The 134,265-nt window shown below is 36.4% G+C and overlaps 16 protein-coding genes across 16 annotated transcripts; 7 read left to right on the top strand and 9 right to left on the bottom strand.

Moving 5' to 3' along the window:
* The first annotated feature begins 43,045 nt into the window (after positions 1-43,045).
* Positions 43,046-57,098, top strand: LOC133337056 (protein disabled). The gene is made up of 10 exons (XM_061545324.1): positions 43,046-43,197; positions 44,783-45,456; positions 45,517-45,681; positions 45,745-46,294; positions 49,293-53,679; positions 53,746-53,837; positions 53,897-54,772; positions 55,009-55,156; positions 55,220-56,416; positions 56,489-57,098. The coding sequence occupies exons 1-10, from the start codon at positions 43,050-43,052 to the stop codon at positions 57,096-57,098; spliced, it is 8,847 nt and encodes a 2,948-aa protein (XP_061401308.1). The 5' UTR covers positions 43,046-43,049.
* A 4,363-nt stretch (positions 57,099-61,461) lies between these two features.
* Positions 61,462-65,190, bottom strand: LOC133337076 (diphosphomevalonate decarboxylase). Its single transcript, XM_061545345.1, has 4 exons — positions 65,016-65,190; positions 64,783-64,853; positions 64,424-64,541; positions 61,462-62,420 (listed from the first exon to the last, which is right to left on the bottom strand). Exons 1-4 carry the CDS (start codon positions 65,065-65,067, stop codon positions 61,465-61,467), a joined length of 1,197 nt encoding a protein of 398 aa, XP_061401329.1. The 5' UTR covers positions 65,068-65,190; the 3' UTR covers positions 61,462-61,464.
* Positions 65,191-65,664: 474 nt separating this feature from the next.
* Positions 65,665-67,410, bottom strand: LOC133337065 (E3 SUMO-protein ligase ZBED1-like). The gene is made up of 2 exons (XM_061545333.1): positions 66,336-67,410; positions 65,665-66,273 (listed from the first exon to the last, which is right to left on the bottom strand). The coding sequence occupies exons 1-2, from the start codon at positions 67,338-67,340 to the stop codon at positions 66,076-66,078; spliced, it is 1,203 nt and encodes a 400-aa protein (XP_061401317.1). The 5' UTR covers positions 67,341-67,410; the 3' UTR covers positions 65,665-66,075.
* Positions 67,411-87,184: 19,774 nt separating this feature from the next.
* Positions 87,185-87,624, bottom strand: LOC133337096 (pupal cuticle protein C1B-like). Its single transcript, XM_061545363.1, has 2 exons — positions 87,613-87,624; positions 87,185-87,547 (listed from the first exon to the last, which is right to left on the bottom strand). The coding sequence occupies exons 1-2, from the start codon at positions 87,622-87,624 to the stop codon at positions 87,185-87,187; spliced, it is 375 nt and encodes a 124-aa protein (XP_061401347.1).
* Positions 87,625-88,164: 540 nt separating this feature from the next.
* Positions 88,165-88,622, top strand: LOC133337045 (calphotin-like). Its single transcript, XM_061545312.1, has 2 exons — positions 88,165-88,176; positions 88,242-88,622. The coding sequence occupies exons 1-2, from the start codon at positions 88,165-88,167 to the stop codon at positions 88,620-88,622; spliced, it is 393 nt and encodes a 130-aa protein (XP_061401296.1).
* A 3,266-nt stretch (positions 88,623-91,888) lies between these two features.
* Positions 91,889-92,340, bottom strand: LOC133337125 (cuticle protein 38-like). The gene is made up of 2 exons (XM_061545389.1): positions 92,329-92,340; positions 91,889-92,263 (listed from the first exon to the last, which is right to left on the bottom strand). The coding sequence occupies exons 1-2, from the start codon at positions 92,338-92,340 to the stop codon at positions 91,901-91,903; spliced, it is 375 nt and encodes a 124-aa protein (XP_061401373.1). The 3' UTR covers positions 91,889-91,900.
* A 561-nt stretch (positions 92,341-92,901) lies between these two features.
* Positions 92,902-93,374, top strand: LOC133337033 (cuticle protein 70, isoforms A and B-like). The gene is made up of 2 exons (XM_061545301.1): positions 92,902-92,913; positions 92,985-93,374. The coding sequence occupies exons 1-2, from the start codon at positions 92,902-92,904 to the stop codon at positions 93,372-93,374; spliced, it is 402 nt and encodes a 133-aa protein (XP_061401285.1).
* A 2,150-nt stretch (positions 93,375-95,524) lies between these two features.
* LOC133337022 (larval cuticle protein F1-like) lies at positions 95,525-95,991 on the bottom strand. Its single transcript, XM_061545290.1, has 2 exons — positions 95,980-95,991; positions 95,525-95,914 (listed from the first exon to the last, which is right to left on the bottom strand). Exons 1-2 carry the CDS (start codon positions 95,989-95,991, stop codon positions 95,525-95,527), a joined length of 402 nt encoding a protein of 133 aa, XP_061401274.1.
* A 564-nt stretch (positions 95,992-96,555) lies between these two features.
* On the top strand, positions 96,556-97,028 carry LOC133337011 (cuticle protein 70, isoforms A and B-like). Its single transcript, XM_061545279.1, has 2 exons — positions 96,556-96,567; positions 96,639-97,028. The coding sequence occupies exons 1-2, from the start codon at positions 96,556-96,558 to the stop codon at positions 97,026-97,028; spliced, it is 402 nt and encodes a 133-aa protein (XP_061401263.1).
* Positions 97,029-99,598: 2,570 nt separating this feature from the next.
* LOC133337000 (calphotin-like) lies at positions 99,599-100,056 on the bottom strand. Its single transcript, XM_061545267.1, has 2 exons — positions 100,045-100,056; positions 99,599-99,979 (listed from the first exon to the last, which is right to left on the bottom strand). Exons 1-2 carry the CDS (start codon positions 100,054-100,056, stop codon positions 99,599-99,601), a joined length of 393 nt encoding a protein of 130 aa, XP_061401251.1.
* A 554-nt stretch (positions 100,057-100,610) lies between these two features.
* Positions 100,611-105,016, top strand: LOC133336989 (cuticle protein 38-like). Its single transcript, XM_061545256.1, has 4 exons — positions 100,611-100,622; positions 100,688-101,038; positions 104,562-104,573; positions 104,639-105,016. Exons 1-4 carry the CDS (start codon positions 100,611-100,613, stop codon positions 105,014-105,016), a joined length of 753 nt encoding a protein of 250 aa, XP_061401240.1.
* Positions 105,017-109,551: 4,535 nt separating this feature from the next.
* Positions 109,552-110,058, top strand: LOC133336981 (calphotin-like). Its single transcript, XM_061545245.1, has 2 exons — positions 109,552-109,573; positions 109,651-110,058. The coding sequence occupies exons 1-2, from the start codon at positions 109,562-109,564 to the stop codon at positions 110,056-110,058; spliced, it is 420 nt and encodes a 139-aa protein (XP_061401229.1). The 5' UTR covers positions 109,552-109,561.
* Positions 110,059-113,411: 3,353 nt separating this feature from the next.
* LOC133337136 (cuticle protein 38-like) lies at positions 113,412-113,930 on the bottom strand. The gene is made up of 2 exons (XM_061545400.1): positions 113,918-113,930; positions 113,412-113,846 (listed from the first exon to the last, which is right to left on the bottom strand). The coding sequence occupies exons 1-2, from the start codon at positions 113,927-113,929 to the stop codon at positions 113,412-113,414; spliced, it is 447 nt and encodes a 148-aa protein (XP_061401384.1). The 5' UTR covers position 113,930.
* A 746-nt stretch (positions 113,931-114,676) lies between these two features.
* LOC133336972 (cuticle protein 70, isoforms A and B-like) lies at positions 114,677-115,050 on the top strand. The gene is made up of 2 exons (XM_061545233.1): positions 114,677-114,688; positions 114,763-115,050. The coding sequence occupies exons 1-2, from the start codon at positions 114,677-114,679 to the stop codon at positions 115,048-115,050; spliced, it is 300 nt and encodes a 99-aa protein (XP_061401217.1).
* A 3,770-nt stretch (positions 115,051-118,820) lies between these two features.
* On the bottom strand, positions 118,821-119,467 carry LOC133336957 (cuticle protein 16.5-like). The gene is made up of 2 exons (XM_061545225.1): positions 119,456-119,467; positions 118,821-119,373 (listed from the first exon to the last, which is right to left on the bottom strand). Exons 1-2 carry the CDS (start codon positions 119,465-119,467, stop codon positions 118,822-118,824), a joined length of 564 nt encoding a protein of 187 aa, XP_061401209.1. The 3' UTR covers position 118,821.
* Positions 119,468-123,443: 3,976 nt separating this feature from the next.
* Positions 123,444-128,742, bottom strand: LOC133336946 (uncharacterized). The gene is made up of 4 exons (XM_061545216.1): positions 128,719-128,742; positions 128,107-128,648; positions 124,974-125,373; positions 123,444-124,010 (listed from the first exon to the last, which is right to left on the bottom strand). The coding sequence occupies exons 1-4, from the start codon at positions 128,728-128,730 to the stop codon at positions 123,444-123,446; spliced, it is 1,521 nt and encodes a 506-aa protein (XP_061401200.1). The 5' UTR covers positions 128,731-128,742.
* Between the last annotated feature and the right edge of the window lie 5,523 nt (positions 128,743-134,265).

The following is a 134,265-nucleotide window of genomic DNA, read 5'->3' as shown; positions in this document are numbered from 1 at the left end:
ACAAAAGTCCTTATATATCTCTCGATTCTCGATCTCGAAAACTCCCATATATAGTTTTGTCCGATTTTATATAAATTGTGCACCAAAGTCCGTATATATCACTCGATATGCACGAAATTTGGTACAGGATACTGAATTGAGTCTAGAACGATGTGTGCCAAGTTTCGAGAAAATCGGGTCAGATTTATATATAGCTCCCATATATATTTTCGTCCGATTTAAGGTAAACGGGGCACCAAAGTCCCTATATATCTTTCGATTTACAGGAAATTTTGCATAGTGTACTGAATTGAGTCTAGAATGACGTGTGTCAAGTTTCGAGAAAATCGGGTCAGATTTAGATATAGCTTCCATATATATTTTCGTCCGATTTAAGGTAAACGGGGCACCAAAGTCCCTATATATCTTGCGATATGCACGAAATTTGGCATAGGGTACTGAATTAAGTCCAGAATGATGTGTGCTAAGTTTTGTGAAAATCGGTTCAGATTTAGATATAGCTCCCCTATATAGTTTTGTCCGATTTAAAGTATATGGGGCACCAAAGTCCCTGAAAATCATTTGATTTTCACGAATTTTGGCGTAGCGTATTGAATTAAGTCTAGAATGACGTGTGCTAAGTTTCCTGAAAATCAATTCAGATTTAGGTATAGCTTCCATATATAGTTTCGCCCAATTTTAGGTAAATGGTGCACCAAAGTCCCTGCTAATCTTTTGATTGGCATGAATTTTGGTATAGAGTACTAAATTAAGTCTAGAATGATGCGTACTAAGTTTCGTGAAAATCGGTTCAGATTTAGATATAGCTTCCATACATAGTTTCGTCCGATTTTAGGTAAATGGTGAACCAAAGTCTCTGAAAATCATTCGATTTGCACGAATTTTGGCATAGCGTATTGAATTAAGTCTAGAATGATGTGTACACCTCCTATATATATTTTCGTCCGATTTTAAATAAATTGTGCACTAATGATGGCATGTTTGCTTCAAATCAGTTCAGATATAGATATATCGTAGCTTCCATACATAATTTCGACTTATTTATTGAGATTAAATTTTAAACAGTGCAGCATACCGAATAGCGTGTGTCAAGTTTGCTTTAAAAATGATTTACACAAATCTATCCCACTGTGCGCAAACGACTTTAAACTTGCCCAAATCAAATGAAATTTAGCATAGCTTCCAGGTTCCAATCACATATTTAAGTTCGTTCAATTTCATGTCAAAATTCCTTCAAAAATTGAGCGACGTCTTTTCGGATACATATGTTGAATATACCCAAAGTGGTGAAGGGTATCATATAGTCGGCCCAGTCCGACTTTTACTACTTTCCTTACTGGTTAATAATAATTGTTAAAACCAACAGGAATTGGAGCATGAATTTAAAAAAATCAAGGACCAGCAAATCTCAATTCTTCTATTTCATATTGGACATTTTGATATAATTTGTGTAATATATATGGCAATCGCTACCCGAACTCATCAAACGATATGCCTTGCTATTATGATACCATCATTATCAGCCATATTTTTAGTTGACCACCCTAATGTCCACATGATGATGATGATTGCCAACATTCCATAGTTACAACAAATGCAATAATAATAAAATAAAAATTCATATGTGAGAGACAATAAAAATGTTAATAAAGTTCAATTGAATTTAAATTTTTAAAAACAACAACAAAAACTACAACAACACAACATCTTACACATTCATAAATAATATGATCTCATTTTTCATAAGAGGTCATTTGTAATTGTTTATAATTTGTTATTGTTTTTCTTTACACTATAAATTTCAAGTTTTTAGAAAGGAGAGAGACGGCAGAAAAACAGAAAAGAAAAGCTTGGGTGCGCATCTCATAGCCACTATTAAGTAATGGTGACTGACTGACAGCGGACGGTCGAGAGCACTACAAATTTGTTGAAAAACAATTAAAACTGACACGAAGACAAGAGAATAAATGTTTTGAAATGAAAAAAAAAACAAAAAAACAAATAAATATAAAACCGGAAATGCTCTTCATTCTATTGGGTTCAGAGATCAGCACCACTACCCCATAGCTCCTCAACAACGGTCATCAATCAGAGGAAAACTTCATTTATGGCGTTTTCCTTTCTTTACCAAAAAATGAGTGAACGAAAGAAAGAGAGAGTAGCAAATAATTAAAACCCAACTCTTTCCACTTGATATTTGATGTGAAGTGTGGATGAAGCAACATGTAAGTTGTTGGTGGCACTTGCAGGGCAGTCGTGTCTTTAGTTGTGCTTGAAGGTGGATATGCTGTTCATAAATGTAATTTTATGTTTGATTGTTGTTGTCTTTGTTTTTACAACTTCACTGTGTTGTTGTCTTTGTACGTCTGTATGTTGTAATGAAAATTATAGTTGGGGGTACACAGAGATAATTATGTTTTCAAAGGCCGTTGTGACCCATTTTCTGTTTACTTCGTCATTCAGACACATTTGTCTACGCAACGATCACTGCAGGGAGGGAAGTTTTTAATTTTTATTATCGCTGTCGTTTTCTCTTTTCGCTTTCAAGGTAGCAGAGCGCGAGCACATTATCATTTATCTAATCTTTAATGAGTTGTAATTTAAGAAAACCTACAAAGAAGGGGGAAGAAGAAGAACCTTTGTCTTTTCCAAAGGGTGATATTAGAAGAGAACTGAATTTAGGCGGAAAATCGTTATATTAAGGAAGTTCACCTATTCGGTTACTGGCTAAGGAAAGTCATTAAAAATAGATTTAAATTTAAATTTTGGAAAATGATAGCGCCCAACATGAGGCAGTTTCTTGTTTTACTTACAAAGAGTACAACTTATTATTGATGTTATTAATGGGGACTGCCATGGAACATTAAAAATTAAGAGCTCTGCAATTGACCACTGGTTCTGAAAATCAAATCATTTGAAAAATGTTGTAAAATGGCGCCCAACGGAGGACATTTTCCTATGTTACAAAATATTACTTTTGTTATTAATGAGTTCGACAAACGAATTCTGACATGGGATAAAGGGATTCAGAGGATCTATAATTCAACTCATTTGAAGAATGTTGTAAAATGGCGCCCAACTTGGGGCGCAAACTATTACTTCTGTTTTTAATGGGCTCGACAAATGAGCTCTGACATGGGTTATGATATATAACAGAGTTCATAGGTTCTTAAAATCAAAAAGTATGAAACATTTTGTAAAATGGCGCCCAACGGGTAGCAGTTTCCTATTTTAAAACTATTACTTCTGTTATTAATGAGCTCGGCAAATGAGCTCTGCCATGGACTATAAAAAATAAGGAAGTTCAGAGGTTCTAAAAATCAAAAAGTTTGAAGCATTTTGTAAAATGGCGCCCAACGGGTGACAGTTTCGTATTTTACAAACTGTTACTTCTGGTATTAATGAGCTCGGCAAATGAGCTCTGCCATAATAAGTAAGGAAGTTCAGAGATCCTACAAATCAAAAAGTTTGAAAAATGTTGTAAAATGGCGCCCAACGAGGAACCATTCCCTATTTCACAAACTATTACATCTGCTATTAATAAGTTCGACGAATAAGTAAGGAAGCTCAGAGGATCTACAAATCAAATCATTTGAAGAATGTTGTAAAATGGCGCCCAACGGGGGACAGTTTCCTATTTTAAAAACTATTACTTCTTTATTAAAGAGCTCGGCAAAAGAGCTCTGCCATGGACTATTATCAGTAAGGAAGTTCAGAGGTTCTACAAATCAAAAAGTTTGAAAGGTTGTAAAATGGCGCACAACGAGGTACAATTTCCTATTTCACAAACTATTACTTCTACTATTAATAAGTTCGACGAATGCCCAGAGTTTCTTAAATGAAATCAAATCACAAAATATTGTGATGTTTTGTATAATGACGCCCAACATGTGACAACAGAAATTAGTAATGACGGAAACCTTATGACAAAGCTACATCAACGAATATAAGAACATTTATTTATAGACGCTGAGTTGTAATGGCGCCCAACAGGAAACCCCATTCAAATATTATTAAAAAGGGCTGCTTTGTAATCTATGCGTCCTAGATAAAACTACGGCGTTTGAAACTTTTCAAATTAGTCAAAATTGTCATTTTTATTTTGGATGGTGTCACTGTAGCTTTACATTCATTTTAAGTCACAGGTGTTTCAGTGGCGCCCAACATGAGGCTTTATGTGGAAAATATCCATATTGGCTGTAGTTGTGCACTCTAAATAATATGGGTATGGGAGGCATCTCCATGGAATAGCCAGGTAAACTTGTAGTCCTGAAATTGCCAACATTTTGACCTAGACATCATTCCGGAGCAAACAAGATCTGTTAAAAAAATGTTCTACTAAAGGTAGAACAATCTGAAGGTATCCTATCAACACAAAGCTGGAGAAGGTCGTCCAACTATGGAAGACCTTTTTTCTATAAAAGATCTCAAGAAGAAATCGAGGAACCTCTGTCGTTTTTAATTTACAATTAAGTGCAGACGATTCATTTGGAATCGAGTGTATTTCTTTGTAAGCGATTGTTCCATTGTAGAGAGCCTGCAAATATTACTTCTAATGGTAGTAGTTTAAGCTGTACAAAGGCTATAGTCTGTGAGTGGCCAGTCTCGAACTGTTTGGAGTTCTATTGGTAATAGTTTCGGCTATGAACCTAGTCGAAGGTTTCGGTAGCAAGGGTCCCTAGGTCTGCGGATCTAGTCTGTCACAGTTGGTGTTGGACTTTCGGAGAGCTTCGTGCTGGGTGTGGTTTATACTCAAATCGCTGGTAGAGCGTCAGTTCGCGTTGCATTACAACCGGTGGCCATAGAAAGGCAGGAGTTTTAGATGGGTTCCGCTACTCACCCAAGGAGGTTGACGCTTTATATTAACGCAGTTTATAATTTGTCTCATTCAGCAAATGCAATATGTCATTTAGCGAACGTTCTACTAAATGCACATGCGAATTTTACAACACCAAGCAGTGTCTGAAATAAAGATAAAATATACAATGGAATGCAAAACTAACCACAGTCGAGTGAGTGGAGAGGCGTCGGTTGTTAGCAAGAGAAACAATCGTCAAACTAATGGTTACGAATCTAACAACTACCAAGTGAGGAGAGAGGCAGAGGCGGACGACGATAACAAAACAATCGGTTTCCACAGAAAGGCAGGAGTTTTAGATGGGTTCCGCTACTCATCCAAGGAGGTTGATGCTTTGTATTAACGTAGTTTATAATTTGTCTCATTCAGCAATTGCAATATGTCATTTAAGGGGACATTCGAATTAAATTAAAAAACCTAATAACATTTTTTGAAACCGTGAATGGGTGGGGGTGGCCTTAAGATGAGCCCTTCTAACATAGAGAAGAATGAGAAAACTTGGACATAGAAACTAGTCTAGATTAAAGCACCGCTGAGTGAACTAAGCCCCTGGCCCCAATGTCCACAGTCAAGAGAAGGACAGAGTGGATGGCATTAATTCCTATAGAGCTTTGAATATCGAGTCATGAAAGATTGGGAAACTCCAACAATCACAGAAGTTCTCCAGAATGTGTTTGATGAAGTCAACCTATGGAGATGAATATTGTAGAAACAACAAGAGTAGTAGTACAACTGCAGGAAATGTTCGAAAAGGTTAATCACCTCGCACCCAACATCTTCAGTTGGGGGACCCTGTGCTGAATGGCGTTTTCATGGATGATTAAAAATCACCATGAAATCACCTAACAGCTAGTACTTCTTTGTGCAGTATTTGGTGGGCAATAATGTCCGATATAGTTCAGTTTCATACTGAAAATTATTTAGAAACGTATGAGTCGCCACTCTAAATGTTTATATTTATAAATGTTTCATATTCTTTCCCATCAAAGTCCAATGTACTAAAAATAAATGAACTAAATTCTCCGCCTACTGTGGAAGAACTTCGTATTGCTTCTTAGGCAAGAAAATGTAAATCTTCTGCAATTTTTGTGTGTTTCACACCTACAGAAAAACATGAACAGATTTTTCACACCTTTATGTGTGTTATGTGCAACAACTATCTAATCATAATTATAATCTTCATCATAACAACAACAACGACAACAGTGGCATTCAACAACAACAACATTTTTCACTAATTGAAAATTTTCTGGGTGTAAATTTAGAATTAGAAAATGAAATGAGAAAATTTTGTCAACTTCAATGTATTTTCCAGCTTACAGTGGGGGGTACATAAATGTTTGTCAATGTTGTCGTCGTTGGCGTTGTTATTGTTGTAATATCAATCAGGGCAACACCTTGCACCCATCACCACCACCACCACCGAAATGACGTTGTAAAGGAATAAATAAACAGCAAACATTGTTTTTTATTGAAAAATTAATCACTCAAAATAGAATTGGAAATGTTGTAAACGTCGCAATGAAAAACAAATCAATTTCCAAACACACCACACACACACATCCCTCACCCACTTGTCCCATGATCCATTTTTGGTGCAGCATATTGCTGTGCGGCCAGCATGCCCTGTGTGTTTTAATCGGAAGCGTCTCATCGCAATAATGATTAACAACATGTTGTTGTTGTTGATTTTCTTGTGTTTTGCTCTCGAGGTTATGGGCTAGGAGAATCAATTGGCTGACTTTATTACTTGGTGCTGCTGGTTGACTGACTCCTTTCTGGAGTACAAAAACAAGAATTGGGGAAGTAGAGATCGAAGTTTTTTGTTTTTGTTGCTCTTGTATTCAATTTTTGCTCTTGCATGTCACGGGTCGCTGAGGTGGGAACAAATATTAAATCATGCATATACACTATGCACTTGAGGGGTATGTGGTGTGTAATAGGGAAACCCCAACCCATAAACAAAAACATAGTAAAAACAATAACAACACCGAAGAGTGACATGCCTTGTGGGGGGAAACTGAAAGCGAAAATAAAATCAACAACAATGAATGACAACAACTGCAATAAAAACATGAGATATTGAGGAAATATTAAGCTAAATCATTTCCAAATGATTTCGAAATTCTGTGGATATTGATTTATGTTTGGTTGGGGAAAGGGAAGAGTTGTTCACGCTTCACTAGAAACAGAAACACAATTATAGAAGTTCCCTGATGGCATAATTTTATATTTAAAACAGATGGAAACAGAAGGGTTCTCTCTCTTTAGAAGGGCTGATCAAGGTATACGCTTATAGAAGACATGAAAGATAGTATTTTCTCTATATACAAAAAAAAATAATTCGTATATTATATGAACAGTCAAAGTCCAGATTTCTGCTTTTTATGAATGCTATTCATAAAACTTAAAATTCTGTTCTCTTATCAGAAAGATAAAGAGAGAGAGAATGTAAAAGACAACTTTAGAGTGCGCGTTTGGTGTATGGTGCAGAAACTCTTTGTCCTTTTGATTTTGTATTGTTCATCTTCTTTGTTATGTCTTTTTTTGTTTCTTCTTATTTATTTACTTTTATGTCCTTGTTTTACGTCATTCGAACAATCATATACAAAGTTAAAAATTCGGTTGCGCTTGCTCAACACTTTTTATATATGTTTTATTTGGCATTTATATCGAAATAATTGGGAAAACACATATGCGAATTGTACAACACCAACCAGTGTCTGAAATATAGATAAAGTATATAATGGAATGCAAAACTAATCACACTCGAGTGAGTGAAGAGACGTCGGTTGTTAGCAAGAGAAACAATCGTCAGACTAACGGTTACGAAACTAACAACTACCAAGGAGGCCGATGCGGAGGACGATACAAAAAAAAACATAACCGAACAACGAATGTGTTTTTTCTTCGAAGAAATACATTTGTTTTTGTCAAAAATGAGGTAAAGCGAAGTAAGAAAAAGTTTTGATATTAATGAAAAGTTTACATTTAAAAAAAAAAATAGAATATAGTTCACAGAGGAGCTATGGAAGGAGAAGAGAAAAGACATTCTTCAAAGTAAAGCGAAGTTAGAAAAAGTTTTGATATTAATGAAAAGTTTACATTTTTTGGAAAAAAAAAACAGAATTTAGTTCACAGAGGAGCTGTGGAAGGAGAAGAGAAAAGACATTCTTCAAAGAAGAAGAAATTTTAAATCTGCACAAGGAATATCTGAAGATGATTTCTGATTGTAAAAATCCCGAAAAATAGAAGGACCTACATCCGGTTCTTAAAGAAATTCTATCCATCTGGTATGTCCATAGAAGATCTGTGGAAACTCTTTTAGCAAAAATATATATTTTTTTATATTCTATCGAAAGTTGATCAACATAAATATTCTATATACAAAAACTACAGAAGAAGGCGATTCTTCTATAGACAAAAGGAGAGACAAGGAAGTATAGATTAGACTGGCTTACTTTGGGCAATAGACTGCCGTTTATGTACAGAAAACTTTCCTTCTATAAACATAACACTGTTGGCGGAAGAAGTAGGTTGGATTTCTATGGACTAGCATTCTATATACAAAAGTCCTGTGTAACGTGTTAAGGTTACATCCATAAAGAACTTGTAGAAGGCCTTCTCCGTAGAATATGGAGGATTTATAGAATGTTGACCTTCTGTAGACAGGAGGCTGATTTTCTGCAGACATAAGACTGGCCTTCTATGGGCAGAGCCTAATCTTCTATTAACAAAAGGCAGATCTTCTGCAGACAAGAGGCGATCGTTTTATAGGCAGAAGGCTGCCCTTCTACAAAAAGAATGCTGACCTTATTTTATAAACAAAAGCCAGACCTATTATAGACAAAAGACTGAGCTTTTATAGTCAGAAGTCTGGCCTTTAATAAACAGAAGGATGACCTTCTACAACAGAACGCTGGTAGTCTATAAAAAAGACAGACCTTCTGTAGACAGAATGTTGTATTTCTATCTATAGAAATACAACCTTCTTCAATACAACCTTGTTCTTCAATAGACAGCAGACTGGCCTTTCATAGGTAGAAGACTGGTCTTCTATAGACAAAAGACTGGCCTTTCATTGCCGGAAGCCTGGTCTTCCATAGATGACCTTTTATCGGCAAAAGTATGGCTGATCTCCTATAGACAAAAGGCAGACTTTCTACAGGCCTTATATGTACAAAACTTCCATTTTATAGACAGAAGTCTGGCCTTCTATAGGGAGAAGTGTGCCCTTTTATAGGCTGGCATTTTTATTTAGAAGGCTGACCTTCTATACACAGAAAACTGGCAACCAATAGACAGAATTTCGACCTTCTACAGGCAGAATGCTGGTCTTCTATAAAAAAACCAATTCTCTAGATAGAAAGCCGGGCTTCAATAGACATAAAGCTGGTATTCTATAAACAGAATCCAGGCTTATTATAGATGGAATGGCTATCCTTCTGTAGACAGAAGCAGGCCTTTTTTTATAAACGGAAGGCTGGAATTCTATAGTCAGAAGGCTGATCTTCTATAGATAGAAAACTGACCTTTTATAGAGAGAAGGCTGCTCTTCTAAAAACACTTCTATAGACAAAAGTCCCGTGTAATGCCTTGCACCCCTAAACAACATGTAGATTGCATTCTATCCTTAAAAAGTGGAACATTTATGGAAGATCTTTAATCTATAAAATATCAGCGACCTGCCATAAACAGATGTTTGGCCTTCTATAGCCAAACGACTGAACTTCTATAGATATAGACTACCCTAATATGGAAAGAAATCCTGTGTAAGGCCTTACACCCCTAGATCTATCGAAGAACATTACCACCTGTCGAAAGTTGTTTATCTCTGAAGCAAGAGTGTTATACATAGAATCAAGGAAAAAGATTTTCAATTTACATAAGGTTTGTAGAGACTTCAAAATTTTTACGCATCCCTTTGAATTCTATTTGAACATCATCTACTTGAACCACTCATTCGAAAATAAAATATTTGGACATTAGCCAATTATCATTATGACCCATTGTTGTACAAGAGATTTAGAAAAGTTTCGACGTTTAGTTTTGTATTCTTACATTACATTTCACTTAAAAAGAAACGAAGAGGAAAAAACGGGCGCACACAAACAAACGGGCGCACACAAACACTACAAAGACTTGTAGTGAAAAGTGAAGAAAAATCAAAGTGAATTGTAAAACACTTGTTCCTACTTTTAACACACCAAAAAAATCGGTGTATTTTTTTTTAACTTCTTTTTTGTTGTCTCATTGGTTGACCGCACAACCAGCAATGTTCTGGGATAGAAAGGGTCTGAGAAAAAAAAGTGGAGTGAATTTTTATTTGGGTTATGTCTTAAGTGCATGCGGCCGGCCGGCCAACAGACAGATGGACAATTACACTTGCCATGTAGCCTCCAATGGGTGGCTTTAGAAGACAAGTAGACAAGTAAAAAACCAGTAACAACAATAAATACACATGTACGTGTGTTGTTATTTTTTTGCGGTGGGAATTTCCATCACAAATGCTTGTTAGGAAATAAATGTTGGAAAAGTAGAAGAAGAAAACGTGGACGAACAGAATATGTTATTTGGTTTTCGTCACAATATGTTGTGGTATGTTAGCGGAAGAACGGAAAAGAAAAACGTAACGATGTTTCATCCAATTGCTGGCCAAGAAACCAACGACCGGCCGGCCAACTACCACCACCATCATGGTAACCATTTGCAGCAATGCCACAAAAATTCAACAGCTGCCGAAATTTTAACGCTTGGCTGACTTCGAGCTGCCTTTCTTACTAAAGGTTGTCTTCTTCATTTTTTTGTTCTTCTTGGTTTGGCTTTCTATTCATTGTTGTTCACTTTTTTGTGCTGAGGCTTCTTCTTAGCCAAGTTAGATACTCTTCTGTTATGATCTGTTATTTGACACGTCCATACATAGATATTTAAGTCAGAAATTTTTGGTAGACGTTTCATTTTTGGCAATTATTCACGGGGTGTTGTAGTTTTGAACATGTTCGTTGTTAGTTAGTTGCTCAACTGTATGTCTGTCTGCCAGTTTAAACCAGGTCAGCAAAGGTCATTTACTTTCTTTTGGTAGTCAAATATTTGTAAAATTTAAACGTTTCGTTTTTATGGTTAAGGGAGGGTGGTATATTTAAATTTGATATGGTCAAATGTGTGCCGCATGAAATTAACGGTTTTAGATCTTCCATTTGTCTTCCCTATTTCTATCAATGATCTGTAGAAGTCCACTTCTAGGATATTAGTAGGAAACTTATAGAAGGACTTCTAACAATATAGAAACACTATCTTCGTCCATATATAAAAGATCTTCAGAATGAATTTTATCTATAGCCTTTTATCGACAGAAGACTGGCCTCCCATAGACAGCATACTGGTGTCCTATGGGTAGAAGGACGACCTTCTCTAAAAAGACGTCTGGCATTCTATAGACAGACGTGTGATCTTCTATAGACAGGACGGTGGCCTTTTATAGGTAGCAGACTGGACTTCCATAGATAGAATACTGACCTTCAAAAGACTGAAGACTGACCTTCTGTTGATAGAAGGCTGGCTTTCTTTAGACCGAAGACTCCTATAGAATGACAGCAGACAGAAGTCTGGGAATTTATAGATAGGCAACAGGCTGGACTTGCATATTAAGAATGTTGGCTTTCGAACAGAAAACTGGTCTTCATAGGCAAAAGACTGGCCATCTATAGGCAGAAGGCTGACATCATGTAGACCGGATGATGGCCTTACATAAACTGAATGCTTGTCTTCTATGGACATAATGTTTTCGTTCTATAGACAGTAGGCTAACCTTCTATAGACAGAAGCATGTACTTATATAGGCAGTTGGGTTTCCTTCTAGAGGCTGAAGGCAGACCTTCTATAAACACAAAGCTGGCCTTATATAGGCACAAAACTGGTCTTCTATAGACAGATGGCACAAGCCTGACCTTTTTCATACAGAAGGCTGGTATTTAATAGATAGAAGGCTTGACCTTATAGACAGAAGACTGGCCTTATATAGGTAAATACTAGCCTGCTATAGATAGAAGGCTGACCTTCCATAGACAGATGGGTAGTATCCTGTAGACAGAACGGTGACCTTCCATATACAAAAGGCTGGCCTTCTATAGGCAGATGACTGCCTCCTACAGACTGGCCTTCTATAGACAGAAAAGTGGCTTTCTATAGACTGAAGACTGGGATTCTATATTGCAGAAGGGTGGTCTGCTATAGACAGAAGGGTAGCCTCCTTCAGACAGAAGACTGGTCTCCCATAGGAAGAAGATTAGCCTTCTACAGACGGAAGACTGGCCTTCTATAGACAGAAAAGTGGCCTTCTATAGACTGAAGACTGGGATTCTATATTGCAGAAGGGTGGTCTTCTATAGACAGAAGGGTAGCCTCCTTTAGACAGAAGACTGGTCTCCCATAGGAAGAAGGGTAGCCTTCTACAGACGGAAGACTGGCCTTCTATAGACAGAAAAGTGGCCTTCTATAGACTGAGACTGGGATTCTAGATTGCAGAAGGGTGGTCTTCTATAGACAGAAGGGTAGCCTCCTTTAGACAGAAGACTGGTCTCCCATAGGAAGAAGACTAGCCTTCTATACACAGAAGGGTGGTCTTCTATAGACAGAAGGCTGATATTCAAAGGACAGAAGGCTGGTCATCTATAGACAGACAAGTGGTCTCTTTTAAACAGAAGGCTGGCTTTCCATTGGAAGAAGGCTTGATTTCCAAAAACAGAAGGATGGACACCTATAGACAAATAGATTGCATTCCATTGACAGAAGGCTGTCTTATTATAGACAGAAGGCTGGCTTTCCATTGGAAGAAGGCTTGACTTCCAAAAACAGAAGGCTGGACACCTATAGACAAATAGATTGCATTCCATTGACAGAAGGCTGTTCTATTATAGACAGAAGGTTGACCTTCTATAGACAGAAAGGTGACCTCCCATAGGAAGAATAGGAAGAATGCCATAGGTAGAAAGCTGTACTTCTATAGTCAGTGGTCAGAAGAGTGGTCTTCTATAAACAGAAGGGAGGTCTTCCTATAGACAGAAGACTGACTTTCTATAAACAGAAAAGTGGCCTTCTATCGAAAGAAGGCTTGTCTTCCCCTGACAGAAGGCTGGCCTTTATTGGCTGAGAGCTGGTCTTTTACAGACAGGAGGCTGGTGTTGCATAGACAGAAGGCAGGTCTTCGATTGGCAAAGGACTGATTTTCTATAGAAAGAATGCTGGTCTTCCATAGACAGACATAATTATGCTCTTCTATAGACAAAAGCCAGAAGTTCAATAGGCTAGTATTCTATTGATAGAACACTGGTATATTAGGAGGCTGGCATTCTATGTGCAGAAGGCTTAACTTCGATGTATTGAGAGAAGACTGGATTTCTATAGGCTGAAAGCTGTTTTTAACTTATTTATGTATTTTTTTTTTTTTTTTTCATTGCTTGAAAATTTTCCTTTTCATTGTATTTTGTAATATCTAGCCCACTTTACTAATCTCGATAAAGTAAATCCTATAAATCCGATTACAATCGATATTCACAAAGTAACACTTATGTATATACTTAAGCATTGATAAGAAGATTTAGTCGATGCACTTAATAAAAACGATTTAAGAAATTTTGGCAAACATATTGGCAACATTATTTTTACAGTGAAGTTAAAATGTGCTAACACGAACACACACACACAATTCCAGTACAACCCACATAATAAAAAATACCCACATTTTCGATTTTTTTCTTGGATCTTAAAAAGAAGATATGTAGGCTTCGCATTGGGCGATATTTTGAGGAGGCATGCAGCTGCAAAGAAGATAATCATGTTAAACTCCCATTTTTAGGCTATCTACACCCTACTCAAAATCGAAGCAATGAAATGTGCAGGAATAAAATAAAAATTGGAAAAATTCTGCATGAAATTTTTTTCTACTTCATGTAATGTGTCGAAAATAAATGGAAAATAGTTCCGAAAGTATAATGAAGATTATGGTGAATCACCAAACTTAAATAGTTTAAAGTAAAACAATTACGCAAAATTAGTGGAATTACAGGAGCTGCACACATCAGTAAAAATTTAAATATTAATGGAAAGGGGTAGTTACCATAACGGAACCCATACATTTCTAAAAATTGAATTATGAATGAAAAAAAATAGGTAGCACTACATATCACAAAAAGGGAATTCTAAACCACGAAAACCACACATCTGTAAAAATTGAAATATGAAAAAATTTAAATATGAATGGCAGGGATAGCTACCATAACAGAACCCAATGAGAAATTCTACATAAATGTGAATAGTTTAAAGTTAAAAAATTACGCATGTAATCGAATGAAATCTCCAATGTTCTAAATACTGATAATATATTGTGATTAACTATTTTAACAGATCTATAATCGTCGGTTTCTGTTACATTTTTAATCAAACTAATATCAATTTGGAAGATGAGTGCCACGCATGAAAAGTCCTGTTCAATAAATAATTTTATTTTAACCCTCATAAAATAAAACCTAAAGAAACTTTTCCCCACACGACACTTGGTCCTGATGACATCCTGCACTTTAATATTCATTCCTCATTCATAGAACCATAATATTTACAACAATCAAGTTGTTTAAGTTTTTCCAACTACTCCAGGGAATTGATTAAGTTTCGAGTCCAAGCCACAAAGGATCTATTGTTACTTTGGTGCGGGAAATTGTGGCAAAATCGAGTTGAAAGAAAAAATAACAAAGTAATATCTACAATATTTAGAAAGTTTCTTTTTTTTTTGCTGCAGCAACCAGAAGAAGAAGAAAACAGAAAGAACCGTGGTTGTAGGGCAAATTGTATTTAATGTTGGGTGTATCGTGGTGTGATAGCCTGCCGCCACCACTACCACTCTCAAGGAAATTGAAAAGCTCAACGGAACAGAAACAGTGGTCAAATCAAAAATCCAAAAACACACGGCGATGACAAGAGTAACAGCAAATACACAGCAATACAAGACAAAGAATATTCATCACAGCCATAGAAATGTTTTACAAAGAAACGTGGCCAGTAGGTTGCTGGGTATATTGGACAACCGAACACACATACTCCCGAAATGGATATGGATGGTGTTGTCACATTGTGGTTTTGTGACTTCCAGAGGAGACACATATACACATGCGAAAAGCGTAGATACATAGGTTAGGTTATAGCAAAGTGACCAACTGTTGTTGTTGTGTCCAATCATGTTTTGTTGAAGAGATTATGTGGAATGCTTTTGCATGGAATGACTGACCATTGTTGGAATTATTTTCTTTGGTAACAATACCAACAAAACAAATTTAAAAAAATATTTGATTAAAGTTATTAAATATATATACTCAAGCTAGAATTGTATTTGTTTTTTATTCAACTTAAGTCAATATCGTAGAAAAATGTCAAAAAAAGTTTAAATATATAAAAAGAACTGCAAAAGCTAAATTGTAAATTAAACAAGTTTACTATCTAAAGCTTACAAACTTCTATCAACAGTACCAGCATCAACAACATCCACAAAAAATGTCAAACATTCCATCGTCATAGCCATCGCCATCGGCACCATCATCACCAGCGTCAAACCCAACAACAAATGCCAAAAATACAAAAATCTCAAAGTTGTTGACTCACAAAATTGTAGTCAACAAAAATTTAAAAGTAAATAAAGAATGTCAAAGTGACAAGCATAATAATAAAGCAACAACAAATCAGCTGTGCTTATTGCGAGATCAGCTTAAAATACGCACACAAAGGGTGTTTTGGAAAAGGGCGATGAAAATCATAAAATCACTGCAACTAAAGGAGACCAATTGAAGACCATCAATATTTGTGGTGCACCTCTATCCAAAAATACCACAAAAGATGTTTTAAAATTTCACAAAACTAAAGCTTGTTTGTTTTATTAATTTCTCTTTCGAAAACTTTGCAATGAAAAAAAGCCAGAGAGATGCTGGCTTTCTGGTTAAGCGGCTCATCAGGAATATTGGGCAATGTGGCTTACAAATGTCTTTACTTGATAGGTTGTATTTATGTCGATAATTGTTGCGAAATTGCATCTACGAATTTAATTCAACCGTGTCAAGGTTCGGACATTTGGCATCACACAAGAAAAAATTCTGGCCTTCTGTAGACAGAAGGATGGCCTTCTAGAGGTAGGAGGTTGGCCTCCTATCGACAGAAGGTTGACTTTCTATAGATAGAAAGCTGACATTATATAGACAGAAGAGTCCTCACCTATAGACAGAAAGATGGCCTCCTTTATACAGAAGCAAGGCCTTCTATAGACAGTAGGCTGGCCTCACATAGGAAGAAGACTGGACTTCCATAGGGAGAAGACTGGACTTCCATAGGCAGAAGGCTGTCACTCTATAGACAGAAGCCTGCCACTCTGTAGACAGACCTTCTGTAGACAGAAGGATGGCCTTCTAGAGACAGAAGGTTGGCCTCCTATCGACAGAAGATTGGCTTTCTATAGACAGAAAGTTGACATTATATAGAGAGAACAGTGCTCACCTATAGACAGAAAGACGGCCTCCTTTATACAGAAGGATGGCCTTCTATAGACAGTAAGCTGGCCTCTCATAGGGAGAAGACTGGACCTCCATAAGCAGAAGGCTATCACTCTATAGACAGAATGCCGTCACACTGTACACAGAAGGGTGGTCTTCTATAAAAAGAAGAGTGCCTTATATATACAGAAAGGTTGTTTTCTACATACAGAAAGGCTGGTCTTTTACAGACAGGAAGATGGCAGGTTTTATTTTGGAAAAGGACTTTATTATTTTGTAGGTTCAGTGCTCTAAAATAAACCGTACCAATGATGGAAAGATATTGGGGTTATTTTTAGAACCTATCTGAGACTTATGGCCTTATACCAAACACATGAGCTTTATTTACCAGCAGGTAACTAACGGACCTAAAAGGGGAATTCGACATAAATGCATCAGAGTTTATTTGTTTTCTAAAATAGGAATGGAAAGTGATAGTTACCATAGAAGAACCCAAATGGGGAATTCGACACAACGAAAATCACACATATGAATGGAAAGGAGTAGCTACCATAACAGAACGGAAAAAATTAAGGAATTTCACACAACGGAAACCACACACCTGAAAAAAATATGTGAATTTAAAAGAGTAACTACCATAACAGAACGCAAAAAAAAAAGAAATTCAACAAAGGAATTCACACACCTGAAAAAAATATGTGCATGTAAAGGAGTAGCTACCATAACAGAACCCAAAGGGGAATTAAACATAATTATATCAGAGTTTATCTATATCCTTCGGCAGTTATAGAAACGACATAGCGTTTTTAACTTCTGAATTTTCGTTAATTGTGAAAGACATAAAAATGACAGCGTTCCTTTCAAAGAAATAACGCTCGATTCAAAATGTGACACCTGCACTTAATTGTGAATTAAAAATTACGGTACGGTTTTACGGCCATTGTCTGAGGTTGGATCAACTATTACGATTGGTTTAATTTACAAAGTTTACTTTCAAAGAGACTTACCGCGAAAGGTTATCCGACCGTGTTACCTTTCGAAGAGGTGATTTCTTCCTTTATGCTCACGACATAGTTACGGTTCAGCATCGATTCAAGATTTCAAAGAGGCTGTCGATGACTTGGGTCAGTCATCTTGCGATTTGGTAATGCAAAATACGTTGAAAAGTAAACTTGCTCGTGGTGAACGTATGTCTGATACCGTTTTCTCAAGGAGGTAATCACAACTGGCTACTGAAATCTTTGTGATGTGGCACCTTTCAATTTCTTCTTGATAGCTAATGTCCAGTTTCAATACAAGATATCAAAGATAGGTTATCGATAACTCCCGCTATCTTGTGGTTTTGTTATACAAATATTCATGAAGAATATAGTTTCCAGTTAAAGTACATTTTCGATTTAAGATGTCAAAGAAAATCGCAATCTTGAGATTTTATTATGCAAGTATTCATGAAGAATGTAGGGTCCTGTAAACTTGCTCGTGTTGGATTTTGGGCTGATATAGTTCTTTCGACAATCGTTTCCGTGTTCAGCTCATCTAGAATAGATTCCCTGATTTCAGCTCATCAAGAATAGACTCCTGCCTATCATATCATCATTAATAGATTCTGATCGTCAAGAATAGACGCCCGCTTTTCATTCGTCACCTATAACCTCCTACCTTCATGTTGTCCCCTGCTTTCACTCCATCTCTGCCTTCGGCTTCCCTTAATAGTCGCCCTGCCTTCAACTCGACTAAGTTCGCCTTAAGTTTGCTAATTGTAGACCTTCTACATTCATTTCGTCTACAATAATCTCATTGGCTTAAGTTCGCCTATAATAAACCTCCTACCTTCAGATTATCTATAATAGACTTCCTGCTTTCTGCTCGTATAGAATATATTCCGATACTTCATATCGTTCAGAATGGACTCTGATCTACAGATGGCCAAAAATAGACGCCCCGCTTTCAGTTCTTCTATAATAGACTCCTGGCTTTCTATCTTCTATTCGTCTATAATAGATTCCCTACCTACAGTTTCACTTAATAATCGCTATGCCTTCCACTCGATTAAGTTCGTCTTAAGTGGTTACAGCTGGGTTGCAATAATTTCCTACCTTTAGTTTGTCTAGAATATATTCCGGTTTTTCAGATATTATAGAAAGGGATTTAATCAACAGATCGTCAATTATAGACAACTGGTCTCTATTTCATCTATAATAGACTTCTGGCTTTCTTTCTTTTGTTCGCCTATAATATAGTCTCTTCTAATTTCCTACATTCAGCTCGTCTAGAATATAATCAAGTTCTTCAGATATTATACCAAGGACATGGGTCTACAAATCGTCACAAATAGACACCTGGCTTCCATTTCGGTTTGTTTATAATAGATGCAAAAGACTCCCTGCTTTCGGGTCAACTATATTAAACTCCCTCCCTTAATTTAGCCTATAGTAAACGTCCTACCTGCAACTCGTCTATAATAACCTCATTGGCTTAAGTACGCCTATAATAAACCTCCTGCCTTCAGGTTAATAGAATTCCTGTTTCCAGCTCGTCTATGATAACCTCTCTGGCTTAAGTTCAAATAAAATAAGCCTTCAGTCTGCTTATAATAGACTTCCTACTTTCAACTCACCTGCAATAATTTCCTAACATAAGCTTGTCTAGAATATAGTCCGATTTTTCAGATGTTATAGAAATGCTTTGGTCTACAGATCGTCAAGAATAGACATGTGGCCTCCATTTCGTCCATAATAGTCTCCTGTTGTTTTTTTTTCTTCATTTTATCTATAATAGATTCCTTGCATTCGGATCGCCTTCAGCTCATCTATAATGGACTACCTGCCCTGCCCTTTAAGCTAGCCTGGAATAGACTCCTGCCCTTCTAAAAAAGAATCCCTGCCTTTATCTCGTCTAAAATAAACACCCTGCTTTCAGCTCCCCCACTTAACTTCATCTCCTTAGGCTTCATCCACCTCGTCTATAAATACTTCATAATCAGCTAAACTTGAAATATCGTTTGTCTTCAAAAAAAAAAAAAACGATCATTCCAAATAGAGTTCCCCTTTTGGTATTGCTACAAAATATTATGAAACCAGAGTGGCAAACTCAAAAACTACTCCAGTCAAACATGTTTTGTTGCAACAAAATTTCAGATATGCACTCAAGGTCGATCGGTCAACGGTATATATAAAAAAGATGCATTAATTACAACAACAACACCGACAACGAAACAGCAGATGATGCAAATTAATGGATTTTATGCTGCACATCATAACCAGGCGAATTTTTATATATGTGTGTGTGGCAAAAATGTTTGCTTAGACGAGAGGGATGAGCCTGGCAGAAAGGGAATATATAAAACTTGTTATGGAAAACGCACGCACGAACCATTAGTAATAGTGATGATGATGCTGCTGCTAATGATGATTGAAATGGACTTTGTGTAGTATGGCTCGCGAGAGAGTATTCACATAATTTGTTTAAATTTAAATTTCCGGTAATTTGCTTTTAAGTAAGTATGTGATAAACAATTTGTATAGATATATATATATATATATATATAATATCATTCATATCAATGAATTTGTCCTAATGAATATTTGAACATGTTTTTTTTGCATTTTTTATGCCAAGAACTTTTGTATGAACTGCTGAGCCAACAGAAATGACATAAACAGCGATTATTTTCCTTACATCCACCATTCAATAGGGGAATACATGACACTGTCAATAGGTCGTCTTCAGCATATTCCAAAGGATCTGACTAGAGCCGATAGACAACAAAAGAATACCGAAAACAGGATGTGGGAGTTGTTTATTGTTGATGGTATATTTTAATATTGAACTCCACATTTGCTTCGTTTTTGGGGAGAATCTTTTGTTGCTGAAAATGTTTTTTTTTTTTCTTTATTATTATTCGAAATTACATTTTGTTGAAATGAGAAAAAACGGAGGGAATGAATTGGAAATATTTAACAAATAGAAAACAATAGTACCCTTACAAATTAATATCGCAGAGTTGTATAATCCCAATTACATTCTACTTCGACTTCGTGTTTGCTTTATGTGGTCACTTACTCATAAAACTTAAATAGATTTTAAAATATTCGCTTACCTGAAACAAACAATAAAAATATATTAATTAGTATGTTAAAATTTTAAATTGAATAACAAAAAGTTTATAAAATTTTGAAATTTAAATTAATTATTTAATTTTAAATTTTATTATACCCTACACAACGATGTTGTCAGGGTATTATAGCTTTGTGCAGCCCCAAAAGTTTGTAACGCCGCGAAATATTGGTCCTAGACCCACCTTTAAGTATACCGACTAGCTGAGTCCATCTAGACATGTGTGTCCGTCCGTCCGTCTGTCCATTATAATTTGTAAACACGATACAGGCCACAGTTATGGGCCAATCTTCACGAAATTGTGCATGTAGGATGGCTTCTGGCCAATGAAGACCCCTATTGTTTTTAGAAAAGATCGGTTAAGGGGATCCCCCTGCATTCTCGGGGTCAAAAATTTAAAATTGATTTAATACGAATCTACACTAATTCAAGAATGTCCCTACAAAATTTCATGTGAAAATCTCAAGAACTCTTGAAGATATAGCCGATTTATTGTGTCAGCATCAAATGACGGCTAAAGGACTTCTCAAACTTCAAAAGCGTTTTTCTCTTTTGCGAATGACGGGTACGATAACTCAAAAACTAATAACCCAATCGATTCCAAATGTTTACACGTTTCTCTGTGAGTGTGTAGCTATCGTATGAACTAGGTTAAAGCCAATCGGTGAATATCTTCCTTATTTTTTAAATTGTTTTTTTGTGAAAAATCGGCGATTTTCGAAAAATATTTTTTCAGAGGTCCGCCCTTTTGTTAATTTCAGAGCGAAGTCAATAATCCTAGTTCATACGAGAGCCAGACATGTACTCTTTCTAACACCGTTGGAATTTTCGGATTCTGATGTTCCAGTGAGGAGTTCCCTTAATATTTAGGGGATGAAATGGACCAAAAAATTTATTTTTGTGGGTTTTTCTGGTCACTCAAGAGGCCGCAATTATGGCCCAAACACCGCGAATTTTTGCATGGAGAAGGGGATCGGGCCAAAGAATAAGTATGCCTGTTTTGATAAAGATCAGTCAATATTTTGCGGGTCACATGGACCCTGACTTTTGTGTGAAAAATTACAAAATTTGTATTCTATGGGGTATATATTTGCACCTGGACCCGAAAAGTTGATAGTATGTTCAAATTGATACCAATTATATTGTCGTATGTACTCGGATGCAGGACTTACACATAAATATTTACAGGTGCTTACATATTCATATATTATTTAGTAACCCATTACCATACTAGAGGGCGGAAATATAGCGCTGATCGCTTTGAAATTTTCCATGAGGTTCAAGTTATGGTCACCTACAACGCCTATAATTTTCGGTGATGATCAGATAATAATTTTGGGATGAAGTGGAGCGAAAACTTATTTTTTGGTGTTTTTTTTTTCGAGTCGATCTATAGGCCAAAATTGAAAGCCGAACATCACAACACAACCCACGGTGAAGGGAATCTGGACAAGTGATTAGAAGGGCTGTACTGAATATTTTTAATATTTCTTGACCTCTAGTCGGTCAAGAGGGTGGAAATATCGCGAAATATTGCCCAAGCTCAGAATATAGAACCACAGAAAGTTATAGTTTCGTGGAAGTTGTCTAGGGTATCATATGGTCGGCCCCGTCCGACTATACTGCTCCGCTCACTGATTTCACTTCGGAAATTGCCCATCCCTGAACACCAATGAAATGTCTATTCTCGTACATTAATATCAACCACAAAACTTTTAATATGTTCGCTATTCCATTCTATTGCGCTGTAATTTCCTTAGCCAGTTGGCATTCTCAAATTCCTACAATGGGAAAAAAAAACTAAATCAAACTATCCTTCCATCCATCTATTACAACAATAAAAACTTAACTACAGATAACAACCTTCTACTTAAATAAGTAGTAGTCAAGTCAATTCTATTCTATTCCATGTCAGGACAGAAATGATCCTGAAAAGTACAATACAACAACAAACAAATTCTCAATTAGATGTACGGTACGAACTTTAAACGAAACGAAAAAGGGAAAATGCAAAATTAATGAAGCAATGAAATGAAAGCTTCTCAAGAGGTCCTTTACAGCAAAAATGTTATTCCTTGTTGGTAGTCACACACAACACAGGACAAGGATGACTTAATATATGGTAAGGAGGCTTTATAAAAAAGGTGAAGGTAGGAAGGAGTCTTCATATAGTGGACCATCTGAGGATCTGAAGTCAGGGAGTCTTTGATAGAGGAGCTGAAAGCAGGAAGTCTTTGATAGATAATCTGAATCTATTCCAGACGATTTGAAGGTAGAAAGTCGCTTGAAAAGCGAACTGAAGCCTGGTAATATAGTATACAGTTTTTAATTGACGAGTTGCGGGGCACGGGTTCTAATAGCAGTGATCTGATGCCCTGTAATATTTTACAGAAGTCAGTCTTTTCTAAACGGACTGAAGGTAGGAAGTCCATTCTAGAAAGGGATTCAGCTATAGACTGTCGGAACTCTGAAGGCAGGCGAGCTGAAGACCGGTAATATAGTATTTAATAGGCGAGCTGAAGGCAGGGCGTCCGTTATAGAAGATCTGAGAAGGGAAAGTGTACTAGACAAGCTGATGGCCTGACGAACTGAAGGTAGGGAATCCATTATAGATGAGCTGAGAACAGGAGTCTATTATGGATGAGCTGTAGACAGAGAGTCTGTTAGAGACAAGCAAAAGCCCGGGAGTCTAATATACAGTATTTAATAGACCTGCATGGCGTCTATTGTAATAGATCTGAAGGCCGGTAGTCTATTCTAGACGCTCTTAAGGCCGAGAGTCTACTCTAGACAGACATGCTGTAGCCCACGAAAGTGTAGTAGACAATCTGAAGACAGGGAACCTGTTATAGACTTGTGAAAGCCCGGAATTCTAGAAAGTATCTTATATATGTGTTTAGGACGAGAGTCTATTATCAATGAGCTGAAGGCAGGGAATCTGCCGGGTGTCTAGACGAGTGAAAGTCCGGGAGTCTATACTAGACAATCTAAAGGCAAAGAGTCTGCTTCAGGCGACCTAAAAACCGGGATTCTATTATACAGAAGAAGTTATAGACAAACGAAATACTGCGTGTCTATTCTAGACAATCTGAAGGCAGGGCTTATCATACAGATGATGACCTGAAGTCGGGGAGTCTATTTTAGACGAGCTGGAGCTCTTTACTAGAAAAACTGAAAGTAGCGAATCTTTTATATACAAGCAGAAGCCCGGGAATGTCTAGAAGATATGAAGGGAGTTTTTGGAGATAAATTGAAGCAGGGTGTTTTTTAGAGGAAATTAATGATTCTGTTATGGACGTGTTGAAGGCCAGGAGTCTATTCAGACTGAAAGCAGGGTGTTGTTTTAGAGGAGATGAAGGATTCTGTTATAGACGTGTTGAAGGCCAGGAGTCTATCCAGACTAGCAGAACACAAGACTGTTATAAACCAGTTGACGGCAGGGAATATTTCATAGACGAGGTGAATGCCTTTAATAGACGAACTGAAGACATCAAAATCCAAGAGTCTATTATAGACGATATGGAGACAATCTGTAGACCAAAGTCTTTTCTTGACAATCCGAAGAACCGGAGTATATTCTATACATGTTGGTGGTAGAAAATTATTGCAGGTGAGCTAAAGGCAGGAGGTCTATTGCAGAAAGTGCCGATTGCAGGAAGAGTATATTATAGGCGATATTAAGGCAAGGAATTTTTTTTTAAATATCTGAAAACAGCATTTCTATTAAAGGCGAACTTAAGGCATGGGCTTTATTAGAGTCGAGTTGAAGTCAGTGAGTATGTTATAGGCGAACTTAACACAGAGAGTGAAAAGCTAATGGCGGAGTGTCTATTATGATCTAGCTGGAGACAGGGAGTTTATTATTGACAGGTAAGAGGAACTGAAGGCAGGGAATCTATTATATGCCTTCTGAAGGTGGGGAATCTATAATAGACAAGCAGAAGCATGGGTGTCTAATTTGGTCAATCTGAAGGCAGGCAGCCTCTTAGGGAGAAGTTTTAATAGACGACCAAAAAGGCAGGTACTCCATTAAAGACGACATGATATATATTATAGACGAGCTCAAGTCCGGAAGAGTCTTTTCTAAAAGACAGAAGGCAGGGCATCTATACTAGACAAGCCGAAGCTCGAGATTATAATTTATAGTCTTATATAGAGCTGAAGGCAGGGAGTCTATTATAGACGACCTGAAGGCATAGAGTACGGGGCAGGAACAGCGACTTTCTATAGTCTTGCTGAAGTAGAAAGTCGTCATAAGTGTCTTGATAATATTTTAGCTGAAGCTGAGAGTCTTTTCAGAGGAGTTGAATCCGCTTTGATGGAATAAAATTACATGATTAGGCGGGCCAATAACTTAAAACCCAAAAAACATGACAAAATATTTAACTTTAAAAGTCAAAAGTAGACGACAGAAGGCAGAGCATCTATACTAGACATGCCGAAGCCCGGGAGTCTCTTATATAGTCTTATATAGTAAAGGAGCTAAAGGCAAGGAGTCTATTATAGACGATTTGAAGGCATAGAGTACGGAGCAGGGACTTGAAACACCGATCTTCTATAGTCGTACTTAAGTAGAAAGTAGTTGAGCTGAATGGAAAAAAATGGATGGAAAAAAATTACATGACAAAAATATTTCACTTTAAGAGTCAATAGTTGTCTTGTGTTCCATGCACAAATTTCCATCATCATCTTAACATTGCCATCATCAACGTTTTCTTCGTTCGTTCGTTAAGTACCTCTCATCCTTTTAGGTGAAGTTGTTTTGTTATTCATGAAAATAATTGAAATAAAAATGCCGAAATAACAGTAATAATATTTGAAGTCAAGAATTGGTAAACATAGCCACTGCCATGGCAAATTTACGTGAGACGAAGTATTAGAATGGCAAGGTGTGGGAAATAATGAAAAAAGGAAGGATGGGATTTTTTGGTCGAGAAAAATGTTAAAAATTCAAAAGAGGCCATTATGAATTTAAAATCTAATGTGACCAAAGATCGTTAAAATGAAGTACAATTTTATGTGAGGTCCACAGGAAAATATTATTAAAAATGCTTACATTATTAACATATATAGACTGGTGGAAATAGATCATTCTCGAAATAGTTACCTTGCTTTTTTAAATGTACTGTATTCAATATTTATATGATTGGACCACAATATTCAGGAATTCGATATGAAATCGAAGGGAAATTTCAACGCACCAATAATTTTATTCAAATTGAAACTCATAAACCGACTCCATCCTAGCCGTGTGTTATACATATTGGTCCACCACAAAATAAAATTATAACTCTCTTATCCTACGACGATGTCGAAGAACAAATCTTCATTCGCCAACAGTTAAGTTCCCTACTCATTTTAAAACCTTTCACCATATGACCAATAATTCCATCCAAGGCAATTCAATTCTATCCACAGCATGACATTTTATTATCACAAATAACCACTGAAAAGAAAAATCAATTGCACCCTTGCCTCACTTCTAATCGATAGTTACAAATATATATATATATATATATATATATGAGGTGTACTAATACAACTATTTTATCTGCATTGAACTGAAAGGAAGGCAGATGAAAGCAAAACCGAAAAGTGTGTTTTGTGGTTAGACACGAAAAAATAATAGAAGATTCTGACGTAAAAATTATAAATCGCATAATAGTATTAGGGCCACATGGGTTTGTTTGTGGGGTGTGTTTCCAGTACAAAGGGAAGATTCTTATGGATATTGGGTGTCAAGTTAAATAGATTGTCGTCTCATCATCATTACAGGTAAACTGTTCGTTCGTTTAACTGTTTGTTGTCTCAACTTTTGTTTTCAAAATTGATTTCATTTTATTTGCGGAAAGAAGAGGTCAAAGTTGTAACCAAAGTGTGTCACACACTTTCGTTGTCGTCACATTTGGGGGGTTTCAAACCCCTTGTTTTTTTTACACAATGGACTACACACTCACACACCCCGACTTGCTGCATTGACCACAACAGTTGGATTCCGGCACATTCAATACAATTGCCGGATTGTTTGTCATTCATCACAGATAAATTTGTGCAACATCAAAATGGAATAAAGCAAACTGTGCCACCAGTTGTGTTCGCACAAATGTTCGTTCGTATGAATGTCAACCAACCGACGAACGACCACCAGAACAACTAGAGATAGGCTTAAATAAATTCCACTGCAGATGCATTCGCAAGTTCTTGCTCTCACTCGCTCGCACGCTCACTCTCCTCCGCCCAATGACTGCTGCAAATGAAGCAGAACGAATATTTGCCCGAACCGAATGCTGCAGTGGATGATGGAATTGTAAATTTGCATAGCTTAGTTGTTTTAACTTTTGTAGGTCTGGTAAGTGGTTCCAAGCACGGGGAGGCAATAATGACCACACCAACAGTAGGAAGTTTGTGGTTTTATTTCTTACTTTGTATTTACTTAGATTATAATATGCAGAAATTGAGAGAGTGAGTTATACAACTATGTCAGCAGATTTTTCAGTATAGTATATAATTATATAATGTTTTAAATGTGCTGTGATAATACGGTTCTGCTAAAAAGGGCGTGTAACAATTATCCTGGAGCTACGTCAAAACGTATATTAAATTTAAAGATGTTCTTATGCCTCCAAGAACCCGAAATATCAAATTATAGCCACTTTGGTGGGAAAATTTGACTAAATCATTTAAAGACACTTAAAAGGGGTGGTTTTATTTGGGGGAAAATTAGAAGGGGGTCGATATGTAGAGATGATATTTACCGAGTAAATACCCATTTGATGGTATCTACTATTTTGGTCACCTATGTCAAGTGGTTTGCCAGTTAATGAGTTTATACCCTATTTTTCGTTAAATACTCCAAATAGGGGAACATTTGTATGAGGTCTACCAGAAAACGGGGACCTACATCCATAAATTTTTCCATGAACATTTGCTACTCAAAGAGAACTCTCTGTGCCAAATTATTGCCAATTTGATCGTAAAATGTGTCTAATAGACAAAAAATACCTTAAATCGGAAGGTACGGTTATATGGGGGCTATATCAAAACTTGGACACAGGGACCCTACATTCCATTTCAATATTTGCTTTGACATTAAAAACATGTAAGCAAAATTTTGGCCACCTATATTAGGTGGTTCGGCAGTTAATAAGTTTATACCCAAGTTTTGGGTAAATACTCAAAATACGGGTACCTTTTTATGGGGGCTACCATTTCCGTTTCAGACAATTTGGAGCCTGTTATTATAAATTATACATATAATATTTCCTCCAAACTTTGTTCATATCGAATATCGGTCCACTCATTTTGGTCAAATCGGACCATCCATTTTGAATTAAACTTTGTTTAGCCTGTTACATTTACCAAGTCTTTATCAAGTCCGAAGATGTGGCCCTTCGATCCACTCCTTCTGGTACCTCTTACACAAATGGTGAACAAATTTCAATATTTATAAATACAATATTAGGCTTAAGGAATGTCCGATTTGAACTAAACTTTGCATATCATATTACCAATCAATAATATGGATATCAATTTGAAGCAGATGCTATTATTTCGCTGGAGAAGACCATACATTCTTATATATGGGCTTCGGAACAACTCTAGTTATGTAAAAGATATCACATTATCCAGAGGTAGGTATTTTACCCAATTATAGGGATATATTTTTTTTTTCTTGAGGGACGTACCCGGTTGTTTTAAGTTCGGGTACGGGTATCCGGTTCCACGAATCCGATTAATACAAAATGGGTATAATTTTAAAGCTTTTAAAGCTTATGAAAATAAATTTCCATGTTTATCTAAAACGAGATACAGTCAAAAAAGCTGGATTTTAAACCTCGATTTTTCTGAAAAACTCCCTTAAAGTCGAACTTGTGTCCATTAGAGATAAGCCCGCATGCCAAAATCGGCAACGAATCATACAATCCTCCTCTGTATAATAGTTTTTTTTATTAGTTGTAGGTTTTAAGAATTTCTCCTGTGACCAGATGCCAACAGTGACTATGCCACAGAATCTTCGGCTTATGTTGAGATTAGGGGCTCATCTCCCATTATTCTGAAATGTTTACCACTTCGTAATTTATGAGCTGTTTATTAGAAAAACATGTTTCATTAAAAGAAATTTTCGATCGCGTAGCCGGATTTTCCATCTGTCCATAGGAGAAAGCCTTAATTCGTCGGCCGAAGGCCAGCTATCAAAGAAACAATTTATATAAAAGGTACTTTTAATCGCGTAGCCAAATTTTCTGCCTGTCCCTAGAAGAAAATCCCCGGCCGAAAGCCGAGAAAAAAATTTAGAGAAAGAAATTGTTGATGCATTAGCCGAGTTTTCCGCCTATCCATAGGAGAAAATCTAAAATCCCCTATTTGTGGATAATTTTTAATTAAGTGAAAATATAATGTGTACGCTGATCAACCATACCAATATTACCGTCATCGGTCCATAAATGACGAAGTTATGAGCATAGGAATTCCGAAATTTCAGATGTCCATATCTCGGGAAGTATGGACTTCCCCATAAAAATCATATATTTTCGTGATCAGGGAGACAAGATCTACTTGTGGTAAACATTTCAAAAAAAGCCGATATGAGCCCCTAAACTCAACTTGTTCCAATTAATACCCACATAGCAATAGTGAATTTTGAAAAGTATGACAAAATACAAGGATGTCAGTGGAATGGGTTTCCGAAGGAAAACAATAAGAATAGGACCTAATGCTAATTATGGTAAATATTTCAAAGCGATTCTCGTTTGGACCTTAAATTTTCCATACATACACCTTTACATCGAAAAGATGATCCTCGATCCCAAAAGTGAAAATACTCGACCTTCAATAATTTTGTCTTGGAGTCACCATTAATGTCAAGCTACATGTAACAAAAACATATCTCATTTTCTTGTTTAAAAAAATAACATTAGCTGCCCATATCCCGTCCTGGTCCACGATACTACTTATGTTAAAAAAACTATTTGAGATGGGATATTAAACTAGACAGAAGCCGTAATTTTGACGTTAGACTAGTTGTTGTTGTTGTAGCAACATAATACATGTCGTTTGTCATTCTTTGTCTGGTTCTGCTTCCTCTATCTCCAAATTCAAGAATGCTGCAACTTCAACGGGTTGCGTCCAAAGTGTATTCGGCCATAGACGAGTCAGCTTAGCTGGGCAGTCCTAGTCCACATCCAGAACATTTGTTAGGCATCGAGCCGTCAATTCTTGCCCAATATGAATTGAGGCGGTTCCACCATCCTGATCTTAGTTGAGCTAAGACTACTCGTGTTTGCCTTGGCAGCTGCTTCTCCTCTGCTGCGATGGAGGGGGGGTGTTCTCCAATTATGGTATTCACGCGGTATTTATCTACTGCCTGAGCGACTGCGTCCGTGTGAATACCATTCAGATCTGCTTGATAGGCTTCTTGATCTAGGGGTTCACGCTTGTACCTTTTGATCTCTCTCTCTCTAGATCATGAAGATCTTTCCTGAGCGGGGGAGTCCTGTACAATGGCAGGGATGTTCCCGACGATAGCAACCAAGCAAGTACTGCATCGACAACATATAATTGTGACGATCTTCGGACGGGTTGTACGTGTACGTTAGACTAGTAGTGGTCCCCGACAAATATTCTATCAATTATTTCGTCTTGACGTTATAATTGAATCATCATTTTATGCGGGCCATATACAACCTTTTCCTAAATTTTTCAGTTTTCAAAACACTGTGCACGAATTGATAATCTAATTGACATTTGATTAGAGTAGACCACCATAATTTGGGCATACCGAAAAAATACGTGCCCAATAAACAATACTAATAATAACAAAACCAACAACAACAACAACAACAACAAGTACCCAACATGTCATGTAAACAAACACCAACCAACCAATCAACCTAAAATGGGTAATAAAAGTAAACAATAAATACGGTACACAAACAAAGAACTCAAACACAAAAAACAACAATTCTGTCCTTTTATTTTTTTGTGTAACAAAAACAACAATAACAAAAATATGCTTGCTTACCTTATCCAAACACTTCAATTCCTCGATGGGATAGACCACCTTTTGACAGCGAGCACAGGTTTTATTCATTTTTGCACAAAAATTCCTTCTTTCGTTTTGGTAACTGTCGATCGAACAAATTAGATTTGATGTTGTTTTGTTTTATTTTTTTATTTCTTCGTTCTGTTTTGGCCTTTAAAATTAAAAAAAAATACAAAAAATGATATAGTGATGAATTTCACAATAACAGGAAAAAATATGCTGGAGCAGCTGGATACTTTAATCAGAATCTTATTAGAAGGGGATAACTCTCTCTCTCTCTCACAGTACTCTCAGAGTAATTGTTGGTAATGACAATGTAAACGAGAGTAACTGAAATTACACACAAGATCACAAAATTAGTTTCTTTCTTTTTCGCAAATTAAATTATTATTTTGTTGTTGTTTCAATTATTATCCCTCTCTCACAGACAACTTTTATTATTTATTATCGTTGTTGTTGTTTTTTATTATTATTTTTTTTTATCAAAAGCCTGGCTGGCTGGAACTGTTGCTTTTTTGTATTTGTTATTATTACGGCTGTAGTTGTTGTTGTTGCTTTTTACTTAGAGATCTTGTTGTTGTTGTCAATTTGCTCCACCAGACTGGTTTGGGTTGTGATCGTCGTTTTGTTGTTACTTTTAAATTTTCTTCTTCTTCTTGTTTATTCACTCGCGCACACAAACACAAGTAAGCAAAAACTTCATCGAAAAAAGGGAGAGAGAAGTTAAATGGGGAGATGAAATAATTTCATGAACAGAAAAAATAACAAAGGAAATTTTTATGCGATTTGACAATGAAAAATTTGTTTTTTAATTTTTTTTTTATTTTTAAAGAAAATTAAAAAGAATTTTATTTCAATTTTGGTATGATTTTTTTTTTTTTTGTTTTGATTTTTATATTGAAATAATAAACAAAGGTATCTTTATATTTTTTCAAATTTTCTATTAGATTTTCTTGTTTCTTTTTTTTCAAAAGTAGTAGAATTGGGTACACAACAAACAAACACACACACACAGTGACACAAACTTAAATGAAGCTGACTGGCTCCCCACTCGATCTACGGTGGTGTTCTTAAAGTTGCTATTTGTTGCTGGAGTTTTGTTACTTTTATTTTCTTTTTTCCTTCTTGGATTTCTTTTGTTTCCACTATTCACTGGAGCAGAGGAGATACGATCACTTTACTTTTTTTTTTTTGAAACACCAAAGAAAAATTATTTTTTCACGTTCAAATTCCTTTATTTTCACTGAATTTGCCAACCAACCTGTTGCACAAAAACAAAACACTTTGCTTTTCTTTTTCTGTAATTATTTGCAATATTTATTTCAACTATTGCAATAGCTTGCAATCGCAATTAAATTCAAATTTATCAATGCTTCTTCTTTTGGCTATGATGGGGGGGTTTTTTGTGGCGTTTAACTTTACGACGGCGACAACGACTACGACGACAACTTCTCGCAAGTAAATTTCAAAATAAAATGAATTCGAAGTGTGAGAGCAAGAGATTACAGTGGCGCGCCGCTCATTGGAGTTAACGGCGTTCATTGCTAGAGAGTGTGTTCTGTGAATGCTGTTAAATGTCAGCGTACGACGTATGGCGTGCTTCAAGTAATGTGAATGGTAACCGCACGAAATGTTACGTTTCCATTTTGAATGTAGTGGAATGTGTTAAAGAGGAAGGAAAACACATATGAGGATGGCATGTTAAGTTAGCCATGTTTAATGTAAAATAATAATGGAGAATAACGGCGACCGAAATCGAGTTTAACTTTGATATTCCATTATAAATTGACATTTCACACAAAGCCAATTTAACTGGCCTGGATCCTCATATGTGTTTTGGCCTTTATGTAGACTCTTTGTTGTTATGAATACATTCAGATGAGTTTAAACCATGGCACAATAGTAAGGCCGTCCGAAAAGGACATATGAATACACTCGAATTTCACCTAAAAATGTAGTACAAAATAAAAAAATGTTTTGAAAAATATAACAAAGTATATTCGAAAATCGATTAATTTGAAGGTGAATTTTACAATATTTGTAAGATGAAATGTATGATTTGTGTCCAAAACAACATATAAATCATATCCCCAACTCGATTCTGAAAAGAAAACCTGACATTCCATTCATTCTTCGCGTTTTCGGTAAAATGTTATGTTAGGTATAAAAGATGACATTTGGTATGTTCCAGTACTTTTTTAGTAGTAAAGCTAGTAAAAGAGAAACATTTCAAAATGGCTCTCAGAGTACAAAATAATTTGAAAAGTTCGAGAACACAAATCTTCTAAATATGCCAGCATTATATGGCAATACTTCAAAATCAACATTACAGCATATCAGAAGTTGGCATTCCTGTTTACCTTTTTACTCGTTCAAATTTCTCGAGTTAAAAGTTTACAAAGAGAACGCCATTTCGTTTTGTGTTCTCTTAAATTTGATTCAATGTTTTACCAGTTTTGTGGGTTGAGGAACGGTTTTCGAGTAAAATGTCGCAAAACTTGTAAAATGAGTAGATTCTTTTAAGTTCTGGAATGGAACTATAATTCTGTGTATTTATTTTTTATACCCTTCACCACACTGTGGTACAGGGTATTATGTCTTTGTGCATATGTTTGTAACAGGCAAAAGGAATCGAGATAGACCCATGGTTCCTTTTGAGAATATGCATAGAATCACTTTCTTAGTCGATTTACGTATGTCCGTCCGTCCGTCTGTCCTTGCTAAATTGTAAAGAAAGTACAGGTCGCATTTTTATTCGAATTGGATGAAATTTGGCACAGCTCATTCATTTGGCCCAAGGACGAACCCTATTGAAATTGGGAAAAATCGGTTCAGATTTAGATATAGTTCCCATATATATTTTCGTCCGATTTAAGGTAAATGGTGTACCAAAGTCCCTAAATAACTTTCTATTTGCACTAAATTTTGCACAGCGTATTGAATTAGGCCTAGAATGAAGTGTGTCAGGTTTCGAGAAAATCGTTCCAGATTTAGATATAGCTCCCATATATAGTTTCGTCCGATTTCATGTAAATGGTGCACTAAGGACCCTATATATCTTTCGATTTGCACGAAATTTGGTACAACGTACTAAATTGAGCCTAGAATGATGTCTGACAAGTTTCGTGAAAATCGGTCCAGATTTAGATATAGCTCCCATATACAGTTTTGTCCGATTTCATGTAAATGGTGCACCAAAGTCCCTATATATCTTTCGATTTGCACGAAATTTGGCATAACGTACTGAATTGAGCGAGTGATGTTTGTCAAAGTGATATTTGTCATGTTTCGTGAAAATCGGTCCAGATTTAGATATAGTTCTCATATATATTTTCGTCCGATTTAATGTAAATGGTGCACCATAGTCCACATATATCTTGCACCATAGTCCACATATATCTTGCACGAAATTTGGCAAAACGTACTGAATTGAGCCTACAATGATGTCTGCCAAGTTTCGTAATAATCGGTCAAGATGGTGTACCAAAGTCCCTATATATCCTTCGATTTGCTGGAAATTTGGCATAGCGTACTGAATTAAGTCCAGACTGATGTGTGCCAAGTTTCGTGAAAATCGGTTGAGATTTAGATATAACTCCCTTATATTATAAATTGATTTCAAGTAATTGACGCACCAAGGATCCAATATATGGTTGATAGGAACAAAACGTACTGAAATTAGTATAACCTAACCTGTAAAAAGATCCGTTGAAATCGGTTCATATTCGGATATAACTTCCATATATATTTTCGCCCGATTTTAAGTAAATTGGACATCAAACTCCTCATGTTAGTCAGATTGACATCATATTTTGCACAACGTACAAAATTGAACATAGAATTACGTAGTTGCGTTTTGTAGAAGTACAGATGTAGCCCAACGGATGACCTATTGATATTTGTTTGAAGTCGATTCACAGTTAGATAAATATCACATATTTTATTTCATCCAATTTCATGTTAATAGTCCTGTTTAATATACCCATAGTGGTAAAGGATATCATATAGTCGGCCCCGTCCGACTTTACTAATTTCCTTATTTTTTTATTGTAAACAAAATTATTTCACATTTTTTTCTTTATTTCACATCGTCGTAACGAAACATTTTATTTACTACGCGTAACGCGCGTACTTTCCCTCGTCGTATCACTGCTATTTAGGGCTCATACGCCGAAATAAGAAAATGACAGTTGTTGGACAATAAAACGAACTGATGGTTTCCGTTCTCATTTACAGCCACCAACTGTCAAATCGCTTTCAGACAAAAAGGATATCAGGAACCAGAATCCTTTGACATAATCGAATTTTCAATGATTTTCACTACCTTAAGGGCGGAGGACTGTTTCATATACTAAAAAAAATAAAAAATGTAAAAGAAAGCGATTAAAAACTAGAAAAACACAATAAAATTAATGCAAATAACTAAATAATATTAAAAAATGTTAGCAAAGTGCGTCCCAAACTGAAGGAAAACGACAGTTGAATGAAAAAAAAAAATCTACTCGGTGTTATACATAAAAAATATTTTTTCGTCAAAAGTGAAATTAGAATTTCAATCGAAGAATGCATAAAGTAATTTGCAATGGAATGAAAAAATTGATATTTGCAATAACAAAATAAAACAAAATTGTGTTTTTCTTCGAATAACAAATATATTTGCTGAAATTTAATTGTTTGAAAAATTGTAATGAAATCAATTCCGTCTAAATGAGACAAATACATAAATACAAATAAGTTTTTATTAATAAAAGAAAATATATGTAATCAAACAAGCCAAGGAAAATAGAACAAATCTATTAAACAAAATTCACAATTCAATTAGAAAATTTCCAATTAGAAATAAAGCAAGCAAGCATTCGACCCCATCAGACGTAATTCGTTGTTGTTTTCAATTTGAATGGGTGAGTGAGTGAAAAATCGATAAAACTTGCTGTATTCTTCCTTTGGCCGTGTGCGTGAATTGTATGGAAGCCGGTGAATTGAAAATACCATCTACATATATATCAATATAAATACACAAGAAATATATATATATGGAACGCGCATAATAGCCTCCTCCAGCCTGCCAGTCAGCCAACAAACCAGTGTTTGTGTAACAATTCTATTATTTAGTGAGTTTGTCAAATTCATTCAATCAGCAACCACCCTGTTTTCTTCAAGGAATAAAAACAAACAAACAGCGAGAAAAAAATCGACATATTACCATTAACCGAAACCAATAGTGACTACCCTCCTTCTCTCTTCCCATCATTGTTGGTGGTTAATTGTGTGTCAAAAGAAAGAAATATACATATACATAGATATACAACTAAAACAAAATATTAATACAATTCCATAAATAAAACCGAAAACCACAAAACCAAAATTTGCAACCACAACAAAAAAATTAAATAAATAAACAAGTGTAAGTTAGGTTAAGTAAAAAAAAAAAACAAAATAGTAATTGATTTTCTCATTTTTTCGTGATATCATTGACGTTTACTCAGAAGGGTTGTTATTGTCAATGCGTGTGTGTGTGTGTACCTTGGTCGTCATCATCGTCATCCCTCCACAATAGCAACTCTATCACCCACACCAACCGTTATGAATGATTGACATAATCTCGCCGTGTGTTTCTCTCTTTTTTTTTGTTTGTTTGTTTACCATTTCCTCCCGGTTGACATTCAAGTGATATTTGTTTACATTTTATCTTTGTGTTATCATTCAATGCGGCTGCGGCTATAATACTGGAATGTTTACATTTATTTTGTAGTTTCTTACGACCTGTGTGTTTTTGTTTCCGTGATTTATTTTTCCCCTTCATTATTATATAGTTGATCAGCAAAGAATAATAAAGAGATTGTCTTAAGTGGGTGTATGTGAGTGTAACCAAGTACTGTGTCACGGTGAAATATATACTAAAGAGTAAAAAGTGAGAAAGAGAGAGAGAGAGTCGGAAATAATATATAGTGGAAAACTCTCACAGCTGTTTTGTGGATTTGTGCTAACGCGTTAACGTTCTAAACGTTGCAGCGCCCGGATGTCAAGCAATTTTTCAAAAATATGCAAACCCTAAGAAAGAAAACAAGCCCCTGCAAATGTAAGTAATTGAATATATCGTTATATACAAATATTATATAGCTAGTTATATATATATATATATATATATAGGTATATAAATTAAATGGAAATATCGAAATATTACATATTAATTTAATATTACGGAGGCTTTATGCTTTATAACGCTTTAAATTCGATCGGTTTAAATGGTAAATCATGTCGCAATAACAGATGATCATCGGATTAGCTGTCAAAATGCGCATTGGTTGTTTCAAGACAGTACACGTTCGCGACTATTAGAATAATATTTGTGTTAAAGGTGTATGGTCATTTTATAAATACGTTTCAATAATGATTATGTTTTATCAAAATGAATGCTAAAAGATGTAGGGACCTGTAAAGTACATTTTTTCTCAGGTATGAGGAAGAACATTTCAATAACACAGATATAAATTATCTTCCTCTATGAGTATTTATCAGACATATTTCCAATGGAAAATAAAACCGCTAAATTTACTAAATCCAGTCAATTTGAATTAACTATTAGCCATATCTGTTTGAAGATTTAAAAGAGAAGAAAAATAATTTACAAAAAATTTTTGTTATTGTTTTTTTGTAATTAAAGAAAAGGCCTTATTTTTGATGACGGGCATAATAACTCCCCACTGGAACATTCCAACGGTCTTAGAAAGAGTACATGTCTGGCTATCGTATGAACTAGGATTATTGACTTCACTCTAAAATTAACAAAATGGCGGAACTTTTGAAAAAAAATTTTGTAAAGTCGCCGGTTTTTTACCAAAAACCAAATTAAAAAATAAGGAAGATCTTTACCGATTGGTTTTATCCTAGTTCATATGATAGCTATACACTCACAAAGAAATGTGTAAAAATTTGGAATCGATTGGGTCATTAGTTTTTGAGTTATCGTGCCCGCCATTCACAAAAGAGAAAAACGCGTTTAAAGTTTGAGAAGCCCTTTAGCCGTCATTTGATGCTGACACAATAAATCGGCTATATCTTCAGGAGTTCTTGAGATTTTCTCTGGAAAATTTGTAGGGATTCGAATTAAATCAAAAAAAAAAAATGTTTGACCCCGAGAATGGGGGGGTCCCCTTAAATCACTATAGAAATGAAATCCTTAGAGCGCGTTTAGACTACTAAATCCACTAGATTTCAAATGTCATTTCAATAGCGTATACGTCACCCAATCATGCACACAAATCCAGTGGATTATATTTGACACATACCCTATGGAATTTTTACTCCTGACGATATGATAAAGAAAAATATTAGGTTGTTGAAAAATAAATCGTCGAAAATGGCGATAAAATGGGAGAAATGACCGAAGTTGACCGGTATGTTAGCAGTCTTAACATCGCCAAGAAGCTAAAAATCAACCATAACACTGTTTTAATCCATTTACACAAAGCTGGATTCAAAAAGAAGCTCGATGTTTGGGTGCCACACCAACTAACAGAAAAAATGGGATGGATTGAATTTCCATCTGCGAAGTCTTGGCCAAACGGAATGAGATAGACCAATTTCTTAAACGGATGAGAAATGGATCACATACGATAACCCTGTGCGAATACTATTATTGTCAAAGAGCGGTAAAACACCTCAAACGGTGGCCAAACTAGTACTAACAGCCAGGCTTCTGCTATGCATTTGGTGGAACTGGAAGGGAATTATTTATTATGAGTTGCTTCCATATGGCCAAACGCTAAATTCTGATCTCTACTGTTAACAACTGGACCGTTTGAAGATAGCAATTTAATAGAATTGGCGAACAGGAAAGGTGTTCTGTTCCACCTGGAAAGGTGTTCTGTTCCACCTGGAAACACACATTGAGAAGTTTTAATGCATCCACCATACAGTCCGGACTTGACACCAAGCGATTATCATCTTTTTCTTTCATTGCAAAATTTCTTTAATTATAAAAAAATGTATCTGGGGAGGATTGTGAACGTCGACTGCTAGAGTTTTTTGCAAATAGAGAGTAGGACTTCGATGAGAGAGGCATTATAAAGTTACCTTTAAAATGACAAAATTAGTTCATAGTTCGTTTTCTAAGCATTTTTTACTTAAAAACAAAAAAGGTATTATAAAACGTTCTACAATAAATTACAGGTCATATGTGTGATTACACATGATGTGGCAAAACTAGTGACACAGCTGTTAAATCTCTTATTTTACTGTACTTTGTGAAAACGAACAATATCTAGCAAAAATTACTATCAAGTATTTCAAGCTGTTGATTAAACGATCATTCCTAATCATAAACGAAACGTATTAGCAAAACGTAATTTATTTGACCTATGTTCATTTACTCCAAAAGACAAACCAAAGTCGAAGAATTTATTTCTTTAATTGTGCAAAAATATAAAGAAAGACTACATTTGCTATATTTTCTTCCTGTTAAAATAATACTAATTTAAAGGCTATAAATGCAATAATAATATCAAAACAAAAACCATTGTTTTTGTCTCGATTATCTGTCAAATTTTTCCATATAATAGGTTCGTTCGTTTACTCAATAATTTGTACGAATTTGTACAAATTATTACAAAATGTTGTTCGTTTACCCAAAAGTCCAGTAAAAGAGAGTGAATTGAGAGAGCAGATTTGACAGTTGTGTTACTGAGTATTTGCAAATTCTTACAAGGAAAATTTACTCAGTAAGAATTTTCTTGTACCATCAGCTGATATTTAATCAGCTGTTTTGTTATGTTTTGTAAACAAACAAAAAATTGTTCTCAGAAAATTGATTGTTTTGTGAATTTTATTTTGATTTTGTATCATTAAATACCAAAATGGATGAAGAAAACGCAAGTATTTAAAAATAAGAGTAATAAGAGTAATTGGCGAACGATTTTTTAGGTTCCAAATCGAAACAAAAAAGTGTGCATCCCTAACATGTCTGGAACACCATCGGTTATGTCCACCCCCATATCAATTGCAGATACAGGAATAACAGGTCACAACCCTTTTAAATGTTTATGGGGAACAAACAACATCAATTTTCCGCTTGTTATCCATTTTTCTAATAAAAATGCTATTTTATAGTTTGCGCCAATTTGTTTGTTGTTTTAATCAGCTGTGTCGAAACAATCTTTTTACTGGATGTTGTTCGTTTACTTTTTGCAGTTTTCTCTCTTGAAAAGGAAAAATTCGTATTTACTCTCTGCAAATTCTTACTGAGTAAATATTACTGGGAAAGTAAACGAACGAACCTAATATTTCAAAAACTTGGCAGCATTGCACATCGAATTCAAGTAGAAATTACGCAAGATATCAGCTGTTCTAAATGGCCATTGATCATGGCATAATTACAGAAGGTAGCCTCATTTGAGAAATCAATAATGGCAACCCTTTTAAATTTGGAACTCATCTATCACTTTCAATTTGTTTGAAAAATAAATTCCGTAAAATGTTATGCATGTCGAATGACATATTTAAGAAAAAATTAAGATATAATTATAGATATTACAAATTATATTTATAGATTATAGAGGCTGGGAACTTCAAAATATTAAACATTTTGTTATTATTGCCACTGAACACGTGTTGTGCGTTTATTTCAAAGGAGGTTATTTTCATTTAAATTTTGAAAGCTGAATGTTGTCAAAAGTAAAATTATAAAAAAATTGGAATCATATGTCTGCATGAGACTACCTTGTGTAATTATGTCATGATAAAGGATATGCCAAATTTTGAAAGTGCTAATAACAATGATTAATATCTCTTATTCATGTAAAGAATAGTTCCGTTCCAGAACCTAAACGAATCTACTAATTTTACAAGTTTTGCAACTTTTTTCTCGAAACCCGTTCCTGAACCCACAAAACTCGTACAACATTGAACCAAATTTAAGAGAACATCAAACAAAATGGCGTTCTCTTTCTATACTTTTTATTCGAAATTTTTTTTTCGAGTAAAAATGGCTGTTTACTACCATTTTTACTCGGTTTATTTTGATTGGCTGTTATGTTGATTTTGAAGTATTGCCTTCTAATTTTGGCATATTTACGAGATTTGTGTTCACGAACTTTTCAAATTATTTTGTACTATGAGAGCGATTTTAAAATGTTTCCCTCTTACTAGATTTACTATTAAAAAGTGCTGGAACAGACTAAATGTTTAACGTTCCAAAAGTTCAAACAATTCACGGACTTTTCCCATTATTAGCAATGATGTCCAGAGTCATGTATATTTGAAGTCGAGTTAGTGACCGGTCTTTAGTGGCTTTTATTTCAAAAGATAAAAATCGGAGGCCCTCAATTTTTTAGTACTAAAGTTCTACAAATAAGAATATTGTAAAAATGTAATTGTTTTTGATTTATTGAACATTTAAAGTTTGATTTTGCCCCTGAAAGTCGTGTAAGTGACTGCGGAAGAACCCATATATACAATCATGGTACAATTATAAAAGGTAACAGTTAATCCCAGCTGATTTGATTCCAACGTAATACTAGTGTCAATATGAATATGACAAATTATGTTTTTAAAAATCACCCAACAGGAAAATTGGTAACGCATACAATTTGAAATTATTCTTTTTTAAATGTGCTCCCGTATTCAATTTACTCAATCTGCCTGCTGGGAAAGTTTGAGGAAGCAAATCTTTCTTCATAGAATAACTCGCAATTCCCTGCATTTTCATATGTGTTACATATATAAGTGACAATTTCTCAATTATAGGAAAGATGTGGAAGCGATAGAAATTTAAATTTGATAGATTTTCATTCATGTTTTTCAATTTTATTTGGAGGATTCGAAAATATTTCATTTTCAAAATAAATATAATTTGTTTCTTAATTTACATTTTTCTGTCAAATGACGTTGACACTAGTATAACTTACAAGAACAAATTTCTATGTGGTTCTTGTATCGTTTGTTGTACAACAACACTTGCTGTTACCTTCTATCATGTCATGATATACAATGGAAATTATAATTTAAGCGACGACTAAATGAAGATTTATCAGGAAATATGTTCCGTGTAAATGTCACCTAAGCCATTGATACACAGTCAAGTTTACTTAAAATGCCGGCGGTGCGCCCTGCTGGCTTTGAAATATAACCGAATGAACACACACACAATCGCCGTCGCACTATTGTATCTATGTTGAAAACAATCTAAAAGATGCATTTGCTGTCAGATTCCACAGCGGGCGAGCGAGTATCTAAAGCAGCAGCTGCAAATTATAGCTGACTGCTTGTTATTATTGTTATTGTTTTAAACACCGAAACATACGTGCGGAGAATAAGAGCGGGAGATAATCGGCAATCGATTCTGTTGAAAGAAACTACTCCAGAAGAATTAAAATCGAAACTAATTAATTTACGTCTTAAAAGTTATACTCAGTGTGCGTGTGTGCAGTGTTTTTGGAAATAGTTGTGTGGACAAGTTTGAAATTTTAATGGAAAACAATTTAGTACAACAACATAGTTTAGATATTTTGCAACAACAAACAGACATACACACAAATGATAATTGTGAGAGATGGAATAGAACCGAGAATCGGGCAGCAGCAACCAGGCAGATAGACGACAGACGGACACAGAGATGTGTGGAGCCAACCATCATCAAACACAGTAAACGGGTTGCCCTCCTTACATTGCCCTAAATTTGAAATGAAAGCTTTTACGAAAAAAGCCAGCAAACAAACAGTGCTGGAGAGAACAAGAATGTGATCGACAAAGAATGAAAATTAGTATGGCAAACAAACAAGTTGTTTTTGTAATGTGAAATTTATAAAAATAAAGTCTAAATGAATGAACTAATTGTAAACACGGCATTTAAATAAAAAAGTAAATAGCTGCCCTACCTAGTTGTATGTATCAACGCCATAGATACGTTTTATCTTCAAATGTAACTAATCTAAAGAGTATTATCAGCATCATCACAATTAGCACCGCCACCACCACCACCACCAACAACACCACCCACAAACCAACCTAGCCGCCCGCTCATCATCATCATCATCAGGTGTGCCAAAGGTCTTTGTTGCAGATTTACCCAACCACCCCCCCCAGAGAGTAAGGGACGAGGATGATATCTGTTGAATGCCTCTGGCACCTTTTATTATCTAGATGCATGAGACTGTGACATTTCGACAAAACAATAACTGGAGCAGTCTAAGTTAAAACGTACGGGAAAGAGAGAGGTGCCAATCCACTGTGTGTTATTGTAGTTCTGTCGGGTTGGGTATGCCGTTCTATGTCTAGCCTTTAGTCTCATTCGATCGTTGCTATGTTTATTTAATTCAATTGCCGCAATATTGTACACACGGAATTTCATTGCATCATTAGAGAGACAGAGAGCCAAACACAGAAAGCCCAACTGAATGTGGTAAATACACCCGTGGAAAATTGTATTGTCAGGCGCCTTGTTTCCCACAAAGGAGTGGAGGAGCCATCACTTTGAGATCTTTAAGAATATTGTTGGTGATTGTACACTATGGTAAAATCATTGGTATCCAAACTATCCGCAGCCTCCTCAACACTCTCCATTGCCAGTAGCTTCAGTAGCAGTCATTCCAAACATGATGCCAGCACCCACAATGGAACATCAACGGCAGCTATCTCTGGGGACAATTATATGAAGTGTATGTTGTTGTTGTTGCGGTTTTTATTATTATTGTTATTATTCCTTCCTATTATTAATTAAATGCCTTATTGCCTACACATGATGAATAGTAATTGTATTGACTGGAATGTAGTAGATGCGTAATGGAGGAGCACATCATAGAGAAGATTCAATTATCGGCATTGATAATAATATTTGTAAAATTAAATTCTTTTTGCATATTTGTGTTATATATATATATAGTGTCCCTCTAACTTAATTATCATGTTACTGAAAAAAGAGAAATTCCACAAATGTGTTGTAATTAGTTGTGTTTTTCAAACACCTTTTTCTTATTTGTATGGGATAAGGGGACTATTCCGTGTTCTGTGTTTTGTTGGTAATTCATTGACAAAGTCGTTTTAAATGTTATCAATAATATATATTATTGATTAGCTCGTATAGTGAAGTCAGCAAGGCTTCGTTCCAATATTCGGTACAATGTCTATAAAAGAACACCGATGAGCACAATATCGATCAATATAGATAAGAGACTTGACAACTTTGTAATTGATTAAATTAGGGTTTACAATTTCCACTTTGTCGATCAAGGGATCGGTTACAGTGTAGACCTGACAGTAGTATACAGGATTTAAATGGAAATTGGTTTGAATTTCATATATCAATATGACTGTCTACTGTCTATAAGAAATCCTGGTTCTCGGGCAATCTAGAATTTTTAACGAATTTGTGTGCCGCAATATCACTGTGAATGAATAAGCTGACTAAGGTACAATATTCGTGGTGGAAATATGCACGATCTCTGGCGCTATTTGGACGTTGTTAATGCATCACTTGTTAATGACTTGTCTCTTAAAATATACCAAGAGACCAACTACGTTAGGCTTGGAAAGCTATGTATTAGTGACTTAAAGCTGGTGATGTCTATAGTAAAGTAGACTACAATTAATAGATTTGCGGGACCCTGACAGCCACACATCCTCTAACCTGATCTAGGATCATTATATTCCAATCCCAATAACTCATAATGTAAAGGTAATCGAGTGAGGTCGCTATAGAAATTCAATCGATAAATTTGTGGTGTTCTCGGTTATTCAGCGACATACAAAAATTTTATGGGGAATTTTTCTGTATATTTTTAAACGATATTTTATCGGAAAAATTTGTGTGAGTTCGGAATATGCTCAACTTTATCCCAAAGATAACCTATCTTTTTATTTTAGATTGTTTATGACTTTTACATTGTAGTAAAATTAACCTATAATCGTATTTTTTCCACGAAGGTTTCTTGGCATTGAACACTAAATTACAGGCAATTATGTTAAAATTTTGATTACAATATTCAAATATTTTTTATCAAACATTTGCATCTGGAATGAAACAACTGTAAAAATGATGTTTGAAATCTGAAAATTTTGTTTTGGGTGTTTAGAAATACACTATTACATTTGTCTTGCTTTGTCATCGTCGGAAGACACTCAAATTTGTCCAATTAAGTGATTAAGGATTTTAATTGTTATTGTATTGAAAAGCCATTTAAATGTCGATTCTAAAATTATTTCCAAACTCATTAATTCATTTCAAAATTTTTATTTCATTTTTAGATCGTAATGATCCGGGGCGTTTCTTTGGCGATGGCGTACAATTCAAAGCCAAACTTATTGGCATTTTGGAGGTGGGTGAGGCACGTGGCGATCGCATGTGCCAAGAGGCCCTACAAGATTTGAAAATGGCCATAAGAGCGGCGGGAGAGCACAAACAACGCATCACCATCCATGTAACCATCGATGGTTTACGTTTGCGTGATGAGAAAACCGGTGACTCTTTGTATCATCATCCGGTGCACAAGATCTCATTTATTGCCCAAGATATGACCGATTCTCGGGCATTTGGTTATATATTCGGTTCACCGGATAGTGGTCATCGATTTTTTGGCATCAAAACGGATAAGGCTGCTTCACAGGTGGTGTTGGCCATGCGCGATCTCTTTCAAGTGGTGTTCGAATTAAAGAAGAAGGAAATTGAATTGGCCCGACAGCAGATACAATCGAAATCTATGCATCATCATGATCAACATCAGCTGTCATCGTTGTCGTCTCTGAAGAGTGCTGGCACCACGGGTGGACAAAATGATTTGTCCGGTGGTTTGGGTGTTGGTGGTTCAAGCAATTCGGCGGCCACTTTAAGTATGCTGAATAATATGGCCAGTAGTTCAAATAATACACCATCCAATAATCGACTGGGTGTCAATATGGATTCTAAAGGAGCTTCAAAAGAGGTGACTATAACCAAATGAATAAAATTATTTCTTATTAAATTAAAAATTTATTTTTTACAGATATCTCCAGAATCTGTGGCAGATTTGGTCGACTTGGAACAAGAACTCTCTTCTCTACAAAGAGGTATTAATCAAATGGAACGCATAACACCCAATGATGGTACAACATCCAAGAATTCAATTGGAAATGATGATCCATTTGGTGATTCATTTTCAAACTTTCCGGTAAAAAATGACAGGAGCAAAGTTTCATTTAAAATGTATTAACTAATGGTATTACCATTACAGGCCTTACCACCACCCGAACCTGGACGTTCGCGTAGCAAAACCTCGGCAAAAAGTATTGATTTATCGAATACCACCAATGTTGCTACATCGTCGTTGCTTTCACCTTCCGCCACACAGACCAATCGCCAATCACCGGTATCGTCAACGGGCACATGTGCCATTGCACCATCACTGCAACCGCTGGACGATGATGATAGTTGGCTGCGTGAATTGGATGCACATAATGATGTTTTCGATACATCCAAAACCATGATGCCCGGACTAATGGGTATGCCACCGCTGGCCTCAACACTCACAAGCTCCGTACCGCTGACATCACGTGCTCCCTTGGCACCACGAGAATCAAGTGCAACACCTCCCAGTCATATCTACGAGACTGTTTCATGTTCGACATCATCAGCAATGCCGAATATAAATGATATAACAAATATTACCAGTACTGCGGCAACAAATGCCGAAACGAATTCCATAGTAAATAGTTCTAGTCTTACGGATATATTCCAAACGGCAGCTGTAACAGCAGATACATCAAAAGTCGAAATTAAATCCGGTGAGTTTGTTTGCATTACCGAAGTTGCGATTAGTTTCCTACATAACCTGCACGTGTACATGACCACCCCACCACCATTTATTTCAGTTTGTTGACATCATTCTAACGATTTCATGAATATATATATTAACAGCGCTGCCACATTTATGTTTTTTTTTGACACCCAGTTTTATGTTATAAAATATTTTATTTTAATTTTGAAGCACGATATCATGATAAAAAAAACGAACATTAAATTACACCAGTCATTCGGGGGATTGTGGTGTTAAATTTGGAAGAGAAAGCAATGGGAAATAAACCTTTCTGTATGCTCTCCACTTCTTAGATATGTAAATTAACTTCAGTAGTGTTGGCGGGTTATTTGGGATACCATTTATATTTTGTTTTTGCAAAATAACATAATTATGTACTCCTGAGAGCAATATAAAGGGTCTTACTTAATCCAAAAAATAATGTTTTTAGAAAGTAGTATTTGAGTTCCTTTTGGTTGGTGTTGTGCATAGGCAGGTGATACACTCTGTTGGCAATTTTCCTCTTCCTGGGTAATAACATACAAATTGGGTATCTTTTAAATCCTGCTGTCGCATCAACTACCTAAATCCTATCTAGTCACTTAAGTATCTGTTTAGTTTCCCCCCTCGAAAACTTTAAAGGCATGAATTCGTAAACGACTTAGAAGGAACCCTTTAAGTTCGTCAATCCTCTATAAAAGTTCCTTACTGTGTGTAAACGGCTTGGTCCACCAAATAGTATCCCTTAACCTCACAAGAATCGGGACGGTTGTTATACGGGATGAGGGGAGCCCATTTAATGATGAAATTTGAACAGCCAATAACAGACATTTTGACTGATATAATTCCCAAGTTCTGCTGCAATCGAAGATTCTTTTTTCGTAGACTTTGTGTCATCTTAGTCCTTTTTAGTTACACATCTATGGGATGTAGATCTGATTAAGAAACCTGGACTTTTATTGTACCACAATAGACTCTATCAAAGCACGATGTTGCGTTGTAGGTCACTTGATGTTGCAGGAGATGGATAGAACCTGAAGTCCTGAGTGAAGTTTCACCAAAAATGAGACTCCGAATTCGAATGCAAATTATTTATACACTATTGTAATGTGTACAGCTGTCTTGATGTCTATATTCCTTGAATTGTATTCGTCGATAAAGCGCAGATTTTTAAATGTGTATATTTATTAGCTATATAACTACAATCCTCAACGACACATTCAGTATATCCGTTCCCCATTTTTTGTTGTTGTTATTGTCTATCTATATCAGTCATTCCGTTACATATGCATTGTTGTCATATACCATCAATCAAAATTTCTTAGCACATGCACAATGTTTCACTCTATTCCAAATCCTTTATGTACGTGTATATACATATTATGTACGAATATATTAGATATAATTGAGACACTATACAAAATAATACTGGTCTAATTGTGGTAATTGTGAACTGAATTATTGTACAATGCTTATATGAATTTTTTTTTAATTATATATAGGAAATTTAGTAAAAAAAGATTTAGTCGGGAAGATCTACTATGATAGGTAAGGATGAGACTAGAGAGGAATAATTTGACATATGCGTCATCACTAATATTGGTTTAAAGAATATATGTAGGTTTCTCGAAACTATATCTGCTACTTCAGCAAAACTGTATAAAAGTAATTTAAGAAAATTTTTTGTGGCAACATATGATTTTATTACGGTTCATTTTTTATAAGTCCCGGTTTGGATTCCCCATTACCAAATTTAATATCGGCAAGTCGGTAGACATGTGGGTAGTTGGATCCTAATTTCCTGGGCATATGTAAGGTATCATGGCTTCAATTCGTCCTCAATATGAATTGAGCTTAGCTGTGCTATAATCATTTGTGTTACTCTTGGATATTGGCCTTCTTCTATTGCTATGGATGGGGAATGATCTTCGAGTATAGAATTCATACTTTATTGTTCTACTGTCTGGCCGACTGCATATATATCAATGCTGTTCAAATCTATCTTGTAGGCCTTCTTATCTAGAATATATTGACATATTTCTCCCTAGATCAAAAATCTATATATCCTGACGTATTTGGGTCAATAATGCTTTGCTAGCGGTGTATCCGAAATGCCGATGGACGTTTTTGATCTCCGTCACCTTATGAAGGTGGTCATTTGGCTTAATGAAAATACACGCTTTTGCAATTCTCAAGACAGCTGTTTGAAAGGTCTGAATGTTATTCAACTGCCATTTTGCCAGCTTACTGGCTTGCAAAGTCGAATTAAAATTATATCGATGGGAACTTAGGTGGGCTATATAATTAGTAGAGTGTATTTTAATATTCTTCGTGTGGAAGTCAACGGAATTCTGACAAAAAATATGGGGATTTCTCCGGGGTTTGTTTCTATTCCGGCTCGGACCAAATGTGGTAAGAAGATACCTTTCGGGATATAATACCAGATGCTGTCGGTATCGTTGGTCTCTTTTTTGAGAAAATTTTGCATAAAAAGGCTGCATATAAATTGTTTCAAGCTCTTTTCCATAACTGGAAGTGTTTTGTCCTGCAACATTATTTATTATTCAAGTTTTATGCCGATATAATAAAAATTTAATTTTTGGTTTGAAGTCTTTTGCTAACTACATTGCCTCAATGCTATCCATTTAAAGGTTATATATGTACGTTCTAATTTAAGCATGTATACATTTTAAGGCCTTCCTTGTTTCTTAGACTTCTATAAAAAATCTATTTATGTTCAATTTTTGTCAGTTCACAATTACCTCAAAAAATTATCAAAAAGACCAGTATTGCATTTAATTTATTTTCAAAATTTCACCCTTTTGCCTCTGGTTGAACAATGAAAAAGTTTAATTGATAATTGTTTTGTCCTTTTTCAATTTATCAAAACCAAAAAAAAAAAAAAATATTTATTAAAAAACCAAACACTCTCTCACTAACCAAACCAAAATAACCGATATGTCATTACCGCAAAAAAAAAATATCAGATGCATTTACCGATTTGGATCCATTAGGTACTGGTCGCATACGACCATATGTTGATAAGAAATATTTTTTCCAAGAGCTTAAAAATCCACCAAAAAAAGTTTTGAAAGATCTCACAGCTAACTCTTCCGTAACATCGTCGTCCACTTCGCCATCTTCGCTGTTGACAGCCGTAACGTCCACGTCTACGTCGACAACAACAGCAGCGGTAGCACTCAATGCAGTAGCCTCAGTGGCAGTTCCAACAGCCGCAACAACTGCCAGTCTTCTAACATCATCATCTGCATGTCCAGCTACTTCATCTGCGACAGAACTTTATTCCTTGACTGATACTCAAATGAAATATAACCACAACAACAACACCAACAACGGCAATAACAATTTCTTATTGCAACAATCATCAACATCAGTTACAGTTAGCAATGAAATATTGAATCTGCAGGATTTCGATATGACTTCGCGACACACTCAACCACATTCTTCAATGATACTAACGTCTTCTAACATTAACTCTTTACTAACAACAGCCGCATCAGCGTCAGCAACATCGGCCACAACATTGGCATCTGCCTCCTCAATAACAGCCGCCACATCCCTCATGTCCTCAGGTACATGCTATGCTAATGCTAATGCTCCAGTTACTGTTGTCAATAGTTATGCTTCACTAACCACGACCACGTCCTCGTCCACCACCAGCACCAACAGCAAACTGAGCACTACTGCTACCGTAAATCTGTTGTCCATAAATAATCTGTCTGTAACTAATCGTAGTAATAACACTGCTTTAATCTGCACTTGCCCCACAACAATAATAACAAATAGCTTTACTACTAACCACTTAACTAACCGAACGGACCGCCAACCGGTCGGCCCTACTAATCCTAATTTCCTAAACGAGTCGACAGCTGCCATTGGCAGCGGCAGTAGTGGCAGTCGCAATACCGCTATGGTGACTAGTGGCGGCGGCGGCAACAGCGCCAAAGGCGTTGACCACTTAGCCATGTCAACGTCTTTGAAGTTGCAGCCTAGTGGAGCTACTAAGTCGTCAACAACAACAACAGCTTCAACTTCTTACGGCTCCTCGGCCCATCATCATAAGTCACAAACTAATAATTTACGTTTTTCTCGGTATCATCCTCCTCCCAATTTAGAACCCATTGCAGCTGTAGCAGCGTCAACGTCGACTGGAGCTGCCACATCGGCAGATTATGTTATGCTGCCACGCGACACCGATCCCTTTTCACCAACACGCAAGAAAAGTGATCCTTTCGAAGAGGTGGGTGACATTTTCTCTAAATTGGAGCCCTTTGAATTTGAATTTGGCGGCGCTGGCGGAGGTGAACGTGAAGAAGACAAAGCCAAAAGAAATGCCCTTAATTCGGCATCGCCTTCCAGGGATGGCGACATGCAGGGTTCTCATGATCTTTTGTCTGGTCACCTGCAAGTCAGCTTGCCTCCAGAGAGCAGTGGTGTTGGCGGCGGTGAAGCCGCACAAACTCAAAGCACGGTACGTTCGCGACCTGTGCCATCGTCGTCGATGATGGGTTCATCAATGCCACCTTTGGCCGGTTCTGTTCCTGGTTCCATGTTGAAGCAACAAACAGTTGATGTCATCTCAAGTATTTCCAATAAGAAGATGCCCCATTTATTTGGCCAATCATCGCGTTTCCCCAAAAGAGACTCCAATTCTATAAACATGCGACGCCTGCAAGAATCGGATTCTTTGAGTGAAACTGAAATGGCACCAGAGCCACCGCCACGACCCGATTCGGCCCCATACTCAGAGCCACCACCCTTACCGCCCAAGAAACAATTCAATGATATAATAATTCGGCCAAGAGCTGGGGCGTCTGCAGCTATGGGTGCCACTTCCAGCCGGTACGAAAGTGTCACTTCAGCCTTAAAATCTCGTACTTCTCCAGTGAGCGGAGCTGTGGATGTGCCACCGATACCATTGCCTTCGCGTCGGGTTGGGCGTACTGATGGTTCCTATCCCGGCCCGGGACGACCCAGAAAGCCTGGTCACACAGAAGATGATTATTTGGCGCCATTGCCGTCGACATCATCATCCTCATACAGTACTGCTGGCATTTCAAATAACCCAGATGTGCCACCATTGTTGCCTCCACCTACACAAATTTCGTCCAGATCCAGAACTCATCGGCAGCAGTCCTTCAATCAGCCCAGTTCGCGACAATCGCACGATATCTATGAGAATAAACAGGAGATTTTGCAGCAGCAGTTGCAGCAGCAACAACAGCAATCGAAGAATGCAGCCGAGCCAGCCTTGGTGCCCGATATTACTCTCAGCCAACTATTGACCCTGGGCATTGATGAACTCTCGGCTAAATTGAATGTGCCCACAAGTAAACTGTCCACCATGACTCTGGTGGAACTGACATCCTATTTGGCAGAGTTCCTGGAACAATCCAAACCGGAGCCAATGCCAGAAGTTCAAGAAAATCAGAGTATATTCAAAGTGAACTTCGATCAGGAGGGCACATTCGTGGCCAAGTTCGATGACACCTTCGGTGAGGATTTCCAAAATCCCTCAACTGCTGTTAGCTCAACATCGTTTCAGGCAAACTTCGCCCAATTCGATAAAGTTAATGTTGAACCGCCTGTTGGTAGCACGACACAGTCAGGTTCTGGCGTGCCGCCTGCAGATCGATATGCCGTCTTCCGTGAAATAATCGATCAGGAGCTCCAACAAAAACAAGAAGAGGCAGATCTGATTGGTGATATTGTGGAGAATACAGACATTCCCGTACATGAAGATCAAGAACCGCAATTTGAGTCGAATTTCTCGCTAACCACTACAGATTTGGATATGCCCACTGGATCTCAGGATCTTTTGAGTGGTGATATGCCAGAGGTGACAGCATCCGCTCAACAGGCAGCGAAGATTGATACAAAAATTTCAGAAGTTCTGGCCCAAGCTACCGACCGATATGCAGCTTTGAGAGATTTAATACTGGTGGAAAATCTCTTCGACAATTCCCAACCTCAGGCACCATCGACACAAGCACCAAGCCTTTCCTTAGAAACGGCTTCGGACACAGGACGTTCCGACTCCAAGTCGCCATTCCAAGGCTTCTCTGGATTTAATGATGATGAGGAAGATCAGGATCTGAAGCAACTAATGGACCAAAGCGTCAATTTGGATCCAACAACTCAACAACAAAGATTGGGTTTGGTAGACAGCCGTGGCTTCCTCGTTGAACCCTCATCCTCGGCCCTAACTGTGGACGATGAAGAAGACGAGGAGGAAGACGGCCGTGCCACCAAAGACGATAAAGATGACCAGGGTGGTGTAAGCAGTGCCGATAGCAATGAAAAGGAAGTCGATAAAGATAACCTGCCCATTGCCAACTACGAACAATTGGCCAGTTCAAATCAGCAACTCGAACAGATCGAAGAGAAACCTGAAAAGTTCGAAGATACTCCGAAAATAAGTATAACCCAGAGTCTAACCACCACCACCACAGAGAACAATTTCCTGTCAACGGGCAGTGTTGTTTCATCTTCGGCTATGTCCGGTTCAAAGGATGATTTGGAAATTGATGATCTGATGCAAAGAGCAATTTCCAATCTCTCTCTAGATTCGCGGGAACGTAATTCTCCGGCTGTGTGTAGTAATCTTTTGCAGGCCCAACAACAGCAACAATTTGCAAATAATGGCAGTACAATAAGAAATGAATCTTCACCCATACCTATTGGACAAACCAGTCAGTCCAAATCACCCATGAGTAATAAGTCACCTCAACAACTATCCCCCCTGACGAAGCCAATGAATGTGCTGTCGCAAATTATTGATGTTGCTACCAAACAAATAGAAAGCGAAGCGGCGATGTCCTCAAAGGCATCCAACGAGTCCTGGGCCACTTTCGATACACCACAACATCAGCCGACAGCAGCGCCATCTTCAGACAAACGGGCCAGACCCTCCGCCAAGGCACTCTCAAAATCTAATAATTTTCTCAATCTACCACCACCACCTGGATCCACATCGAATTGTTCACAAAACGACAGTGCCCTTGAGTCTCCATGCTCCTCAGATCCTCGAGATGATGGTTGGCATAAACACTCAATGGGTGGCAGCAGCCTTTCATTGGGTCATCACTCGAACGTTGGCGGAAGTAGTACCGGCCAAAGACGCTTTCACAAAAAAGAACGCCAGAACACCTCGTCATCGTCCCGAGATCTTAGTTGGGATGAAGATCAAGGCGGTGTTGGTGGTATGATGGGTAGTGGTGGCCATATAATGGATGGCTATGCTCAGGGTAAACGTATGGCTGGACAGGCTGGACATGGTAATCTAACGGCAGAACGTCTTGGCTACTATAGGCGGCATGCGAGACGTATGAATTCCTGCGATGAGGATTATGAGTAAGTTTTGGGGAAATTGGTTAATAACTTTACGTTGGAGACTTCAATCAATATTTTTATTTACAGTTATGAACAAGAGTTTTCAGCCAACAGCCGTGGCCGGGATCCTTGTAAAAATAAACGGAATATATCAAGAAGTAGAGATAATTTCGATATGGGTAAGAAAGGTTATAGATTCATCTAAGTTTTGCAGAGAAGAATAATTATTTTATTTTAGATTCTCCTGGATGGTATCATCATCATGCCGGCGCCCCAAGTCATGCACCCCATCACACTTGGTCTTCCCAAGACATTGAACAAGTTAGAGGTCGTTCATTTGATCGTTCAGCTTACGAACGAACCACATATGGGCCACCAATTTACGATAAGCGCGGTGTGGGCCCTCCACTTTCCTCCACATCCAGTTATGATCGAAGATCTGGGGGAGTAAGTGGTGGAACAGGGATTGGATACGACAAACGTAGCAATAAATATTACCGCGGTGATCCTAATTCACGAAACCCGAATCCCGAACGCATTTATAGTCTGGACGATTTTGATGAGATGTTAGCTGCCACTGGAAAAATACCTCCGCATCTGGCCGCCATGTATGAGGAAATGAAGGCCGGCTTCTGTTCGCCACAAATGATGGTGGGTGGCCATCGACAACGTAGTTCAGACTATATGTACGAACGTGATCGTAAGTCATTTGATCGTGAAAGTCTGGAATCGTATGATGGCTCCAATGCGCCACAGCGACGTCGTCGTCGTAGTTATGACAGTGGTGGTATGCCATCTGACCCATACGGCAGCTGTGATAGTCGTGATGATTATCATCGAGAACGTCACTATATGACAGCCGAAAAGAGTCGTTCTCTAAGAAAATCGCTAAAGTCTCTGCGGGTATCGGGTGATATCGACTATGAACAGGATTCGGAGAAAGAATATCATTATCGGGATCAGAGAGCACGTTGTGATACCAGAAGTCTACAAAGACCTAGTCAATTATCTACACAGGTTGGAGGTGCAATGCCAGGTGCAGCAGCAGTTGGTCCATTGGGATCACAATCGCGTATACGCAAAAGTAGTGGTTCCAGCCCATGGGATGGTGAAGGTAAGATTAGTTTAATTTGACCACAAATATTTTGGATGAAATTGCTAGTGGTTATTAATGAACCCAACAGAAAAGATTGGGACAATGAGACAAATTTTCATGTGAAGTCGATATTGCATTTTAGGAATAGTTGTATAACTAAATATAACTATATAACTAGTTGTATAACCGCTTCCTTCGGCTATCATCCCAATCATCCCATCCCACTATTTGCGCTAATTTTTTATTTCCCACAGAACCACCTATGCCAGGACAAAAAGTTACTGCATCGTCATGGAAACGTCCCTCCAGTGCCGCAGATTCTGAAAGACGCTTGGCCGAAAGCCGGAGATCAGCCGTTAAGGGACAGACCCCTTCAGGTTCTGAAGACGATAAAGATCGAAGGTAAGAACATTCTTTTCATTATATAGTAAATTTAACAACTGAAAATGAACTAATTTTTTCTAGATATCGAAAGAAACGTGGATCACGTGCCAAAGATATGGCAACAATGCCCGGCGGCCGATATCGTGATGGACCCCCAATGCGTTCTAGTAATTACGATTACATTGGCGATCTAGATGATGATGCCGAGGATTATGTTGACGAAGAAGAAGAGGAGGAGGAAGAAGATCGTGCCATTGGCGATGATGACATTTCACCTGCAGATGAAGATAAATTTGCTCGCCTCGAAATGAGACGACACGAAATGCATAATCGAATGATGGACGCCCATGTACGTAGACGCAAAGATCTACCTCCGTCGGCAACACAAATGTCGTCCATGGCATATCGTAAAAATGCCCCCGGACCATATGTCCATAGGAAACCACTACCTCCAACAGATGCTAAGCATAGTCATCCCCAGGATTATGGTTACGACGATGACGGCGAGTATGAACAGACACCAACTCCACGATCAAATACTAGCAGCGCCTTGCCAACAGCCACCCCGAATACATCAACTAAATTTAGTTTTGATGTTGGCTTTGAGTCTGATTTTAATCAAACTTCACCGCCACCTGCTCCTGCGGGTACCGCATCCAGTTGCAACTCCACGCCAGCGGCAAATGTCAGTGCTGCCAATACACCAGCCTCGAAATCATCATTCCGTTTTTCCAATGATTTCTCTGCTGGCCTAGAACGGGAAAAACATTATCAACAGCATTCGGCAGCAGCGGGTAGCCTACAGCAATATGATTTGGAGAATCGTGGTATCTCACCACAAGCGACCACCGCCCCCTCCACAACACAGGCGAGTACCCCAAAACTACGTTTCGATGATAATGTCAAAGTATCACAATTCGATGATGCCTTCGAAGATGACTTTTCCAAGACCAGTTTTGATGCCTTTGAAGCTGATGATCAGTGGCAGGAATCCTTGACACGATCGGCAAAGCAACAAATACGCAATAATAAGTTACAACAACGTCAACAAGATCTAATTAAGAAATCAGAATCTATAAATATATTCGCCAAGAAAGTTGAGGATCCCTTTGAAGATGATGATTTTTTTAATAGTCCTCCAATACAGGTAACTGCCGGTGCCGGTAATGAGGATAAACCGGACAAGCTAAAGGGAAATGGCAATGGTTTTGCAGCTGGAGCACAACCCACTAACTGGGATGATAACAATACAAATTTTGCCAAATTTGATGAAAATATGTGATTTGGTGAACGCTACGACAATACCACCACCTATGGCAATTCGTCCTTGTCGTCTTATCCACAATACAGCAATAATTATGTTAATAATCACAACGATGAGGTAGCTGGTGTTGATATTGATGATGACGACAATGATGAGGACGACGACGACGAAGATGATGATGGCGGTGGCCATTATGCTGAAATAGATGTGGTCACATCCAACGACTATTACTACATTACAAATCTCAAACAATATTATGACGAACAGCAAACATTAAAGGACCCCTACAAGTTGCCCCAACAATACAATACCAATAATTATAAAAAACATACCCAGCATCAACATCGGCGTTCATGTGATTCTTCTTCTTCATCGTCATGGTCGAACTATACATACAATCATAATAAATATCAATCGAATCGAGGTTCAACATCAACGTCTGTGTTCACCCAGTGCCATACAACACAAACAAAACCCGTGGATAGGGTCCGTTATTGTGCGCAGCAGAAATCACAGCATTACAATGGTATTGAAGACAAAGGTGATGATGCAGATGGAGATGCTCGTGTGCCAGGTATAACAAATACAAATAGTATTCTACGCAATACTCAAAAACGATGTCGTCGTAAATTATTTGCATTCAATTTTATGTTAAAGAATTTAATAACATATCGTTTTAAATATGATATTCTATAGATGGGGGATGGATAGATGAGGTGAATTCAGTATTGTTCGGTGCATTTATATTTTAAACAGAATTGAACTAAAATTTTAATCATATTTAAAATTATTGGTGTGAATGGCAATGCGTTAATGCAGCGAGCATTCTTGTCAAAAAAGTTATTCAACAGCAACAACAATTCAAAATACATTCTCCTTTTTTGAACTGTTCATATGCAATATACTAATTGTGTATGGTTGAGGTCAATCATATCGTATATCCATGTTTAAAAGAGTCGATACTAAATTCAGTAAATTAAATAAATTCCAACGAATGATCTCACTTTGTTTCGGACAGATAAAATGTAAGTTTCTTGCAGGTGGAAATCTAAATATGCAATCTGAAGACTTTTCAGTTGATAGTAGCTGGTCGTAAACGACTTTAAAAAAAAATAATCGAACGGCGAAGGAATCTTGTGGAAAATATTGAAAGAAATGAAATAGAATCAATTGGAAAAATCACAATCCCCTAACATGACGCTAGAAGAATCTGTGATCCATCCGCGGTTTTATTTTATTGTCAAACGCGACAGGTTCTATTCATATATAACTGTCCAGATTTGACAAATTGAACATAGATTCAAGGTACAGGCATAGATTGAACTAAAATTATACCGTTACAGAATTTTTACTGTTTTTGGGAAAATGTCACAATCTGTCGGTAAATGTCCATGAGCTTTTCGATGCTTAAAAATGATTCAGCATGGGATATAAGCAAGGATAAAGAGTACATTCTGCTATTTATCTGACTTGACAAACTGTTGTTGTTTTTTTTTTTTTAATTAAAGAGAAATCCCTTTGCGACTGAGGGCATGATTGCCGATCACTGGAACATCAAATTCCAACACAATTAGAAAGAGGATTATTGATTCACTCGTAAATGAGCTAAATCCCAGAACTAGGAAAATAATTTTTTGGAAAATCACCCATTTTCTGGAAATGAGGAAGATCTCGACCGATTATATTTATCCTATTTCATATGACAGCTTTGTAGGTCCAGAATAACATATGAAATTTTTGAAACGATTGCTTTAATAGGTTTTAAGTTATCGTGCGCGCGAATCGTAAGTGTTTTGAAACGCTCTCGCTTTCACCTGCTGCTTACCCAATAAATCGCTTATATCTTCAAGAGATTTAGAAATTTTCACTTGAAATTTTAAGGAGACATTCTTGAAAAACTTCAAATCCTGCGCATTCCGAAGTTTCGCTTATCATTTGTGGTAGATGAGATTGCTCTTGTGTCGGTCAATTCAAATATTCGTTTGTTTTACGATTTCGTAATATACAATTACGATCATGAAATAGCAAGGACTTCGCAACAAGCCTGAAAACTGGTTGATACCTAAATGCTTTAGATATCTACTGGATCTACAAGTATCTTGTAGATCTTGTAGAAATTTAATGTGTTGAGTTTGTAAAGATGAGGTCTTTTATATTAAGTTCTGGAACATTGGTGTGGCAATTATAGGGGAGTAGAGTAGTGCGCTAGACAGACGCCCTGTCATCAATCCGCGTACAGTAGATATTTATAATAGATATCTTGGACTTAGTTAAAAAACTACTCTGGTGTGCCAAGATAGCTTATGCTTCTCTTTTGCGATAAGTGGGATCTATATTTACCCTGTATTCAGAACTGCTCGGCAGGCTTTATGATCCTAAAGGTACTCTTTTATATCATTGGGCCTCTGATGGGTGTCATGATGATGATGTGAAGGAAGGGCCTTCCTCTCCTAAAGTAGATTATCCACAGATGACATATGGATGCAATATGCGGCGTTGTGACAACTTCAAATATTTTTACATTGTATAGCATTAGTATTGGAGGATTCCACACATACCGATCAACTTCTCTATAGATGGAACCTTATTCCTATTTTATATGTTCAGATATTCAGTGTTTTTCTTCGCTGTATGCTTTCTGGTGATTTTTTAGCTGCGGCAATCCTTGAAAAATTATTTGGGCGATGCGTCGGATGTCATTCAACTCTGGTTGGCATAAGAACTAAACATGTCAAATTATAGCCAATTTGATTCTAAATTTTATTATCAAAAAATTTAAAATACATAATATCGGACCGGACATTTTTATCCAATATTTGGACTTGATTTCACCCTCTTTTCCTGATGGAAGTTTTTTCTTTTAAAAAACCTGAAATATCACATTAAATATATTTCGAATAGGCAACACCAGATCGGGTATATACTTGGTAGGGGTCGACAATTAATATGAAACGAACAAAACTAACGACAATTTCGTAGGTAACACAATATGAATCTCAAAAATATATTTCTAATTCAATAACAATAGAAGAGGAAGCGTACATGTATATATGTTTAACGTAAGCATCTTACTATAAAAGATAAAAATGTAAATATTCCACATATTATTAAGGACTATGGGAAAAATCCAACAATAGAAAGAATGAAGGGACAACTAGAAGAGAATTGAAAAAGAGGCGATATTTATTAATTATACTATTACGATTATTGTATATTTGAAAACAAAATATTAATAAAAAATTAAGAATACTAAAATTATGTTGCGTTACACACAATGTTCTACACTAAATTTAGTTATATTTCTTCTACTCTTGCCGATTTCCTAAAAATTAAATTAAAAACAATTTGAAAAAATTTATTCTAAGCAAAAATCTATCCTAAAATAGACACACAAAAAATATAACTATAGAAAAAAATATTTAGAAACACGCATACAACACACCAAAATTTCTGTATTCTGTCCGTTTCAAGGTTTTCTTAATTATAGTTCTAGAATTAAATTATTTATACAAAAAAAATTAATCATTATTTTACAAACAAAGAAAAATCCCTAGACCACAATCGAAGATACTCAATGATGATACTAACTATTTATAACTAAACCAAAATATTTGAAAAAAATACAAAAAAGACACACACATACAAAAATAAACAAAAAATTGCAAATAAAAAATTACTAATAAAATTTTCATAAACAATTTAATAACAAAAGCATTTAGCAGCAAATGATGAGTGCATGTGTTTAAGCAACAATTATTAAATTCTGAATATGATTGAAAATAATTATATGTCAATAAATAGTGTTGTTTAGTCCTTACATCAGACGTGTAATAGTAACCCCCCTCCCTAATAGTAAACAATAATTAAATAATTTATTAAAATGAGATGAAAGTACAGATCAATAGCAACAACAACAATAATATTAGAATTGATGAATTGAACAAAGCGATAGAAAGAAACCAACCTATATGAACAATACAAATGCAAAAGTAACAAAGGAAAACAGCCATTTAAAAACAATATATTAATTAAATTTATTATTATTAATAACTATAAAAAAAAAAACAAATAATAATTACCTTGATATTATATACACAAGAGACGATACATAATAGTTAATACATATGTAATACATTAATTTAATTTTGTTTTATTTGTCGATTGAATAATTCAAAAATAAAAATTAAATGTAAACCAAAAATAAAATAATTGTTGGGGTAGTTGATTTTTTATTTACATTAGTTAAATAGTTCATTCAATAGTTTCAATATCTGCAATGCCTAATTGAAATTTAGGACCCAATTGCTCATTTTATAACATATTTTTATCTGATGCTTCGATTACGGTGGTCCATTGCATAAATATACAGATCGGAGTCAATATCCACCTCAATGGTAGGATATGCTTACCACTTTTATTTGGGTGTTTCATCTCCGTCACGATTGATGCTCTCTACTACCATGGCAGAAAGGTCCGATTGTTTCAATTAAATTGAGAATACGGGTAATATGTCTCTCGAGGCACCCCAGGTGTAAAGTCGGTACATGAACTGCACACGAATTTCAAAAATAAAACGCCACTATTACTTTGTATAATTTGCATCTACTTTTTTTTGTTTATTAATATATTTCTACATTGTTTATAAAATAGTAAAAGCAAAGCAGTTGTTTTTGTTTTGTAAATAATTTCTAATACCAAGCCATGGAAAGTAATATTTCTATACAATGCTATAGATTGGGGCTTTTGTATAATAAATATATATATATTTGATTGATTATTTTAGTCATTATAATTTGAAGCTATTAAAATTCTTTCGTTATTGTCATCGTTTACTATGAAGCGTTTTGTTGTTTGTTTCTATTTATTTGTTAAATTCAAATGAATTAAATGATTTTTGTTGTTGTTATTAAAATGTTTAAGTACATTCGTTTATATATATATTTCACTCGTTTGTTTACTCTTGTTCTAAATGTGTTAAAGAAAATATGTTTTCATTTTTGCCTAAGGAAACCGGCTAAGTGATGTTGCGTATGTAAGTGTTTTTAGACTGTTTTTTTATTCTTTAATATGGAAGACCCGTTGATGGATTTAGAAGACTGTCGGTTTTCGTTAGACGTTGTGGTCCCAAACCCACTTTAGTGTGAATAATATATTTCAGAAGATTTCGTTCATTTGTCGGTAATGTAAAATTACCATTAAGTATGGGATCTGCTGCTGGGGGTGTCTGTGATGGACTGGCGCTTTCATCAATTGGTATTCCCTTGATATATTCCACACTGCTGCCAGCATCGTTAGGGAATGATGTTTGTATGGCTTGTAAAAGTGATGGAACATGCTCTCGGAGCACATATAAACAGGCATTTGGTCCCGCATCAAAGGTGTAGGCAACTCGCGTTTGACCCACAGCGGCATTGTAGGCATGCACAAACGTTGCAATCGCGTGTGATACATCATTCATGTATACACACGGCGGATATGTATCCAGGGCAATGGCATGAAATTGATTCGAATCTTGCATGGTTATTTTGGCAAATGTTTCGAAATCTCGTTGTTTGATCGCCTCTGTTATGGCTTCAATACGCTGGGGAACACATTGTTTTGCACGATATTTTATTAGATCAGATGTTTCAACAGCCAGCTTCATACCCTTCGTCGAGCTGGTCTTTTTTCGACTGTCATTGACGACAAGTATCAAAACATGCATATTTGGCCAGTGGGCTGATGTTACAACGGGTAGGGCTATTGAATCGGAACCATCTGATGCTTCACCTTTATGCCAACGTACAAAACCACCATGCAGACTACGACATGCTGAACCGCTACCCTGTCGTGCAATAGCTGTTAGTTCTTCATCCTGTATACCGTATAATGTGGCCAGGGTGTAAACAAGGCAGGCATAACCGGCAGCACTAGAAGCTAAACCAGCAGCTGTGGGGAAATTATTACGCGAAACAATATGTAATTTCCATTCCAGTGGAAATTTGAGGGATTCTCCTTTGGCCAGTGCCAAACGTTGTACTGAAAGAAAAGGGGAACATTTAATGATTATAGTCGATGAGTTTTTAAATGTTTTTAATCGGGTTTTATAGACAATAGCTAATAATTATCCAATTCTGAGATTATATGTTATAGCGTTAGTTTGAAGCTATCGCCCTCTCCAAATTATGTAATTAAATTGTACTCCGTTATTTATGTAAATTAAATTGTACTCCGTTCAGAAAAATTTTTAAAATAAATAATGACAGGTAGCCCTTTTAATACTGATTACCGCGACATTTATTTTTGGGAGATCCATTCTTCTTTACATATAGGGCTACATTGTGGGACATTTTCTAGAAGAAGTGGAACGCCTTCGGATATAAGATTGGTATATTAATAGTATTAAAATTTTGTTTAGCATTAGCACTAGACAGATCATTCAAATTCGACCCCAAATTATTCCAAAGACACCTAGGGTATAAAACTAGCAAGTGAAAAAAGCGTTAAGTTCGTTAAGTTGGGGCGAACTCCACAAAGGTATACTGACAGATACTTGCAATGAAAATATAGGGAACATACCAAAAAGTGGACCTATACCGATAATTTGACAAACCGATTTATGTAATCCATTATGCACACTAAATATAAATTTCAGCAATTTTTAATGGAGATTTTTCTGAAAATCTGAAAACCCCCAAAACGACAGGTTAGTGTTTCTTATAACGATATCTTTAGAATGTGGAATGATTACAACAGATGGCTAAATTGTCTTAGAATTCCACACTTTGTAGGGTAAAAACTGACTATTTCGAGTAACGACTACCCATACTATGGCAGAATACACCTGTATGGGGACAACCTTTACACACGGAACAAAGCAGATAACTAATTATATATAAAAAGGGTGTGAATATTAAAAATTTTTATATGGAGATTCGGTTGAAAAACGCGCTCAAGAACCTAAAAATATCTAAAATTGGGGATACCCTTATATGGGGAATACCAGAAAAAATGGACCTATATTTATAATTTTTAGTGGAGATATTTGCTACACAATAAGAACTCAAAGTACTAAATTACAGCCAATTCGATCGAAAAATGCGATCAAAACCACCAAAATACTGAAAATTGGGGAGTAGCGTTATATGGGGGGTACCAGAAAAGTGGACCGATATTTATAATTTTTAGTGGAGATATTTGGTACCCAATAATAACCCAATGTACTAAATTTCAGCGAATTCAGCTAGAAAACGCGACCAAGAATCCAAAAATACCGAAAATTGGGGGTACACTTATAAGGGGGCTATATGAACCTATATTTACAATTTTTAGTGGGGAGATTTGCTAAACAATATGAACTCAATGTACTAAATAACAGCCAACTCGGTTGAAAAACGCGATAAAAAACCACCAAAATACCGAAAATTGGAGGTAAACTTATATGGTGGCTATTTGAATAAATCGACCTATATTTATAATTTTTAGTGGGGAGATTTTTCAAAGTACCATATTTTCGGTAGAAAAGCGCGCTCAAAATACCGAAAATTGGGGGGTAACCTTATATGAGAAACAAAATATGCAAAACTTTGGAGATCTATCTCTATTCGTTTAGACGCTAGAGTGATTACAAAAGACGGACATGCTTAGGTCGTCATAGAATTTTACGCTGATCAATTATTTCGATGCGTTACAAACGGAAAAAACTAATATACCCTCCATACTATGGTGGAGGGTATAAAAACAGGGGGTTATTTCGGAACCTTGGAGTCCCTTGACTTCCCAAAAAGTTTGTGGTTTTCATTGGATTATAAAGAACTATTCAACATATAATTTCCAAACATTTTGAATGTCCATTACACCGAATCTGCCTTAAAAACGTACTTCGACGAGTATTTCATAAACATGTTTAATTATCCCCAACTAAATTTTAGTCTGATCTCTAACGATTTAATTTGAATTTATCCCCGCACAACTGCAAACATATGTTCCTTTGATGTTCTCTGTTTTTGTTTTCGAATTATCATTCACATCTGAATACTCACAAGCCTTTAAGCATCTCATTGCACGGGGATTATCTTCAAAGGGTACTTCTTCGCCATTGAGCCACATTCGATGTTCCTTATAGGTTGAACACGCTGATGCCGTTGTCTTTGCACACATCTACAAAACCAGAGATATTAAAATGAAATCGTTTGTTAAGAAGCATTTGTATGGAAATTTGAAATGCATGTCAAAGGTTGTTGAGATGAATGGGGGCCTGTTGTTGTTGGTGTTGTGGCCAACAATTTAACAACCACATAATAAATAAAAACAATACCAAAGTGCATCAAAGGTGTGTATCTACAACACTCCGATTTACATATCTACATGCATAAGTATGTCATTTGGAAGTACCACTTACCTCATCCGTGCTTAAAGTCATACTCAACGAGTCGTTAATGGGCAATATCAGCTCTTCATCTCGTTTGCCCCCTTTTCCAGAAAATGCGACAAGATAATAACATAGAAATAAAAGCAATTTAATTAATTAAAATCAATTAATATTGAAAATAATTACAAATATGTGTTGCCTAGGGAAAGTGAAATCCAATTATTTACTAACAATTCCATGGCCTGGTGGACCCCACCACTTACAATATTTTATTAAAGCTATATTGACTGGTGCTATGCACGTCTCTATGAACATTTTCCTTTTGTCCAGTGCTGGTCTAAATGATTGTTGGAAAAATATTAAGAAATTGTCAATAAATCGACAATAATTGGTCCAGACAGGAAACACAACCTTACGGTAAGAAATTGTCTAATAAACTGAAAACAAACTTTCACTTTTCAGCTAGGGATATGTAAATCGACTTTCGACTAATCGATTAATCGACTTTTTGTATTGAACTAGAGCTGGCAAACTATCGATAGTCGCATCATCGATATTTTCGATAGTTTGTTGGAAAACTATCGATAGTATCGAATAATGTGGGAATGCCAATATTAATTTTTCAATAATGCGCGCAACTTTTTTTCATTGTTCTATGTTATTATAATTATTTTTGTATTATGGTTTTTGTTAAACTTTTGCGATTTTTATTAAAAATAAAAATAACTACTAACAAAACTCATCACAAATGTAATAACCATTCAAGTCAATATCAATAAACAACACCGATATGTACTTACATGTATTTTTAATAACGGACTCAATTATATTAAATGATCTAATGATTAATATTCTTTTATTAAGAAACGCTTAAGCAAAACAAATTGACATAAAAACAAAAAATATTTGGAATTCATTAGTACAGTTATTATTAAAATATGTACATATAGTAAATATTAATTATAAACTATATTTATAGTCAAAAATAACAGACAATAACGCTTAAACAAAACAACAACATAAAAACAAAAATATTTGGAATTCATTTTTATAAGGCACTTTGAGATCAACTTTTACAAAAAAATGTATTTGCATGTAGTAAAAATTAATTAAAAATTATATTTATATTAAAAATTAAAATAAAAACAGATAATAACGCTTCAACAAAACAACTAAACATAAAAACAAAAAATATTTGAAATTCATTATTACAGATACATTCAGATCTTATTTTATAAAAATATTTAATCAAATTAATTTAAATTTAAAATTATAATGAAAATTACCTTGAAAAAGGTATTATTTGTTTAAAAACCTTACTTCTTATAATTCTTTACTGACCCAACAATTTTTGTTAACAAAGAGCAGCATATCAACATTTTTTGGCTTTAAGCTCGATCTTCTTTCCGAAATTATGGCTCCGGTTTTGCTAAACATTCGCTCAGCCTCTGTCGAAGTTGCTGGTACGCATAAATAGCGTAAGGCACATGACTTTGTGAGTGACATTTGGCCAGAACAATTCTGAAAATAAACATAACACTTCGTAAATTTGTTAATAAATAGTTTTGTATTATATTATTTACCTTCCAGTACTGTAATGGATCTATTTCTAATGCTGCATTTTCATTTTCAAAATATTGCCTAAGAGAAATGATGGCGTCTACTTGATGTGATCTTACTTTAGAGGCAATTTTATTTCCTACGAATTTTAAAAGCGGTGGCTGCGAACTTTGATGAATATTTTTAGAACATGATGGTTCTAAATTATCTTGTTCCATGGTGTTGTTTTTGTTCATACCACTCAACACGTTTTGTAAAAATTGTGTTCCTCCATCTGCATTGCTTGGGAAAAGAAAACCTTCCTTCTTGAACCGAGGGTCTAATAATGTTCCGAGTCTTGTAACTGTACGCTCCTCGTAAGGAAATAGCCTTTTCTTTATTCTTTCAAGCAGAAATATACAAGCTTGATGGCCTTCTGAAGTTTTCATAGTACTTTTTAACTCATCAAGAGATTTAAAAAGACCACATGTTAGAGGAACTACTAGGGAAATAGTAACAGCTGCACTTGACGATGTTTGGACTGTAGCGGCATCAAATGGCATAAGCAATTGTTTAAGGTCCTGCAAAAATTCTATATCGTCTGCCGTTAAAGGTAGCGGTGCCTTTGGTGTCATTAGCAGTACATTTGAAATAGAATTATTTGTTAAAAGAATGCTCTCCACCATTCTGAGAGCACTGTTCCAGCGGGTCGGTACCTCCTGTTTTAGGCTGTGGGGCATATCTCTTCCTTGGTCCGCTTTAAACTTTTCGTAGGAAATTGTGCTGCTCTTAAAATAGCTCACAATTTTCTTACATTTCCCTAAAGTAGTTTTAACATAATCTTGCGCTAAGCAATCTTGCACCACAAGGTTAATAGTGTGTGCAAAGCATGGCAGATTTCGTTTTTGAAGCAATTCGCACGCTTTCAACATACTGCTAGCATTATCGCTGACAACTGCCACCACTTTCTCCATTAGACCCCACTCTTCTAACACGGCGCGCATAGATATTGATATATTTTCTGCGTTGTGATTAGTGGAACATAACATTTTTTTTGTAGACAAAACAGCTGTACGGAGAACAAAATCTTTTGTAACAAAGTGGCACGTTACGGTGAGGTAGCTTCATTTGCGCGCGATGTCCATAGGTCTGTTGTAATAGCGCAGTGTTGTAACCCGTTAAGAATAGTTTGCAACTTACTCTTTGTTTCGTTGTACATATTTATCATCAGAACGTTTTTTAGGGTGTTTCTTGAAGGCAAAACGTAGCGCGGATCTAAGCATCGGACAAAATCACGGAATCCTGTATCCTCTACTACACTGAATGGCTGTACATCAGTGGCGATCAAAATCATTAAAGCCTTATCAAGTTCTTTTTTACGTGCCGATTCAGTATCGTAGGTGACTGAATTGTTGAAAAAATTATCAATTGTTTTCGTTGGTTTCGGAAGCTGATTATAAGAAGGATGGCTACGTTTTAAATGATCCAACAGATTTGACGTGTTACCGCTAGTTTTGTATATTTTCCCACACAGCTGACACTTAGCATTTCTTTTATCTGTTGTTTTTTGAAAATATATTCTGAGAAACCGTGGCGTGCTCTTTTTGACTTATTAGTTTCCCCACCAATCGTGCAATTTTCACGTTCTTCTTCATTTTCATTACCAGTTTCTTCTATGGAAATGGAGGTAGAAATATCTGTAAACATTTTTAATCAACAATTGAACAAAATATAAATAAACACATTTTACTTACCGTTTGGTCTTTTCAGATATCTGTTCATTTTAAACAGTGTTCTGTTTTTTACATATATTTATGACAAATCAAAGTTGATAAATTAACGACGCGGTTTATATAGAAGATATCTAAGTCGTTTAATTAACAAAGTTGCGCCTCTAACTGAATAAATGCCGGAATCCGTTTTTTCAACGATAGTATCGCTATCGAAAAAAAACCATCGATAGTCTAGTGAAAACCAAACCATCGATACTATCGATATTACTATCGATAGTTTGCCACCTCTATATTGAACAGTTAAAAAGTCGAAATCGGCTTTTTATATTTGAGTAAATCGCAAAGTGGGCTTTACAACATTTGGTTTATTATAACAAAGCCAAAATTGCCTAAAAATTGCACATTCCACAACACAACAACATTTACATATATAAAAAATCAATTTTTTAGCCTTTGCATCAGTCTATATGAACGAAAATCCAATCTCATGAGAAACTCCAGATGAATTCTCAAAGGTGAATGACGCAAAATTGTGCCGGTTTTAGGAATTAAAGGACACACCAACCTAAATTCTGATTTGTCTTCATGATAGTTTATTTGAAATTTTTCTTCATGAGGATTTATTTGAATTTAAACCCACTGGGTTAACGAAATCCGATAAGATATAAACGTACGATTACTGTCGCCTACGTATGCCTAACAAATTCTACAAAGCTGCCTCTAATGAAATGACGCCGTTGAAAAGGGAAGAAGGGTTTACCAGATCGAAAAGTGAACATTACAAATAGGGGTTTAGAAGTCGATTTAGAATTATTAAGAAAATATAAAAAATTAACGGCAAATATATATTTCAAATATATTTATTAATCATACAAAACGTTTCGAAATAAAATTCACGATTGAAGATCTTTTTACAGACGATTGCTTTTACTTCACTGCCCGCTCGTTTCTTCTTAATGATTGTTATAACTTTTTCAATTCATTACACCCTACACAACTATGTTGTCAGGATTGCTTTTACTTCACTGCCCGCTCGTTTCTCCTTAATGATTGTTATAACTTTTTCAATTCATTATACCCTACACAACTATGTTGTCAGGGTATTATAGCTTTGTGCAGCCCCAAAAGTTTGTAACGCCTCGAAATATTGGTCATAGACGTACCTTTAAGTATACCGATCGTCATATCTCGACTATCTGAGTCGATCTAGACATGTGTGTCCGTCCGTCCGTCTGTCTATTATAATTTGTAAAAACGATACAGACCACAGTTATTCACGAAATTTTGCACGTAGGATGGGTTCAGGCCAATGAAGACCCCTATTGTTTTTGGTAAAGCTCGGTTAATATTTAGGGGATGAAATGGACCAAATACTTAATTTTTGTCGGTTTTTCTGGTCGCTCCAGAGCCCGCAATTATGGCCCGAACATTGCGAAATTTTACATGGAAAAGGGGATTGGGCCAAAGAATAAGCATGCTTCTTTTGATAAGGATCGGCCAATATTTAGCGGGTCAAATGGACCATTACTTTTGTGTGAAAAATTAAAAAAATGTGTTCTATAGCGTGTATATTTAATCCTAAAGGACATAGACCCGAGAAGTTGATAGTATATACAAGAGGAGTGGTTGACCTTTAAATTGATACCAATTACATTGTCGTATGTACTCGGATGTGGGCGTTACACATATATATTTATAGGTGCTTAGGTATTCAGATATTATTTACTAACACATTACCACACTAGATCGCTTTGAAATGTTCCATAAGGCTCCGCTTATGGTCAAGGATAACGCCTATAGTTTTCGGCGAAGATCAGATAATAATTTTTGAATGAAATTTACCGAAAACTTATTTTTTTGTGTTTTGTCGAGGCCACAATAATAAGCCGAAAGTCACAACACCACCCATGGTGAAGGGAATCTGGAGACGTATAGAATAGAGGAATACGGTGGGATTTTGTGTGTTTTACGGGTAGAATTGGCTTATATTTCAATAGAGTTTTTTTGGGTTTGTCTAAAATCGTCTGCCATTTATAATTCCATTCCATTTTTCTTGTCAAGATGTGACTGCCGAAGATTTGTCGTTTTGTGTCAAGTCAGATGGACATAATTTTGGGTAAGAATCGGTTGGATTATGGTTAGTGGCAATGAAGTCCACATACTCGTTTCCATACAAACCCATAGAAAGTGTACAGTGAAGGCCTCCCTATACATTTGGTACACCTCATCTTTTATTCTGTAAATAAATGAATTGGTATTTCTGGAGTTTTGAGATCCAATGGCCTGAAGGACTGATTTGCTGTCAGTGATGAGTACATATTTCCCAGGATCACAGGTTTTGATGAGCATTAAAGCTTCAACAATTGCATAAGCTTCTGCGGAGAAAATAGACTTATATAATTTTAATGTAAATAATATCAACTGATTTTAGGAAGTGTTCAGAATGTATAGTCTCAACCTTGGCACAATGAATAGGTAGTCCATTTAGAACAGCTGATGTCTTGATTAACTGTTAAAGTGCGTAATTTCTACTTGAATTTTTGAAATATTATAAGGATGGTCGATGAAAAAACAAATGCTTTTGTTTTCATACATCACCTTATCATTATTATTGCATCATGGTCTCAACCATGGCACAATGAATAGGTAGTCCATTTAGAGCAGCTGATGTCTTGATTAACTGTCAAAGTGCGTAATTTCTACTTGAATTCGATGAGAAATGCTGCCAACTTTTTGAAATATTATATGGAAAATTTTGACAGATGGTCGAGACAAAAACAGATGTTTTTGTTTTGATACATCACCTTATTACTGCATCATGGTCTCAACAGCAATTTTATCAGGTTTGTATCTGAGATATATTTATAAATACTGAAAATGTGCCATAATAAGAATACAGTAGATGGCACTAAGTGATTGAGAATATTTATAGTCTTTATATTTGCAAATGGGATCAATGTTTTTATATAGGGCACACATAACGGGACTGATTCCTTTTTATACCCTTCACCACACTGTGGTACAGGGTATTATGTCTTTGTGCATATGTTTGTAACAGGCAAAAATAATCGAGATAGACCCATGGTTCCTTTTGAGAATATGCATAGAATCACTTTTATGCATGTCCGTCTGTCCGTCCATGTAGTTTTGTTAACAAAGTACAGATCGCATTTATGATCCGATTTGGATGAAATTTGGCACAGGTCACTTAACTGGCCCAAGGACGAACCCTATTGAAATTGGAGAAAATCGGTCCACGTTTAGGCATAGCTCCCATATAAGGGTACCCCCAAATTTTCGGTATTTTGAGGTTCTTGAGCGAGTTTTTTAACTGAATTCGCTGAAATTTGGTACTTTGAGTTCTTATTGGGTAGCAAATCTCCCTACCAAAAATTATAAATAAAGGTCCATTTTTTCGGATAGCCCCCATATAAGGGTACACCCAATTTTCGGTATTTTCGGGTTCTTGGGCTCGTTTAATAACTGAATTCTCTGAAATTTTGTACATTGGGTTCTTCTGGGGTAGCAAATCTCCCTACCAAAAATTATAAATAAAGGTCAATTTTTTCGGATAGCCCCCATATAAGGGTACCCCCAATTTTCGGTATTTTGAGGTTCTTGAGCGCGTTTTTAAACTGAATTCGCTGAAATTTGGTACTTTGAGTTCTTATTGGGTAGCAAATCTCACTACCAAAAATTATAAATAAAGGTCAATTTTTTCGGATAGTCCCCCTATATGGGGACCACCCAATTTTCGGTATTTTCGGGTTCTTGGGCTCGTTTTATAACTGAATTTTCTGAAATTTTGTACATTGGGTTCTTATTGGGTAGCAAATCTCCCTACCAAAAATTATAAATAAAGCCTAATAGCCCCCATATAAGGGTACCCCTAATTTTGGGTCTTTTGAGGTTCTTGAGTGCGTTTTTAAACTGAATTCGCTGAAATTTGGTACTTTGAGTTCTTTAGCAAATCTCCCTACCAAAAATTGGGTTCATATTGGGTACCAAATTACTCGACTAACAATTATAAATATAGGTCCAGTTTTTCTGGTAGTCCCCATATAACGGTACCCCCAAATTTTTGGTATTTTGGGGGTTCTGATCGTATTTTTCGACCGAATTGAGTTCTTATTAGGTAGCACATCTCTCCACTATAAATTATAAATATTGGTCAATTTTTCTAGTAGCCCCTATATAAGGGTACCCCCCCTAATTTTTCGCTATTTTGAGGTTCTTGAACCAAATTCTATTTATAACCTTCACCACACTGTGGTACAAGGTGTTATGTCTTGTGCGTATGTTTGTAACAGGCAAAAGGAAACGAGATAGGCACATGGTTCCTTTTGAGAATAGGCATAGAATCACTTTTTCAGTCGATTTAAGCACGAAATTTGGCACAGCGTAACAAATTAGGTATAGAATGATGTGTGTTAAGTTTCCTGAAAATCGGTTCAGATATATATAGCTTCCATATATATTTTCGTCCGATTTAATGTAAATGGTGCACCAAAGTCCATATATATCTTTCGATTTGCACGAAATTTGGCACAGCGTAATGAATTATCTCTAGAATGATGTGTGTTAAGTTCCCTGAAAATTGGTTCAGATTTAGATCTCATATATATTTTCGTCCGATTTAAGGTAAATTGTGCACAAAAGTCCCTATATATCTCTCGATTTGCACTAAATTTAGGTCAACGTAATGAATTAGATCTAGAATGATGTGTGTTAAGTTTCCTGAAAATCGGTTCGGATTTAGATACAGCTCCCATATATATTTTCGTCCGATTTAATGTAAATGGTGCACCAAAGTCCCTTAATATCTTTCGGTTTGCATAAAATTTTGCACAGCGTAATGAATTAGGTGTAGATGTGTGTTAAGTTTCCTGAAATCGTTTCAGATTTAGATACAGTTTCTATATCTGACCAAATGAACAATTTAGTACCGGTTGCAGAATGACGTGTTTATGGTTCCAATTTCATTTTACTGGTCCTTTAAAAATGCGACGTCTGTTAGGATTCATCTGTTGAATATACTCAAAGTGGTGAAGGGTATCATATAGTCGGCCCCGTCCGACTTTACTACTTTCCTTACTGGTTAGTATTCCGAAGGTTCTTTTCATATTTTCCTACTGAAGAGGCAGTCATTTTGTTATTGCCGTCACAGGATGGGCCCTCTTTTCGGAATCCTAATATTTTAGCTGCGTTTTCCAAGGAAGTTGCCGTAATTTGGCAATTCAGTTCAGAAGTTCGCAATGGAGTGGTCGGTTATGATAGGTGCATTAAACTTATCCACAATAATAATTGATATTTGGTAACAATTCGAGCCATTTTCGCCAAAAAAAAACGTAACCCTCAATTTGAAATTTTACAGGAGAAGGTTTTGTTTTAATAAATTCAGATTTAATAAAGCTATTATTTTGAAATTTAGAACTATAGTTTTGTTACAAACTAGTTTTGTTTTAAACTATAATTCTAAATTTCAAAATAATAGCTTTTTTAAATCAGAATTTATTAAAACAAAACCTTCTCCTGTAAAATTTCAAATTGAGGGTTACGAATTGTTACCAAATGTTATTAGGTGTTGTCTGTTTACTATTAAGTACAGTTCTACGCAGAGATCTTTCTGAATACTTTCTGGTTAATTTATTCTAGTAAGAATTATCCAGAACATTTCGTGGTATTTCGGAATCCGTTAATTTTCAATTTTGACAAAAAACATTTTTTATGAATTTTATTCCTTAATTTGTCTAAAAAGTAAATTTTACGCATTTCAAGTGAAATTTTGCAAAATTTTACTGGATGCTATCTGTTTTCTTTTCTCAGTATTATTGCAAAAGAGAATAAAAACGGCTTACTCTATCAAAAAAAACTTACTTAGTAATGTTACTTGAAAAGTAACCAGACACAGCTAATGTAATGATCAAGCAAGAAATTTGGGCGCCAATTAGCCAATTGATCCATTAAGTCCCGCTTTGCTGGAAAATAATACAAAATTGTCCGTCTTTAATTCATATAATCCTCGATTAATTATTTTAATTCTGTTTTTTATAAATTATTATTGATTACATAATTGATCGCCATGTTCCGCTACTGATCCTTGCGATAGAGTGAAACTTCAATTGTTCCCTTTAAATGGGTCTTAACGAAAATTTTCAATTTAAAGAGATATTCACCCTCTGGTATTGGAAAGAGGTTAAATTTATTTTCGTCTAGGACTAAATTCTTAACAATCACATCATGCTGAAAAGAGAAACAAAATGACGCAGTCAGTTTTGAAGAATATTTAAGCAAGATAGTTTCCAATACTTACACTGTAAGGACAGGTGTGATTCAAATTCGATTCACGCAGGAATATATCAAAAATTACTTTCAAAATTGGATACTTTGGGCGATTGGCAAAAAAGGCGCAGACGTCCTGAGTAATGTTATAGAGGAATGGACGATATCCACTAGCTCGCTTGTAAAGACTAAGATTGATCTGGAGATAATTTTTATTAAATAAATAAAAAATTAAATTAATCAATAAAAAGTAAAGTAAACTCGATTTTTTTTTGTTTTACTGTCGCCTTTGTCACCGGTATTTGGTGCAATGCCAATTGTAAATTGAGAGCCACTACTCCACGCCGTATAACATCCAGTTTACATATTTTGAAAGAACTAAAACTGAGGTCACCATCCAGACACCGGATATTTGTGAATTTAAAAACAGACTTTCCATTGGACAAATAAACACTGAAGAGCAATGTCCAGAGTACAATGCCCGCACAAGAAAATCGATTTTTCATATTTAAATGACAAATATGAACTGATTTTGAATACGCTTATGGTTTATTGAATTGTGAATGTATCGCAAATTTTCATAGAGGTTTAACAGTCGACAGCTAATCAGTGATGGAATTACCATTAAAATTATTAATTGTTTTTTGATTTTCTCTTTCATTGCGGATATCCACAGAGTGCATATTCGTCAATCAGTAAATTAAAAATAACAATTATATAACTATTTAGTATGATTTTCTATTTTTATATTTCGGTAAAAATGGCGACCTGTCTCCGGTGGAGGAGATGTGCGAATAATATTTGAATTCATCCATAACTAAAATATAGATTTTGAATAAAAAAGGAGCAAACGTCATTCTAAAGGGGAAAATTCGTTAATCACTAAGTGTTTATCATCGAGTAAAACGGGAATCGAGGACAGGAAATATCGTAATTAATTTAAAACCCGATAGTCGAATTTGTGAATAGAAGGTAAATATCTCAGTGAAATTGGGTGAATTTCACATATTTTGATCGCTCTGATTTTAGATGAGAATGCGTTCATTCTCTGTATAGACCTCATTTAGCTCGTCTATATACGTCATCCACATCGTATATAAAGTCTTTCTCCAGCTCATCTATATAGACTCCCCTAAGCTCGTATCTTAAGATTCCATCCGATTCGTCAAGAACAACTCCCTTCTGGAAGTACCTCTGACAGCTTGTCTATAAAGACAACCCGCAGCTCGTCTATAAAGACTCCCTTCAGCTCGTTTATAAAGACTCCCTTCAGCTCGTCTATAGAGACTCCCTTCAGCTCGTCTATAGAGACTCCCTTCAGCTCGTCTATAGAGACTCCCTTCAGCTCGTCTATAGAGACTCCCTTCAGCTCGTCTATAGAGACTCCCTTCAGCTCGTCTATAGAGACTCCCTTCAGCTCGTCTATAGAGACTCCCTTCAGCTCGTCTATAGAGACTCCCTTCAGCTCGTCTATAGAGACTCCCTTCAGCTCGTCTATACGAACTCCCTTCAGCTCGTCTATACGAACTCCCTTCAGCTCGTCTATACGAACTCCCTTCAGCTCGTCTATACGAACTCCCTTCAGCTCGTCTATACGAACTCCCTTCAGCTCGTCTATACGAACTCCCTTCAGCTCGTCTATACGAACTCCCTTCAGTTCGTCTAAAAAGACTCAATATTGAAAAATTTCTGAAATATGATTTTCTTGTCTGGGATTTATTTATCTCTCCATTATCATTCGTATTGTCCTTGAATAAAAACTTGAATGATATTATTGTTGTTATAGTAAAATTTATGTACAAATTATAATGTCCGAAGGTGACCTACAAAACATAAATGCAAAAACAAAACAAAATTAAATTGAATTGAATAATACTAAAAGTAAGACACCATTAACCATGACGCTCTAGAGCTGGCCAAAATGTCTGCAAGGCACAGTGCCAACAATGGACTAAACTCAGGCCTATATAAATTGCAATTTGTTGATCAATTGTTATGCACAACGCTTACAATCAGTTAACAAAAAACAACAAATTTTGCCATCAGATTCAGGCGACAAATTTTCAACAAAAATAAAATGCAGAAATTGGTAAAGAAGTCATTCATTTATCGTGATTGTAATATTTCTAAGGAAATAAAAATTTTTAATTTTATTTCGTCAAAAGGTCCTTGTATTCCTTGCTGTTCTGGCTTTAGCTGTTGCTGAACCCGGTCATCATGCTCATGTGGCTACAGCACCAGTTCCTGCAGTACCTGCGGTGCCAGCAGCTGCTGCTTACACAGCAGCACCAATTGCTGCTGCCTATACCGCTCCTTTGCCAGCTGCTTATGCAGCTCCGTTGGCCGCTGCAGCTTATCCTGCACCTTACGCTGCTGCTTATTCTGCTCCAATTGCAGCAGCTTACACAGCACCCATTGCAGCAGCGTATACTGCCCCCATAGCTGCTGCGTACCCTGCTCCATATGCTGCGGCATATACAGCTCCCTATGCTGCTGCCTATACAGCTCCTTATGCGGCTGCTTTTACAGCTCCTTTAAACTCGGCCTATTCTAGTCAACGCGTGGATATAATCAATAAATACAATGCTCCCATTATCAGTACCCCTGCTAGACTAGTAGCACCATCCGCCACTTATATCCCTGCACCAGCTCGTGCAATTGCCCCAGCCATAGCTCCTGCTCCGGCTAAAATTGTGGCCGCTCCTGCCCGTTATTCTGCTCCAATTTTAATTTAAAATGGAGAGGTTTGTATATTTATTCTTGGATTTTCGCCTGAAGTCCAGAATATAAAACTGTATATTATTTACTCAATATATATATTTTTATATATTTTTTAAAATAATAATAAATAAAGATACTTTCATTGTGCAAATACTTTGTTTCAATATAGAGATAAATATACTTTCTGAAAGAAGATAGAAGGACAGGAGGGCGAGTCCTTACAGATGCGCAGTGAGTCTTTCATAGACGAGCTGAAGGGAGTCTTTCATAGACGAGCTGAAGGGAGTCTTTCATAGACGAGCTGAAGTCAGTCTTTCATAGACGAGCTGAAGTCAGTCTTTCATAGACGAGCTGAGGGGAGTCTTTCATAGACGAGCTGTAGGAAATCTTTCATAGACGAGCTGAGGGGAGTCTTTCATAGACGAGCTGAGGGGAGTCTTTCATAGACGAGCTGAGGGGAGTCTTTCATAGACGAGCTGAGGGGAGTCTTTCATAGACGAGCTGAGGGGAGTCTTTCATAGACGAGCTGAGGGGAGTCTTTCATAGACGAGCTGAGGGGAGTCTTTCATAGACGAGCTGAGGGGAGTCTTTCATAGACGAGCTGAGGGGAGTCTTTCATAGACGAGCTGAGGGGAGTCTTTCATAGACGAGCTGAGGGGAGTCTTTCAAAGACGAGCTGAGGGGAGTCTTTATAGACGAGCTGTAGGGAGTCTTTATAGACGAGCTGATGGGAATCTTTTATAGACGAGCTGATGGGAGTCTTTCATAGACGAGCTGATGGGAGTCTTTCATAGACGAGCTGAGGGGAGTCTTTCATAGACGAGCTGAGGGGAGTTTTTTATAGACGAGCTGATGGGAGTCTTTCATAGACGAGCTGAGGGGGGTCTTTCATAGACGAGCTAAGGGGAGTCTTTCATAGACGAGCCGGAGGAGGTCTTTATAGATGACTGGAAGTAGTCTTTAAGGACTAGCTAGAAGATGTTTTTAGAATCGAGCTAGAGCGAATCTTTATGGACTAAAAGAAGGATGAGAGACGAGCTTTGGGGGCGAGCTGGAGAGATTTTTTATAGACGAGCTGACTCCCTTTATAGTCGAGCTTAAGAGAGTCTTTATAGACGACTGGAATAAGCCTTTATAAGCGAGCTGGAGGGTGTCTTTATAGACGAGGGGGTTGGAGTCTTTATAAAATATAAATAATTTGTAGAGGGTATTTACAGACGAACTGGAGGGAATGCTTGGAAATTATATGGGAAAGTCTTTTAAGACAATCTGGAGGGAATCTTTATAAACATGCTGGAACTGTCTGCAATTTTGTATTTCCGTTATATACAGAGTAGCAAACCCTTTTCACTGAGACAATATAAAAGCCATAAAGATTAATGTGAAGGAGTTCCCTTGTAATAAATATGACACCTCATAATAAATATGCTATGTATTAATAGCGACCTTTTATCTTATCACATCGAAGAGTTCCATAGAAAATCTAGGTAGGGTGAATGGTATAGTCATGTTTGGCGTTCATATAAATTGACAGATTTTCGACAAATTTTGTTAATATTTGCTAAAGACTTTTGTGAAAAAACATCAACAAAAATAATGAAGACATTAACATTTAGTTTGGTAAGTATTGGGAATTATTATTTGGAATTTTAAAATTGTAAAATAATTTGTTTTTTTTTTATTTAGTGCATTGTCTTATTGGTAATTCCACAAATCTATGGCTTATGTGCCGATATCAATGCCAATGAATTGTGCCAACAAAATGGCTCGGAAGGACCCATCCCTCTGGTGTGTGATGAATCTTGTGTGAAGTATGTTTGATAATTATTTGAAAGGTTTAAAAACATTTTATTGAAGGAAATACTTTATTTTGAAATGTTAAATATTTATTTATATTATGTATTTATTTGTTCATTTGCAGTTTTATAATTTGTTATGCTACGGAAGACAAACTACAAGGACTAGTCAAGGCTTGTCCTCCAAAAACCTATTTCGATGGTTCCACGAACTACTGTACAGCTGACAAACCTTCGTATTGTAAATAATTCAACAATTTTGCGGCTCTTTGCTGTTCCGCGCAATTTGGTGGTCGTTCTTTTTGACATTTCCCAGTCAGTTCATTGAAATAGCCATCACAGTAATAATACCAGCCCAAATATTGTCCAGATAATAGGTAACTATAAACGTATCTGAAAGAAAACGAAAAAAAATGTTTTTTTTTTTTTTAATAAAAATTAGTAAAAGAATTCACATTACACTGATTTAAAAGCTGGTGATTTAAAGAGCTGGATGGAGTCTTTATGGACGAGCTGGATGGAATCTTTATAGACGAGCTAGAGGGTGTCTTTATAGACGTGGTGGAGGGAGTCTGTATAGACAAGGGAGGGAGTCTTCATAGACAAGCTGGAGTTTTTATAGAAGAGTTGGAGAGGGTCTTTATATACGCGCTGCAGGGAATATTTATATACGAGCAGGAGGGAGCCTTTATGGACGAGCTGAATAAAGTATTTGGAGACGAGTTTGAGATAGTATTTTTAGACGATCTGAAGGGTATCTTTATAGACAATCTGATGGGAGTCTTTATAGACGATCTGAGAGGAGTCTTTATAGATGAGATAAGGGGGAGTTTTTATAGACGAGCTGAAGTTAGTCTTTCATAGACGAGCTGATGGGAGTCTTTCATAGACGAGCTGAAATTAGTCTTTCATAGACGAGCTGATGGGAGTCTTTCATAGACGAGCTGAAGGGAGTCTTTCATAGACGAGCTAAGGAAGTCTTTCATAGACGAGCTGAAGGGAGTCTTTCATAGACGAGCTGATGGGAGTCTTTCATAGACGAGCTGATGGTAGTCTTTCCTAGACGAGCTGAAGGGAGTCTTTCATAGACGAGCTGAAGGAAGTCTTTCATAGACGAGCTGATGGTAGTCTTTCCTAGACGAGCTGATGGGAGTCTTTCATAGACGAGCTGAAGGGAGACCTGCTAGAGAGCGTCTTTATAGATAAGCTGGACATTGTAAACGAGCTGGGTGGAATATTTGTAGATAACTTGGAATGAGTCTTTAAAGACGACATGGAAAAAGCTTTTTAGATGAGCTGGAGAGAGCTCTTATAGGGGTCCTGAAGAGAATAATTATAGCCGAGTTGGAGAGTGGGTATATAAATAATTTGTAGAGGGTATTTACAGACGAACTGGAGTGAGTTATTTTGGAGGAGTTGGAGGTAATCTTTATAGACGTGTTGTAGGGAGTCTTTGGAGACAAGCTGGAGGGGGGAAACTTTGTAGACAAGTTGGAGAACGTCTTAGGAGACGAACTGATGGTAGTCTTTAAAAACCTGCTCGTGTACACTTCCTCCAATCAAACTGGAGGGAATCTTAGGATACGATATTAACGGATTTTCTTGTCGAATAGAAGGAAGTTTTTATAGACCTGTTGGATAGCATTTATTGGGGGAAATCCTTAAAACCATTAACATGATTTGGACCTTCATATGCGGGCAATTTTATGGGGAGGGCCCAAAACTTAGACATACATATATCAAAAATGTTCCACAAAGATGATTAGCACCATACTACTTTCCGGAATTAAAAATTATAGACATGGGACTATATCAAAACATGAATGTACACCCAAAAATTTTCTATTTTTGTTTGCGTGGTCTAGAAAACCGGGTATTGCTGAATATCGAAATTGTGCGGTAACTTCATATGGGAGCAATACCAAAACTTGGAGCAATACAGCCCACAAACAATACCAAAAATCCGAGAATTTTAAATTCTAAAAATTGGATATAAATAAGTCAAGCATTGTATCTCGTGCCTATCAAACAAATGTAGAGTCCTTGGTACACTATTTACATAGACTAGAAATATATAGGAGCTATCTATCTAAATCGGAACCGATTTCAAGAGGACTGTACACAGGTCATTCTAGGATCCATCCGTTACGCTGTACTAAGTTTCGTACCACTCGGACAATCTTTGGGTATTTGGTGCATCATTTGCAGAAAATCGGCTGAAGAGATAAATATGAGCTATATCTAAATGTGACCGATTTAAAGGAACTTTTACACAGATCATTCTAGACTCAATTCGGTTTGCTATAATTAATTTCATCAGTTGTGATGATGGCAGTATAAATTAATATTAAAACATGCAGAGGCCTTTACATATTTTCGTAATTTATATGAAGGTCAAGAAAACCTCTTTCCGGACCATTACTTCTGAAAGTGCACATAAACATGTTCGTTTTTTTAACACAACTGTCTTGATTCATTTCATCCTCTTGAGGTTGACTGATCATTCCTTGCCCTCGATCGTTTTCCCGCGGTAAATCATAGTTTATGTATTTATGTACGAATATACTTACTCCTCACAAGTGGGATCATTGGTTTTGAAATATCCCGCTTTGCCAAGTTGACTACAAAAGGTATTGGCATCCACTGGTGGCGAAGTACTTGATGGAGATGTTACTGTCGTTGTCGATTCTGTTGTACTGCTCTCTGTGGTCGACATTAGTGGTGTGGATACTTCTGTTGTCGATGGTGTTGGTGTCGGTGTGGGTGTTGTTTTTTCAATTAAACACGAAGGCTAGGAGAAGAGTGAAATCATACAAAAAGGTTTGAAATACAAAAAAAAAAAAAAAAACACACACACAACTTACCATATTCGTTGCAGCTGCCACACAAACATCATTTGAATAGATATTGCAAACATATCCCTCAGGACAGGATTGCGTTAGGGTGTTGTAGGGAGAGTAGCGGCCAAAACAATAACTATAAGTTGTCTGATCGACACATGTAAAGGCACCTTTGGCTTCATCGCAATCGCTACAATTTTCTTCGTAACAAATCGGTGTGAAACCATCATCGGGCAAACGACATATTTGACGATCAGCTGTACAAACGCGACCCGCCGGGCAGGCAGTTATTGTGGGAATAGCTTCGCCTAGAGTGTTATAAATTTAAAAGGGTTATTGACCTTATAAGGGTACTCCTTATTTTTGGGCACGTTTTTCGAATGAATTGCCGGTGAATTCGTTTCTTGCCAATACATTATCAATATGGGTTGATTTTTTAGAGAAGACCTCAAGATATAACGGTATTTTCATAATTTCTGTAATTGGGGAGATTGAGTAAGTTTTCCAAACAAATGACTGTAAATTTATATTTTGGATTCTCATTGGGTAAATAACCTTCCTACCAAATATTGCCACTATTTTCCCTAGTTTCGGGGTAACAATACCGCCATTTTGAGGATTTTTCATTCGAATTGGGTCTAATTTGATATTTTAGGTTTTCTTTCTACCATATAAAAAGGGGTCATAGACAAAATGAAGCGGCTGAAGCAGGAAGTGTAGCATAGACGTGACTGAAGAAGGTCGACTTTAATAGATCAAAGCAAGATTTGAAACAGGGAGTCTTTCACACACCATCTGAAGCAAGGAATCTTCCACAGACGACATGGGAAAGACATTCGTATTTCCAAAAAATGGAAACATTTCATAAATGTCAGACATATTTTTTTACTTTACCACTATTTGCGCTCATGTTTTTCTTCTTCTCTCTTCTTTTTAACAACAACAAATGTATTCTTCTTAAGAAAAAACACTACGCCTTAATGTTCAGGAGGGTTTTTTCGTCCTCCAACTCTAACAACTAAAAAAATGTAAACATTTCATAAATATCAGAATTATTTTCCTACATAGATCTACTTTACCACTATTTGCGCCCATATTTTTTTCTCTCTTTTTTGACAAGTACAAATGCTTTCCTTCTATGAAAAAGAAAAACACCAACACTCATTGTTCGGCAGGGTTTTTTTGTATCGTCCTTCAACTCTCACCGTTACTTTTTCTCTTGCTAACAATCACCGTCTCTTCACTCACTCGATTTTGGTTAGTTTAGTTTAGTTAGTTGCATTGCATTGTTTCTTTATTAGACACAGTTACTAACCTCAAATTATTCCGATATAAAATGCTTAAATCCGGACACTATTCTATTATTATTACTATTCATATAATGTACGACATTTTTTTTCTGTGTAAATCAGACGGAATTCTTAGAGAAGTTGGAGCAGCGAGTCATTATAGAGGAGCTCGAAGGAGACCGTATAGAGGACCTTTTTTCGGCTTGCAAAAACTGGGAATACATAGATACATACAATCACTGACCCCCAACATTTAACGTTAACGACAATTTACGGTATTTTGAAAATTGAAGGCCGTCATTTCCGAAGTTTCCAACTTAAAAGTCTCTAATTTGATATGTCCTGGCATAGTACCCATAAAAAGTCCCGAACTATTTTAAGTATTTTGAAGGAGTACCTATCATGCAGAGTACTTCAAAGTTCAGCTGTCCTGAACTACGCCTCCCACCACCCATAAATGTCCCATGTTTCAGCTTATAAATTAAAAACTCGTTATGACCTTCTTTAATATAAAAAATTCTTTCTGTATCAGATTTTCCATAAAGGGCAAATTCGTTTACAAACACTTCCTGCCTATTTTTGTCAAATAACATTCCCTCCTTCAGCTTGTCTATAATGATTCTCTGAAGCTCATATATAAAAATCCTTTTCATTCTATTGATTCCAAGCTTTTGCAAGCCAAAAAGGTCCTCTATACGGTCTTCGTCAAGCTTGTCTATAAAGACTCTCTGCTCAAAGTTCGCTGGAAATACCGTCCGATTTAATTTTGTCTATAACTCGTCTACACTGAAGTGTTCAGAAAGTGATGCCAATGTCCGGTTTTAAGCATTTTATATCGAAATAATTTTGAAAATACATATGCGAATTTTATAATACCTTTCAGAAGTCAGTAACAGTGTCAAATAAAGAAACAATGCAAAAGAAACCAAAATCGAGTGAGTAGAGAGACGGCGGTTTTTAGCAAGAGAGACAGTAACGCTGGGAGTTAAAGGACAATACAAAAAAAACCCTGCTGAACAATGAGTGGTGTTGTTTTTATTTTTCTTAGAAGGATAACATTTGCACTTGTCCAAAAAAGAGAGAAAGAAAAATATGAGCGCAAATAGTGGTAAAGTAGATCTATGTAGGACAATAATTTTGATATTTATGAAATGTTTATATATATATATATATATTTTTTTTTTTTGAAAAACTAGTGGCCTTCTCATGATTATAAGAATTTTTACTTGTATTCCAAGCGAGGTATATCTACAATATGGGAAAAGTATGGACAATGCCATATTTTTTGTGTATAAATTTGCACCACTTTGACTTCCTGCCTCAGATCATCTATAAAAGAAAACTTCTTCCGGTCGTTTTTGAAAGACAACCTCTTTCAGATCCCCTGTGAAAATCTCGCAGTTTCAAGTCTTCGGTGAAAGTCTCCATGCTTCAGGTCGTCTGTGGCTCCTGATTCGTCCACGTCTTTGAATACTTCCTGTTTCAGCCGTCGTCTATGAAAGACAGATATACTGTATTGGTCTCCTATTAATACAACCGTTGCTATATCGACTTCAATAAGTATTCTGTGCTTCAAATCCCCCATGAATATCACGTGTGTTTTATAAATGTCACCGGAGGAACTTTTGCTTTCAGACACACATATTTATATACATACATACCATTGTAACATGTTGAGAAATGGGTTTCATTACGGCACGCCACATTATTCGATTGTAAGCAAATATTACAAATTCCAACTTTAGCTGTATCCCCAAAATGGCCGAGTGCTATTAATAACTGTAGAAAGAAACACCATTATTACTAATTTTCCATTTGTTTAAATTTAATCCACAAAATACACATTCACTCAATAATTATTACAATGATTAAGGGTAATAAATTTAGCATGGTCATTGCCCCCAATTTGTTGTGACTCATATTTTCGTTTACGCTTAAATTTGTTTCAAATATTTAATTTTCAATATTTATTTATATTTTTTGTATTAAAACTTTAGAGAACTTTTATATTTATCCATCCGCCTAAATCACCGCCGTACAAATAATTACGGTCTACTGAACTTATTGGCCCACATTTGTTAAGAAGTCAAAGAAATTTCGCTTTAGTTTACCTTGACTTTATATGATTATCATAAAGATAAATAATTGATTTGGATCGAACAATTGATTTGTTTTTCTTTTTTTTTATCGAATTGTCGTCGTTGATTTTGAGCAAAAAGTGAAATTAGGTGACATATATACGTTGGTGTGTTGAACTTAGTAGGAGAATGTGACGTAGAAGAGAGTACTTTATGTGTTCTCTTTACTTTAATTGTTAATTATTAACAAAGATTAGAGTACATTAGGGTGGATTTTGCGTAGGGAAATTAGGTGACAAATTTTTGTGAGTTTGTATAACTAAGAGGGAGTAAAAAGAGAACAGTACTTTAACAGCTCTCTTCTTTTAATTTTTATTAGCCACAAATGTGTATTGGGACAATTATTAATGAAAACTAAATAAATTATTTGTAGGAGAGATTAAAACGGAAGCTGAAAAAATATTATTTATAGACGGGACTGAGGGGAGTCTACTACAAACGAGCTGAAGTTCCCTTCCTTCAGTATTGAGTTGCTGAAGGCAAAGAGTCAATTATAAATGATGTTGAAGCAGTAGATGGGGCTAAAGCAGAACTTTTTATATACGGGGCTGAAGTAAGATGTATATATAGACGAGCCTTACTAAGGTTTTTATAGACCAGATTTATAGACGAGCTGAACATAAAAGTCTTTATAATAGAGACAGGGAGTTCCTTTAGACGAGCTTGGGATAATGAAAGAAGTCATTAAAGAGGAGACTGCAGTATCGAGTCTTTTAGACGACCTGAAGAACAATTATATTTAGCCGAACTGTTTTTGTAGAAGGTTCTTAAACAAGGATTTTTTATAGACGAGGTTTAATCAAAGAGTTTTTATAGACACGACAGAAGTTGTGAGTCTTTATAGACGAGTCTGAAATAGGAGGAATTCTCTGTAGTCGAGCCGAAAAAGTAATTATTTTTAGTACCATTGAAGCAGGGAGTCTTTATAGACGAGACTCAATCAGGAGATTTTTTATAAAATGTTGAAGTAAGGAGTCTTCTACACTAACTCAAGAATGTCTCTACAATATTTCAAGTGAAAATCTCAAGAACTCTTGAAGATATAGCCGATTTATTGTGTCAGCATTAAGTGACGGCTGAAGGGCTTCTCAAACTATAAACGCGTTTTTCTCCACATATTGGTTTTGCGAATGGCGGGCACGATAACTCAAAAACTAATAGCCCAATCGATTTCAAATTTTTACACGTTTCTCTGTGTGTGTATAGCTATCGTATGAACTAGGATAAAGCCAATCGGTGAAGATCTTCCTTATTTTTTAACTTGGTTTTTGGTCAAAATTCGGCGATTTTTCAAAAATATTTTTTCAAAAGTCCGCCATTTTGTTAATTTTAGAGCGAAGTCAATAATCCTCGTTCATACGAGAGCCAGTTGGAATTTTCGGGATTCCGATGATCCAGTGAGGAGTTATCATGCCCGCCATCAAAAATAAGGACTTTTCTTTAATTACAAAAAACAACAACAAAGCAATAACAAAATTTTTTTGTAAATTATTTTTCTTCTTTTTTAAATCTTCAAATATATATGTGCAAAGTTACAAACCTTAACAAGCATTGGTATTGATTTACCAGCCGATTGAAAATCTTGAAAAATTAAAATCGAGAATGGGTGGGGTTCCCTTAAGTCGAAAATTTTTGAATATCCGGTTCAAAAATTTCGAAATTTATTTTTGTGACGTATAACTGCATATATATGCTTTATAAAAAGTTCGAGGAATCCAACAGTTCTACGTAATAAGGAATGCATACTGAATTTATTCAAATATTGTAATAATTGGAGTCCAGTTCAATAAATTAGGGACACAAGGATTCGAGGACGAAATGTTCTACAAAAAAAATCTTCATTCGATTTTACAGCAATCTAAAAATACATATAATAGGTCCAAATTGAGATATGAAGCTATGTCCGAACTTTGTCCTACGGCGTTTTTTTTGCCTTCTGAGGTTTTCATGTACTCACCAAAGTCTTTCATACCCAATAGGAATTTTCCACCCCCCAAAATCTTGTTGCCCAGTGTAGTTAATCAATTTTCTTAGGTTTCCATTGTTAAATAATTTATTTTTTCGATATTCTATAGGTCAGTCTCAAAGTTTCTTTTAGAACAAAACTGGAGCTGGGGCAGCAGCATAGGTCAAGGGTGCGGAGTAAGCGAAAGGAGCAGCATAGGTGGCAGCGTATTTGGCAACAACAGGGGTAGAGTAAGCAGTAGCTACAGGGGTGGTGTAAGCAGCAGCTACTGGAGCGGCGAAAGTCTTGGCAACAACAGGGGCAGCAACGGGAGCAACGACTGGTGCGGTGGCAATACCATTGTAGTTACGGGCAACATATTGGCTACTGGTGGCAGTCACAAAGGGAGCTGGGGCAGCAGCAACAACAGCTGCGGGTGCGGTATAAGCCAAGGGTGTAACCAAACCGGGCTTAGCGGCAGCACAGGCAATGACAGCGAAGATGACAACGGCCTAAATGAGACGAAACAAATTGTTAATATTTTGTATCAATTTGATGTGAAAGCTTTAATACTTACGAATTTGAACATTTTGAATTTAGATTTGTGAATTTGAAATGTTATTACTCTGATAAGTAAGCGACTTCTGATACCAAATAAATAATAAAGCCAAGTATTTATAGTGGATAAAAGTTTACCGTCTTGTCTTTAATAATGAATTCGTTTCAACAATTGTTTCAAATCCATAGCTAATCATATCAGTCAGTATACATTGGGTTTCTTTAGAAATAAACACAACGCATGTTCAATTAAAATTCGGGACACATGTAGTGGGCCACTTGTATTTCAAAATAAAATAAAATTATATTTAAATATTTCATTTATTTTGTTTCTGTATGGAATCCACTTAGCCGAGGTAATGGTAATTCTTGTAGATTTCAAGAACATATGATGTGCAAGGTCAGTAGTTTGTATTTTAAATTATATGTCTTTAAACTTAAGACAAATTAATTAAGAAATTAAATTGTATCCATTTTTCGTATAAATAGTTAACTTCATTATTGGATTGATATCAGAAGTCACTTACTTTTTCGAGTAATAACATTTCAAATCCACAAACCTTAACTCAAAATGTTCAAATTCGTAAGTATTGAAATTTTTGCATTAAATTGATATACGATATTAACAATAGATTTATCCAAAATTAGGCCGTTGTTATCTTCGCTGTCATTGCCTGTGCTGCCGCTAAGCCCGGTTTGGTTGCTCCTTTGACTTACACCGCTCCCGCTGCTGTTGTTGCTGCTGCCCCAGCTCCATTTGTGACTGCCACTAGTAGTCAATATATTGCCCGTAACTACAATGGTATTGCCACTGCCCCAGTTGTTGCTCCCGTTGCTACTCCTGTTGTTGCCAAGACTTTTGCCGCCCCTGTTGTTGCCAAGACATTTGCCGCTCCAGTAGCTGCTGCTTACACCGCACCTGTCGCTGCTGTTTACTCTACACCTTTTGTTGCCAAATACACTGCCACCTATGCTGCTCCTTTCGCTTACTCCTCGCCATTGTCTTACGCTGCTCCAGTTTTGTTCTAAAAACTGCCAAGCTTGACCAAAGAACTCCATGACAAATAAATTATTTAACCAAAAAAAAAAAAAAAAAAAAACAAAAAAACAATTCTTGACTTGTTTTATTTTTGAAATTACAATTATTGTTATAGACTCTGAGTTATTTTAAATAATATGACATGGGATATTCAAATTTCAGGATTCCAACTCTATTGGTTCACCCATAATTCAAATTGTACTAAATATAGTACACAGTAGTACGAATTTCTAAAATTTCCTACTTAAGCCAAATCTACACCCCCACAGTGATCCTTAATCCAAGTTTCAGGATTCCAACACTATCGGTTCACCCACAATTCAAATTCTACCAAATTTAGCACACAGTAGTACCAATTTTCAAAACTTCCTACATACCCAATCCTACACCTTCACAGTCATCCATAACCAAAAATTCGTACAAATTTCTAAAACATCCTACATATCATAATCTTACTCCTCAGAAGTGATCCTAAACCCAAGTTTCAGAATTCCAACTCTATCGGTTTACCCAAAACTCAAATTGTACCAAATTTAGTACACAGTAGTGCTAAATTCCAAAACTTCATACATACCCCAATCCTACACCTTCACAGTGATCCTAAATCAAAACTTCATGTTTTTAACTTTATCGCTTCACTCACAATATAAATTGTACCAAATTTAGTACGCATGAGTACAAATTTCTAAAACTTCCCACATATTTCAATCTTACACCACCACAGTGATTATGACTACAAATTTCACGATTCTATTGGTTCACCTAATATTCAAATTGTACCAAATTTAGTAGCATTTAGTACCCATAAGTATTAATTTGTTAAACAGAATCCTGACCCTAATCCTACATTCCTACAATGATCCTAACTCCAAATTTCATTGTTCCAGAACTATCGGTTCATCTAAATCCAAATTGTTTCAATTATAGTACGATTTAGTACTTTTCGTACACATAAGTAAAAAATTTCCAAAACTACCTACATATCCCAATCCAACACTCCAACGGTATTGTTAATTTAAATTTTCAGGATTCCAGCTCGATTTGTAACTCCAAATCCAATTTGTACAAAATATAGTACCATATAGTACATTTCGTACACATGAGTACACGCTTTCCAAACACTCCTCATATCGACCCTACTTCTCAACCTTAATTTGCATTCCAAATATCAAGTTTTTAGCTCAATCCATTCACACGCTACGAAATTGTACCAAATTTTGTACATTTCAGTACTTTTCGGATACTTACAGTTCGAATTTTCAAAAAGCCCTTTTGCTACTACACTCTATAAGTACACTCTACACTCCATAAGTGACGCTCAATCCAAATTTCAGAGTTCTAGCTCTACTGGTTCGCCAAATACAAATGATACCATATTTAGTACGTTTCTTACCGTTCTAGTACGAATTTCCAAAAACTCAGCCTTATCTGACACCTTTGGACCAAGAGTGACCCTCACCTAAAATTTCAAGACTCTAGCTTCAGCCGTTTCGTCTGGGCGTTGATGAGTCGTTAAATCAGACAGTCAGTCACTCAGTCATTCACTTTGTTCTTTTATTAATATAGATTGATCGGGTTTAAAATCTGCACCGGTTGCTGGAATACCCTATTTGTGACCACGTCGAGTATGCTACAAATAGGAATACGATAATCATACATTAATTCAATTTATATTCTAAATTCTCGGTCTTGAAGATAATCGATAGATTTTGTGTCGTGGGGTATCCCACAGGGTCTTTCGGATGTACACTTAGGTTAACCACAAAGCAAGGCAATATCTCCAAATACTTAAATATTTGATCATTTCGGTATGGTCCAATAATACGGAAAGTCATCTTAGAATTTTATATTTTGGTATTCCCAGTTGGTAGCAATTTTTTTACATTTTAAGGGAACCCCCCCCCCCCCCCCCCATTCACGATTTTATTTTTTCAAGATTTTCAATGAATACAAATGCTTGTTAAGGTTTGTAACTTTGCACATATATAATTGAAGATTTAAAAGAGAAGAAAAATAATTTACAAAAAAATGTTGTTATTGTTTTGTTGTTGTTTTTTGTAATTAAAGAAAAGTCCTTATTTTTGATAGCATGAATACAAATGCTTGTTAAGGTTTGTAACTTTGCACATATATAATTGAAGATTTAAAAGAGAAGAAAAATAATTTACAAAAAAATGTTGTTATTGTTTTGTTGTTGTTTTTTGTAATTAAAGAAAAGTCCTTATTTTTGATGGCGGGCATGATAACTCCTCACTGGAGCATCGGAATCCGAAAATTCCAACGGTGTTAGAAAGAGTACATGTCTGGCTCTCGTATGAATTAGGATTATTGACTTCGCTCTAAAATTAACAAAATGGTGGACCTTTGAAAAAAATATTTTTGGAAAATCGCCGATTTTTTACTAAAAACCAAGTTAAAAAATAAGGAAGATCTTCACCGATTGGCTTTATCCTAGTTCATACGAGTTTTTGAGTTATCGTGCCCGCCATTCGCAAAAAAATGTTTAGAGAAAAACGCGTTTAAAGTTTGAGAAGCCCTTCAGCCGTCACTTGATGCTGACACAATAAATCGGCTATATCTTCAAGAGTTCTTGAGATTTTCACTTGAAATTTTGTACAGACATTCTTTAATCAGTGTAGATTCGAATTATATCAACAAAAAAATTGACCCCGAGAATGGGACTTAACTTAACTGATTTTCCTTAAATTTAGGTGCTCCCGATATTATATACATATATATTGTGTTGATGATAATAGTATGTATTAATATTCGACTATCTAATCAAAAAAATTAATCAACCTGCATTTTGTTTCTTGTGTTATATTTCACATATAAAATAATTCAACGAAGCTTAAAAAATTTAGTTCAAGCCTGAGGTTACCTCGACTCCGTAAATCAATTGTAAAGACCTATCTCACCCTATCGGGTGAGGGTCACTTATAAATTTTAATGTCAGGCAGACGAAAAATTCAACAGAAAAAAGGGTCTGTAAAAATATAAGTGATTTCTAACATTGTCAGTGACGAGTAAAATGTCATAATGGTGTAATTTTGCACTACTAAAGGTAGGCTTCATAAGGAAGTGAATTTATTTGCATGTCTAACATTAAAGTGTAGGCTTAGAGGAATATTACACTATATACGCTACATATGCAGGAGCTGCAGTAGGTGGCCCTCTATAAGTAATACAGTAAATAAATAATTATGATTTTGTTTAATTTTGTATATAATTTATTGTATCGATATTCTATAGTTCAGTCTCAAAGTTTTTAGAACAAAACTGGAGCTGGGGCAGCAGCATAAGTCAAGGGTGCAGAGTAAGCAAAAGGAGCCGCATAGGTGGCAGCGTATTTGGCAACAACAGGGGTAGAGTAAGCAGCAGCAACAGGGGTGGTGTAAGCAGCAGCTACTGGAGCGGCGAAAGTCTTGGCAACGACAGGGGCAGCAACGGGAGCAACAACTTGTGCGGTGGCAATACCATTGTAGTTACGGGCAACATATTGGCTACTGGTGGCAGTCACAAAGGGAGCTGGGGCAGCAGCAACAATAGCAGCTGGTGCAGTGTACGCCAAGGGTGTAACCAAACCGGGCTTGGCAGCAGCACAGGCAATTATAGCAATGATGACAACGGCCTAAATGAGACGAAACAAGTTGTTAATATTTTGTATCAATTTGATGCGAACGTTTTAAGACTTACGAATTTGAACATTTTGAATTTTTGTAGGTTTTGAAATGTGCTTACTTTGATAAGTAAATGACTTCTGATATCAATCCAACAATGAAGTTAACTATTTATACGAAATAGTGATACAATTTAATTCACCTTCAGCTAAACGATAATTTTGAATATGAAATGGCATATCATTTTAAATATAAATAGTTCACCTTCCACATCAAATGTTCTTGAAATCTACAAGAATTACCGTTACCTCCACGAAATTAAAAGCGAGTTCCATTAAATTACATAAACAAAATAAAGTACATATTTAAATATAATTTTATTATTTGAAATAAAAACGCCCCACAAACTGTGTCCCGCATTTTAATTGTGTGTTAAATAAGCAATGTTTATATTGCTAAAGAAATCCACTGCACACAGAAGCATATGGCTGGCAGTTGGTTGGAAATAACATTTGAAACTAATTTTTGACAACGACAAGACGGCACATATTTATTCACTATAAATACTTGACTTAATTTTACATTTGGCATCAGAAGTCACCTACTTATCAGAGTAATAACATTTCAAAATCGCAATCCTTAATTCAAAATGTTCAAATTCGTAAGTAGTGAAAATTCGACATCAAATGTCTTTAAATTATTAAATATTAAAACTTGTTTCGTCTCCTTTAGGCCGTTGTCATCTTCGCTGTCATTGCCTGTGCTGCCGCTAAGCCTGGTTTGGTTACTCCTTTGGCTTACACCGCACCCGCTGCTGTTGTTGCTGCTGCCCCAGCTCCCTTTGTGACTGCCACCAGTAGCCAATATGTTGCCCGTAACTATAATGGTATTGCCACCGCACCAGTTGTTGCTCCCGTTGCTACACCTGTTGTAGCCAAAACTTTCGCCGCACCTGTTGTTGCTAAGACTTTCGCCGCTCCAGTATCTGCTGCTTACACCACCCCTCTTGCTGCTGCTTACTCGACCCCTGTTGTTACCAAATACGCTGCCACCTATGCTGCTCCTTTCGCTTACTCTGCACCCTTGACTTATGGTGCTGGCCCAGCTCCAGTTTTGTTCTAAAAAAACTTTGAGATTGAACTCTAGAATATCGACCAAATAAATTATGTATACCAATGTTAAAGATTATGTATTTCTTTCTTGTGTTACTTAGAGAGAATCAGATGGGATTCGATAGAGAATTCCATGGAAGTCGATTTTAACGATTTGCCATTTCATTTAAGCGCTTAAAAATCATCCGATTCCGCTTTCTGGTGTGGTAATGGTAATACTAGAGTAGGTGATGCTAATACGGCACCCATTTGTTTTTAGATAACCAAATTTTTATTTTTTATCCGAATTTGTTGCATTTTCATTCAAAAAAAAAAATTTAAGAGATATTTGAGAAAAAATTTAAAATTTTCCACGATTTGGCGCAGGGGTTTTTTCCACGATTTGGCGCAGAGTGAAAATCTGGTCAATGGTGGATTTGCCAAGTCTCAAGCCACATTGGTATGGTCCAATAATGTCATTGACCATTGGCTTCAGTCGTTCACACAGTACGCACTTTATATGCGATGGGAAGGAGACTAATACCTCTATAGTTGGCACATATCGTCTTGTCTCCTATTTTATGCACGGGACACAGGATGCTGAGGCTCCAATCATTGGGCATGCATTCTTCTAGCCAAATTGTAGCGTATGTTTAACAGTAATTTGCCTTTGAGTTGATAGAATATAGGGGAGCGTATGATTACTAATAAAAACTTCATAAAAAATCAGCAGCTTAATACAATGTAATGGCCTTGAAATAATTTTCAAATATTCAGATTAGTATTTCAAAAAATTATTTTCAAAAATCCCAAGGATTTACTCATTTTTAATAAATATTATTTTAAAAACAAATCCTTTTTAATTTTTTTAAATGTTTTATTTTTTGTGTTTTTTTAAACCCATTTCAAATATTTTATTTAATATATTGGGTGATTGGTGCGTATGACAAACGTCAGCATGTATACGCCTTATAGTTTAATAAATTGATTCGATAGTTCTATGAGACAAATTGCAATATGTATATTATTTATATGAATAAAATAAACTTGTCAACTATTAGGGATTATCGTATTGACAACAATTGTCACATAAATAATTTGAATATTAAATTTGTATTTAATAATCAATTATATATTTATTTAATACTCGATCTGCTTTTTTTTTACATTACATGGTATACCATATGATGTTAATGTGGTACAGTACAGGGTGAGATAAAAAACTGCAACAAAGTCAAACCCCATAATTTTTATATATTTTTTAAAATTTTTTTGAAAGAAAGCAAAAATTTCGAAAATAGCATCAAATTTTAGAATAAGTTTATATTTGTTCGAATTGGTCACCTTTGGCACGAATTATGGCCTTGCTCTGTGGTATTTTGGCCCATTCCCGGCGAAGCGCTTGCTTGAGGTGATCGACAATTTGGTATTTTTTAGTGCCAAAATTATTTTCCAAAATACTCCAGACACAATAGTCCAACGAATTAGTATCCGGAGATTTTGGCCATTGTGCGCTAGAAATGTAGAGAGGAACCTCATTTTGTAACCATTCTTGGGTGGCGCGTGCTGAGTGCAATGGTGCTGAGTCCAAGGTCTGTTGGAATGTCCAAGATTCAGAGGGGGCAACAGTAACTACCGTATTATCAACAATCATTTTCTAGTCTAGACTCATAGATTTTATAATAACAGTGAAGTTGGGATCAGTGTTACCGCTGGCAATTTTAAAAAAGTTGCTCAAAAAGTCGTTCCCTTGAAAAAAGGTCGCAAAGAAAAATAAATTTGTCAAAAAAGCTGGTCGGAGAATATGTCAGATACCCTTGAAACTCGAAAACGACGGAGAATTAACACATAAAAAGGAAAATTCAACATTAAAAATGACAAAGAAGAAAAGTCGCACAAAGCTTAAAAAGTTGCAGAGTTACAGGGCATCAAAAAGGTTGCAAATTGCGACTTTAGTCGCACAACGGTAACCCTGGTTGGGACAACAGGTAAATTAAATGGTTCAGAGTAACTAAATGGAATATAAGAGTTCTTGGCATAAACAGAAGATCAGATGGAATTCTCTATTGACAGTAGGTGGCCCTCTATAAGTAATACAGTAAAGAAATAATCATGATTTTGTTTTATTTTGGTATATAATTTATTGTATCGATATTCTATAGTTCAGTCTCAGAGTTTTTTTTAGAACAAAACTGGAGCTGGGGCAGCAGCGTAAGTCAAGGGTGAAGAGTAAGCAAAAGGAGCAGCATAGGTGGCAGCGTATTTGGCAACAACAGGGGTCGAGTAAGCAGCAGCTACAGGGGTGGTGTAAGCAGCAGCTACTGGAGCGGCGAAAGTCTTGGCAACGACAGAGGCGGCGAAAGTTTTAGCGACAACAGGAGCAGCAACGGGAGCAACAACCGGAGCGGTGGCAATACCATTGTAGTTACGGGCAACATATTGACTACTGGTGGCAGTCACAAAGGGAGCTGGGGCAGCAGCAACAACAGCAGCGGGTGCGGTGTAAGCCAAGGGTGTAACCAAACCGGGCTTGGCAGCAGCACAGGCAATGACAGCGAAGATGACAACGGCCTAAAGGAGACGAAACAAGTTATTAATATTTTATAGAAAATTGATGTAGAATTTTCACTACTTACGAATTTGAACATTTTGAATTTAGATTTGTGGTTTTGGAATGTGATTACTTTGATAAGTAAATGACTTCTGATATCAATCCAACAATGAAGTTAACTATTTATACGAAATAGTGATACAATTTAATTCACCTTCAGCTAAACGTTAATTTTGAATATGAAATGGCATATCATTTTAAATATAAATAGTTCACCTTCCACATCAAATGTTCTTGAAATCTACAAGAATTACCGTTACCTCCACGAAATTAAAAGCGAGTTCCATAAAATTACAGAAACAAAATAAATGAAATATTTAAATATAATTTTATTATTTGAAATAAAAACGCCCCACAAACTGTGTCCCGCATTTTAATTGTGTGTTAAATAAGCAATGTTTATATTGCTAAAGAAATCCACTGCACACAGAAGCATATGGCTGGCAGTTGGTTGGAAATAACATTTGAAACTAATTTTTGACAACGACAAGACGGCACATATTTATTCACTATAAATACTTGACTTAATTTTACATTTGGCATCAGAAGTCACCTACTTATCAGAGTAATAACATTTCAAAATCGCAATCCTTAATTCAAAATGTTCAAATTCGTAAGTAGTGAAAATTCGACATCAAATTTCTTTAAATTATTAAATATTAAAACTTGTTTCGTCTCCTTTAGGCCGTTGTCATCTTCGCTGTCATTGCCTGTGCTGCCGCTAAGCCTGGTTTGGTTACTCCTTTGGCTTACACCGCACCCGCTGCTGTTGTTGCTGCTGCCCCAGCTCCCTTTGTGACTGCCACCAGTAGCCAATATGTTGCCCGTAACTATAATGGTATTGCCACCGCACCAGTTGTTGCTCCCGTTGCTACACCTGTTGTAGCCAAAACTTTCGCCGCCCCTGTTGTTGCTAAGACTTTCGCCGCTCCAGTATCTGCTGCTTACACCACCCCTCTTGCTGCTGCTTACTCGACCCCTGTTGTTACCAAATACGCTGCCACCTATGCTGCTCCTTTCGCTTACTCTGCACCCTTGACTTATGGTGCTGGCCCAGCTCCAGTTTTGTTCTAAAAAAACTTTGAGATTGAACTCTAGAATATCGACCAAATAAATTATGTATACCAATGTTAAAGATTATGTATTTCTTTCTTGTGTTACTTAGAGAGAATCAGATGGTGCACCAAAGTCCCGAAAATCATTCGATTTGCATGAATTTTTTGGATAGCGTACTGAATGAAGTCTAAAATGATGTGTGCTAAGTTTCGTTAAAATCGGTTCAGATTTATATATAGCTCCCATATATAGTACTCCTATATATATATATATATATCCGTCCGATTTTAAGTAAATGGTGCACTAAAGATCCATAGCTAGGCCGATTGACACAACGTACTGAAGTTAATATAAATTAATCTCTGATAAGTTTCCTTGAAATCGGTTCAGATATACATATAGCATAGCTTCCATATATAATTTCGACTTTAGGGTACATATGCTGAATATACCCAAAGTGGTGATGATACCCTTCACCACTAGTCGACCCAGTCCGACTTTACTACTTTCCTTACTGGTTTTTGTATGGAGAAGTTGTTAGAACTTGTAGGCTTCCTTTTACTGTGCGATTCATGGTAGCCTCTTGTAATATTAGTAGAGAGCAAATCTACCAAGGAGTAATGAAATATTGGTCCTAGACCCACCTTTAAGTATACCGATCGTCATATCTCGACTAGCTGAGTCCGTCCGTCTGTCCATTATAATTTGTTAACACGATACAGGCCACAGTTATGGACCAATCTTCACGAAATTTTGCATGTGGCTAATGAAGACCCCTATTGTTTCTGCTAAAGATCGGTTAATATTTTGGGGATGAAATGGACCAAATATTAAATTTTTGTCGGTTTTTCTGGTCGCTCCAGAGGCCGCAATTATGGCCTGAACATCGTGAAATTTTACATGCAGAAGGGAACGGGCCAAAGAATGTTTTGATAAATATCGGTCAATATTTAGCGGGTCAAATGGACCCTGACTTTTGTATGAAAAATGACAAAATTTGGATTCTATGACGTATATATTTACTCCTAAAGGACATAGACCCGAGAAATTGATAGTATATCCAAGAGGAGTGACTGACTAACAGGTGCTAACGTATTCAGATATTATTTAGTAACCCATTACCACACTAGAGGGCGGAAATATAACGCTGATCGATTTGAAATTTTCCATGGGGTTCCCGTTATGGTCAAGGACAGCGCTTATAATTTTCGGTGATGATCAGATAATAATTTTGGGATGAAGTAGACCGAAAACATAATTTTTTTGCAATTTTTCGAATCGATCAGTTGTAAGCCGATCATCACCATACAACCCACGCTGAAGTCAATCTGGACAATTAATAAGAAGGGCTGTACTGAATATTAGTAATATTCGGAAAATATGTCAGTGTATGGAAGATGTGCTGTTGACCTCTAATCGGGCAAGAGGGTGCAAATGTCACGAAATATTTCCCAGGCTCGAAATAAACTTCCTTAGAAAGTTAGAACTCCGTCGTATTTGTGTAGGGTATCGTATGATCGGTCCCGTCCGACTATACTGCTCCGCTCACTGATTTTTATATAAATTCTATAGTATTTTTTCTGCACTTTTCTAAAATTTGTAGCATTTTTTAAATAAAATCTACCTTTTTTCTCAATCAATATTGAAAGATTTTATATATCACGAATTCCACAAAAAGGTCAACCACATAGGTGAAACATCAATTCGTTAAGAGAGATATGAAATTATATAGGAAATATTTGTTGCAATCCGGACAATATATTTTTAGTTGAATTTTGAAAAATAACCACAGTTTTTCTTTTTGTTGTTCCATTTTCGCGTGGAGAGTAACTTGGGCATATATTTATTAGATTTAAACACAAATTTTGTATCCGTCATGCACATGTTACATTTTTCCTCAATAAGTTGGTTTAGAATCGGACTTATAGGCAAAAATTTCGTGACGATTGGTCCATGATTGCATAATGATATACTAAAGGTCTTGGGGCCATACAAAGCTATAATACCCTGACAACATAGTTATGTGGGGTTTAAAATTTAGCATAATTAAATCGTTCTGTTTTGAATTTAATTTTTTTAGTACATGTGTGTAATGTTGCGTTACCAGTGTAACATGTGCGTGACTGTGTTCAAATTTAATATTATATGTCAAATTAGTTTCTCAAAAAAATTAAATTTCAATATAATCTTGAATAACACCTTATATCTGTAAAAGAAATCCGCAATTTTATCTCCAACCAATTCGCACAAATTTCATATCGAAACTGATATCCAATTTTTAAACGGAAAAATTTGTAGCGCGTGCGTGTGCTAAATTTTGCTTAATATCTCCAAAATTTACAAAAATATTTATAAAAAAATTGCAGGTATTGTTAAAGGCGTAAAATTATTTAATAAAAATTGCAAAAGAAATTTGGGAATCTATTTTATAACTAAACAAACGATTATATTTCGCACGCTGTAACAGTGCGTGACATGGAATTCGTGATATACGAAGTTAATATAATAAAACAAGTCTTGAGTGATTTTTCTTTTGTTAATTAATTAATTTATTTTTCATGTTGATCTTTGTTCAAGGTTTACAGTTTTTAGAACAAAACTGGAGCAGCATAAGACAAGGGTGCGGAGTAAGCGAAAGGGGCAGCATAGGTGGCTGCGTATTTGGCAACAACAGGGGTAGAGTAAGCAGCAGCTACAGGGGTGGTGGAAGCAGCAGCTACTGGAGCGGCGAAAGTCTTGGCAACGACAGGGGCGGCGAAAGTCTTAGCAACAACAGGGGCAGCAACGGGAGCAACAACTGGAGCAGTGGCAATACCATTGTAGTTACGGGCAACATATTGGCTACTAGTGGCAGTAACAAATGGAGCTGGGGCAGCAGCAACAACAGCAGCGGGTGCGGTGTATGCCAAAGGAGTAACCAAACCGGGCTTGGCGGCAGCACAGGCAATGACAGCGAAGATGACAACGGCCTAAAGAAAGTGAAAATAATAGTTAATATTTTATACTGATTCGATGGAAATGTTTCAATACTTACGAATTTGAACATTTTGATTTTAGATTTGTGGTTTTAAAATTTGATTACTTTGATAAGTAAATGACTTCTGATATCAATCCAATAATGAAGTTAACTATTTATACGAAATAGTTATACAATTTAATTCACCTTCAGTTAAAAGTTAATTTTAAATATGAGAAGGCATATCATTTAAAATATAAATAGTTCACCTTCCACATCAAATGTTCTTGAAATCTACAAGAATGACCGTTACCTCTACTGAGTTTAAAGTGAGTTTCATAAAATTAAAGAAACAAAAAAAATATTTAAATATTTTATTGTTTGAAAAAAAGCCCCACAAACTGTGTCCCGCATTTTAATTGTGTGTTAAATAAGCAATGTTTGTATTGTTAAAGAAATCTACAGCACACTGAAGCATATGGTTGGCAGTTGGATTGAAATAACTTTTGAAACTAATTTGTTGACAACGACGAGACGGCACATTTTTATTCACTATAAATACTTGACTTAATTCTATATTTGGCATCAGAAGTCACTTACTTATCAGAGTAATAACATTTGAAATCATCAAACCTATATTCAAAATGTTCAAATTCGTAAGTAGTGAAAACTCTACATCAAATTTCTTTAAAATATTAATAACTTGTTTCGTCTCTTTTAGGCCGTTGTCATTTTCGCTGTCATTGCCTGTGCTGCCGCCAAGCCCGGTTTGGTTACTCCTTTGGCATACACCGCACCCGCTGCTATTGTTGCTGCTGCCCCAGCACCCTTTGTGACTGCCACCAGTAGCCAATATGTTGCCCGCAATTACAATGGTATTGCCACTGCTCCAATTGTTGCTCCCGTTGCTGCCCCTGTTGTCGCTAAAACTTTCGCCGCTCCAGTAGCTGCTGCTTACACCACCCCTCTTGCTGCTGCTTACTCGACCCCTGTTGTTGCCAAATACGCAGCCACCTATGCTGCTCCTTTCGCTTACTCTGCACCCTTGACTTATGCTGCTGCCCCAGCTCCAGTTTTGTTCTAAAAAACATTGAGACTGACCTATAGAATATCGACACAATAAACTATATATCAAATTTAAACAAAACATGATTATTTATTTATTTACTGTGTTATTTATGAAGGGCCTCCTGCACGTCCATTGACAATCCCATCTGATCTCATAAAGTTTATTACAATATTACCCTCTCTGCTGTTCATATGTAGAGAAACAATAGTGATCAGACCTCCCCTACTGAACAACTATAGTCGAACTGCACAGGCTCCATTCAGGTGTTGTCTATTGTCCCGTTCTTGTTAATATTACTTACACATACTCGTTTCTGGTCGTCTATACTGACTCCATTCTGAACTATAGGACTTTATTTAACATGCTTCGGAATGACCGATTTGGGCTAAATGTGCACCGTATTTTTGTATGATTTGTTGCCATTTTAAAGGAAACTTCATAATGCCTGCTCTATTTGCCAAAAAACTCTAATAGTTGATTTTCACAATCCTTCCTAGTTATGAATTTTTTTATCATTAAAGACATTTTGCAATGCAAGCAAAATATGATAATCGCTTGCTGCCAAGCCCGGACTGTATGGAGGATGCATTAAAACTTCCCAACCAAGCTCCCAAAGTTTCTGGCGAGTTACTGTAGATGTGTGTGGCCTAGCGTTGTCCTGGTGGAACACGACACCTCTCCTGTTGGCCAATTCTGGTTGTTTATGGTCAATTGCTATCTTCCAACGGTCCAGTTATTGACAGTAGAGGTCAGAATTTAGAGTAAGGCCATATGGAAGCAACTTATAATAATTAATCCCCTTCCAGTCCCACCAAATGCATAGCTGAACCTTCCTGGCCGTAAGTCCTGGTTTGGCCACCGTTTGAGGTGCTTCACAGCTTTTTGACCACGATCGTTTTCATATGTGATCCATTTCTCATCCCCAGTCGCCATCCGTTTAAGAAATGGGTCTACCTCATTTGTTTGGACAAGGCTTCGAAGATGGAAATTCGATCCATCCTATTTTTTTCTGTTAATTGTTGTGGCACCCAAACATCGAGCTTCTTTGGGAATCGAGCTTTGTGTAAATGGTTTAAAAAAGTTTTATAGTCGATTTTTAACAACTAGGCGATCTTACGACTGCTAACATGCCGGTCAGCTTCAATAATTTTTCGGATTTTATCGACATTTTCATAATGGTTTTTCCTTATGAAGCCTTTCTTTGGTAGTCTATAATGAGACCATTATAAGGTTTTTCGTCAAAAGTAATGTTAGAAGTACCCTATACTTACGGACCATCTTTCTGACCGTCTATTAATGCCACTTAAGAAGCCCATATAGGCAAGCAATTACACACTAAAATCCTTCAAGGACCAGAATATGGTACAATATTAGTTAAATTATTCGTCAGCCACACAGATGTTGCTATTGAGAATCCCACCTGCTGTGGTGAACATAGATGGTCCGTCAGAAATAGTGACGTAAATGACATACATTTTCGACGTATATTACATACGTCAGAAACGTCGGAAACCCACCAAAAACCATTAGGTTTTTGACAAAATACCTATTTCCATTAGTGAATTTGGAAATTACGTATGCTTTACTGAAATCCATATAAAATTTCAAAAAAAATTCTCCAAAAAGTTTAGAATTTTGTATTAATTCTAGTAAGGAACAGACAGATATATGTAAAAATAATATGTATTTTTGAAAATAACGGTATATGGTAATAATAATCGAATTAATGACGTTTTCTACATTTACTACATTTTATACAGGTATATGACGTTTTCGACGTTTACACCTTTTTGACAGTCGAAAACCTAAAAATTCGTCATACGGACCATCCCTGGTGGTGAATAGTCTGTAATTTAAAATTAAAATGACGACCTCACCCGAAACTGCTAGAAATTATAACGACTTTCTTCTCTTCTAATTACAACATTGTAATTAGTTAAGATAGAAGTTGTATTTGTCATTGAATCAAGTCTATTCTTAAAGGAGTGGACTGAGGTGATGATCGTCTGTGTCAGGGCTGTAGCCCAGACACAGATGATTAGGTGCGTTAGATAGACTCCGATTCAAACCTTGTTATCAGTCAGTACATTTAAGTCTTTTTAAGGGAACCTATATATATATATACGATAGTTTTTCTAGATGAGGATTAGGTTCGTTATATTGACATTCAGGTTGAAAATTATATTGCATGCTAATTGAAAGAAATCTGACATTTTTGTCCATCTTTTTTCAAATCGTGGATAAATAGATTTTTCACCAGATTTTTCGAGTCTATATTAAAGACGTTATTTGTATAGTGTCGTGAAACAATTTTCATATATAATAATAATCACATCCCTTGCCATATTATTAAAAATATAACCTTTAAGATAAACAGTGTAACAAAAATATTACAAGTTTTAAAATTTATATTTTTATACATTAAAACAAATCGTTTATATATATATTTTGTTAATTTAATAATTTATTTCCGGTGGTGTTCTTTGGTCAAGATTCACAGTGTTTAGAACAAAACTGGAGCAGCATAAGACAAGGGTGAGGAGTAAGCGAAGGGAGCAGCATAGGTTGCGGCGTATTTGGCAACAACAGGTGTAGAGTAAGCAGCAGCGACAGGGGTAGTGTAAGCAGCAGCTACTGGAGCGGCGAAAGTCTTGGCAACGACAGGGGCAGCGAAAGTTTTGGCAACAACAGGAGCAGCAACGGGAGCAACAACTGGGGCAGTGGCAATACCATTGTAGTTACGGGCAACATATTGGCTACTGGTGGCAGTCACAAATGGAGCTGGGGCAGCAGCAACAACGGCAGCGGGTGCGGCATATGCCAAAGGAGTAACCAAACCGGGCTTGGCAGCAGCACAGGCAATGACAGCGAAGATGACAACGGCCTAGAGGAGACGAAACAAATTGTTAATATTTTGAACAAATTTGATGCATATTTCCAATACTTACGAATTTGAACATTTTGAATTAGGGATTGTGGTTTCGAAATGTGATTACTCGGATAAGTAAGTGACTTCTGATATACGGTGTGGAACAAAGTCAAGTATTTATAGTGAATAAAAATTTGCAGTCTTGTCGTTAAAAAAAATGCTCCAACACTTATTTCAAATCAACTGTTAACCATACGCCTCAGTATGCAGTGGATTTTTTAGCAGTATAAACACTGATTGTTTGGCACTCAATTAAAATGCGGAACACATTTTGTGGGGCATTTGTATTTCAACAACTAAAAATGTACGAGTATTTAAATATTTCAGTTTTTTTCTGTATTTTTATGGAATCTATTTATAAGTGAGTAGACGTAACAGTTATTCTAGTCAATTTCAAGAACATTTGATGGGAATGGTAAACTATTTATTTTTTAATAATTAAACTGTAATTTCATTGTCGATATAAACGGTAAACTGAAGGTGACTTAAATTGTATCACTATTTCGTATAAATAGTTAACTTCATTATTGGATTGATATCAGAATTCACTTACTTATTCGAGTAATAACATTTCAAATCCTCAACCCTTAATTCAAAATGTTCAAATTCGTAAGTATTGAAACAATTACATCACATAGGAGCAAAATATTAAAAATAAGTTTCACCTACATTAGGCTGTTGCCATCTTCGCCATGATTGCTTGTGCTGCCGCCAAGCCCGGTTTGGTTGCTCCTTTGGCATACACCGCACCCGCTCATGTTGTTGCTGCCCCAGCTCCCTTTGTGACTGCCACCAGTAGCCAATATGTTGCCCGTAACTACAATGGTGTTGCCACTGCTCCAGTTGTTGCTCCCGTCGCCGCTCCTGTTTTAGCTAAAACTTTCGCCACTCCAGTTGTTGCCAAGACCTTTGCTGCTCCAGTTGCCGCTGCTTACACCACCCCTGTTGCTGCTGCTTACTCCACTCCAGTTGTTGCTAAATACGCAGCCACCTATGCTGCTCCTTTCGCCTACTCCTCACCCTTATCTTATGCTTCTCCAGTTTTGTTCTAAAAAATGTAAGCCTTGACCAAAAATCACGATGAAAAATAAATTATTTAGTAAAAAAATTACAAAGTTACCAATAACTTGTTTTATTGTATTAATTTATATATTAGGTTGGGGAAAAAGAAATATATTAGGCTGGTCGTCGAAAATGCCGATAAAATCGGAGAAATGATCGACAGTGACCGGCATTTTAGCAGTCGTAACATTGCCCAGGAGATAAAAATCGCCCATAAAACTATTTTAAGGGGACCCCCCCATTCTCGGGGTCAAAATTTTTGTTGATATAATTCGAATCTACACTGATTAAAGAATGTCGAACTCATGAAGATATAGCCGATTTATTGTGTCAGCATCAAGTAACGGCTGAAGGGCTTCTCAAACTTTAAACGCGTTTTTCTCTAAACATTTTTTTGCGAATGGCGAATCCCTTAAACCATTTACACAAAGCTGTATTCAAAAAGAAGCTCGATGTTTGGGTATCACACCAATTAATAGAAAAAATAGGATGTATCGAATTTTCATCTGGCGAAACGGAATGAAATAGACCCATTTCTTAAACGGATGGTGACTTGGGATGAGAAATGGATAACATACACAGAAAAAAAATTGTAACCATTTGATAAAAAAATTCAAAAATCCAATTAAAATTTTATTGATTTTTCGCCGATAAAAATAATGTTCATATTTACAATCGCCGATAAAAAAAATTGTAATCCCATTCGAAAATATTTTGATAAAGTAATTCTCATATATACTAAAAATTTTGTTGAATTTTATTTTGTTAATCGATAAAATATTTGTCATATTGACAATCTTGTTTATCAAATTATTATTATTATTTCAAATTAAATTTCTTGTAGTACGATACAAAACCTTTTAAACAGCAATTGCCGATTTTTACCCTTATTATTACAGCTCTCCCACAAAAATACCTCCAAATTTTCAGTATTTTAACGGCTTTAAACTAAATGTGTAGCTCTATACCGAATAAAAACTTATATTTGTTATCCATATTTTACAATCTATTCAACAAAGTACTTTGTAATAACGTAATAAAAAATAATATGGCATATTACAAAAAAATTATTAAAAATTGTCCAACAAATTTAATAATTTTTTTGGTCAAACTCGTTTGTTGATGGTTTTTTTGTGAATTGTTGGTGTTTGATAAACATTTCCGACTACGTTTGAAATATGTTATCGACATCTTTTTGTCGAACGCTGATGAAGCATTTAATCAAAAATTTCGGGGTGGCTTTTTTTTCTGTGTTATATAACACTGTGCGAAAACGATCGTGGTCAAAGAGCGGTGAAGCACCTCAAACGGTGGCTCAACCAGGACTAACGGTTTGCTATGCATTTGGTGGAACTGGAAGGGAATTATTTATTATGAGTTGCTTCCATATGGCCAAACGCTAAATTCTGAACTCTACTGTCAACAACTGGGCCGTTTGAAGATGGCAATTGATCAGAAACGACCAGAATAGGCCAATAGGGGAGGTGTCGTATACCAACAGGATATCGCTAGGCCACACACATCTACAGTGACTTGTTAGAAACTTCGGGAGCTGGGTTGGGACTTGGCACCAAGCGATTATAATCTTTTTCTTGCATTGCAAAATTTCTTTAATGACAATGAAGTAAAAAAGCGTTAAGTTCGACCGGGCCGAACTTTGGATACCCTCCACCACAGAAATACTGAAACAGTTTTTAAATGAAAACATAGCGAACATACATATAACGACAATTCTTCCAATAAATTGTTGTAAACCAAATAGAAAATTCAGCAATGGGGGTTTTCCTAAAATCTCAAGACTCTAAAATGTTGACATATATTATTAACGCATGGTACGGTGAAACTTGTGTATAAAATTCTGAAAATACTCAAATTTAGAGGGCAATATTATATATGAGGCATACTAAAGCGGGACCAATATTGACAACATTGTGTAGGAATTAGTGTTTTCATTATATAAGGGGTTAGGCCTAATTAAGGGCCGATGTAGCTCAAGTTCCAAGCTAATATTTTAGTTTTGAATCCCAATATGACTAAATTGACTAAATCGTTTTAGAATTCCATACTATGTGGGGTATGAACTGAAATTTCGTCTGCCGAATATCCCCCTATTATGTGTGGAATACATCTACATGGGATAACCCCAACACACCGAAAAAATCAGCTAACTATTTTAAAACAAAAAAGGGGGTTATAAGGAGACTACCCTAAAATATTAATAATTTTTGGTAGGGAGATTTGTTACCATATACGACTACAAAATACCAAATTACAGCGAATTCGGTTGAAACCCGTGCTCAATAACCCCAAAATACCGAAAATTGGAGGGTACCCTTATATGGGGCTACCCGAAAAAATTGACCTATATTTATAATTTTTAGTGGAGAGGTTTGCTACGCAATAAGAACTCAAAGTACCAAATTTTTGCGAATTCGGTTGAAAAACGGGCTCAAGAACCAACCCCAAAATACCGAAAATTGGGCATACACTTTTATGAGGCTACCCGAAAAAAAGACCTATATTTATAATTTTTTGTGGAGAGATTTGATACCCAATAGGAACTCAAAGTACTAAATTACAGCCAATTCGGCGAAAAAATCTGGTCAATACCCCCCAAAAACTGAATATTGGGAGGTACCGATATATAATGGCTACCATAAAAAGTGGACCTATATTTATAATTTTTAGTGGAGAAATTTGGTATCCAAAAAGAACCCATTTTACTTAATTTCAATTCGGTTGAAAAATTCGGTTGAAAAACGCGTTCAAGAACCCAAAAAAAAAAACTGAAAATTTGGGGGTACCCTTATATGGGAGCTATGCCTAAACGTGGACCGATATAGCCCATCTTCGAACTTGACCTGCCTGCAGACAAAAGACGACTCTATGCAAAATTTTGGCGTTCTATCCCAATTCGTTTAGACGCTAGAGTGATTACAACAGACAGACGGACATGCTTAGATCGTCATAGAATTTTACGCTGGTCAAGAATATACATATATACTTTATAGGGTCGGAAATGATTATTTCGATGCGTTACAAACGGAAAAACAAAACTAATATACCCTCCATACTATGGTGGAGGGTATAAAAAATGGTATCATAAAAACCATATTTTTGTTTAATGGAGATAATGGATGTGTGCACTGAAATATTCATATGTATGCCTATTCAGGATTCCACACCTTTCGGTTTTTCTTAAATCCAACTTGTACGGATTTCCAGAACTATTACATACCTCCAGAACTATTTACACACTTCGACAGGAATCCTAACTTCAAATTTCATGATTCTAACTTCTCCCAAAATTCAAAATTCAGTTTAGTACTTTTCGTATAAATGATTACATGCTTCCAAAGCCACCTCCACATATCGACCCTGCTTCTCAATTCTAAGTCGCATTTCAAGTTTTTAGTTCTATCCATTCCTATGAATTTGAATATTTAGAGTTCAAAATTTCAAAAAAAAAGAACGACGTTGCTACATCAATTCTACACTCGAATTTCCAAAAACCCAGCCCTATTTGCCACCTTCGGACTAAGAGTGACCCTCACCCAAAATTTAAAGATTGCAGCTTCAGCCGTTTCGTCTGGGCGTTGATAAATCGTTAAGTCAGTAAATCACTTTACTCTTTCATTAGTACAGATATTATGGGACATTGGGTGATAATAAAATAATTGTTAACAGATGCTGGTTAAAAATCTGGTTAACCGTAACCTGCTTGTTTCTTTAGAATAAAATTATTCAATAAATACTCTATAAGAGGCATGTCAGTAAAGCTCCGATATTCCCTAACCATCTACTTGGCTAAAGTAAATGTGTACTATTCAAATCTGGCGGTCATACCTTTCAATAACATTTTATGAGGTTATTACCCATTGTCAAACTGACCTACACCAACCGACAGTATTCGCTGGTATATATGTTAGTGTAGGTCATGAAATAGTTGGCTCAAAATAATGATCACCTTACTGAAACCTGCTTAGCATAATTTAACGTCCAACAGAAATGTGCATATAAACAATTGTACGTTAAAAATACCCAAAACAATATTGTCACATAGACAAATTTTTAAGAAGTTATTAACCTTAGCCACCAATATTTTTCAAACGCTTTGAGTCATCATCTAAAAAAATAGAAAAGTTTTTAGGATTTTTTATGTTTCGATTTTCATTGTCAATGTCAGCGGCCGAAGTAAAACACTGAAATTCCCACCGGATACTATGCTACTCAAATCACGTTCGAAACATAAAATACCATAAATGTAATTTCGGATGGAATGGTGTTGAACTACGGCCACTGTGCCGGCTACTAAATCAAAACACTGAAGCATGGACAGAGTTTGAAACCTATGTCACGTGCTCATTTATTTTGGAGGCGGAGGAGAGTGAAATATCGTGATTTATTTGTTTTGATTTTGAGATCCGATGGATGAGTATAAATTGTCGTGTACCCCGGTGAATTTTATTATACATCGACTTACTTTTGATTTGTTAACAACAAATTTGCAAAAAAATCCTCAAACCCCATTCAAAATGTTCAAATTCGTAAGTGATTATAAAAACAAAAAATCTCAACGTATCCTTAATGATATTTATTTGTTCTTGTTTAATTATTTCTTTAGGCCGTTGTCATCTTTGCTGTCATCGCCTGTGCTGCTGCCAAGCCTGGTTTGATTGGTGCTCCTTTGGCTTACACCGCACCAGCTGCCGTCGTTGCTGCCCCAGCTCCATTTGTCACTGCCACCAGCAGCCAAGTTATTGCACGCAACTATAATGGTATTGCCACAGCTCCAATTGTTGCCCCCGTTGCCGCTCCTGTTGTAGCCAAAACTTTCGCTGCACCAGTTGTTGCTCCCGTTGCTGCTCCTGTTGTTGCTAAGACCTTTGCCGCTCCCCTTGTTGCCAATACCTTTGCTGCCCCAGTTGCTGCAGCCTACAGCACACCCTTCGTTGCCAGATACGCTTCAGCTTACAGCACACCTTTGGCCTACTCTACACCATTGACTTATGCCGCCCCCGCTTTGTGGTAACTCGTTGAATATTTATTGGATGCGAAAAGACTGATGATACTCATGTTTCGATTAAAATAATTTTGTTAAAAAAAAAACAAAAACAAAACATTTATGTTATTTAATTGATCAGTGGGGGTTACAATAAACTAAATATTCAAAATGCTTCAAAAATTGATTTAATATCGATATTTTGGTATTTCGAAGAACTAAAACGAGCTAGCTAGCTTCGAAAGGACTTTTGGCTAATATTAAATAAAATTCAACAAGTAAGTTCGACCATACAGAACTTTTTATACCTTTCACCATGTGGTATGGCTCATGCCTCAGTATTGCAAGGGTACTGGGCCCCCTATTCTAAGCTATAAAAAACTAAAATTTTGCTATACCCTTCACCACACTGTGCTACAGGGTATTATGTCTTTGTGCTTATATTTGTAACAGGCAAAAGGAAACGAGATAGACACATGGTTCCTTTTGAGAATAAGCATATAATCACTTTCTAAGTCGATTTATGCATGTCCGTCCGTCTGTCTATCCATGTGTTGGAGTGGTGGTGGCTACTGAGAAGACGGTGCTGATGATGTTGAAAGGCAGGTTAGCACGCAGTCGTCCTCCCTGCATTCGAGCTGGTGAACGCGGCATAAGGTATTCGTGTACTGTTAAATATCTCGGAATAACGGTGTCGGAGCGTTTGAATTTTCTTCCACACTTTGATCGGTTGAAAGAGAAGTTGACAACGGTCGTTGGGACCATCAGGCGTGTTTTGCGGACTGATTGGGGCTTGAGTAGGCGCTCTGTACGTATCATATATGGTGGGCTTTTTGTTGCCTGCGCAACTTATGGTGCACCTATATGGTACAGAGCTGCCTCTTCTGTCTTCGGGCAGAGGAAGCTCCTTTCGTGTCAGCGAGTCGTCATGCTAGCGTGCTTGCCAGTGTGTCGCACTGTTTCAACAGAGGCGTTGCAGGTGCAGCTTGGCGCCGCGCCGCTTGATCTTGAAGTGAGATGTAGGGCTATCATGTATAAGCTTAAGCGTGGTTTGCAGTTGGATGAGGATGATTGGCTCAGGCCTTCTGATTTGGTGGATGGGGAGAGTAGGCGGTACAGCACTATCCTTCGGGACTGTGTTGTTGATAGGTGGAGGGCTAGGTGGACGAACAGTGACAAAGGAAGGGTGACGTACGAATTTATTCGTGACGCAACGTTCGTAGTGGACCGGCCAGACTTTCGCTTCGGCTTAAGTACTGGTTTCTTACTGACGGGGCATGGCTCTCTTAATGCTTTTCTGCATAAAAGAGGTCTTGCCCAGACGGATTTATGTGGGTGCGGGATGACCGAGGACTGGAGGCATATACTAACGGAATGCTGTTACTATAATGACATTAGAGATTTAGCAAGAATGGGTATATCGAATGGAGGGGCGGGGTGGGATTTCAGTAGGGCACTTGAATCGGACCTTTAGTTGTTTAAGTAGTTTTGCTCGTGAAGCATTTAGGAGAAGGACAGTACTTAGTGGAGGTGGTCCTCGTACATAGCCCCCTTGCAGTTGGGTGGTTTGGTTGCACCGGGTGGTGGTGGGTTGGTGCACCGGGTGCCGGTGCTGGTCTTGGTGCGGTTATCGGCGGTTGTTGGCAGTTGTAGGTGGTGTACGGTCTGCCTGCGGTTGTATGTGCATCGTGGGTGGTTCGTGGTGTCCACTTCATGTGCTTCACTCGTCCTGTGGATGTTGTGTAGGCTGTCCGTGAGGGCAGTTTTGTTCATTGTTGGTGTTGTGATGTCCGATGCCGCGGTCCGTTGGGGCCCTTGGTGCAGTCCGTGAGGACAGCATGTTAATTGTTTGTGATTTGTGTACTTGTCACTGCTTGTGGCCAGGTTTTTCCTTGCCACCTGCGGTTATCTTCGTTGATTATTGTTGTTTTGGGATACCAGCCCGGACGTGCGTTAAACTGGAAGAGGCCTCGGTCTCGAGCCTGAGTGGAGGTTTTCCCGTACCGCGGGTGTCAGGTGCCCCTGGATCTGTCGATCCAGCCTGACAATTGGTGTGGCGCCCAGGGGAGCTTCGCGGGGGTTGTGGGGGGAGTGTGCCTTCTGCATGCTCTCCAATTGGTACAGTACTTCGGTGCTGGAGCACTGGTGGGCGCTTTTCCGCCTGTGGCTCAGCCATGTGAGGTAGGCCTATTGGCAGGAACTCACATAAACTCTTCAAGATACTTTTCTATCCATGTTAAATTGTAAACAAAGTACAGGTCGCATTTATGATCCGAACTGGATGAAATTTGGCATAGGTCACTTATTTGGCCCAACCACGAACCCTATTGAAATTGGAAAAAATCGGTTCAGATTTAGATATAGCTCCCATATATATTTTCGTCCGATTAACGTAAATGGTGTATTACAGTCCCTATATATCTATCGATTTGCACGAAATTTGGCACAGCGTAATGAATTAGGTCTAGAATGATGTTTATAAAGTTTCCTGAAAATCGGTTCAGATTTATGTATAGCTCCCATATATATTTTCGACCAATTTAATGTTAATGGTGCACCAAAGTCCCTATATATCTCTCGATTTGCACGAAATTTGACACAGCGTAATGAATTGGGTCTAGAATGATGTGTGTTAAGTTTCCTGAAAATCGGTTCAGATTTAGATATAGCTTATATATATATATATATATTCGTCCGATTTAATGTAAATTGTGCACCAAAGTTCCTATATATCTTTCGATTCGCGCGAAATTTGGCATAATGTACTGAATTAGGTCTAGAATCATATGTGTTAAGTTTCTTGAAAATCGGTTCAGATTTAGCTCCCATATATATTTTCCTCCGATTTAATGTGAAAGGTGCACCAAAATGGAAATGGACTGTAATTAGGCATTCCGGCATTTTAGTGGGAATATAACCTCTACACAGAACGTATTCATAGTCCATGTTTAGACATACAGCCGATACAAAGATCTTGTAACCTTTTCGGTATGTGCAAGGTCGAAGCCTAATTTTCCAACCTAAGTGTCTGTAGTTCCGTATTATTATAATATAATATAAAAAACCCAATTAATTCATCTCAGGTGGAGGCCATAAACAGTTCGATGTATCCAAATCTAACGACCCTTTTCATTTTCTAATAGAGAAATATTTCGTTCTAAAATAATATTTCTTTTTATCCTTTATATAATGATGGTAGTCGGTTCTGTTCCAATTGATTTTTTTTTGCGTAATCGACCCAAATTCTTTCATTGGTGTGTGTGTGTGACAATCAAACAATAGTTTCATTTATTTTCTTCTCCAGTGAACCCTTTTAATGGCAAAACCCAAATTGATTTACACTACCATCTTCGACTACTCTATTATGGTTATGGTTTATAAATTTACAACAAAGTAGCGGTGTATTTAAGAGGAGCTACAGGAGCAGCAACTGGGGTAGCAACAGGGGCTACGGCAGCAGCAACGGGAGCAGCGTCATAAGTGGCTGGTACAACAGCGGCATTATAGTTTTGCTTGATATCAACACGGCTGCTGGCGTAGGCGGCATCCAAAGGAGCATTGGCATAAGCCAAAGGAGCAGCTACAGCAGCTGGGGCGGTATAAGTAACAGGAGCAGTATAGGCAGCGGTATAAGCAGTAGCGTAAGGAGCAGCATATGCTGTGGCATATGGGGCAGCATAAGCGGCAGCTACTGGAGCAGTATAGGCAGCAGCCACAGGGGCGGTGTAGGCAGCAGCTACGGGAGCACTGTAAGCCAAGGGTGCTACAACACCGGGTTTAGCAGCGGCACAGGCAACCAAGGCGCACAATACAATAAGCTGGGAGGACAAAATTGTATAATTTTTGTTAATAAGGATATTACGGGTATCCTTTATGACATTTCACTTACGAATTTGGCCATTTTTGAAGAAGTTGTGTATTATTTAGTTTCTCTTTGAAAACTGAATGATATCATTTCGAAATCCAACTCCGTATTTTATAGTTGAGTTTTTTTTGTGAGTATACGTTTTTCGATTTCATAATTTTATTTAGTTCGAATTTACTTCCTTCACCCAAAACATTGGTATTTAATACCATATTCAAATCAGTATTTTGTGATTCAATTCGCATTGTTGTGGCCACTTGGTGGTGGGTATGCTGCATTTTTGTATTCAGTTGAAGTTTTTGCTCGTTCTTCTTTCAAATGCACCACGAATGGCATTGATAAATTTAGGAAATATTTGTGAAAAATATTAACAAAGGTAATAAGTAGTAGTGTATATTGGAACAGTGGTTTCAAATGGAACGTGGAGTTTTTAAATTGTTTATTTACAAAATTATTAAATTCTCCATAAATTAAAATTCCATCAGAATGCAACTGCATTAAGCATTCGCGAAGATCATTCAATGTTTCTTCTCTACTCTTTAATATGCCATAAAACTAAAATACCCTATCAATATAAAATGTCAGTCACGCATTATCTAAATCTTGTTTTATTGAGCATACCAATATTTGGTGCTTGTTGCTGCAATCAAATTATTACATTTGCATATATATACATATATACATATAGCCAAGCTGGTGATCATTTCATATAAATATTTCAATTCTTTGCGAAATAAGATATCACAAGTATCTGCACTATCAGAGTAAAACGATCTCAACAAAATGTTCAAATTCGTAAGTATTGACATTCTTAATTTTGGAAAAAAATAACCCCTCTAATAACGATTTTTATTTTAATTTATTTGTAGATCGTTGTTATCTTCGCCATCATTGCCTGTGCTGCCGCCAAGCCCGGTTTGGTTACTCCTTTGGCTTATACCGCACCAGCTGCCGTAGTTGCTGCTGCCCCAGCTCCATTTGTCACCGCCACCAGCAGTCAGTATATCGCCCGTAACTACAATGGTATTGCCACAGCTCCAGTTGTTGCTCCCGTTGCCACTCCTGTTGTTGCCAAAACCATCGCTGCCCCAGTAGTTGCTGCCTATAGCGCTCCCGTTGCTGCTTATGCTGCTGCCCCAGCTCCCGTTTTCTACTAAAACGAAAAATATTGATAACATATTAGCAATTATGTGACAATTGGGAATTTGAAAGAAATTTGAAAGCGATTTTAAGAAATTAATAAATATAAAAAAATATATAATATTTTTTCGATCTTAAATTCTAAAAAAAAGTGTTCAGAATTGGATGAAATTTGGCATAGCTCACTTTTTTGGACCAAGGACGAACCCTATTAAAATTGGGAAAATCGGTTCAGATTTAGATATAGCTCCCATATATATTTTCGTCCGATTTATTGTAAATGGTGCAGCAAAGGTTCTACAAATCTTTATATTTGCATGAAATTGAAATTGGGAAAATCGGTTCAGATTCAGATATAGCTCCCATATATATTTTCGTCCGATTTATTATAAATGGTGCAGCAAAGGCATAGCGTAATGACTTAGGTCTAGAATGGTGTGTGTTAAGTTTCCTGAAAATCGGTTCAGATTTACATATAGCTCCCAAATATATTTTTGTCCGATTTATTATAAATGGTGCACCAAATTCCCTACATATCTCTTAATTTGCACAACTTACTGAAGTTAATATAACCTAGAAGTTAGATATAAATGCTGCACCAAACTCCCCAGGTTGGTCCGGTTGGCTCAAAATTTTGCACAACGTACTGAAGATACTATGACATAACGTGTGGCAAGTTCTGTTGAAATCGGTTCGAATTTAGATATAGATAGATTTAGATATAGATGTAAAAGGTGCACAAAAAATCCAAAGTTAGGCCGCATGCTACAAAAATGTTGCACAACGTACTGAAATTAGTATTCCCTAACGTTTGTCAAGTTTTGAAGGAATCGGTTCCGATTTAGATATAGCTCACATATTTAGTTTCGTCCGATTTTAAGTAAAAGGTGCTCAAAAGAACCAAAGTTAGGCCGTATGCTACAAAAATTGTTCACAACGTACTGACGTTAATATAACCTAGCATGTGGAAAGTTTTTTTGAATTCGGTTCAAATTGCGATATTTACTTTAAATTGATTTACATAATTTTGTCCCATTGTGAGAAGCTACTCTATATCTGATCAAATGAAAAAGTTATTATAGGTTTGCAGAATGACATGTTTATGGATCTAATTTCATTTTACTGGTCCTTCAAAAATGCAACGTCTGTTAGGATTCATCTGTTGGTGGTGAAGGGTATCATATAGTCGGCTCCGTCCAACTTTACTACTTTCCTAACTGGTTATTACATAATATTTTGTCGACATTTCAAGGACTATTACAAGAGTGAATTTTTAAAAGAATATGTTTTCAAGGACCAAAACAAGGCGCGGGATTTTCAAAGATTTTTTCAAGAATTAACACAAGGCGTAGTAAGGAAAATTGTTTCCCAAGACCCAAACAAGGATTATTTTTCTTAAATATTTAAGGAATATTTTTTTAAGGACCAACAGGAGGTGTGGATTATTTAAAGAATATATTTTAAGGGCTACTACAGGCGTGGATTTTGTAAGGAATGTTTTTCAAGGACCAACACGAGGAGTTGATTATTTAAAGAATTTCAGGGTTCAACACAAGGCGTAGATTTTTAAAAGAAATATTTTTCAGGGTTCAGGCTTTAAAAAAATCCAACCACTTTTAAAATCGTGGATTTTTTAAAATAATTTTTTAAGGACTATTAGAATTGTCGGTTTTTTTTTAATATTTTTTCAAGGACTATTAGAATTGTGGCTTTAAAAAAATAAGGGTAATTAAAAGCATGGATTTTTTATAAAATATTTTTTTAAGGACTATTAGAAGTATGGATTAAAAAAAATCATTAGTAGCGTGAATTTTTTTAAAAAATATATATTTTTAAGAGGCCATTAGAAGCGTGAATTTGTTATTTTTTCAAGAGGCATTAGAAGCGTTGATTTAAAAAAAAAAATATTTTTTTTCAGATGCCATTAGATTAATATTTTCGGTTACTATGCTCAAACCTCATTGTGATACATATCTTTGTGGATATGTTTGTAGCATGTAGAATAAGAAAGGGATATGCCAATAATCGATTTTAAGAATATACATAGTATTACTATTCACTACAAATGCATGTGTTGAGTTTTTATACCCTTCACCACACTGTGGTACAGGGTATTATGTCTTTGTGCGATTTAAGGTAAATGGGGCACCAAAGTGCCTATATATCTTTCGATTTGCATAAAATTTGGCATAGGGTTCTGATTTAGGTCCAGAATGATGAGTGCTAAGTTTCGTGCAAATCGGTTCAGATTTATATATAGCTCCCATATATAGTTTTGTCCGATTATATGTAAATTGTGCAGCAAAGTCCGTATACATCATTCGATTTGGACGAAATTTGGCATAGGATACTGAATAGAGTCTGGAATGACGTGTGCCAAGTTTCGGGAAAATCGGGTCAAATTTAGATATAGCTCCCATATCTATTTTCGTCCGATTTAAGGTAAATGGGTCCCCAAAATCCCTACATATCTATCGATTTGCAAGAAATTTTGCACAGTATACTGAATTGTGTCTCGAATGATATGTGTAAAGATTCGAGAAAATCGGTTCAGATTTAGATACAGCTCCCATATATATGTTCTTCCGATTTAAGGTAAATGCGGCTGCAAAGTCCTATATATCTTCCGATTTGCCCGAAATTTGGCACGGTGTACTCAATTGAGTCTAGAATGACGTGTTTTAAGTTTCGAGAAAATCGGGTCAGATTTATATATATATATATATATTTTCTTCAGATTTAAGGTAAATGAGGCTGCAGAGTCCCTATATATCTTTCGATTTGCACGAAATTTGGCATAGGGTACTGAATTAGGTCCAGAATGATGTGTACTAAGTTTTGAAAATCGGTTCAGATTTAGATTAAGCTCCTATATATACTTTCGCCCAATTTATTGTGTAAATTATGCACTTCAGATCCAAAATTTGGCCGACGGGCATACAATTTTGTACAATGTACAGAAGCTACTATAATTGAATGTTTTATACGTTGAAGTATTTCTAACAACCACTTTTATATATTTGTTCGCTTATGACAAGTGTATTTACAGAAATTTTGTGGTTTTTTCTATATTTGTAGTCACAGTTCATATTTTTTCTGCATGTTCATGGGAATTTTCATGCCTTTGAGATTAAAATTTGTCCCTACCATAGCACGTGTGTTACGTTTCGAGAAAATCGGGTTATATTTAGATTTAAGTTCGTCCAATTCCATGTCAACATTCCTTCGAAAGGGCGGCGTCTGTTAGGATACACATGTAGAATATACCCAAGGTGGTGAAGGGTATCATATAGTCGGCCCAGTCCGACTTTACTACTTTCCTTACTGGTTTTCTAATCGGTTACGATTTAATTATTCAATTTTATTATTATTTCGATTTAATAATTTGCCCTATTAGCGCACAATTTTGCATAGGCTTTTGAGGTAAGTATCGAATGTCATTAGTCGAATTTGCTTCAAATACTGGTCATATATAATTTCTTCCGAATCCAAACAACCAATGTCTTCTGCTTTACAATACTAGAATAAATGGTGTATCATGTTCCGATATGCATACCACCCATATATAGTTTGTTATGCTTCATAAATCACATCCTTTGTATATCCAAAGCGGTGAAGGGTATACCAAACCCTCCACCCACTTTGGTCCTTTTGGTATTGGTTTAAATAATTTTTTACCAAGTTCTTTCACAATCATGGAATATTTATGGATTAAAAAAAACATTTGTGTATATACGTGAGATTAAAATTATCGTTTATTTATGGCATGGTACGAAGGATTACAGTTTTTACAACAAAACTGGAGCAGCAGTGTATTTAAGAGGAGCCACTGGGGCTACGGCAGCAGCTACAGGAGCGGCAGCATATGTGGCTGGGACAACTGCGGCATTGTAGTTTTGCTTGATATCAACACGGCTGCTGGCATAGGCGGCATCCAAAGGAGCATTAGCATAAGCCAAAGGAGCAGCGACGGCAGCTGGGGCAGTGTAGGCTACTGGAGCAGCGGTGTATTTAAGAGGAGCAACGGGAGCAGCAACTGGGGCTACGGCAGCAGCATAAGTGGCTGGGACAACAGCGGCATTGTAGTTTTGTTTGATATTAGCATTAGCATAAGCCAAAGGAGCGGCGACGGCAGCTGGAGCTGTGTAAGCCAAAGGAGCAGTATAGGCAGCGGTGTAAGCGGCAGCGTATGGAGTGGCATAGGCGGCAGCGTAAGGAGCGGCATAGGCGGCAGCATAAGGAGTGCTGTATGCAGCAGCAACGGGAGCTGTGTAAGCCAAAGGAGCAACTACACCGGGTTTGGCAGCAGCACAGGCAACCAAGGCGCACAAGACAATCATCTAAATCAGGATAAAATAAATTACATTTCGAATAAAATTTATTTCATTTATAATTTTAAACATTTAGTTAACTTTTACTTACAAATTTAGCCATTTTAGTTTTGAGTGGTGTTCTGTTGTTTGGTAGTTCACAAAAACTGAATACTTTGCCAAAGAACTGCAGCTATTTTATATTCTTCAAGAAAATGAAAAAAAGTGAATCGATGGACGTGTCATGATTTTAAATGTATGCTGTTGATTGGTGGTAGCTGTGCATGTTATAGTTTTTATTTTAAATGTTTGTATGTTGATTGTTTAATTATACTTTAACATTATATTGAATGCTATAGTTTTCATGGACACATTTTTTCATTGGGAAATTTTGGAAACAGATTGTTATGTTCAACTATAATTACTAGGTGTTATTTAGTATTAGTTTTTTGTAGATATCGTCAAATAGATATACATATTCCTGAACGGATATTATTAATCAATTTATATGTGGACTATTTCTAATTACAAAGAAACATGGCAGGAATTACGTTTACGGATTCCAGAAAAAATCGGAAACCGCGAAAAATTTGCAAAAAAAAAATATAAAGCATATTTGCTTTTCCACGAATTTAGTATCGAGCTATTTTCATTGCACCATGTCGTAGTTTTATTTTGAGATCTTTTGATCAAAAATTGGCAGCGTATCACTCTTTTGAGCCTTCATTTGCTAATTATTGAAAATTTTCAAAATATTTAATTTTTTCAATTAGATTGACATTGTATAGAAAATATTTTATGTGGGAATACAAAAAAAAAAAAAAAATTATTGAAATTTATATTATTGAATGCACACGCGATTCACATAGAATTCACGTAATTTTGGGACAAATGCACGGATGGGAAATTAGAAGACATTCTGAATCGAGTATGTATCCATTCATAGAATTTTGATTTTAAGATCCATGCCTAGATTATTTTGTTTGAAAATAATAATAATAATAATAGTTCCATAGGAACATGTTGTTCCTTGAATTACCTATGCCACGAGAAATATAAAATCAGGTGGTACCATTATATGGTGGTTATATACCTGATCGGGGGTCAATATCAACACAAAACCTCCCATATATCCGATACCAAAATGTGTAACACAGAGAAAACTAATATAACAAGATACTTTGAATCGAATTTTTTCTCTAACTTTCCTTTGAAGTTTTGCACATATATTGTTATTACTCTTTATATGTTTGATATTGCAAATGGGATATATCGGTAAACCATCAATATAAAAAATGCATAATAAGCATAATATCTAATGTGAAGGATATACCAAAACCTCCGTCAAAAACATACATTATAACATAGAGTCTCATGATGTTACCAATTCATTTTACAAATACCTCAACATGTCAATTACCGATATATAAAAAATTCATTAAGTTCGACCAGGACAAACTTTTATACCAGTAGTCGTTCGGGGATTGTGGAGGCTATCCTAAAAAAGTGGATCTATATCGATAACTTTTGGTAAGGAGATTTGTTACCCTATGGGAACTTAATGTATCATATTACAGGCAATTGCTTGAAAACGTGCATAAACACCAAAACACTAATGGTGGTACCGTTATATGGAGATATCTTAAAATTTAAACCAATATTCATAGTTTTTGGTAGAAAGATTTGCTACCATATGAAAACTCAAAATACTAAATTATAACCAAATTAGCCAAACACCCCAAAATACGGAATAATAGGGAGTACCGTTATATAAGAGCTATCATAAAAAGTGGCCCGATATCGCCAAAAATGCCAAATTATAGACAAAATGCCGAATGTTGGGGGTACCGTTATATGTGGGGTTATACATATACTTTCTGGGGTCTCCAGTGTTTCAATATAATATACACTTTACCTGACATATATATAAACGTTGTCTTGCATAGCATTATTGTTGATGTATAATTCACAAATGCTTTGAAATTTGCACATACATAGCTTCTACTCCTACAATATTTGGTATTGAAAATGTTCAATATTATTTCACTGTTTAGGGTATCACCATATAACGGTACCTCGCAATATGAGAAATTGTAGCGATTTTTTCAACAGAATTGGTTGTAATTGAGCAAAAAGTGTCCGTACCAAATATTATCAATATTGGCACATTTTTCGGGGTACCGCCTATAAAATGGTCGCCCTAAACATTCGGTATTTTGAAGATCTTGGGCACGGTTTTCAACAACATTGCTTTTAATTTAAAATAAGGGATAGTTCTTGAGCAGAAAATCTCTCTACTTAAAATTATCAATATTGGCCCAAGTATATTTGGTACTGTAATTTTATATTTTGGATGATCATCGAGTAGAAAATGTTCCTAACAAAATTTGGTCAAGCTGGTTGGTTGTTTTATTTGGTAGCATGAATCCTAATAAAATTGTCAATATCAGTTCACTCTTCCGTAGTTTGGGGGGTTTTGTCACGTGTTAGAAAAAAATTGGCTGTAATTTTATATTTTAGATGATCAGTGAGTACAAAATCTACTTACAAAAAATTATCAATATTGATTCAAGTTCCCGGATAGCACCCATATTATCGTATCCTCCATATTTTCTCATGTGGTGTCAAATCTTCATACCAACAATTAATTAATCCCCATTCCCATTGTATGTCTAAATATAATAAAATATGTCATTTCGGATAAAATTATCTATTTAGGACCAAGTTTTGATCTAGCATATAAATACAGGTCCCGCCCCATTTTCGGTTCTATAAAGACATTGACCGAATTTTCTCATAGAGTTGGCTATAATTAGGGATAACGGATTCCTGTGAATAAAAAGCAGCATCCCAGAAATTATGCACTATTGATTAACGTTTTAGAAATACGCCATAATTATTTCCCATTCAATTTTGATATGTTGAAGTTCTTAATCCCATTTTCCAACCTAAGTGTTATCGGTAGTTGACATGTTAAAACCTGTCTTGGATATTTTTTCTAATATTGCTGATTTTTTGTTAGTTGTTCTCTTTCCAGCTGAGCTCAATGATAGATTTTTGCACATTTTTGGTATCGGATATATGCGAGATGTTCTGTTTATAAGTTCAAAGATATTAAAAAACGATTAGGCTTATAACCACCTGATTTGATATTTCGCGTGACACATCAAAATTTCAGGTACTTTAAGGAACAAAGTGTTCACATTATTATTTTCAAACAAATTAATCTAGGGCATGGATCTTAGAATCCTTCATATCCTGAATGGACACGATCTCGATTCAGAATGTCTTCTGATTTTTCATCCTTGCATTAGTCTTTTTTCAAATTTTTCGCGATTTTTTGACTTTTTCTCACCTTTTAAACCTTCCCTGGAGCTCCGCGAACATTTCAAGACTATGATAAGAAAAATCCGTTCAGCCGTTCTCGAGTTTTAGCGAGACTAACGAACAGCAATTCATTTTTATATATATAGATGCACTATATGAAACATTTTATACAAATATATTTCCCATCCCCTAAGAATCCGCAGATTTGGTAACAAAAACTACTGCTAAAACAAAATACAGAATATGATGCTGCGACCTCTATATGGGGACTATGTAAATACATGGTCCTATAACGAAATAATTTTGCAAGAATGTGTTTCAACCTCCTAGAAATGTTTGTCACTTGAAGGGTGACCCTGAATGACAAATAGCAGGCTTTTAGGTGGGAAAGAATAATAATACACAAAATAATCTTTAAAAAGCATGACCTATATAGAAACTGTTATATAATTTGGATCGCCATTTAGCTGAAATCAATTGGATTATATGTAGCTCCCTTGTATAATTTCATCTGATTTCAGATAAAATGTTGAAATTAAATTCTGAAGCAATTTAAATTATACTTTGTATTATTCTTGTGTTATATGGTTTTATTCCAGTTGTTGAGGCGTTATAAATTTCTGGACTAAGGTGAACCCAAAACACTTTGTGTCCTTTTCCCAAAAAAAAAAAAAAAAAAAAATAAAATAAAAAAATATTAAACAAATTGTGTATGTATATGTGATTATAGATTATCATTTATTCATGTCATGATTCGATTCGATCGACAGTTTTTACAACAAAACTGGAGCAGCGGTGTATTTAAGAGGGGCAACTGGAGCTACGGCAGCAGCAACTGGGGTGGCAGCATAAGTGGCTGGGACGACAGCGGCATTATAGTTTTGCTTGATATCAACACGGCTGCTGGCATAAGCGGCATCCAAATGGGCATTGGCATAAGTCAAAGGAGCAGCAACGGCAGCGGTCAATGGAGCGGTGTATTTAAGAGGAGCAACGGGAGCAGCAACTGGGGCAACGGCGGCAGCGACAGGGGTAGCGGCATATGTAGCTGGGACAACAGCGGCATTGTAGTTTTGCTTGATATCGACACGGCTGCTGGCATATGCGGCATCCAAATGAGCATTGGCATAAGCCAAAGGAGCTGCAACGGCAGCAGGAGCAGTATAGGCAGCGGTGTAAGCGGCAGCATAAGGTGTAGCATAAGCAGAGGCATAAGGGGTAGCATAGGCAGCGGCATAAGGAGTGGTGTAGGCAGCAGCAACAGGAGCTGTGTAAGTCAAAGGTGCAACTACACCGGGTTTGGCAGCAGCGCAAGCAACCAAGGCGCACAAGACAATCATCTAAATGGAGGATAAAAAATTACATTTAGTATTTAATTCACTTTTAATCTCATTTGCGGTTCACTTACAAATTTAGCCATTTTTAGTTTAAGTTGGGTTTTGTTGTTCGTTACTTAAAGAACTGTACAATTTCGTGGAATTGTTTAGCGTTTTATACTTTTTCAAACATTCAATGGTGATACACTTAAGTGTCGAACGTGGTGTGATTAAAAATTCAATTTTATTCATTGTCTGGCAATCATGGGTATGTGTATTGGTATGCTCATTAACATGTTTGTCGATTGCATTGATTCTATGGGTCAGAGTTATGTACATTTCGTCTGAAGAAATATACTTTAGTTTAGGAATATCATGTTGTTGCAGATGTTTATTAATGTAATTTTGTATACCCTGAGCCGAATATACATGTTGACTATGAGTATATAATATGTACAAAAACACTTTACTCTGAATCTTAATACATCCCGCTATATGCACATAATGACCTCTAAATGTTGGTGCTGCTGGCATAACAAATAAACTACTTAACTGTACGTTGACAGTGCTCTGAGTAAAGAAATAATTTTATAAAACGAGCACGCATAGAGTTCGGATTAGTAAACAACTAAGGCTTACTAATTGTAAATTGATCAAATTATTGTATATAAAAGATGGAACAGTTCTATGGGAAATTATTCAGTTTTTGTTTATCAATCGAACCAATCCTCCAAATTTTAAAAAAATGGCCAAATTCGTAAGTAACAATATTACAGTTAAAAAAAACATAATAATAATTAAAAAATCCTTTTTTTATTCTAGATCATTGTCTTGTGCGCATTGGTTGCTTGCGCTGCTGCCAAACCCGGTGTTGTTGCTCCTTTGGCTTACACAGCTCCCCTTGCTGCTGCATACACCACTCCGTATGCTGCCGCCTATGCCACTCCCTATGCTGCCGCCTATGCCACTCCCTATGCTGCCGCTTACACCGCTGCTTATACTGCTCCATTGGCATACACTGCTCCTGCTGCCGTTGCCACTCCTTTGGCTTATGCTAATGCTCATTTGGATGCCGCCTATGCCAGCAGCCGTGTTGATATCAAGCAGAACTACAATGCTGCTGTTGTCCCAGCCACATATGCTGCCGCCCCTGTAGCTGCTGCCGTAGCCCCAGTTGCTGCTCCCGTTGCTCCTCTTAAATACACCGCTCCATTGACTGCTGCCGTCGCCGCTCCTTTGACCTATGCCAATGCCCATTTGGATGCCGCCTATGCCAGCAGCCGTGTGGATATCAAGCAAAACTACAATGCCGCTGTTGTGCCAGCTACTTATGCTGCCACACCTGTTGCTGCCGCCGTTGCCCCAGTTGCTCCATTGAAATATACTGCTGCTCCAGTTTTGTTGTAAAAAGTGTCATGTCCCCAATTATTCTCGAATAAATAATCTGTGATTTTGATTAGAAAATTATTTACTATTTATATTTTATTTATTAACATGGGAAAATGTCGATATATTCGGTTGGGCAAAAAGTTTTATATTCTCCAACATGTGGTGTGCATTCAACATTGTTTCTGTCCTGAGAAAAATTACAGACACTCAGGTTGAAAAAAAAATGGGCTAGGAACTGCACCGTAGAAAAAAATAAAACGAGTTTATTGTATGAGGCTTATAACACCTGGGCCCATATTAAAAATTTGGTTAAGAAGAAGTTTTCGGAATGCTATATTATATATCAAAAATACCGTAAATGGGGCTGGAAATTTGTGTGGGTATATGTCAAAACATGGTTATATCTCGAACATTTTGTAGTAGATGAGCGAATTGTTTTAATCCGTATAAATGCGAAGTTTTTCTACATCAGTCTTTTTTGCGCCCATGCTCCGACGGAAGACAAAGATGAACAGACCAAATACATATTTTACGAGCACCTAGATAAGATCAGGTCAGAATAGCAATTAATCAGCTAAAGAATAATAAAGCAGCAGGTGCCGATGGATTATCAGCCGAACTATTCAGGGCCTGACCACTATTCAGTGCTTGGCCACTTGGCAGAAGCATGCACCAATTGATTAGTACAATTTGGCTAGAAGAATGCATGTCCAATGATTGGAACCTCAGCATTTTAAGCCGCGTGAACTGTAGAGGAATTAGTATCCTTCCCATGATGTGTGAACGACTGAAGCCAAGGTCCAAATAATATTGGACCATACTAGTGCGGCTTCAGACCTGGGAAATTCACCATAGACCAGATTTTCACACTGTGCCAAATTCTGGAAAAGATCCACGAAAACCACATCGACACATTCCACCTGTTCCTCTACTATAGAGCCGGTTTCGATAGTCCAATCCGTTCAGATGTATTTAAAGCCATGTCTGCGTTCGGCATGCAGGATAACTTTAACTGGCACAAGGTCATCAGTTAAAGTCGGAAAGGATCTCTCGGAGCCCTTCAATACCGAACGAGGATTCAGACAAGGTGACACTTTGTCGTGTGACCTTTTTAATATTCTGCTGGAAAAGGTCATTCGAGATTCCAATGTGAAGAGACATGGCACTCTGTACACCAAACTACACATGTTACTTGTCTACGCCGACGACATAATAGGTCGAACATTGCGAGCGGTAACAACCACCTTTGAACGAATTGAGAAAGAGTCTGCCAAAGTGGGACTGGCAGTATATGGCGAGACGACCAAGCTGATGGTATCAACGCGCAAGATGTCCGGCAGACTCGGACCATCTGTGGAACTTGAAAACTACAGCTTCGAGGTAGTGAACGATTTTATATACCTCGGTACTGCCATAAACAAAACTAATAAAAATAGTTTTGAAATCCGGAAAAGAAAAGTGTTAGCCAACAGATGCTACTATGGTTTTAGTAAGCAATTTAAAAACAAAGGCCACCTCTTGCCAAGCCAAACCCACAATCTACATGACGCTGATACTACTCGGTCTGTTGTATGGATACTTGCGCAAGCAGATGAGGCAGCTCTTGGAATGTTTAAGAGACAAATTCTCCGACAGATCTATGGGTCGATCAGCGTCGAGGTGAATATCGCCGTCGAATGAACCATAACATCGACATTGTCAGACGTATCGAGCTACAGCGACTACGTTGGCTAGGTCATGTTGTGAGAATGAATAAGGATCAGCTCAAAAGACATATAAAAGAGAGCCAACTGATGGTTCACGCAGCTCAAAAGACATATAAAAGAGAGCCAACTGATGGTTTACGCCGAAGAGGAAAGTCACGAATTCGATGGATGATATAATTTCGAAACATGGTCTTTCAAATTGGAAGAGCTGCACACAAGACCGACGTGCCTCGAAATCTTTTTAAGCTCGGCTTATGGAACACATATTCTATCACATGCCAGCTAAGTAAGCTAGGTAAAAGTATATTTTATGCCAAATTACAGACACTTCGGTTCGGGAAATGAGCCGAGGACCATAGAAATACCTAAAAATGGGCGGGACTTTTATATAGATGTTATGTAAAAGTATAAACCTATATTAATTTTTTTCTGTGTTTTGTTGTGTTGGAAAATGTCTTATATTGCAAATATTTCTTAGTATGGATCGGCTATTCATTATCTTCTACTTTTTCAAATTATCAATAAGGTATAATTAATATTGTAGGTCATCTATTCAACGGCCATCTTGAAATGAAATTTTCAATATTTTTTTAAAACATACACAACTATGTTGTAAAGGCATTATAGCTTTGTGTGGCCCCAAACATTTCTATACCGATTTTAGTATCCCGATTATCATATCCTCTCTAGCTGAGTCGATTTAGTCAATTGTGTCTGTCCGTCTATCCATTTTAATTTGTAAATACGAAACAGACCAAAGGTATGATCCTATCGTCACTAAATTATCTGTAGGTTCGGTTTGGACAAAAGAAGACCCGTTTTTTGCTTTTAGCAAATTGACGAAAATATTCTTAATATGTTTTTTCTGGATGCTCTAGAGGCCACAATTATGACCCGAACATCAAGACATTTTCTACTTATCCGCTCAAAGGATTTTTTAAATAACAACAACATAAACAAATTTAATTTATATCACAAACACATTTTTATTGGTCAACCAATCAACATCGTATCACACTTCTTACAACAAAACTGGGGCAGCGGTGTATTTAAGAGGGGCAACAGGTGCTACGGCAGCAGAATAAGTAGCTGGGACAACAGCGGCATTATAGTTTTGCTTGATATCAACACGGCTGCTGGCATAAGCGGCATCCAAATGGGCATTGGCATAAGTCAAAGGAGCGGCGACGGCAGCGGTCAATGGAGCGGTGTATTTAAGAGGAGCAACGGATGCAGCAACTGGAGCAATGGCAGCGGCAACAGGGGCGGCGGCATATGTGGCTGGGACAACAGCGGCATTGTAATTTTGTTTGATATCGACACGGCTGCTGGCATAGGCGGCATCCAAATGAGCATTAGCATAAGCCAAAGGAGCAGCGACGGCAGCTGGGGCAGTGTAGGCCAAAGGAGTTGTGTAGGCAGCGGTGTAAGCGGCAGCATAGGGAGTGGCATAGGCAGCAGCATATGGAGTGGTGTAGGCAGCAGCAACAGGAGCTGTGTAAGCCAAAGGAGCAACAACACCGGGTTTGGCAGCGGCACAGGCAACCAAAGCGCACAAGACAATCATCTGAAATAATAAAGAAAATAATTGATTAGATTTTTTTTCGTCTTCGCAAAATTTTCATTTGTTAACTTACGAATTTAGCCATTTTAGTTTTTTTTTATTTTTTCCGCCTGGAAGTAGGAAGTGTTCAGGTTTGATTGGTGATCAGTTAACTGAATATAGTTTCAATGAATTTTGTTCATTTTATAGCTACAGTAGAGTCACTATGAAATCGCTAGAAACGTGTGCTGATTTATTAATTAGTTATTAGCATTGAATGTGCATAGACATTTTGGTAGCGAACTGGAGTACCAAGTTTTAAATAGTTCATAAATGGGATTAGCATTGCATATTTTAAGAGTTTGTTCAAACATAAAAGAACATGTGGAAAATTATTAAAACCGTTTTAAATGGTTTCGTTTCTCTAATGCAAACATATGCATATGTTAAAATAGGCAGAGGCGAATTTCTTATACCCTCCATCATAACGGAGGAATTCGAAATAAAAAAATATCGATCAGGTTTTCATACCTGACTAAATGATGTACCAAATTACAGACAGAAAAAAATACAGGGTTTAAATTCTTCAACATCTCGAATAGGTGCATATCCTTTATATGGGAGTTATTCAGATCATTGACCTATATTGACAATATTCTATAAATAATCTGATTGGTGCGCACGATATCTTTCGAAATAAGCAAACGATTTGATTAAAATTTAGCACATTTTAATTTTTCTTCTAAATTTATATCAAGTTCCCCGCAAAGTGTCGATATTTTTAACTGAATTTATGATTCAAACTTTCCAACTAATTTGACCAAACCTGGATTAGGTTCGAAGATGGGAACCCAGGGGTCATTGATTCAGGGTCAACATTTTAAAAGGTTGTATATTGATTTCATGCATTGATTGCACATCGTAATATTTTACCTAATCTGTATTAAATCCGAATATGTGGCCTCAAGAGCACAACTCATTGATAAAAACTTATATAAAGCGAATGGAGCAGAATATTAGGACTGGGCTCACCATACAATACCCTACACAAATACGACTTGACATACATTTTCAGTTAAAGTTTGTCCACATATGAACATTTTTGTATATCTGACCATATACGTCAAGATAGTTGAGATAATTTCAAAGTACAAATGATTTTTTTCTTATGTTCGTGGAGAAAACATCTCCATCATAGAATGTTATGTTCTTCGATGCCCAGATCCACTTCCCGGTTAAATTACATGGTGTTCAGATCATACGTGTGGTTTATAGAGCGATTAGAATCAGACATAATAAAAATTTTGGTCAATTTTATCCCATAAATATTATCCGATCACTACAGAAAACTATAGGTACATTAAATATTTTGTAACGTTTGGCGCGGTATTTGATAGTGGGAAAAAGTTGGGCAATAATTTTTGGAACACCCGGTCAAACATCCACGATTTTTCTTGAGCTGATTCCCAAACCCGTGTAAAACTTACAGACACAAGTAAAGATTTAGGTTCATTTGAACATATAGGAGTCGTTTTTGGCTAGAACCGAATCCACATACAAATAGCGATTAATCCATAAATACAAATTATAATGGACAGACGGGCGGAAAAACATGTCTAAATGGAATCAGCTAGTCGGAATATGTCGGTGGTCTTGGAGCAACATTTCGCTGTTTTATAAACTCTTGGGACAATAAAATTCCTTACAACATATTGGTGTCGGTAAACAAATATAGAAAAAATTGTAATGTGCCGGAAATGAAAAATATGCCCAAAATCCACCCAAGTCCTAAATTTTATATTATTTATGCCCACTTTTGGGCATAAATGCCCACATTCGGCAACACTGGTTCAGAAATAAATACGTTTTGAGTAAAAAGTTGCATAACTTGTAAAATTAGTAGATTCCTTTAGGTTCTGGAACCGAACTATATAATGTAATTAATATTCATTTTTATACCCTTGTAGCATGGACATATTTTGCGATATTTGTAGTATTTATTTTTACACAGAAAAGTTGGGCAGGTGGATATTATTGGTTATTTGGGTTATAATTGTGACGTCTAGATTGACTAGAAAACCAGTCAAAAATAAAGTTTCGGTTCATTTGCGGAATCAACCGAAAACTCATCCAATTTTTCATAGCCATCATATAACCATATTTCCATCCTCTAGTGTGGTAATGATAATTCTAAACAATATCAGAATACATAGACACCTGTAAATATATGAGTATAACTCCCACATCCGACTACATATATCGGCATAATTTGTATCAATTTAAAGGTCAGCCATTCCTCTCGGATACGCCATCAACTTATGTGGTCTATGTCCTTCAGGTCTAAATATATACGCCTTAGAATGCAAATTTTGTCATTTTTACATAAAAGACTTGGCCCATTTGACCAACTTAATATTGACCGATCTTCATCAAAACAGTCATGGTTATTCTTTATATAAATCCCACTCTCCTTGTAAAATTTATGGTCATAATTGAAGCCTCTAATACAGGCAAAAATAAAGTTTTTGGTCGCTTCATTCACTGAATTACCAAATAGGGGTCTTCTTTGGCAAGACCTGGTCCTGCATGCACAATTTTGTGACGATAGGCCCATAACTGTGGCCTGTATCGTATTTACAAATTATAATGGACAGACGATCGGATATGTCTAGATCAATTCAGCTAGTCAAAGTTGAGTCTAGCACCAACATTTCGCGGCGATACATCCCTTGGGACCACACAAATTATAATACCCTGACGACATTATAGTGTAGGTTATAATTATATAGAGTTCGAAATTCTCTTTAAAAAATTGTTATAAACCTCAAACATATGTATCGACCTAACATCAGACAAAAAATACAAAGCCAATATTCTGAAAAGAAGTGTCTTTTGTTTGCAGACAGTTTGATGGTATGAAAATCCATAGTTATTCCTTGTGATATCGTGATGTTCGGGTCACAATTGTCGTATATACAGTGACTAGGTAAAAAAGTTGTTGGTCCATTTCATCCAATAAATATTAATCGATCATCAATTAAAACAAAAGGGAAATGGATTTACTTACTTACTGTGTTTACAAATTATAATGGACAGACGGACACACATGTCTAGATCGACTACTAAAAGGTGGATTTAAAACACTAATGCACAAAATAGTACGATGATGGCCAAACACGTTTTCTCTTTGTCCCTCTTTACGTCAGTCATTTTTGTTGATGATCTCTCAGTTACGCTCTCACGCACTTACTCTTAATTTAGTTCTTTTCAACACTGATTTAAAACCAATATTTCGTTGCGTTACAACTCTTGCGGTCACACATAGCAATAATATATTGTGTAGGATATAACCAGTGATCGGACAATATAGTCGAACAAGGCCGACCCTATGACACCCTACACAAATACCACTGTGCTATATGTTTATGCACATATATATTCTCAGTCTGGGAAATATTTGCACTTCCTTAGAAGATTAGTGGTCAACTGTTATCGACAAAGTTTTCTAAGGACCCATATGATTAAATTTTGTGGTATTAAGGCCTTCAAAATTCAAAACTTAAAGCACAATATAGGTTTAAATCAAAACGTTGACTTTTCCGCACAATATCTTATGACTAACCTTAATATTATCTATATCGAGAATTCGATATGTCAAATTATAGTCTTAACAAGTGAAAAAGCGTTAAGTTCGGCCGGGCCGAACTTTGGATACCCTCCACCATAGTTATACTGACAGATACATGCAATGGAAATATAGGGAACATACCAAAAAATTGGGCATATACCGATAATTCTACAAACCGATTTATGTACACCAAATACAATCTTCAGCAATTTTTAATTGGATTTTTCCTAAAATCTGTAAGATCCAAAAAGTGGACTGATACTGATAACGCTCAAACTAATGTAATTTAGATTACAAAGCTATATGAGGCGCTGCCTAAAGGGGGACCAATATTGATCACATAGTGTATGAAACAGTGAATATTTGGAGATATCATTATATGAGGGCTATGCCTAATTAATGACCGGTATATGCCAATTTTGAACCCAATATTTTAATTGTTTATCTCAATTATTTCCTTCAGGAGGAATCACTATATTGAGGAGATGCCTAAATGTCTGCCGATATATTTCATTATCGTCATGTTTGAGTTTTTTTTATCACAATACCTTAAGAAGGCGGAATGCTTACAACAGATGGCTACATAGTTTTTGTAGAGTAAAAATTGACTATTCCCCGTAACGACTACCCTACTCAAACACTCGGAACAAATCAGATAACTATTTTAATATAAAAAGGGGGTTATATGGGGACTACCCCTAAAAAGGGGTGAATATTAATAATTCTTGGTGGGGGGATTTGTTACCATATACGACTACGAAATACCAAATTTCAGCGAATTCGGTTAAAAAACGCGTTCAAGAACTTCAAAATATGGAAAATTGGATGTACCCTTATATGGGGGCTACCAGAAAAACTAGACCTATATTTATAATTTTTTGTGGGGAAATTTGTTACCGAATAAGAACCCAATGTACCAAATTTCGGCGAATTCGGTTGAAAACGGCGCTCAATAACCCTAAAATACCGAACATTGGGGGGTACACTTGAATTGGGGCTACCCGAAAAATTTGACCTATATATATAATTTTTATTACTGAGATTTGCTACCCAATAAGAACTCAAAGTACCGAATTTCAGTGAATTCGGTCGGAAAATGCGATCAAACCCCCCAAAATACCGCAAAATTTGGGGTACCCTTATATGGGGGCTATCCGAAAATATGGACCCATATTTATAATTTTTAGTGGAGAGATTTGCTACCCAATAAGAACTCTATGTACCAAATTTCAGCGAATTCAGTTGAAAAACGCGCAAGAACCACAAAATACCGAAAATTGGGGGGTACCCTTATATGGGAGCTATGCCTAAATGTAGACCGATAAAGCCCATCTTCGAACTTGACCTGCCTGCAGACAAATGACGACTCTATGCAAAATTTTGGCGATCTATTTCAATTCGTTTAGACGCTAGAGTGATTACAACAGACAGACGGGCGGACATTGCTATATCGCCATAGAATTTTACGCTGATCAAGAATATATATACTTTATAGGGTCGGAAATGATTATTGTTAACTTTTGATGAGTTACAAACGGAAAAACAAAATTAATATACCCTCCGTACTATGGTAGAGGGTATAAAAATACAAAATATCGATTTATTCAAAAAATTGTGTTCTAAGAACCGTACATATAAAACTAGTAAAAAAAGTCGACCATTTTTTCACCCTATACATATAGATGTCGTCCTGGGTCAGAACCAGAAGTCCATGTTAAAATGTTTGAAGATCCGTCCATACCCTCACAACTTAGTTGTGTAATGTATAGAAAAAATCGGATGGAAGCGCAGTATTGAACCAAAAACTCAATACAAGTCAATGTTGAAGCATTTCTTTGCTAGAATAGTCCGTAAGTATTTCAACTAATTACAAATTCCGTACACATCTGGTCATAACATAAAGCATAGAAACAAACGTAACTACCAAATCAAGAGGCCAGCTAAAGCAATAAACCCTCCAACACAGCTGCGTTTAAATGCTCAGCGATTGCCGACGATTCAAGAACACAACAG

Source organism: Musca vetustissima, unplaced genomic scaffold (assembly GCF_032173495.1).
Source record: "Musca vetustissima isolate MV318-11 ecotype Yass unplaced genomic scaffold, APGP_CSIRO_Mvet_v1 utg22101, whole genome shotgun sequence".
In the NCBI taxonomy this organism is placed as follows: Eukaryota; Metazoa; Arthropoda; class Insecta; order Diptera; family Muscidae; genus Musca; species Musca vetustissima.
The sequence above is the reverse complement of the archived record's forward strand: the minus strand, read 5'-3'. Positions and strand labels throughout refer to the sequence as shown.

Coding starts and splice junctions, on each gene's coding strand:
- LOC133337056 (XM_061545324.1), top strand. CDS start 43,050: ATGGTAAAATCATTGGTATCCAAACTATCCGCAGCCTCCTCAACACTC. Junction 45,457..45,516: donor CTAAAGGAGCTTCAAAAGAG/GTGACTATAACC, acceptor TATTTTTTACAG/ATATCTCCAGAATCTGTGGC. Junction 56,417..56,488: donor GCCAAATTTGATGAAAATAT/GTGATTTGGTGA, acceptor TCCACAATACAG/CAATAATTATGTTAATAATC.
- LOC133336946 (XM_061545216.1), bottom strand. Junction 125,374..128,106: donor ACCGCTGCCCCAGTTTTGTT/GTAAGAAGTGTG, acceptor AAACTGGAGCAG/CAGTATATTTCAATGGAGCA. Junction 124,011..124,973: donor GGAGCAGTATAAGCAGCGGT/GTAAGCGGCAGC, acceptor TCCTCCATTTAG/ATGATTGTCTTGTGCGCCTT.
- LOC133337065 (XM_061545333.1), bottom strand. CDS start 67,340: ATGTTATGTTCCACTAATCACAACGCAGAAAATATATCAATATCTATG. Junction 66,274..66,335: donor ATCCATTACAGTACTGGAAG/GTAAATAATATA, acceptor GTTTATTTTCAG/AATTGTTCTGGCCAAATGTC.
- LOC133337076 (XM_061545345.1), bottom strand. CDS start 65,067: ATGTTCATAGAGACGTGCATAGCACCAGTCAATATAGCTTTAATAAAA. Junction 64,542..64,782: donor TGACTTTAAGCACGGATGAG/GTAAGTGGTACT, acceptor CTGGTTTTGTAG/ATGTGTGCAAAGACAACGGC. Junction 62,421..64,423: donor AATGAGATGCTTAAAGGCTT/GTGAGTATTCAG, acceptor CTTTTCTTTCAG/TACAACGTTTGGCACTGGCC.